The sequence below is a fragment of the Mesoplodon densirostris genome, chromosome 7 (assembly GCF_025265405.1).
Source record: "Mesoplodon densirostris isolate mMesDen1 chromosome 7, mMesDen1 primary haplotype, whole genome shotgun sequence".
In the NCBI taxonomy this organism is placed as follows: domain Eukaryota; kingdom Metazoa; phylum Chordata; class Mammalia; order Artiodactyla; family Ziphiidae; genus Mesoplodon; species Mesoplodon densirostris.
Window position 1 is genome coordinate 95,266,758 of NC_082667.1, and position 144,179 is coordinate 95,410,936.

The 144,179-nt window shown below is 38.2% G+C and overlaps 1 protein-coding gene across 12 annotated transcripts; it reads left to right on the top strand.

Moving 5' to 3' along the window:
- The first annotated feature begins 3,533 nt into the window (after window positions 1–3,533).
- Window positions 3,534–111,732, top strand: YAP1 (Yes1 associated transcriptional regulator). 12 transcript variants are annotated; one of them, XM_060102766.1, is made up of 9 exons: window positions 3,687–4,584; window positions 7,419–7,669; window positions 53,392–53,507; window positions 74,608–74,727; window positions 89,816–90,009; window positions 92,866–92,913; window positions 103,141–103,271; window positions 106,678–106,790; window positions 108,637–111,732. In XM_060102766.1, exons 1-9 carry the CDS (start codon window positions 4,261–4,263, stop codon window positions 108,873–108,875), a joined length of 1,536 nt encoding a protein of 511 aa, XP_059958749.1. In that variant the 5' UTR covers window positions 3,687–4,260; the 3' UTR covers window positions 108,876–111,732. The 12 variants fall into 12 exon arrangements, with proteins under 12 accessions (XP_059958757.1, XP_059958749.1, XP_059958758.1 ...); XM_060102768.1 differs by having other exon boundaries at window positions 3,689–4,584; window positions 89,816–89,997; XM_060102767.1 differs by having other exon boundaries at window positions 3,691–4,584; window positions 74,608–74,721.
- Window positions 111,733–144,179: the final 32,447 nt, after the last annotated feature.

The window sequence follows — 144,179 nt, forward strand, 5'->3', positions numbered from 1 at the left end:
CAGTGAGAGGGTGGTGATTAAGAGGACACTCAATTTTCTGTCTTGAACAAGTGGGTGGATCCTGATGCTATTAACTGAGATGGTAAATCAGAAAGAGGATGTGGCTTGGGAGGGTGCGTGTGGTAGAAGGTGGAGGAGTGTAGGGGTAAAGAGTTTGGTTTTAGGTATGTTGGGTCAAAGGGTAAATGAACAAAAGGTGAAGAAGTGAAGAATAGGCATGTGGACTGCTCTTTCCAAAGATGTACCTGTGGAGGGAAGGGCTTGTGAAGTCATATACATGTTTCTTAAGGTTCAGGGGAAGACTTTTAGGGCTTTTGTGTATGGTGGCCTCCATATCTCTGCACAGTTGGAGGTGATGTGATTTTCTGAAGGGCAGGGGGATGATGAATAAACATGATGAGAAGAGTGGTAAAGTTTAGAATATCATATGAGTGAGAAGCTGACTCTGGACACAAGGAAACATGGTTAGAGACTATAAATATGGAGGGGCACCAATCTACTAGCCTGTGAGATTACCTCCATTTGTCCCCAGAAACCAGGGTGTCAGCTAGGCTTTCCAGAGGCTGGGAGTGGGAGAAGGCTGGATACTTCCTCTTTTCAAGCCCCCAGTATATTCAAGCATGCTGGGATGCCAGGAGTGGGTTACAAAATCAGAGTATGTTTCAAATGCTTACACTTGGCAAATTAATAACTTTAACACACTATCATTACAGTGCAATATAATTGTGCTATTCATTAATTACAGAATTTACTTAAAATATTAATTTATAATGTGTTGCAGACAGTGTCATTTGGTAACAGGACAAAGTTTAAAGTTCCACAGTGAATGCTTTCTTGTAATCATGTAGGTATATCTGTGGGATGATAGTATAACTTCATTTGGACAAACTGTCAAAAGTTTTGATTGAAGCTTTTAATGAATGTGGGGTCCAGGCCCCCATAAGCCTTAGGTGTTAGAATGGAAAAGACAGATGGCTGAATTAATCCAGTTTAATAGATCCAGTTCATTCATATACATGGGGCAATAGAATTGAGGGCACAGATGATTATGAGAGGCTGAAGCAATGAGTTATGATTTCTAAACTGAATTGGGAAAGAAGTGAAAACAGGAGTGATAGGTTCGTAGAAGAGAGAGAAGTTAATAATAAATGAGGTATGAGTAATTAAGGGAATAGTATAACATAGTTTGATTTCACAACTGGAGTATTTCTGGATGATGGTGGGGTGTGGACAGATAAAGTAGAGAAGAGGGTCCATTGTAGTTGAGAAGGCAAGTCATTGTAAGATTAGTGTTTTCAGATAGTGATCTACATGGACTTGAAAATGATCCAGGATAACCTGGGTCTTTGTATGAAGAAGGCAACTCCTCATCTCAAGGTGCCTTGGATTGATAATTGCTCTAAAAGTGGGGCTGGAGAGGAAGAGAGGGGACGAAGGATTGAATCTATGTTATCTCTATCCCTTACTAACCTGTGACTGAGATTTTTGTAGATCAGGAATATTCAATTACAAAATCTTGGTTGATGCTACAGAGGTGCTTACAGAACATAACATCTCTCCAAACAGCCTTTAAATCCACTTATCAAAGTAATTTTGTTCTCAGTTGAATGGCAGGTGAAACAATATTGAACAAAGCAACCTCTGCTGTACCCTAAGCCCTTTAATTATAGTGTTCATGGTAATACTCTAGTGAAGGGACAGCTTCCATTACAATCCCAGGTTTTCAAACGCTTTGGTTCTTAAAAAATTGTTTTTTCAGTTGGAAATTGTAATGCATAGTTTCTGCCCAAAGGCTTTGTTTGTGTGGATTGATTATTAGATGGGACAGGAAGGGACTGCCAACAGGGTCCCTGAGGGGGACTGCTGCAAAGGAGAGGCCATGTCACTACATGTGAAGTAATCTGTGAACACGGCAAAACAACGATAGCTGACGTTTATGCGGATCTCACCACACACCCAAAACTGCGCTAAGTACTTGCTTTATGTCCATTGACTCATTTAATTGTCTCAACATATGAAGTAGGTGTCATTACCTGACCCCAATATTAAAGAAATTAAAGAATAGGAAATAAGTAACGTGTCCGATGTCACAGAGCTAGTAACTTGTGGAACTGGGATCTGAACTCAGATCTCTGGAACTCCAGAACCTATAAATCTGTGGTTAACCGCACTTGACATTTGGGGATGGGGGTGGGGATAAATATAAAAAGCAGTCATGGGCATCATGGAGGCAGATCCCTTTCTTCAGATGAAAGTGTAATCCAGAGCAGTTGATTAGAATCTTGCCGTAAAATCTTGAGGCTCTTTCCCTGGCCTGCCCCACCACACCGAGTGATACAGATCCCTCTTCAGATTTATCCAGGGCATGTCCTGGCTGGAGGAAGAGTTTATTTTTTTGCTCAGGGGACCTTTTCTTGTTTAATCCTGTTTACACATCTGTTTCACTAGCGTTGCAGACAAAATCATTAAAACAGGAAGCTAGTTTTCTTTAGAATGAACTAATGGATTTAAAATCAGAGTGATGTTGCATAACCCTTTTAATATACGAAAAATACTGGATTGCTTGAATGGACGCATTGTATGGTATGGAATTATATCTCAGTAAAGCTGCTTTTTAAAAAATCAGAATGTATGAATTAAAAAACAAATTTTGGGGAATTCCCTGGCGTTCCAGTGGTTAGGACTCAGTGCTTCCACTGCAGGGGGCACGGGTTCGCAAGAGGCGCTGTCAAACAAAAAAACAAAACAACAAAAAACCCCCAACAAATTTTCATTGCTTTTGAGTGATTTCAAGTGGACTCCTTGCATATATGACACTGCCACAAAGAGAACCAGGTGCCTGGGGTGAGCTCCGCACCCGTTCATTTCTTATTCGGTCAACTTTCAGAGAATCCACCCTTGTGCCAGGTACAGGGATAACAAAGAGAGGTAGGCTCCAATCCCCTCAAGGATGAAAGACAGGTACACCGAGGAATGCTTGTAACCGAAGTTAAACACTGAGTTTTTCTGTTGAGGTTTTCAAGACTATGTTTCAAGTCTGAGCACTAAAAAAGTTTTCACTTTTAAAAAAGGCAATTTTTGGTTATTTAGTAAATCACACTGAGTCACAGATCTAGTCTTAAAGCTTCAAATCACAGAAATCGTTTATCCCTTTCAAGTGGGTTTTGAATATTGAGTGGAAAAAAATCAAGTTAATGTTAAGAAAAAATGGACCCTTATTAAAATCAATGTCTGTTACGGGTACCATTTTAAATCCAACCTAGTTTGAGGATTTGAGCCCACACTGACACTCCAGGTAGTCAAGTCGGGCTAACGCGGGGAGGGTTTAAGTGGATTTACACGTCCCCTCCCAACTTCTTTCGGCCTTGGCTATTTCGCATCTCGGGGCGAGCTGGAAGCCTTTCAGCCTTTCCCGAGAACTGGCGGGGAAGGGGCCGGGCTGGGAGGGAGGACTTCCTGCGGCCAAGGGCGGCCGCGTTCGCCGCAGAGATCAGAGCTCCGACCCAGACCAGACCCAACGTTGGTCGTCGGGTCGGCCGCCCTCCCGGCGCGGATCGCCAGGCACGCTCCCCGCCGCGGCCGCCCCCAGGCCCTAGCCCCGTGAAGCACTGTGGAGGCCCGGCCCGCTGGCGGGCTGGTCACGTGCGGCCGGGAGGGGCGTTGGAGGCCGGGAGTCTGCAGGAATGTAGTTAACTTGCAGGGGAAAGTTTCCCTCCGCGGACGTCCGCGGATCCTGTGCGGGCGGGCGCGCAGAGGAAGGAAGAGCCGGGAGGAGGCGGAGCCGCGAGCGGCTCGGGCGGGCGGTTCTCTCAACTTTAGTTTTGGCGTCTGAGGCGAGTTTCTGTCTCAGTCGGGCGCAGCCGCCGCCGGGGAAAAGAAAGGGAGGAAGGAAGGAACAAGAAGAGGAAATAAGAGAGAAAGGGGGAGGGGAAAGGCAACTAGCTGTCCGGCATCCGTCAAGGGCGTGAAGGAAAAAAGTTCTCGGGCGCGCAGGTCCGGGGCTCTCGCAGCCCCTCCCGAGGCGCAGCCGCCAGACCAGTGGAGCCGGGGCGCAGGGCGGGGGCGGAGGCGCCGGGGCGGGGGATGCGGGGCCGCGGCGCAGCCCCCCGGCGCTGAGAGCAAGGCGAGCGCCGCTCCCGCCGCCCAGCGCCGCCGGCCCGCCACCCTCGCCGGTTCTCCCATCTCGGCCCGTCGAGCCGGGGCGCCCGGGCGGAGCCCTCGCCCGCCTGGTCGGGGTGCGCGTCGGGGGAGGGAGAAACCATGGATCCCGGGCAGCAGCAGCCGCCGCCTCAGCCAGCCCCCCAGGGCCAAGGGCAGCCGCCCGCGCAGCCCCCCCAGGGGCAGGGCCCGCCGTCCGGGCCCGGGCAGCCGGCACCCCCGGGGTCCCAGGCGGCACCGCAGGCCCCCCCCGCCGGGCACCAGATCGTGCACGTCCGGGGGGACTCGGAGACCGACCTGGAGGCGCTTTTCAACGCCGTCATGAACCCCAAGACGGCCAACGTGCCCCAGACTGTGCCCATGAGGCTCCGGAAGCTGCCTGACTCCTTCTTCAAGCCTCCAGAGCCCAAGTCCCACTCCCGACAGGTAACCTGGCCGCCCCTCTCCCCACTTTCCCGTCGGGCGGGCCCCAGGCCCGGGGGCGCTCGGGAGCGGCGGCCGCGAGCCCTGGCCGCGGAGGGGGGTTCCGGGAGCGCTAGTGAGGTGGGGATGGGGGCTCGCGGAGAGGCGGGGAGACTGGAGGCGCCCCGCCGGCCGCGGCTATGGGCTCCTCACTCCTCCCGGAGTCCAGGGCCGAGATTTGTTTTTCCCCTTGTAGTTTCTCTCTGCGGTTGCAGCCCCGGGGGGGCGTGCTTTTCCCTTCCCTTTCTTTCTTCCTGGGGTTCCCGGGAGGTTGGCGGGAGTGGCAGGGGAGGTGGGGAGGAAGGAAGGGGGTGGGGAGAGTCGGGCCCGGGCCGCGGTGGGCTTGCACAATGCGCGCGCCTCCGCGCTCCGCACCTTCGCTCCCTCCGCCGCCGCCGCCGCGGGGCCGGGGAGGGGGAGGGGGGCCTCTGGCATCTGTGTGTGGGTGAGCTGCCAGCGGCGGCCGAGTTTGTGAAGTTGAGCCCTGGGCCCCCTTTCCTTCGGGGCCTCTCGGTCCACTTCAGTCTCCTGGGGAGTCAAATAATTGTTCTCTTGTTTTCCAGTGTTGATTAGGGGTGGGGGTTGAACCAGTCCATTTAGTTTCTCGCTCTTTCTCCCCCTCCCCCTCCCAAAAGCATTTATTTTCTTCGCGGCCCCGGCGCTTTCTGAGTACAGGATCCAGACTTTCCTGGAAGTTGTTTATGGAGTTAGTGCTTTCACCCCTGCCCTTAGCTAGCGCCTTGGAAGTCGGGCAGGCTTACTCTTATCAAACTTAGTTGGTTCACGTGTTGGCTTCCCCGTTGGAGACTATTATTTACAGTTTGCCGAAATGCTTTTATATTAGCCACATCTACACGTTGCGCAGGACCTGAGTTGAGCTTTACCGTGCTTTGGTTTTAACAGAAGCCTTTGATAACGCACTGCAGGTTGACTCATAGGCCGAGTCCTGCCTAGTTCAACTGTGATTAGAAGTTAATGTTTGGGAAGTGATGACTAATTCGAGGCTCGCCATTGCTCTTTAATTCTTATTGAGGATATGAACATGGCTGTTCCACATACACAACGTTCGATTATTTTGTCAACGTGATCCAACATTAAAGTGAAACTATTATGAAAGTGTTAACATTCTGACCGGTCCCAGAAGATTTGTTTAGTGTAGGTTTTTCTTTCTTTCCTTCCTTTTTAAAAAAGAGCTTGCTTCAGGCTAAACTTCAGCATAGGAACTTTGTCCAGAAGTTAATTGGTTTTCCAAATACTGCGATGTAGTTAGTCCACTCGGCTGTAACTTGAGTGGAAAGAACAGTTATCGGCCCACTCCCATCGCCCCTCCTATTTGCAGCAGGCCTGTGGTGTGTTCTCCTGCCTCAGACCAAGGGGTTTTGGAACTCAGAAAAACTCACTTAACCTGCTGACAAAAACCTGGGTTAAGAAAGAGGAAGGAAAAACAATTTAGCAGCTTACCCCAAATACTTAAATTGATAAGAAGTAGACTTAGGTATGCTTTTTTCTCTTAGTCCTGGAAATGAGTTTCTGGACTCATTATGGGGAAAAATGTGTTGGCATTGCACGCCACAGTCTACACGACTATGCTGCTAGTTAATATGTTTTGAAAGTATAATACCCATAGGAGATTGAATTCCCCATTTTGTGGCATCTATAAACTGTAAAGAATTGCAACTAAAAAGTGTACTTATTTTTCTAGTAAATAATTGCACAGTAATTTATATCAGCAGTTTATGGATTCATACTATTCATAATCTACTGTAGTTTTGTTTGTTTTAATGCCTTTTTTAACCGTGTCGTGCATCTATAAGTTTGACTTTTATTTCTGCTAATGAGTCCTAATTCAAATGTATTCTGATTGGAAACTCAGAATGTACATGATTTAACATCAAGCCATAGATGTGTCTGCTGATTGCTTTTAGTCTTCCTTACTTGCCTATATGAATGAATCTAGGAAATGCAAACTTTTTGATAATCAAACCCTAACTCTTCAGTTAAGGAATTTAAATAACTGTACTAGATTATGAATACTACAAATATGGGTTGTAAATACTATTGTTCACAAATTATTGGATATAAATTCATATACGCATTTTTCCATCATGAAAAAAAGCTATTTAACAAATGAGAAAACTTGAGGCTCAGAGATTATGATATTGTTCAGTGTCACACTAGCCAGCTTGGACTAGAACCCAGAACTTTAGGGTCTGAGTTCAGGATTTTTTCTGCTACTACACAGTTGTAAATATGTTTGTAAATTCTTAAGTTATATTGTAATGGAATTGTTGGCATCTTTATCATCTAGGTACAAATATATGGCTGGGTTTTTATTTCATTCATTAGGAGGCTTTTAAGAATATTCGGATGTTTCTGAATCTTTTGTATTCCTTAAAAGTTGTATAAATTTTGATGGTTGCTTTATTGATGACATTTGTCCATGGTGAGAAAAAAATGACAACTGTTGTGTGTTTAGGGCTTGGCTTGGAAAAAACATTAACTATGTAAAACCTAGTTTAAAAAAAAGAAAGAAAAAGAATCCATAGTTATATTCCTCGGGTTTTGTTTATACCTAGAACATTTTAGAACTTGGAAAAGCACCCACACTGCCTTGGCCTTCACGTAAACATTTAAAAGTATCCATCTGCAAACCTGTATTCCTCTGTGTCAAATATTAAATGTTGAAATGTGCCTTTGGATTTAGAATTTCATTGCAACCAAATATCTATCTAAGAAATATAAAGGTACTCTCTTTGAAAACAAATTTTAAGAAATCTTTGTTTTAATATTCCTAATAGGCCAGTACTGATGCAGGCACTGCAGGGGCCCTGACTCCACAGCATGTTCGAGCTCATTCCTCTCCAGCTTCCCTGCAGCTGGGAGCCGTATCTCCTGGGACACTGACACCCACGGGAGTAGTCTCTGGCCCAGCAGCTGCACCCACTGCTCAACACCTTAGACAGTCTTCTTTTGAGATACCTGATGACGTACCTCTGCCAGCGGGCTGGGAGATGGCAAAGACATCTTCTGGTCAGAGATACTTCTTAAAGTAAGTGAAAATAATGGTAGGAGATAATTTTCTGGTACCAAGATATAAAATGTCATTTATTTTTATATTGTACTTAATATTTATGTCAAGCTCAGTTATATCTTCCATAATTTTTTTTTCAGTTCAGTATGAGCTAAATACCTTCTTTAGGTAATGTTTTGAAAGCTTTATGGATTCCTGGTTCATAACCTTTTAATAATCTTTATTTTGTGGCAATTTGGATGTTCTCCTTTTGAGTTTGTGCCAAACCTATTAACTAGCCTAGCTCAAAACTGAAAGGATACCATGAAGAATTTCAAATTGTGAGAGTTTGGGGGCTGGCATAGGTTTATGAAATATGTGCAGTACTACTTACCTTTTTAAATAGACATTTTACTGGTAGAAAAGAACTATAAAAATAAGGAGGAATTCCCTAGGAGTCTAATATTACAGTACTTTAGGTTGTGAGATGACAGACCCTTTAGCTGCAGTTTGATGTGATTTATCAGTTTGTTTTTCCCTCAGAGGGTAAAGAGAAATATGAATTTTCCCGCTTGATATACAAGCGCAGTGGCAAACTTCTTCGAGCTAGCAGGTCTTCAAAACAGAATCTCTCTTCTCTGGGAAAACAAAAACAAAGCCATTGGGTTATTTGTTTTTATTAGCCTTGTTTTTTGTGTGTTTAAAAAAATGGCAAAATTTCATTGAGGCTGAAAAGATCAAAATAGAATTTTGTCCCTTCTTGTTTTGAAATTATAGGTAGGACCTTAATATTTTTATTTGGTGTGTTTGGAATAAGTATATACAAAATGTTTCCTAAAAGTAATTATTATAGACTGAAATTGATGTTTTCAAGAAGTTGCTTACTTAGTACTGTTTAATCATGTTGAGATAATAAAGTAAAAAACAGTCCAAGTTTTGATTGTGATCCGCCCTGACAGTCTACTCCTAAGGGAAATGTAACATTTATTCATTAGGTCAGATAATACAATAATGATACTGTTTTGTTGTGTGTCTTAGTATTTTATATTGATTGTCTTTTGGGGCAGATTGTTACTTTGCAGTGTAAGATAACAGTTTTGTGACAAGCTTATTTAGAAGAGCAGAGGAAAAAGTTTGATCTTAAAAAGTTTCTGCAGTTTTTTTGCCCCTTTTCCTCCAACTTTTTTCTTATATTTTAAATTCGTTTTCTGGTGTCCTGGTATCCATTTCAAAGGGTCAGGTTTCAACCAGAACAATAAAGGGCCTGAGACTGGAAAGTACACACAAGTCTGGCAGACTCATCTGCATGAGCAAGATTATTTGTTCTCAAGCAGACATCCAGAGTAAATGATTGAAAGAGCTACTAGCTGTGAGGGATGTGTCTTGAAGGGAAAGGAGTGGAAACAAACCAGGTTGTTAGGAAAAGAAAGGCTGTACTTTTTTGAACCTCTCCCTGCTGGGTCACATGCTGACCTGGGGAGATTTTTAAACAGCTTAATAGCTGGCTTGCCCCTCTCTTTTTTGGTTGATGTTATAGCTAAAAGTCTATGATTAAAGAGCAACATTTATGCTCCTCTTTTAGTCTTTTGTATCTTGTAATAATTGCTTCTAGGTGACATGGGCCTACATTTTTATTATTTTGAATGATCTTTTTGTTTTGACCTGAAATGTTCTATACTTTATTTTTTAGTTTCCAATAGTTCTTCCTTTGAGAAGTGTTTCTCTCAAAGATGGATTAATGAAGGGTATACACACACACACACCACACCACCCCAAGCACTCCGCTCAAGTGAGCCTGTAGCAAAGGTAAACTAGGACAAAATGATACAAAAATTATGCCATATGGGTAATGGTTACCATGGAAATGAAAAACTGGGAAGAAGAGAGATAAATATGATTATTCTTTAAGATTTTTGAGGGACTCTCATGTGGAAGTAAAATTAGATTTATTATATGAGAAACATGAAGATTTTTGACACCATGGAATAATTTTCTCATATCAAACCTTCAGGAATAGAAATGTTTTCCCTGTTAGATGGATCTTGGTCAGTAAAAGCAGGCAAAATCATGGATTATTTGGTACATGTCAGGAAATGTAGAGAAACAACTAGTTGTTGTCTTGTGACCTTAGATGAATGACTTTGAAGTCAGTTGGCCCATCCTGTTGTTTCAAGGCGGCATAATTACTGAAGGATTATAGGTAGGCAACTATTGGGATTTTTAAAGCCCTGCCTAGGTCAGTGAGATTTTCTGAGGAAGACTTGTACCTTAGGTTGGCAAGTGATAAGGAGGAAGTATGGTACTGGCTACATTTATCAATGACACATATTCAAGTTCTAGTATGATTCTGAAGTATTTTTAAAAAGCTTAGTCTGTATATTGGGTATATTTGTTCTACTGAATTTACTGTTTAAAACTAATTTCAACATTGTGTATTGAGCTTTATTTTAAAAGAATTCTTTTATTGCTCTGAGAATTATTGCTTTCTTCATCTGTCTTATAGTTTTCCTACAGGAAATAGTTCTTCAAGTAGTTGGTCAACAACTTCCTATTTCTTTATAGGCTGCTGAATAACTTCCTGAATTAGTATTCTATAATATTTCTTGTTACAAGGAGTGCTCTTACTTCTCAGATTTATTTTATTGACTCTGATGCCTTGCAGCTATTACCACATACAAAGAACTTCTTGTGTAAAATGTACCATATAGGACCTTATAATTTGATTTAAGAAATCTCATCCAGCAATTTTAGAAGTGTGGAGATATGCATTGTTTTAATAATCTTCTAATTTTTAAGAAGTCATTTCTGTTTCATTTCTATTATCTATCATTTTCTGAATAACTGGCCTCAGTGTTTTTAATCCTTGAAGATTCAAGGTTTCTTGTGGCTGGGGTTTTATTAAGTTATATTGAGTATCTTGATTCACAGTTTAAAAAGGTACTTTTTTTCAGAGATTTTTTTGCGTTCCGCAGCATATAACTTAGCCAATATTCCAACATTAAATGAACTTACCTTGCAGGTGTTATTAATTTCTACAAATGGTTTAATTCTTTTTCTTTTGACCATGTATCTTGTTTCAGAAATGATTGCTCCACTGCCCTAATTAAAGCTACTTCAGACATGTATCAATTAAAGGAGATGAATTAAACTGTTTCTTGTTATAGTAATTTGGTCTTGCTTCTTCTCCCAAACACTTGCCCAGCAGAAGACTATGAACACATACAGTGTATACATTGTTACTGTAATAAAGATTAGATGTTTTAAAAAGTAACAGTTTCATTGAGAGTAAGGCTGTTCTTTTTTTTTTTTTTTTTTTGGTTTCTTGCTATATCAAGTGTAACCCAAATGATTTCCCTTTAAAAATGAAACGCTTGGGGCTTCCCTGGTGGCGCAGTGGTTGAGAGTCCGCCTGCCGATGCAGGGGACATGGGTTCGTGCCCCGGTCCGGGAAGATCCCACATGCCGCAGAGCGGCTGGGCCCGTGAGCCATGGCCACTGAGCCTGCGTGTCCGGAGCCTGTGCTCCGCAACGGGAGAGGCCACAACAGTGAGAGGCCTGCGTACTGCAAAAAAGCTTGGGGCTTCCCTGGTGGTGCAGTGGTTGAGAGTCCGCCTGCAGATGCAGGGGACACGGGTTCGTGCCCCGGTCCAGGAAGATCCCACGTGCCACGGAGCGGCTGGGCCCGTGAGCCATGGCCGCTGAGCCTGCGCGTCTGGAGCCTGTGCTCCGCAACGGGAGAGGCCACAACAGTGAGAGGCCCGCGTCCCGCTAAAAAAAAAAAAAAAAAATGAAACGCTTGTAATATTGCCCTTAACTGTTGATTAAGCTGCCAAAAGAAAGAAAAAAAAAAAAACCATAAACAGTTGAAATTGCAATCACAAAACATTTCCCTTATATAATAAGTCAGTAATACTTCAGTTTTAAAAATCCGAAAGCAGAGTATTTCCCTATTTGAGGGAAGGACTCTCCCTGCCCATTTATCTTGCTGATTGAGGCTGAGTGGAGAAAGAAGATAAAAGTATGCTCTCAGCTCTCAGAAAAAATGCTTGCTTCTGCTCGGTGGGTGGGCACCCCGGGGAAGAATGGCCCATGGTGCCACAGTGATTTAGGTAGAAAAACGCTGGCGAAACTGTTGGATACGGTGGTAGAAAAAAAAACAAAACAGTCGGAAGATAGTGGATGTGACAGTAAATAGAACATAGAGATTAGTTTATTTCCTGGGGGAAATAATGAGTATTTTTAGAGTGAACTAAAAAAGTACTTAACCTTTATCAAACTAGATGTTTAATTTCAGCAAACTCAATTAGCTGCAAGATGGTAGGCAAATTTTCTTTAAAAAGTAACATTGAAAGCATGTTCCTCCCCCAAAGCTTCATGTTAACTATAAAGAAAAAAGCCTAGGTAATATTCAAATAGTTGAAACTTTAAAAAGTTTTTGAAACCCTGAGATCAGTCTTCATTAGTAATGTAGAAAAATATGTTTTACATTATAGTTGGAAAAATAATGTAAATTAGCATCCCCAAATAGTAATGCTAGTATGACTCTGAAATGTGTTTTACCTTAAGACTTTTGGGAAGAGGTAAACTCTAAACCTAACCTTTTAGTTGTCAAAATATGTAGTGAAGTTTAGGCTTAGGGCAAATCAAAGTGAAGTTGTTTTAAAAATCAGTTAAGATTTAAGATTATTCAAACTTAATTTGCTACCTTCAGTAGTAGCATAATTTAGCCATTAATTATGACTTGAAAGTTTAATAATAGTTGAGTAGCATTGTATAAAGGAAGGTCTTAAAGAGCCGTGTGGTTCAATAACTATGGTTACTAAGTGATGCACTTTTTACAAGAAAGGCTTCTGATTCGAGGATTGATCGGAACTTCAAGCCACGAAAGGGACGTTGCTGTTTTTATGAAGAAGAATTGCTTCGTGGTTCTGCTCAAGTACTGTAGCACCACGTTTCCTGGGAACAAGTACTGCTACCGTGGAAGCACTTCTATTTGCGTAGGGCTTCACCTCTTCTAAAAGCAAACAAAAACAGTTTGGTATAAAGCACAATGGGTTTTTTTTTTTCCCCTTCTCTTTAATATTTTACACAAAAGTGGTCAGTAGTTTAATCCTTATTTGGCTTTTAGCATGAGAAGAATCATAATCTTTAACACATCAGATAATAAGATGTTGTTTCTCTGAATAATGTTGCAAATTAACAAAATAATGCAAATAGGCGTATCTATTTAAAATATTGCTGTTTTCTTCCACCATATATTTTCAATGCTTTATTTGTGGTTAGTGCTGTTACTTACCTATTTTCACTTTAGTGTGCTTTTTCTCCTCACAGGATAGTGTTAGTCAATAGACTTTTCAGATTTTTCAGCTGGGTCTTGCTTTGGGGGTGGTGAGGGTACATTTTGTTAAAAGCTCCTTTCTTCCTCTTGCAATTTCTTACTTAACCCAAGGTGAGGAGATTTTTGTTTATTTTTAAAGTAAGGTCTTTCTTTATCCAGTAAATATACGTTTTAGAGAATGAGCTTTTTGATACATGCATGAAAACTTACTATAGACTAGTTGATCTGGGCTTCAGAGTAAAAATGGCTTTCTTCAGAGTGCTACTTTGTGCTTTCACACAATTGAATGTGGATTTAGGAAGTTCTTTGAAATTTAACTTCTCACATATCCTGAAGTGACTGTAGTATGAAGCAGGGTTTTGGGAAGGAGCTAAACCCTATCTAGGAGGTGGGGGTAAGAGGTGGATTTTTTTTTTCTGTACAAGCATGAATGTGGGGTTCTTTTGTTTTATATTTATAAAAGTTCTTCCTTCCTTCGCTTCTTTCCCCAAGTATCTGATTTCGTGGATTTTTAATAAGGTGTATTTTTTTAATTACAAAAGTAACACATGTTCATTAGAGAGAATTGGAAAATTCAGGAAAGGAGAAAGTTTGGGAGGAAGCACCTAGATTATTCTGCCAAGGAGAGATGGTTGAACATACTTGTTTATATAGTCTTATCTATAAACATATATTTTGAAATTTAATTTTAGGGGAGTAACATATACATAGATTCAGAAAATCCCTTAGTGCTATTAGGGTTACAATGAAAAAGAGCAGTTTTAACTCACTTTTCTTTATCTATGGCTTGCATTCTCCAGAGGCAAACATTTCCAACTCCTTTGAGATTTCCCCCCTTTTAAAAATTCCATATTTATAGAACAAGCTACACTACCATTTAATTTTTTTTTTTTTTTTTTTTTTTTTTTTTTTTTTTTGCGGTACGCGGGCCTCTCACTGTTGTGGCCTCTCCCGTTGCGGAGCACAGGCTCCGGACGCGCAGGCTCAGCGGCCATGGCTCACGGGCCCAGCCGCTCCGCGGCATGCGGGATCCTCCCGGACCGGGGCACGAACCCATGTCCCCTGCATCGGCAGGCGGACTCTCAACCACTGCGCCACCAGGGAAGCCCTAAAATTCGTTGTAAAGATTACATTGTTTGGAAACTCAGTCTTCAGTGTGAGTGGTGCCCTTTAAAGTTTTGCAATATAGTTGCCCTAACTGTCCTTTGGTCCTAGGAAAGATTTTTTTTTATTAGTTCCTGGATAATTTCTTCCAGTCTTTTTAATCTCTTCGCTGTTTCTGTAATTCCTGCTTCTCAGACTAACTCTTGAATTTTCTTATCTTTCCCGCCTTTTGTTATGCTTTCTGGGAGATTCCTTTAACTTTAGCTTTTAATTTTTCAGGTTTTTTTCCCCCCAAAAAAGGTATTTATCATTCTTAATTTCCAGGGAATCTTTTCTGAGTTCATTGTTCCTTTGTTATTTTTAATAACATGCTGTTCCTATTTCATGGATGTAGTAATATAATATCTCTCTAAGGATATTATAGTGGGTATTTCTTTTTAAATTTTTTCTGCTTTCAATGTCTTAAGTAGGCTTCACTGGAGAGTAATATAACAGGAACCAGCCAGGCCCTGAAGTTGTGGGAGGCCCTAAATGTCATTATCTTTGTTAGGTTCTCTTGTAGTGGTCAGTTTTTCCAGATGAAAATCTGTCAGTCCCCTCTCTAGAGAGCATTGCTGGTGGTAGTGGGTGTTAAGATGGAGAGCCAGTGTTTTAGGGTTGAGAGTGTGGGGTTTCATCCTTGCTCTTGGCTGTGCCAGGTATGTGAATACAGATCCTTTTAGTCTACTTCTCTGGAACATAAATTTCCCATTTCCTGCTTAGGTCAGGGAGGGGGTGTGCAATAGGTTTTAAAAAGTTCTATGTAGGCTTGATTTTTGTGAATCCAATTTTGCAATTATTAGGTTGAGTATATAAAGTTGCCAGTTTTCTAAGCCCCAAACAGTAACTACTGACAATTTTATATTATTTGACTTAAATATTACAGGCTCACTTGTTTTTAACTAGTTTTTTTTTTTTAACATATTTATTGTTTGTTTATTTATTTGGCTGCTCTGGGACTTAGTTGTGGCGTGTGAACTCTTAGTTGCAGCGTGCCAACTCTTAGTAGAGGCATGTGGGATCTAGTTTCCTGACCAGGGATCAAACCCTGGGCCCCCTGCATTGGAAGCACAGAGTCTTAGCCAGTGGATCACTAGGGAAGTCCCTACAGGATCACTTTTAAATCAGTACTTAAATAAATGCTTTTACCAGGCAAATGATTACTTCATTGACATTGGTCTTCATCATCAGTTTTGCTACTTTAAATCTTCATATGTTAGATTTTTCTTAAAGCGGGGAACTGTGTACTTTGACACCGGGGTGCTTGGCATCCAGCAGTGTATGAATTTGTTCAGAGGGTTTGGATTCTGAAATAGCGTGAAGGGGCAGAGAGACTGGAGACTTAATTCCTATTTGTACATAGAATAATGGAGCTGATCCTATCTGTTTTTATGTCATTTTCAAGTTTTTTGTCTAGTATACACAACTTTAAAAAGTTGGGCTTTAAAGTAAAGTAGCCTTATGAAATCAGTGCATCTGTTTTCTTTCATTCCTTCCTTTCAGCTGGTTTTCATCAATATAGATGGTAGGATAAAGAAAATATTTATGCATATCTAAGTTAATTAAATAGTTATTGGTATACTTATGTAGGTTAACCCCCAGAGGTGTATAACTTGGTTTTATCTTAGTTTAGGTTGTTGCTTTCCCTAGCAAGTGCTCTTTTGATAGCTCAGAAAAGTAGCCTGTGCTCTCTTCAGTAGGCCATTGTAGATGTCATAGAGTAACAGTAATAAAAGTATTTTTTACATATAAACTTACCATGGAGATGTAAGTAGTTAGAATTTTATGAAAACTGGGTTTAGGTTAAAATGGATTCACCATAGGTAGTAACAGAGATGTGTTAGGACCCTTTGTTGTTGATCTCAAGTGAAATTTCTTCAGATCCACTTTTCCAGCAATCTCTTCCTTGAGTATTTAAAAAGCAGTTACATATGGAAATTTTTTTATAGAAGAAGAGGAAGCAAACCTTTTAAAATCTGCATAAAATCTTAATTGACCAATGCAAAATCAGACCAGAACACTCTGACATCAGAGAAGAGTGCTAAATGATACTGAAAAGGCGGATACCTGGGGGTTTTAAAAGGTATTAAGTTGAATGGGGTAGAGGAATGGAACAGAATTAACACAACTTAGTTAAACAAGTAAAGAAGTGTGTTAAAATAGCAAAGTACTAATGTTAGAAATGAGCTAAATGAGATTTCTGAGACCTTGCCTGGAACTAATCCTTACCAGTGATAGGGTCACAGTTAAAATTTACCAAGCTCTCTTGGCTAATTTTTTTTTTTTCTAAGATGGAAAAAGAAAAATCTGGGGAAGAGTGGGCCAAAATACAGATGTTTCTGTTTTTCCTCTACACATGTTCAGACTGATACAGGTTATGTTTCTGAAATTGTGTAGTCTGGATGAGCTCCAGATGATGTAATAGGATCACTGTTAACCCCTCCCCACCGGAGGGTGTGCAGACTTTCCTGTTAAGACTGGTACAAATCTCTTCTTGTGGGTGATACAATAATCACTGTTTCTAGACAATGATATGTGAAATTAATATTATTGTCCTCAAACACAATATTGTCCTTCAAACACAGAAGACAAAGCATGCCCTTTGTGTACCTGTCTATTCTTCAGTTTTCAGTTAATGCCCATCACACTACAGATAAGAATTTGCCCAGCTCCTTCTACTCCCTCAAACGCAGGGTGATTTTGCTCAAAAAAGACCCACTTGGTTCTGGGTGGTGTGTGTTAGGTCACTTACATTAACGTGGCTGTGGTTTCTTTCACTCTGCTTATTCTTAGTTATCTTCTTTGAATTCAGTATATGTGCTTAGTGGTCTCTTCATTTCATAAACACTTAACCTCTTGGTTTTATGTAGCAGGCATTGTTTAAGGGTTCACTGGGTTCCCCTCTGTAGAGCTGGGACAAAGTTAATAATATATCAGTCTTGATAGACCAGGTGGGTCTCAAGACACCATTCACTGCAAGTCATCTTGTTTACCTTTTCATTGCTAACTATCTCTCAATGGAGAAGCTGTGGAGGCTAACTATAAGGTCAGTAAAGATAGATTTTGCCTTCTCTGTTCAGCCTTGTGTATGTAGCTCTTGATGTATTTATTGGTAGATGATGTCCCTTAGGCTGCTCATTTATTTCAGTTTATTGGTTGATAGTCACCCTGATTAATGCCTATAGTCCCTGCTTAATTATTATTGCTGTGTAACTCCATGCTAAAAAGGTGCTAGAGTGTTTACTTGTGTATTTTTAAAGTTACTTTTGTAAATTTGAGATTACTCTTAAACTCAAATAACTACAACTATTAAAAAAGATAATTGTGGGACTTCCCTGGTGGCTCAGTGGTTAAGAATCCGCCTGCCAGTGCAGGGGACACGGGTTCGATCCCTGGTCTGAGAAGATCCCACATGCCGCAGAGTGACTAAGCCCGTGTGCCACAACTACTGAGCCTACACTCTGGAGCCGGTGAGCCACAACTACTGAGCCCGCATGCCTCAACTACTGAAGCCCGTGTGCCTAGAGCCCGTGCTCCACAACAAGAGAAGCCACCGCAATGAGAAGCCCTCGCACCGCAACTAAGAGTAGCCCCCACTTGCCACAACTAGAGAAAGCCCGCGCGCAGCAACAAAGACCCAATGCAGCCAAAAATAAATAAATAAATAAATAAATAATTTTAAAAAGAAAGATAATTGCCTATTTTCAGGGTATAAATGAATAATAGTTCTACTTTAGGGTTACACATTTGTTCCATGGACAGGGAATATTTGACTGCTTTAGAATTAAATGAATAAGAAATAAAATTATGTAGGTGTAAAAATGATACCAGTGAGTAGGTTACTATGGGAATTCAGGGGAGAAGTAATGAGGTGGTGGCAGTGGGACCTTGAAGAGACAGTACTCAAGTTATGCTTATAGAATTAGCATTTTCAGCTCAATGAATGTGGGGGCATAGGAGGTGGGGAAACAAAGACAGCTGCAAAAAGATTTTCTGGTAACAGCCAAAGAGTTTGCCCTTCCCGCCTTGAATTATGTTTGCATCTAATATATTATGTAATGTTAATGTATTCTAATATAATATATTATACAATATATAAATTATATTTGCATTTACTTTCATCAAAATGAAGTTATTAATTGTGGTTAAATCTGCGCTCTGACCTTGGGCATTTAAAAAAAATTCTAATACCAAAACACTTGAAAAACCACTAAATGGCATGGTTTTATTCACTGCTTGGGAAAAAACAAAGTTTTAAAAGTGAAGACCATCTATTACAGACCATCATTACATGAACATTGTCAAATATAGTTGTATGCCGTATGCATTTTTTAAGTTTATTTTAATGTTACAGCCTATTTAAGATTTTTTTTTTTTTTTGCTACTTTTTGACAATAGTATTTGTCAGGAAATGCTAGTTAAAAGGGATTGTTTTCATTTTTCTGGTACATTTAAGTTTAGCTTAATGTTTATTTGTTTACCAAGTAAACTTTATTAGAATTCACAAAATGAATATAAACCCTTTTCATTCCTTGATATTATTGCTGGACAAATTGAATTAATAGTAAAATATGCTGTTAAAAGGTACAATTTTTACTTTTTAAAGTTGGTAGGAAAGCTGCTGACTGAAACTTTTCTTTCAGAGATTTAAAGAAGTTTTTAAATTAAGCTTTAGAATTTGTTTTAGACAAGCAGAATCTGATAATTTAGTCCATTGTACATTACCAAAACCAAATAAACATTTGAGTGCATATTAATCAATTTTATTAAAATAAATTGTAAAACAAATCTGATATTCTGCCTATCACTATTATAAGCTAAATTGTGTCTTTTAAAACACTCAGATTTTAAATTTATTAATAAAACTTCTATGGGACACAGAGCAGCCAGAATTCTTTACCTAAAACTCAGTTTAACATGGTTTTGGAAGGATGTTGAGAGTTTCAGGAATGCTAGTAATTAAGAATTGAGTATAGTTGACAGCAGCATATTAGGCCATCAAGATTTCAGCTGTTTTATATTAAGCCACATGGAGGTCACTTGCTCTCACTGGTTGACTTACTAAACTGGGCTGCCATACAAAAAACCATGGACTGAGTTGCTTAAACTACCACCTAGTACTTCTCACAGTTGTGGAGGCCGTGGAGTCTAAGATCAAGGTAGGTTTCATTCTGAGGCTTGTTCTCTTGGCTTGTAGGTGGCTGCCCAGTTGGGCACAGAGGTTTCCTTACGTGTTGGTGGGAGCCTTCTAGGGGGATGAAGGCAGAAGCTGCAAAGCCTTCTGAGGCCATTACATAATGTCACTTCTCCTACATTCTGTTGGTTGAAGCAAGTGACAAGGTCAGTCAGATTCAAGGCCTTGGGAAGTAGACTGCCTCTTGATGGGAGGTACTGCAAAATATGGTGGCCGTGTTTTTCAGCCTACCACACTTGGATTGGAAGTTTTCTAAAAATAATGTTCAAGATCGGTGAGTTATCTGAGGCCTGAAAATCTCAGGGTAAAGCATAATGTCATTGGGAAAACAGTTTATACCGTTAACATGTAAAATCTCATTTTTGGTGAATAATATAAGCTGGTAAGTGTTTCCTCTTGAGATGCCATCAAATCAGTCAAGTTATTTATAAACCGTTCAGTAAGTTAGCCAGAATATGGGCTTTTTGATTACAAGTCAGCATTTATATTTAAGACCATGAATTCTAATTGACATCTAATTGTAACTCTCCTCTAAAACTTGACTCTGGTGTTTTATTTTAAAAAACTGCCTTATTTAAATTAACTTAGGCATGAACTCACATGGAAAATTGTAGCAGAAATGGAACCTGGATTTCCTGATACCTACTTGTGTTTGATTTAAACACTACATTGCTGCTTTCTTTCCCTACCTGAATTCAAGTAAGAACAATCTTCATTGTTATTGCAAATAGATTTGAGTTTGTTAATTGACTGATCATTGAATTTTTGTTGATTTACAGACTAGTAAGTTATCTGAATTATCAAGTTACATATATGTGAATATCTATAAACATAAGTAGTGCAGGAGGTATGAGTGCTTACAGTTACCTTGGAAGTTTATATTTATGGAATTGCTGCTTCTCCAAAGTGTTTTCTGTGACCACACCACAAGTGTCTAGGTTTCCAGGTTGCTTATGAATGGACATGTAGGAGCACTGCTCCACTGGGAGTTAATAAAGACATTCTCAAACATTTAATTTCAAACTTAGTATATATCCCTTTTTCTAAAGGCCTGTAAAAACAACAGTTCTTTTTCCTTTTCATGAAATTGCATGATTATAAAAACTGACTTAATCCCTTGTAATTTTTGTTACCTAAAAGTTGAATTTAAACAGTGGATCAGATTTCAGCACTGTGATTCATACTCCCAAAATGAGTAACCTGGTTAGCAGGATATTCCTACTTGTTCTCTTGAGGGTTTTTTTTTTTTTTTTAAAGGTCCATGGTTACTCCTCCATTTTTGGTAGTGGAGTTCTATTGGGTCTTTGAAGAGGCTTTACAAGAAAAAAGAGCAGCTATTTTTGGAGCATTTCCTCAGGCCTGCAATTTGAAGCCATTACAGCAAAGTTGCTGAGCAAGTCGGTGATGACATGCCAGCAGTCACTAAGGCCCCCACCCTGCAGCCTGGGCAGAGTAAGAGTTCAGGACTGCTGCTGTGCAGAGTTTGCCCTCTTCAATTATTGTCAATTGCTTACTTTTTAAAGAGCGGGAGGGTTTCAAGCATTCTCAGCCTACTTTCTTAACAGATTATTAAGGGACTATAGAACAGAAGCTAGTTTTTAAGTTTTCAGGAAATAGTTCAACATCCAAGAATAGAGTGACTCCTCCATCCCCCCACTCCCTTTTAGTTAGTTAAAATCAGGTCACTTTATCAAATGCAGAACTTGTCTAGCAGTTTTGCTTAAGCTCACAAAAACAGATAACTATTACAGGAATTCCACGATAATGTGTATAGCCTTTAGATCTGGAGTCTATGTTTGAGAGGAGTTTGATTTTCAAAGTTTAGGTAACTTTGTTGCCTACCTAACAACATTTCTCTATAGAGGTTTTTTTTTTTTTTTTAATAGTGATAGAAAATAAAACAAAATGGTCTCATTGTGGTTTTTTGTCATCAAGGGATGAAATTGGATTGTCTAAAATGTGGTTGGAAATTATGTTTGATTAGTTAACAGCAAATGATTAATTGAAAACCACTAAGCTTCAATCCACTCGGTAAAATTAGTAGCCGTTTTATCTTAAACAGGACACTTCTAATATGTGAATTTTACAAACTTCCCATTCAAACTTTTAAAACTTAGTAGCTTGTCTGTATTATAGTCTGATGTCTTAAAAAATTTAGGCGTTCCACAGTTGTCTTCATCTTTTTAACAAAAAAAAATCTGTATTTTCCACTGTTCTGGATTCAATTTCAGGAAAATTTTAAATGAGAAAAATCATTTTTAGCAACACCTATAATTTTAATTTTAAGAAAGCATCAGTTGATAAAATCAGGAATTATGTTATAAGAATTGAAATCTGCTTTTAATTCAAATTCTTTGAAAGTACTGACATTTGGAACTATGATAATCTAGGACAGTGGACCCCAACCTTTTTGGCACCAGGGAACAGTTTCATGGAAGACAGTTTTTCCACAGACGGGGTTGGGGGGATGGTTCAGGCAGTAATGCGAGCGATGGGGAGCGGCACATGAAGCTTCACTTGCTCACCCGTCACTCACCTCCTGCTCTGCGGCCCGGTTCCTGACAGGCCACAGACCAGTACCAGTACCTGGAGATTGGGGACCCCTGATCTAGGATATTTGAAATGGTTTTCTAGTCACAGACATTATCTATAAAAGGTGAGTTATTTCCTAACTTACTATGTCTCTACAACTCCCCTCAACGCCCCCCTCCGCAAAACAACCCATGATAGTCAACATAGACTAAAAGGAAAAAGAGAACAGTATCATTATAGGGTGACCTCCAAATTACTAGGCCTTTTAAAAATGGCACCCTAATCGCTGAACAATCCTCTTGAATTTCACAGTTAGATTGCGTGAAATAATGAGTTTCTTAATTGTAGTAGTTAAAATTGAGAGAAATTTCCTAGTTCTGTGACCTAAGTTGAGTTTTAGGACATTTCTATATTTTACTAAATGGTAGCTTTTGGGAAACTGCTTTTTGTATTTCTTTGCCCTCCGACCCCCTAGCCCTTTTCAAGGAACTGTTTATTTATTATTTATTTATTTAAATATTGCCACACATTCCTTTTTATTGATTGATTGATTGGCTGCATCCGGTCTTAGTTGCCGCACGTGGGATCTTTTGTTACGGTGCGCGGGCTTCTCTAGCTGTGGCATGCAGGCTCAGTAGTTGCTGCATGTGGGCTTAGTTGCCCTGCGGACATGCGGGATCTTAGTTCCCTGACCAGGGATCGAACTGGCATCCCCTGCATTGCAAGATGGATTCTTAACCAATGGACCACCAGGGAAGTCCCCCAGGAACTATTTAAATGAAATACAAATTTCTTCAAGGTTCAGCTCAAGATGTTAATTAATTCCCCTAGAGTGTCTTCCTAGATTTTTCCTAGCCCCAAGTCTGCCTTGGATTCCCCTCTTCTGGCCTCCTGTGAACCTTTCTGCATCAGGAGTATGTTTTCACTTACAACCTGTTGATATTGTATCCCCCTGCACCTAGCATAGTGCCAGCACATACTAACTGCTCACCAGAAAATGTTGAGAATTGCTTTTCAGTGTCGTTCCCAGTCATTTTGGAAGCACTGAGTTATTTTCATCTGTTTTAATGCCTTCAGAAAGCTTCAGCACTGTGCTTGGAGCTACAGAACGTACGGATTGAGAACCAAGTGGTCCCTGTCTCATTTAGGAGGCAAGGTGTGTGAAATAAAAATGGTACAAGGAAATGTGTAGTTGACTGCTAAGCAATATGGTAAGCCCTAGGTAGTCTAGATTAGTAACCCAGAAAAAGAAGAGATTGTTGTGCTGAGTTGTTAGAGGTTTGTAGAAGAGTTTGGTCTTTGGTTGTATTTGAAGGATGGGATGGATAGGATTAGATAGAAGAGGATTTTATTCTATACTGAATATTGAGTCCTTTTTTGACTTTGCTTTATTTGTAAATGGTTTTGTAACTTGACAACATGTGATTTTAGTAAAATCCTATGTCTGATAAAAAAAATTTCCCTCTTGAATTTTAGTTAACTCGTTACTTGTCTCCCCCACTGGATATTACAAGGCCCAGTCAGTTCACCATTGTGTCTCAAGCACTTAGCTTAGTGTCTGGCATATAATAAATGTTTAGTAATATGGCTGGGTGGCTAATTACCTACTCGGGAGCCTTGGTTTCCTCATCTGTAAAATTACTGGATTGGAATATATGATTTCTAAGAACTTTTCCACTTCTAAGATGCTGTGAAAATCAATGAAAAAATTCACAGAAATTCCCAATCTATATATAAATGTTAAATTAACTTCCTGATGTGATGTTGTATTTACAGTGCTTTACATTTAGCATAAAGTATGCTAAGTTTAATATATAAATACCACCATTAAGCAAAAACACTTAGTTATGTTGGCAATAGGAGAGGTATATTTAAAGGAGGGATTTTTCTTATTGTGACTTAACTGTAAAGGAAAATGAAAAGTAAAAGAGCTCTAACAGTGACGTTAAGTGATGTAGGTAGAAATTTAAGATGGAATTGGTATTTAGGGCCAAAGGAGTTAGAAAAGAATTAGAAAAGAGAGGGCTGACCTTTCTAGATAAAGAATCAGTGATTAGTTTGGGGGTATGGTTTTGTTAAGAATACAAACTGATTCTAAGAAATATTTTGTATGAGAGAATACTAACATATCACTAATTGTTTATTATCTATTAAACTTAAATATTAGAAAAAAGATATTCGAGATTTAAATCAGCTCTTTCTCATTTGTAACTACTCTGTAGCACAAAAACTGAGAGGCAGTCACTGTCCCTGAGAGCCAAAAAAAAAAGGCTTTAGCTTCTGAGAGAAGAGCCAATTTATTTGTCAGAGTCACAGCATAGTAGTCCCAGACACTTGCCATATTTTCAGAATCTTTTCTTTATAGTTAGTTTTAACTTTGGACTGTTTTTTTTTTTTTAATTAATTAATTTATTTTTTTGGCTGTGTTAGGTCTTCGTTTCTGTGCGAGAGCTTTCTCTAGTTGCGGCGAGCAGGAGCCACTCTTCATCGCGGTGCGCGGGCCTCTCACTGTTGCGGCCTCTCTTGTTATGGAGCACAGGTTCCAGATGCGCAGGCTCAGTAGTTGTGGCTCACGGGCCTAGTAGCTCCGCGACATGTGGGACCTTCCCAGACCAGGGCTCGAACCCATGTCCCCTGCACTGGCAGGCAGACTCTCAACCACTGCGCCACGAGGGAAGCCCTGGACTGTTTTGATTGTCAAATACAGCTTAATTTTTTTTTTTTTAGCCCATTGTCAGCAGTGTTTTGATTTATTTGTTCCACTGTATGGAAGGATGTTAATATTTTGTGAGTAGGATAGTGATCTATATTTATATTAAATTTCAAAGAAAAACAGTTACAGAAACTTCCTTTTGAACATGCAAAAATTTTTTATATACTACATTTGATATTAGTGCTTTAAAGTTACATGCCTTCAATACTTGCTGTGTGAATACTTAGCAATGAGTACTTACCATACTTTATCTCATTTAGTCCTCTCCATAATCCTGTAGGTGTTTCCTATTTTATAGATTGGGCCTCTGCCTTCAAGAGGTGAAGTAACTTACAGATTCACCTCTCGAGGCCTGTGTCATTCCATTGCGTGAGCTCTTTCTATTAAATCTCTTTATGATCATAAACTTTTTTTGTTTTTGTCCTACAGGTTTTTTTTTTTATAGACTGAGCTAAATCTACACTGTATTTATCACAGAGTTTCATTCAATATTTTATACTCATTTGGTGATCAGTAAACACTTGTTGAATTAAACTAGGATGTTTTAATTTCTTTACCATGTTCCTTAAAAGAAATGACACCAGAATGGAGGAATTATCTACTCTTTCAAAACCTTCCCGAGCGATTCTGATATATTATTCTACTTATTAAATAGTTGTTGAATTAATTGAAAAGACTTTTCAGATTGAACGTATTCTTATACACGTACAGTTGACCCTTCACATCCACAGGTTCCAGCATCCAAGGAATGAAAATTTTCAGAAAAAAATATTCCAGAAAGTTGCAAAAACCAAATCTTGAAGTTGCCATGCATCAGCAACTATTTACCTAGCATTTACATTGTGCTAGGTATTAATAAGCAATCTAGAGATGATTTAAAGGATACAGGAGGATGTATGTAGGTTATATGCAAATATGATGCCATTTTAAGTGAGACTTGAGCCTCCTCATATTTTAGTATCTGAGGGGGTTCTGGAACCAGTCTCCTGAGGATACTGAGGGAGACTGTACTCTTTCATATCATTAAATACATACATCAATCTGTGAAATGAGTGGATCCTCATTTTACAGATGTTGAAGTTTAGCCACACTTCCTCCCCACCCCCCAGCTGCTGCTGATTTAAGGTCCCTTTATTAGTTTATGTGTTTGTGATAATGCATGCAAGAGTACTGTATAAACTGTAAAGGACCTTATAAATGTCGTCTTTTATTACCCAGCTTTGTTTATTGCTAAGAGCAGGTCACATGCTATAGATACTAAGGGAGAAGAGGTTACCTAGACACCTTGCTTTATCTGAAAACCAGTGTTTTAGTTGAACAAATTACATGTTAGTACTTACACATTGGATTAGAATTTGATAAGGATTTGAGTCAGGCTCGTGTTCCTCTGCCTTCTTGTAATAACTGAAAAGAGTAGCAAATTCAAATTGACACTCATTTATTATAACTTTCTTAATGGAATTGTCCTAGTTGGAATTTCCCACATCTAGGGATGTTAAGCAATAGGATTCATTTCTTTTATAGTACCTGATTAAGATAAAGTGGCCTTTATTATAAAGACATTTAAAGAATAAGCAAGTGTGTGATAGAGGGCATTCCAGCATTGGCAATCCAGTGTGAGAAGAGGCAGGATGACCTTATGGATGCCTTCTGGCTCCAGACCTGTGATCAAGAGTTCATAACTAAAGCTGTTTGAATGCTGAAAATAATGATACCAGACAAACCTATTTAAAATGAAAACTGAAAATTCATGGCAATATAAAAGATTATTTACACTCACACACATAGATAATTTTTTCCCAATTATGTACAAAATTAGTTCAAGTTATATAGTTTTATCCTAGGGCTGAATTATTTACCTGGGAGTAAAATATTTGATTACATAATTTTAAGTAGGGGAAAAAATAGTTTTATTTAGGAAATTTACCTTGTGCCATATTAGGACCTCTAATCTTTAAATTAAGACACCTGGTGTATGAATTTTAAGTAAGACTTATTGATTTTACTGGGATGCCTATTTTTAAAGTACAGAATAAGTTTCTGCTCTCAAGAATACAGCCTAGTGTTTCAAATGAGAGCTCATGTATTGCAACATTATTTATCTATTTTTGTAAAGGGCTGTTAATCACTTGGTGCCACCCAGTCTCAGTTGTGTGCTTGTGGATTGTCTACATGAAATCACTTGATACGGCCTCTCATTTCTGCAAAAATTTTTCCTATATTTTTAGCCCACAACCCTAGTATAAATCTAAATTATTTAATAGAAATATTTGAAGACCGGAAGCTTACTTTTAATAAAATCTTTATTGCAGATGTTGCCCTACCCTTTTTGGAACAGGGCAGTGTTAAAAGCAAATGTCAGTATAGTTATGAAATATAATTCATTTATCCTACCTTTGGCCAAAACACACATACACACTCCCTCCCTCCCTTCCTCCCTCCCTCTCTTTCTCTCTCTCTCCTCCTTTCCCTTTCTACTATTTCTAAGTTACAATCTTTTGCTTAAAAGAAAGATTAGTGTGTTCATTTTATTTCCATATTATATTTCTAGATTTGAAGTTTTACTGGATACTTGGTTTTTGATGGAACTGTCATTTCATTTAATCCCTCTTGAATTATTCTGCAGTAGTGTTAGCAAGAGTTGTAAACTGGAGTTCTTATTTGAAACGTGAGACTGACCTCTTGATCCAGAGGCCAGGAGTGTTGCCAACTGAACCAAACCCTGCTGTTTCCTAAGAATAGAAGTACTCTGCTTAATGATTGGAGTACGACTCAGCGCTTACGGTGTTTTCCTATAATTGGTCAGAATCCCAGATACACATGTTGGTTTTGTATGTCTTTTGAGTGGACAAGCAAGTATTTCTTTGTAGGGAGGAGGAGAGGGAAAATGTGAATAATTTCTTCAGAGAGTTTGGGAAGGAGTTCTAGCGTACCAGAAACACCACTGATACCTAAGACGTGTCTCAGCCAGGACCCCATAGAAGTTGTCTTCAAATGTGGAACGAAGTGTCCATTTTTACGTTAAATATAACCAACTTGAAAAGAAACATGTAATAGATGTATAAGTCTTTCACCTTGGAAAGTTAAGCCCTAGAAATCATAAATACTGAACTGAGAAAAAAAATTGAAGGTAAAGAAAGATTATTAGGAAGCATGAAGAAATAGGTTCATCTGTGAGTCATGAAATATTTGTAAACTGTTGACCATATTTATTTGAACTGTTCAAAATCAAAACACAGCAAGCCTTACAGGTCTTCAGTTGGTGGACAAGATTAATAATACTTCATAAATTCAGGATTCTTACTCTCATGTCCAAGCTGCCTTATATGTATTTCTACTTTTCCTGTTCTCCTGCTTACTCCTCTTATTCTTTATGCTTTTCAGAATTTGTGGTGTTTTTGATGCCTGAATATTTGGGAGTCTTTCAGGACAAAAGTGGTTGTGCAAAGCCATGGTCCACCAGAGAGAGAGAGAAGAGGCCCTTTTCCCTGACCCAGGTAGTTAAGATAGGTCACTTAATCAAAAGTCAAGTTAGGTTGAGTTAGTTGAGTCAGGTATGTCAAGGAATTAGTTTGGTTAGTTAAATTAGTTAAGTCACATATAAGTAATGCCCTTGTACAAATCAGTGGAACCACCAGCCTAGAGGTTAAGGTTCATAGCCTGGCCCCAGATCTGCTATCTAGCCTCATCTCTATCTACCACCTCTTCTCCTCGCCCTCTCCCCCTACCCATCAAGCACCACCAATCAGTTGCACTGCCGAGACCATGCTTGTTCATGCATTTGTAACTATGCATGGCATGTTGCCACTATTTGGGCTGCTTACCCTTCTAGTCTCCCCAACTTCTCCTAATTATTGTTTTATCATTTAAGTCTCGGCTCCAGCTCAGATACTGGTGCAAATTTTTTGGTGTAGCTTGCATTGACAATATTTGAACCTTCCTATCTAAACTTTTGTAGCATTAACTTCACTCATTTTTATTCCTGTAACATTTCTGCAATTCTAGTATGTATATTTTTCACATTTTAACCTCTGAAATTAGGGTACTTCTTACAATTCGGGATCCTAGGTTTGATTAAGTAAGGTACTTCTGTTACATATTACAGAGAATTGAGGTTCTGTGGTTGCCTCCGTTCTGAAACTTGTACCCTTTGTTGGGGCTGTATCTTTCATTTCTTTTCCAATACAACACCCAATAGTTTATGTTCAAATATTGTTGAACGAAATTGGCTTTTATCCATTCATTTGGTTTTTAATGTATTTAGGTGAATTTCAAGGCCATGGTTTGTTCTAAATTATATCAACAATAGTAACCGTAATGACTAGCATTTATTGAGTGTTTATTATGTGCCAGGCATTGGTTGAAATCCTTTATATGGAGTAATTCAATGAATTCTCACAACAACTCTTATTATCCCCATTTTATTAATGAGGAAACTAAGGCACACTTCAAGCAAGATTATATAGCTAATGGCTGTGTCAGCATTATAGCTCTTGTCAGTCTGACACCAAAGGCCATACTCTTAACCATTACCCTATACTGAAATATAATCGAGTATTTAGCCAGGCACTATATGCTATGTGCTTTAGCTGCATTTCTCATATAATCCTCAACACAGACCCGTGAGGATTTATAATGTAATATACTAGAACACTCTGTCTAGTCATCTCTAGATGTAAATTCTAGTCCCTGTTTTGGCACTGCAGAGAGATAAACAAGATAAAGTGATTTCTTACTGTTAAGGAGTGTACATACTAGAGTACTGTTAATAAAATGATCTCTCTAGGTCTCTTCCACCTTTTGAAATTACTAAATTGCTGAAATAAATCCAGACCTGAAAGGAAATGAACTAACATTGAACACCTGCTACACTTAAAGAAGGTGGGCATCATTTCTATTTTACAAATGAAGAAAATAAGGTTCAAAGAGATTAAGTAACTTGACCAACTGATTGAATAAGAAATACAGGCAGGGCTTCCCTGGTGGCGCAGTGGTTGAGAGTCCGCCTGCCGATGCAGGGGACACGGGTTCGTGCCCTGGTCCGGGAGGATCCCACATGCCGTGGAGCAGCTGGGCCCGTGAGCCATGGCCACTGAGCCTGCGCGTCCAGAGCCTGTGCTCCGCAACGGGAGAGGCCATGACACGGAGAGGCCCGCGTACTGAAAAAAAAAAAAAAAAGAAAGAAATACAGGCAGAATTCAATTTTAACATTGGATCTCTAGCTCTGAGAATGACTTCTAAACAGGCAGAACATCTGTGGTGGTGTTTTATTTTTATTTTTCAGGTTTTTAGGAAGCTCTTTTTTCTCCACCATGCTTTTATTCCACCAAAGAATTATCCTAAAACTCGCTCAACAGCTATTACCAAAAATTTTATAACCTGTATTTATATTTAATATTAGCCACATAGTATCTCTGCCAGCCATACCATGGACTTTAAAAACTGATTATTTAAAAAAAAAAAACAACTTAGAAAGATAGTCATGAAAAGGAGAAGGAAAACATTTACTCTTTATGTTTTAGAAATTACGTGAGAATATTGTGGAATTTCAGCAAAATAAAGCTTTAGAAAAGTCTTATAAAAGCTTTTAAAGCATTCTTGTGAATTTTATAAGTCTGTACTAACTTTGGCTACCCTTGATTATTTAGAATAATTAAAATACCGTTCAGTCTGTATTGGGAAAAAAAGAATTTTGAATGTTTTTAGTGTGTTTTAAACTCTAGCCCATTTCATAACATCTGAAAATAATAGAGCATGCTTAAACTTGGGAAACTTAGTATTTCTTAGTTGACTCCTAAGAGAGTGCAGCTTTGATCTCTAAACTGCAAGTAATGTCTGACTTATCTGTAAATACCTGGTTTCAGGGCTTTCTGGGAGCCTAAGAAGACCATTGGTTTCAAAGCTGACATAAGTGTACATTTATGACAGCCTGTGTTTCTGCAAAAGGAAAATAGGTTTGGATTTAATTTCTCTCTCTGAAAGATCTTATATAATAGAAAAGAACTGAAAAAACAAGACCTGCAACTAAGACATAGCTTAGCAGTGGTTTATTCAGTTCAGTAAGTCCCATGTGCTTCCTGTGTACCACACACTGGTGATTTTGGGATGGCATTAATGTGCCAGGTTTAAGGATCCCATAAGAGTTTATAGTACCTGCTCATTGTTGGTGTCAATGTTGGGATAGCTGTGCAACACTAGAACCATTTTAGAGTATTTGATAGGCTTTTTAAAATACTATCTTACTAAATGTCTTTATTCATCTTCTGCCAGTTCCTGATCATTGTATAAATCCACTTTTAAAAACAAAAACAAATTACATTTTTTATTGCACAGGTAATGAAGCTGTTTTGGAGTCAAAATTTGAAGGTGCTATAGGATGATAGAAAGAAGAGGCATGGTTTGTACAGAGAGATGGAATAAGATGAGCATGACCTGTGTGTATGCTGGATAAGAAATTGACATTATAGGGGCTTCCCTGGTGGCGCAGTGGTTGAGAGTCCGCCTGCCGATGCAGGGGACACGGGTTCGTGCCCTGGTCCGGGAAGATCCCACATGCCGCGGAGCGACTAGGCCCGTGAGCCATGGCCACTGAGCCTGCACATCCGGAGCCTGTGCTCCGCAACGGGAGAGGCCACAACAGTGAGAGGCCCGCGTACCACAAAAAAAAAAGAAAGAAAGAAAAAAAGAAATTGACATTATATCTTCAAGAGGGAAAAGAAGCTGATGAGATATTGCCCGGGTGGTTTGTCAAATTAAGGGTTAAGCCAAGGGATAATGAAAGGGGAAGCCAGGTTTATTGTTGTAAAGGAAGGGGAGAGAACAGATATGAAATTGTTTAAGGGAAGCTGGCCTAGCAACTTGTATGGAAGGTGGCCTGTGAGGCAGGGAGTCAAGTCGTAAGTCTTTTAATTAAGATGGATGTGAAATGATTGCCCAAACTTGTTATTGCTGAGTATAGGAGGTTAAAAAGGGGGGCGGGGGCATGTAAATATTTAACATTGCTTTTGTGATCATGGAAAAGTGGGAAGAATTTGTTCGGGAAAGTTAAAATGATTGCTTTTGTTTGCAGTTATATAAAACATTAAATTTATTTCCTTCCTAGCCCTTATTCTGTTGAGTATTAGGACTCTGGTTGGGGACTGAATCTCCCTTGTTCTGTACCCTATGTCACTCCCACATGACGGCTTTGCCTATAATTGGTGCTCAGGAACCTTCATTGTCTAATTGCACAAATGAAACAATGTATTTTACTGGGGGATAGTGCAACACCAAGACAATCCTGTGGAGGGACATGAGACTATCACTGCATACAGCTTCTCAAGGCTAAATAAATAGGAAAAGCTGTCAGAAATGATGTAAGAAGATGGCCATGGGGCCAGCTGATCAGTGCCAGGGAGAACTCATGAATCTTGATACAATGAAACTGGAGGAGAACACAAACTAGCTTTCTTTACATTTCAGTTTTTTAACTCCTGCTATTATTTGCTAAGAAAGAGAGTGTGCTTACTTCTTTCCAGAGAAATTAGAAGTGTCATTTTAGTGTCTTTTGTCTGTCATACAAGAAGTCTCAGGGTGTTTTGATCTTTGGCCAACTGAAGTATTGCCAACCAGTATTTTGGGAACTTTAAAAATGATGGCTTAGGGCTTCCCTGGTGGCGCAGTGGTTGAGAGTCCGCCTGCCAATGCAGGGGACGCGGGTTCGTGCCCCGACCGGGGAAGAACCCACATGCCGCAGAGCGGCTGGGCCCGTGAGCCATAGCCGCTGAGCCTGCGCGTCTGGAGCCTGTGCTCCGCAACAGGAGAGGCCACAACAGTGAGAGGCCTGCGTACCGCAAAAAAAAAAAAAAGATAGCTTAGTGCTCAATTATCTGTGTGGCAAATTGTTGAGATATAAAATTTAATGACAGATAGCTTTAGTTATCAAGTTAAGCCTGAGTTAAACAATGTATTTGGTTATTTAATAGTTTCATCCAACTCTCTCCCTTTTGATGACATCCTCAAGAGAGCAGAGGTTCTATCTTGCGGTATTTATTTTGTAGTTCCCACAGTGTCTGTGGTTGTGCATGGCCTGCAGTAATTGAAAATACCTGTATACTGGTCTGATGTATGCTTTAATCCTTGAAAAATCCTTACACGTGTATTTTTTGTCCACGCTTCCTTATGAAAACATGTCTAAACAATAGTTGTAACCATAGTGTGAAATTTTGTTTTCTTTATTTTGATGAAATTATCATACCATTTTTTTCAATCTACATAGAGTATGTTTATCACTTTTAATGGCTTTAGGATTCCATTAAGAGATGCTTATTACTTGATTTTGATGATTGTGTGGGAGTGTCACAGAATTATGTACACAATCTTTCACCCTACACAGCTTAATATTCTACTTTGTCTTGTGCCCAAATCCACTGTGTTCAGAGTCAATTAAAATTATGCCTCTTGGGGATGAAACGAGCCTGAAACCTTTACCTGAATGGAGTATATCTCATTGTTGATTGTCCACAAGGCTGGTCTTTCTGGTTTTGTGTCTACTTTTCTGGTTTTGTGGCTAGAGCTCATTGTTTATAGCTCTACTTTAGTTCATCAAGAATTTCTGATGCCTTACTTGCTTGTCATACTTGTTGGTAGCTGTCAAAGGCTACTACCAATGTCAGTGGTATCAAGTGGATTTATGAAGTCAATAGAGATTGCATAGAGATCTTGATTTTCATGAATTTTTCCCTGTTTGCAAGTTTACTGAACTTCCTTTGAGGCAGTTCTTGGTAGACAGGATTGGAAATGTGGTTCATTACTACATCTAGAAGAATTTCACCAGGCCTTAGGTTGTGAAGGAAAAAGAAATGGCAAATAGTCTGCATGATTAATTTTTTACCTTTAAAATTTTTTTTTATAATTGTGGTATGTAACATACATACCATAAAATCTACCATTTTTAAGTACACAATTCAGTGGTGTTTAAGTGCATTCACAATGTTATGCAGCCATCATCAATATCCATTTCCAGAATTTGTTCATCATCCCAAATAGAAACTCTGTACCTATTATGTTAAACAGTAGCCCTCCATTCTCTCCATGGTGGGGTGGGAGTGGGGGAACCTTTACTCTTTATTCCGTCTCTATGAATTTGCCTATTCTAGGTCCTTCTTATAAGTAGAATAATACAATATTTGTCCTTTTTTTTGTATGTTATGGCTGAATAATATTCCACTGTACATGTACATCACATTTTGTTTATCCATTCATGTGTTGATGGACACTTGGGTTGTTTCTACCTTTTGGCTGTTGTGAATAATGCTGCTTATGAACGTTGATATACACATGTCTGCTTGAGTCCCTGCTTTCAGTGCTTTTGGGTGTATATCCAGAAGTGGAACTGCTGGATCATATGGTAATTTTATGTTTAATTATTTTTTGAGGAGCTGCCAAATGTTTTCACAATGGTTGCACCAGTTTTACATTCACATCAGCAATGCACAAGGGTTCCTAATTGTTCCACATCCCTGCCAATACTTGTTTTCTGTTTTCTTGATAATAAACATAATAATGGGTGTAAGGTAGTATTTCATTGTGGTTTAGGTTTGTATTTTCCTAATGGCTATGATAATGATGATGTTGAACATCTTTTCATGTGCTTATTGATCATTTATATATTTTCTTTGGAGAAATGTCTATTCATGTCCTTCCTTTTAAGTTAAAGATAGTGTTCATAGTGAAAATTTTTGAACACTTATTTTGTGTGTGTGTCATAGGTGAGTTTAGAGACCATAAAGTTTCTTCAGGAAGTACATACTCTCATGTCTCAAACATCTGAATGGACATGTTGTAGATACTAGCAGCACTTTTTTGTATTTTGTATTGGGACAGGCTAGGTTATGCTGGGTAACAAATGACCCAAAAAATCTCAGTGTCTAAGGGCTTTATTTCTCACTCACAAGATACTTTTTGATTTGGTGCTTTCCAGGGTGCTTCCTTCTTAGTGGTGATTCGGGCATCCCAATATGTATCTCTCTTGTGACTGCCATTATGACACATTGCCTTCATTGTTATCACACAAAGGGCAGAGAAACATGGAAAATTCATACATGTTGCTCTATGCTTTGGCCTGAAACACAGAACTTAGCATAGCCTACTGGCAAGAACAAGTTACTAGATTGCTCCTCATTGTAAGGGGCACAGAAGTGTGGGGGAGCATTGGGGGATTTTTTTTGGTGATCAGTAAATGTTTCTGCCACGTAGAGTTAATAGGGACTTATTAAGATCATTAGTGTTTTCTAATAATCTCTCCTACAGTGGAAATTGAACCATATCTGTTCTTATTAATAATACAGATGTTCTGTGTATATTCTAGAGGTATGTAGCCATCCTTATCCTGGTGATTCATGTATTCCTAGATCTATTTTTATTTTTAAAATTCTTCCATGTTTATGTATATATGTGTATATATGTATATATGTGTATATATGTATATATATGCATATATATGTATATATCTATATCCATTAGCCTAGTATTTGTTAAATGATAACATTTTAATATAACAGGTACAAAAAAGCTTAGCTGAATCAACATTATTGAACATATAAGGGACTCTTAGGAACTAGAGGTACTACAAAGTTGAACAGATCATGATCTTTATTCTTAAGTCTAGAGCAGTACTTCTCAATCAGGATAGGTTTTGTCCCCTCTCTCCCAGGGGGCATTTAGTAATGTCTGGAGACATATTTGATTGCTAGAGTCATGTTAAATCTTTTTCAGCCAGAGTAGTTTAACTAAAATCTACTCCATCTCTTTTATTTAAGTGGACAAAAACCACACTTATGTGATTTAGCCTGTGTTTCCCCCCTCTTTGTGGAATGCTTTTCCAGCCTCATCAACAAGCTAATTTTATAGATTTTTCAGCACTCAGGTCAGAGGTTATCTCCTTTGTGTGTCCTCTGTATCCCTAGGTTGGACCAAGAACCTTTGCACAAACACGATGAGCCTCCCTTTCTATCATTTTTTATTAAAATTTTATCTTAGTGGATCTTCCCCACTGAAAGGAAACTTTTCCACGTCAGGGACCATGTCCTCTTCATTTGGTGTCAGCAGTACCTTGACTTAGTAGTGTTCAGGAGGTGTTTCAAATGAACTGTAGTGCAGGCAATATTGTTTGGCTTGGGTTTAGGTTTTGTTTTTTTTGTTTGTTTTTGTTTTGGGTTTTTTTGTGGTATGAGAGAGGGTTGGGGTTGTGGAGGGAAAAGTTGCTTGACAGGAGACTTGAATTCTGTTTCTGCCTTTACCACCCACTTAGTGTCATGATCTCAGCCAGGTGGTTGAATGACCATCAAGAGTCTCAATTTTGTCATTTACAAAGTGAGGGAAAATTGGACTTACAAGAAGATCAAGAATAGTGCTCAACCTGTAAGCAGTCTATCACAGCCCACTTACCTGGAGGCCAGACAGCTGTGTGTCCAGGAGTAAACAGAAGAGGCCTTAGTGTAACTTCCAGACATTTTCTCTGTAATTTAAGGTAGGGGATTATAAATAGTAGTTAATAGTAAATTAATACCAAAAACTGAGAGTCCAAATAAAGAGGGCCTTGCACCTATCTGTGAAGTAACTTTTAGGGTAAGCTTTCTTCTTTATCACTCACCTGGATAAGTGATGTGTATTATACTCAATCTGGTCACATTCAGTCTTCAGTAAGCACCTGGCTAATGAAGAACTCATAAGATGCTGATGAAATGGCTTTGTCCTGAGTTGTTTTTCATCTTCTGAGTCATAGGCACCGAAGCAGTTGTAGATGCTTCTGCCAGTGACCTTGATGTTAGCACTTGTTGGACAGGTAAGGCGGTGCCCATGTACCTTTCACTCTGGCCTCTCTAGGCCAAGCTCCTTGATTTAAGAGATCAGTCTGGGTGTCGCCAAAGGAAACTATACTACTCTGTGAGTTAGAAAATCTGTGTAATAGTGCCATTGCACGCATTGAGTTAAATGACTCTCTTATCTGTCCATTTCCTCATCTATAAAATTAAACAAATTGGTCAGATGGTCCTCAAGTTCCCTTTTAGTTCTAACATCGTCCTGTTCTATGTAAGTTTGCCCTTTGATTTCAGCAGTTCTTTTATTTGTATTGACTTAATCACCAATTTAGTGATTCAAAAGATTCTAGTTATGCCTAGAACACAACTGAATGATCTGAATATAAGTCAGGGTTTGCTTCAATTAGTAGAAGCAAGTTGTGCTGTCTTTGGGTAATTAAAAGGAAATTTTAACAGCTAATCTTGGTGTGTGTGTGTATAAAATGAATATTCTGGGTTTCTTTCCTCCCAATCAGTAACTTGAGTTTGTTATCCTCTGCCTTGATGTAGTGTACAAGAAAGGAAAATAAATGTTTTGTTCATGAACAATAAGCAAACAATTGTAAACATTTTAAACATCATCTAGTTGGTGAGTTAAAACATACCAAACAAACATCCTATAGTAGACATAGAATCCCTCAGAACCGTGAAACATTTCTATTCATCTGTGTTTACCCTGCAGCTACTACCATGCTTAGTGTTAAGAAGTTGAATGTTTAAATGATTGGATGATAAGTAACACGCTATAACTACTGTAACAATTTTGGAAAAGAAGATATCATTAAGGGCTGAAGTAATTAAGAAGGTTTTATGAGACAGAGCGGACCTAAACAGGTTATTGAAAGAACAAAAGATTTGGGATTTTCCTCCCCAGTTTTATTGAGATATAATTGACATGCAGCACTGTGTTAAATTTAAGGTGTCAGCATAATGATTTGATTTGTATATATTGTGAAATAATTACCACAATAGGTTTACTTAATGTCCATCATCTTAAATAGATACAAAAAGAAAAGAAAAAGAAAAACTTTTTTTCCTTATGATGAGAACTCTCAGGATTTACTCTCTTAACATTCATATGTGTCATACAGTAGTGTTAACTGTAGTCACCATGTTGTACATTACGTCCCTAGTACTTATCTTTTTTTTAACCATTTTTTATTGGTTTCTGCTTTATAACAAAGTGAATCAGTCATACATATACATCTGTTCCCATATCCCTTCCCTCTTGCGTCTCCCTCCCTCCCACCTAGTACTTATCTTATAACTGCAAGTTTGTACCTTTTGACCAACTTCATCCACCCCCCCCCCACCTCTGATAACCACAAGTCTGATGTAATTTTCTGTGACTTTTTTTCCCCTTAAGATTCCACATATAAGTGAGATCATAACAATATTTGTTTTTCTCTGTCTGACTTATTTCACTTAGCATTGTGCTCTTAAGGTTCATCTATGTTGTTGCAAATGGCAGGATTTCCTTTTTTTTTTGGCTGAATGATATTCACACACACACACCACATCTTTATTTGTTCACCCATCAGTGGACACTTAGGTTGTTTCCATATTTTTGGTTATTATAAATAATGCTGCTATAAATATGGGAGTACATATATCTTTCTGAGTTAGCGTTTTTGCTTTCTTTGGATAAATACCCAGAAGTGGAATTGCCAGATCATATGGTAGTTCTACTTTTAATTTTTTGAGGAACCTCCATACTGTTCTCCATAGTGTCTGTATCAATTTACAATACCACCAACAGTGGACAGGGGTTCCCTTTTCTCCATATCCTCTCCAGCATTCTCTTGTCTTTTTAATGCTTGCCATTCTCACAGGCATGAGGTGATATCTCATCATGGTTTTGATTTGTATTTCCCTAATGTTTAGCGTTGCTGAGCATCTTTTCATGTACCTTTGTATATCTTCTTTGGACAAATGTCTACTAAGGTCCTTTGCCCATTTTTATTTAGATTATGTAGGTGTTTTTTGCTATTGAGTTTTATATTTTGGACAGTAACCCCTTATCAGATATATATGGTTTGCAAATATTTTTTCCCTTTCCATAGGTGTCTTTTCATTTTGTTGCTAGTGTCTTTTGCTGTGCAGATTTGGGATCTTTTATGCTGCCTAATGTTGATGAAACGTTTTTGCAAGGCTTTTACATGGTTTTGAAGATTGCTTGAGCTAGCAGCATTTTTTTCTTTTCCTTTTTCTCTCCTTTTCTCTCCTCTTCTTCCTTTTGTTTGCCATTTTCTTCATATGTAATATGAGTCTGTTGGATTAAGTAATTCTGAGATACTGAGGAACTCTTCTAGACAAGTACTGGGTCTTCTAGCTGATGCCACTTGGTTGATCACATAAAAACTCTTGATACAGGTGTGTTTCCACTTCAATTTATGCATCTGAAATGTTCATATAATAGAATGAGAGTTTGGCCTAATGCTAATAAAACTAAACTCTTAGACCCTTAGATGTTTTCTCTGCCTTAATATAATATTTGTTATGGTGGTTTAGTACTTTTTCCAAAAAAATAATGCCTTACACTTCATAGAGCTTCATAAATCTACAAAATTCCATGTATGTCCTCTTTTGTTCCTTAAAACATTTATGAATGTATATTACAGTGGAGATTGAAGAACATGTACACATAATAACCCCTCTGATCAGTATAGTAGTAATTCTAAAGAAATTTCCATGAAGGCAGGAGGGGGCAGTTAGACCTGTTAAGGGGTCAAGTGGAGGCTGGGAGAGCCCAGGGAAACCTTCCTAGGAGCTGACATTTGAGCCAGCTCAAAGGCTTTTGACAGGAGAGGAGTGGGGGAGAAAAAGGAATTGAAGGCCAAGGTACTATATGAACAAAGACATGGAGGCATGAAATAGTGATTGGTGGCTGAAATTTTCCTTTAGGTGTGAAGTGTTTTTCATATTTTGAGAACTTTGGAATTTTCCTTTCCATTTGTGATTTTAATCATATCTCCACTTGGACTTCGTCTTTATAGACTGAAGCATTCCAAATAGGCCTAGTCTGTTCCATCCCTTAAACCATTTTAATAGTTTGTCTTTGTCCAACAGCTCCGTTTTGTCAGTCTTAAGCAATAGTGACAAAAACTTTCCACAATTTCACAGATATAAGTGATTCATAATAGGCAGACATTATAGCCCATTCTACCGCTCAACTGCTGCTCCTTCCCAAAGTTGTAGTGGACAAAATGTTTTAAGAAAACTCTTGTGTAGAGGTGGGGTTTTTTTGTTTTTGTTTTTGTTTTTTAAGATACAAAGAAACCTTTATTTTATACTTCAGGTATTTCAGTCTTACCGTAAAATCCAATAGTATGTTCTGATATTGTGTTAAAGAATCAGTTATTTTCTATATGTCCATTATATGTGAATTAGAAGTTTAACAAAATGAGTTCCACAGATAACCAAATTAAGTTCCTGCTTTGGGGACCCTTTTTCAGTTATTAATCATTTTAGTTATTGAAGGAGAATTTCAGTAAGACTTGCAATCTAGTAAGTAGTCTCTTCATTAACTTTTTAGATTCCTAGACCTTGGATTTTTTCTCAGTAAGCTGGTGGGCATTTCTCATCTTAATCAGAGTAGAGGGAGTACATAGGAACTCTCAAAGAAAAAAACAAAACAAACAAACAAAAAATACCTAAAAACTAGATACCTAAGAAACTACTCTTTGGGCAGTGTCTCATGAAAATGAGGATTCAACCTCTGGGCATGGCTCAAAGATTGAGACAGTCCCTAAGTGACCATGTTACTTAGTGTTTACAGTATAACCTTTTTGTTAATTTCCTTTTAATGACCATGACTGTAACATTTTCTACAAATATCCATAAAAATCCGCTTCAAAAAGGTGTTAATATATTTCATAGTATAATTGAATTTCATAGTCATTTAACTTGGAAGGTTCAAAGAAGAAAACTGTATTTTCACTGACAGGATCACATTTCAGTTGTAACTTAGAAAAACCAAATTGAATCCTAGTTTTCAGCCTGAGCAAAAATGTTCTGATTCTGGTGAACTAGTCAATTTATAAAATGGGTTTTTTTTTTTCTTCTTTTAATAAGCCCAGAGGAGACAGAAAGGAGACATTTAATCTGTATTTATAAATTTAGTATAGATAGACTACTGAGTATTCTATGTAAGTCAACTCTACCTAATAAGGTAAACCTGGGTTGGATGACTGTCTAGCATTTATTTTCTTTAATTAAAAAAAAAAAATTAGCAGCATGACCATATAAAGAGAATTTACTGGATGCAAGAAAGGTTGGGTGTGTACTTGGCCGTGAATGAAAGAGTCCTGCTTCCCTTTTGCCACATTTAAAATACACAGGCCTGGCAAACCACCTTATTAGTACCTGCAAAAGTCCTTCATGTAAAACTTATTCATTTATTTATTATTAGTTTTACCAGTAACCTTAATGTAGCTAAGTGGTTATATCACTCCATTCAAGATAATTTTTCCAAGTGTTGCCATCAGATATTTATTTACTTTGAAAATGGTCATATGGATAAAATGCTTGGCTTTTGTACAGTAGGTGTTCAAAAAGTGAAGTATTGGTTCTTATTAAATGGAGGCCTGTCATATATCACAGCTACTGAAGGTGAGGTCCAGAAAAGTTGAATGACTTGACTGAGATTGGGTACCTTAAGTCTCAAGTTAAATAATAAATGTAGCACTTTTCCACCAGTGTCCTGCTTTCTGTTCTGAGAAACCCCTTGTGAAACCCCTGAAGGCATTACTAAAATTTCAGTTATCTGAGCAACCAGCATGCCCTAAAGTGACATCTTGCAATTAAATAACAGGACACGAAATTAAAAGGTTTTATATAACATTTAATGAAATGCTTACTATTTATTTGTATAGAAACCATCTCTCATTGTTCAACGTGCATTATATCTATTCATTCTGAAAATGGGGTGTAGAGTATATAAATTTAACTGTTTTAGATTTTGGGGTCCTTCCCCAAGTTATTTTGCTAATTTCAGTAAGACTCTTTTTAGATGACTGAAGACGTTCTACAGTGTTATCCAACTATTGTTTAAAGCAATTTGTGATTAAAAGAAAATACATATATAAGAATAAAATATATATATAAGATTCTTTCTTTGTATCATTTCCATCAAAATGGTGGTGGTAGGAGGTCCTGGGGTTTATGTTAAAAGTCATGCCATTTGCCTACTTCGCTTAAAAGTGTTTATTGTGGATATTGTTAACTGCTTTCCTGGTGATTTACCACTTGGGAAATGTTTCCTAGGCTGTTAGACTCATCCTGTGTTAATGTTTTGGGTGGCTGAAGCCCTGTTCTGTTGATAACAGTTGAAATCTTGAATGTAGCCATAAATATGCAATGAATATGGTTCCAGCTTTGTAACTTAATGTGATTTCCTCACGGTAGACACATGAGCCAACAGACTGAACAGTTCCTTATTTGGAAGCCAACTGCGTCTGATGAGATGCAGAAGGCTGATTATAGCTTTGTTTGACTGCCTAAACCTGTCTTCCTTGGTGTCCCTGGTTGAGGGCCTCAGGCCTAAGTCATGTCGTGGTAGATGAGGTCAGAGTTGGTACTCAACAGATTTGTTTCCTTACCTTCACAGGGTTTTGTTTTGTTTTGTTTTTTTACCCCTAGACTGACAATTATGAAATGAAAGGATGATACTGCCAAGGTCTTTAACATGTATAAGAAAGTTACTTCTTTTTGACATCTGACATATAGTTTCATTTGAAACAGTATTTGCTGAGGAATATCACTTTAAGGATAACAATGGAATGTGAGAAAATTATCAACCATCTTTAGAAGAGATTGTATTCCTCATCTAGCTCTTGTGGTAAATAAATGTCTTATTGTATGTAAGGATCTCAGATTATAAAAGAATATGCAAAGGTGTTAGATAAATTATTCTCCAGTCTTATTGTGCTTAAAAATACTGAGGAGCTAATAAGTCTTCCAGGTAATTGTGATGCAAGTGGTTTCAGGACTGTATTTTGAATAATGTTTATAGATTTTCTGTGTCTTAATATTTCTTAGAGTTTTGTTTTGTTTTTAATTTTTGGTCATAGTTCTGCCATTCAGCCATTTCTTTTTTCCTTTCTTTTTTTAAGATGACTCTTAATGAAAGAATCTAGGTAGACCTTATAATTGAGAATCAAGAGACTTGAATTCTGGTCTTTGTTCTATTAACAAAATTATGAGCCTCAATTCATCCTGCGATGATATCTGTCATTTTCTATAACATGAAATAAGGACGAACACTTTTTTTTGAACTTTTGGGGAGAATATTCTCAGTCATTATCGAAAGAATGTTGCTGAACGTAACTACAGATAAAAGCCATGTGGGATCAAGATTGAAAGAACTGTGTGTGTTTTAAGAAGCCTCCACTATAGCTTTAGCATTATTCTCATAGCTGCTCCATCCTACCCCTTCCTTAGGGAATAATCATTTCCAAGGGGAGATGTATATAAGCATGTCACTCTTATATGGCAACATGGTTAAGTTTGTGTTTAAATTGATTTCATACTTGTGAGCAGATACTAATTTTATTCAACCTAAGGCTATAGGGTCAGATTGCAGTGTGGTTATACAATTTGTAGAGTGGAGTATAATCAATTGTCACGTTTGCTTTTATGTGTTTCTGCCTACACTTGTTCATAATTTTAACCCATCTTTAAGCCTTTAGTGATAGTCCAGTTATTTAAAGTTCAATATAAGATATTGATTTCCAGTAATTATAAAAACTGTTGTCATAGAAGCAAAGTATGTAAGTTTTCTCATCCTTATCAAGAAATTATAGTATGTGCATATCTCTTAACTTTTGAGGGTTCTAAAAATAGTTCATGGTAGACATATACAAATATAAAAAGCATATGGTTGTGGCTTAGGAACTGTAGCTCATAGAAGGATTAGCTTGAATAATGTATCATTGTTCCTAGGGTCAATTAAGCGTGTAGGTTTGGCTAGCTTGGGAACAGCCTCTAGCATGTGACTCTATAAATAACACTTGCACAACAAACATGGGCTTGATAAGTGAGCAATAAATCTGGGCTGACTGCCCATGCTTCTAAATTTTAGAACCAGTCCTGCCATCATAGTATTTAGAGGGTATGACAGCAGTAACAAGTTTTTAAATGAAAACATTTTTCATATCTATTTTGTGTTATTCCTGGTTATCCAGTTTATTCTTATTTTTTGTTGTTTCCTAAAAGTCAGCTTTGCTTGATAAAAAGAATTCTTTAGTTTGGTCACTTGGCTTCTCATTAGATACTTAGGTTTTGTGGTCTTACATATACTTCAATACAAATTTTCTCACCTTCTTGAGGAATGGTGGTGATTTGGTTGCCCAGTTTTCTATAAGCATAAAAACAGGGCACACTTCTATCATTTCATCTTTGTTTAGCTTTATTGGGAAGAATTAGGAACTTCTCACAGTTCCCACAATTACAGGCCCAAGCAGCAAAAGATAAGTTCACAAAGATGCATTTTGTCAAAGGATCTATCTAAGCAAGTCACTATTGCCAAAAAAAATTTTTTTTTATTTTGGTGTTCCCCTATTGCAACACAAGGTCTGAAAGGTGTGTTAGGGATTAAACATTTGTCAGATGTAATTTTTTAAAGTTTCTGTTGGCTTAGTTTGTAAATTATATTGTTAAATTCTTATGACCAATTTGTGCCATCTGATGTCACAGAATCTTGGCAGAGTTGGAAAGAACCAGTTTGTTAGGTAACTGTGAAGTACAAACAATTTAGGACTACACTGTTGGGATTTTGTGAAAAGTAGGTTTTACAGTTTAGAAGAAAAACATTTTCAAAAGTGGATTATGAAAAGGGAATAAACCATACATATTGACTCCATTTAGGATTTAGCTCACAGTATTCCTTGGTGGTTAAAGAATACCCAGTAGAATAAGCTTTCAATTCATCAGACGGGTTATTGAGCATTTATGCAAAGCACTGTGTTCATGTATGAAATGTAGAAAGGGAGGGTGAGATCGTTTACCCTCCAGAAATTCATGATCTGATGGGAAAGACATCTTAGACTTATGATATAAAAATGCTCTCTACTTATATTGATAGTTTATGGTCTCTTAATGCAGTGGCTCTTATCCGTGTCAGTCCCATCAGCCTCTTTTAGTAATACATATTTGGGAAAGTATTATCCTAAAATGAAATTCATATGTAACAATTTAACTACATACATAATTTTTTAAAGTCAACATTATATCAGAATTATGCAATATGGAGGAGAAATAAAGTAATTTATGATAAAAATAACATGTATATTAATTTATAAATGCTTGGGTATTCTATATTTGAAGCTATAATAAAGTAGTCAAGTGCCTGCATCTGTACCTAAAATTGCCATGACGTGACAGTTTTGAATAAGGATCAAGTGTGTTGAGTTGGTAACTAAAATACCAAGAGGTCATTGCTGTGATAATGTGGTTATCCAAAAAGGATATACTGTTAACAGATTTCCAAACAAAACTAAGTGTAATTGATTGCCTTCCAGAAAACTTTGGTATATAACTAAAATTGTGCAAAACATACTTTGTCTATGTATAAAATGGAGTTCTGTTGTCTTTTTAGAATGTGTGGCATGACATTCAAAGTTGTGGAAGACCACCTCCTGCATTGCAGGAAACCTAGCATCCAGTACCCTCTCCCCATTGTATGTTTGTAAGACTGTGATAACGAAAAATGCCCTTCCCCCAATTTCTAAATTGAGAACTGTTGCTCTAAATAAAAATTGAGTACAATACCAAATCACTTTTTGAAAAGCTGCGGTGCTTTTCGTTTTGTTTTAAATTCAGAGTAGGCATGAAAGAGTAGAGAGAACTATCACCAGTGATGTAACACAGTGAGAATGCTGTTTCCTTGTGATGTAAATGGATACACTTACAGTGGTACAATCAGTGGCTAGTAGATTTCAGTGTACCCTTCTGCAGTAATGATGCAAATTAAACTTTGAATTTTTACCACAGGTTATTGGTTTTGCTTTAACTGTAATATCAACACCATGTAGTTCTTCATATACACAAAATATTTACCCTCCAGGCATTAGTCGTACTTAAAACACAGCATAGGTGATCAAGTAGTGTCTAAGGCAGTGTTTCTCAAACTTTTAATGTGCATACAGATCTCCTATAGATCTTGTTAAGATACAGATTCTTAATCAGTGTGTTGGGTGGATCCTGAGGAGACCCTGACATTTTTAACAGGCTTCCTCACAGGTTTTGTCAGTTCTGCTGGCTCAAGGCCCACACTCTTTAAGGAGCAGGGATGTAAGGGAATTGTTAGTTATCCATTCCTTGAAGTGTGTAAACTTTGTCAGTATCAATGTTAATCACTAAAATTATTTTACTAAAACTACATTACCTTAATTCTCTAATACTTTCACTAATGAGTAGCATAAGGTTATCCTAAATTTTGAGGATAGAGATAAAGTCATCAGTAGTTTTCTATCACTATAAAACTCATTTCCCATTATGTTGCTCTGTATCCCTTAAGTAAGGGTTATGGATTTAGTATTTGATAGATGAAACATACAACAAAGAATTTGAAGAGCGCCTTAGCATTTGTTGGGATGTGCTTTGCCTGGTTCATAAGTGTAGCTTTTTCTTTGCCTTGGTTTAGATGGATAGAGTTGACCATTTTATGGCTTAAGTAAAAAAAAAAAAAAAAATTTGTATGGAGTGATTTTTCACAATGAATATTTTAAGACATTTGGTTATATGAATGAGATTATTCTTTTACTCCCGAATTATTTTGCTGCTCTTTTCCTAGGAGCCAGTATGGTCATACTTGCATGGTTCCTTCTTATTCTAAGCTGATGGCCTTGTGCAAGTTGAACTAATGGTCCAGAAACATTGTTTCCTACCCTGAAACCTATAGTGTCTACTGCATCTCTTCCTCATCTATCCCGGGAAACCAGACTCTTTTTCAGAGCTCTTAAAGCCCCGGATCTGTCATTCTCACTTAACTGAAGTCATCTCATTCTTAAACATTTTCTTGACTTAACCTGTCTACCATGAAGATTTTCCTATTTTAAATACTATTGGACTAGCACAGGAATGAAGTCCGGAGAAATATTTGAGAGCCTTTTGTGTACTGGGAGCCACAGTACTAGTTACTTTTGTGTATGCTATTGAATTTAATTCTCAAAACCCTGGGAAGTAAATAAATCAGTCTTATTTTAACGAAGATGAAACCGTTTGTTTAAACGACCTGCCTGTACAACCCAGTTTATCGCTGGCAAATTTGAGACTGGGATTTGAATCCATGTCTGCTTTCTTACTATTCCACAGACTTCTGAAAGGAGGGATCTGGGTCTTGAAAAGGTTAGGTAGAAATTAGGTGCTTTATGGGCCAGTTGGGGAAAAGATTACCTGAGGAAGAACAGTAGTCTCAAGAAATGTAGCAGATATTTCAAAAGAATCAGATATTCATATTAAGCATATATAGCTGTTGATTATAGTGTTGATAACACTTGATTTGCATAAAGGATTTTTTTTTAAGTAATACATTATCTAAGCCATCTCTCCATGACCCACTTCCAAAGTGGGTTCACTGCTTTCTTAAAACGTTTACGTGCCATTGTGACAATATCTGTTGAAGTAAATAGTAGGGAGACTTAGTAGATACTGAGGAATTACTTTCTTAGGAGATTAGACACTACATTATAATAGGAAGACAATGCCTAGATAGGGAAGCAACTTGCAAATTATCATATCTGTATATTAATTTATACAGGTGCCAAGAATCTTGTTTCTAAAGTAAGAAACGAAGTAGGAAGGAGAAAAACCAGTGTAACTTTAGAGCTGCAGTCCACCAATTTAAGTGAGTAGAAATGGTAGGCATAATACCCCCATAGCCAATTTGTCTCTGTACCAGTGCCATCAGGTAACCGATCATTAACACCTCTAATGATTGTGCATTTTTATAATAAAGACAACTTTCTGTTCTGATGGTAGAGCTCAGTTGCTAGTCTTGGAATAGTCTTAATAGTTGGCGAATTAAACAAGGAAGCATTTAAAAGGATTCTGATTCTCTTTTTGAATTACATTCCCTGAAAAAATTTTATTCTCCTAATGGCAGATTATCATTTTAGAAAATCTTTTCCTCTTTAGAGACCAATAAGGTAAAGTGAAAAGAACACTGAGCCAGAAGGTAAAAAACATTTATTTTAATCCTGGCTATGTGTGACTGGGTGTTTGGTCTACTGAGTGTTGCAGAGGAGATTCTTGTCTCCTTGTACTTAATTATTGTAGGGATTAGAGGCGGGTAAGTAGTGATGTAGAGGTTAGTCTTAAGAAATCTAAACAACATCCAAAATACTCTCACAGCATAAAAAGGAAGTCTGATATAGTACAAATAGTGCAGATTTTTGTATCAATTCTCATTCCTGAGTTTAAATCCCATTTCTGCTGCATACTATTCGGCTGCTCTTGGGCATATCACTTAATCTTAACAAATTGTAGGAAGGGACTTCCCTGGTGGCACAGTGGTTAAGAGTCCTCCTGCCAATGAAGGGGACACAGGTTCGTGCCCTGGTCGGGGAAGATCCCACATGCCACGGAGCAACTAAGCCCGTGCGCCACAACTACTGAGCCTGCTCTCTAGAGCCCGCGAGCCACAACTACTGAGCGCATGTGCCACGACTACTGAAGCCTGCGTGCCTAGAGTCCGTGCTCCGTAACAAGAGAAGCCACCGCAATGAGAAGCCTGCGCACTGCAACGAAGAGTAGCCCCTGTTCGCCGCAACTAGAGAAAGCCCACGCGCAGCAATGAAGACCCAGCGTGGCCAAAGACAAATAAATAAATTTTTAAAAAATAAAAATAAATTGTAGTAAGTGATTATTTTGTTCAACCTCTGTGAGAGACTCATGAAACAATGGCATGGTATCATCTTCCTGTTGAACACTGGTCCTGGAGAGATGAGATCTTTGGGTCTCCCCATTGTAGCTTCTTCAGGTAGCATTTCATAATCTTACGGATTTCCCCATAATTGAAGATGTGACAGTAATATTGTTATTCTTTATAAGATCAGAATTCCTTATATTCCCTGCCCACGTTTGAGTTTCATAAGGTTCACATCTCCCAGGAGGATATAAAGCGCTTCAAATATTTCTATATACTGTAGCCTCAATTAACTTTTGTGGGATTATGCAAAAAGTCAGTTTACTAATGATTCACTTTGGATTTCTGCCCCTTTTTTGGTTCTACACGGATTCTGCTAAGTCATCCAATATGTAAGGCCAGATTCTGCAGTATAAAGTAAAAGACAAAAGCCAACAGGAGAGGTGGCTCTGTATACGCAGGAAAGACTGCTGCTGGACATGGACCTTGGTCAAAGTACAGCTGCTTATGTTTCATCAGTCTAAACTTTGAAAGGTTCATTGTTTCCCAGTCTTAGCTGCTCCAGAGTAAGATCATAGGGTTTATCTTGGTCATAAATCCAATTACCTTTTCTTTTCCAAAGTAATAGGAAGGAAAATTTATTTATGTATCTTGAAGGGGCTGGAGAATTTCACACTTAACTATTTTCCTGTAGTAAGTTCAGCATCTAGACTATTCTTAGGAACAAGATAAACTAAATTTTAAATTATTTTCTATGTTATATATAAGCACTCATATTTTTAACTCTGAAAATACTGTTTATGAGTTTTGCTTAATTTTATCTCCTTGGTTTATATATTTTGATTCTGTTATTTATAATTTGACCTTTTTTAGAATCTGTAGTTTAAGTGAAAATTCTTTTCAGCCCATTCTCAGATTAGCATTTATGTAAACTCTTAATCACCTACATTCTTAAATAATGCACACTGCTTTAATATTCATTTCATTTACTATTTATTGAGCCCTACTATGTACCAGGCACTCTCCCAGGTACACCTTCTTCAAGAAGCTTATATTCTAGTAGTAGTAGAAACTCTGTTTTGTAATATTTTATAAATTTTGTAAATTCTTTTATTGAATCTTCAATACCATGCCTTTTTATTATATTCCCTCTTTAGTATTTAGGCAATGTATTTGTTATTCAATGTAATTACAAAGAACTTACATTTTTGAATATTGTCCTTTTCTTGTGTATGTCTAGTACAGAAATTGTTTTCAGAATTCCTGGGTACCAGATGTAGTCTTGTTGTGTACTGGATATGTGACCTTGTGCAAGTCCCTCAGTTTTTCATAGTGGAGGTACCAGTAATGCCAGCCTTCTTAATCCTCTTAATGCTTTATCTCTCGATAAGAGAGTAGAAGTCCTCACACCAGAATGCAATCAACTTTGACCAACCAGTGAAATTGTTTGCTTCTACCCTATCCTTTCTTCCTCACCTCCTTACAGTGGAAGCAGTGTCTACATTCTGTTCTTTCTCACTCTCTAATGGATGACTATAACTCTTCATTGATCCTTTAGCACATCTTCAGCTACTCTGTTTTCATTCACATTTAAACACTTGAGTTTCTTCCTCCTGAAAAAAACAAAAATTCATATCCATCCATTTGTGGTTTTGTACACAACTAAATTTGTCTGTTTTCTTACCTCCTATGCACTGTACCCCCATCATGCCACTGAAGCTGCTCTTGCCGGTGTCACCAATAATCTCCTTATTACTATTTCTAGTGGGTCTATAATCCTTACCTGCAATTACATTTTTGGAAAAGAAGGTGGGTATTGATAAAGTCAATAAGGCGACAAGGACCTTGGGAGAAAGTTTGATGTTCTTAGGGCAAAAAGAAAAAAGCTTTCTTTTCATTAATTCATTGACAAATATTTATCAAGCACTTTATTAATCATTGAAGATACAGTAGTTAATAAAATGGATAAAAGTCCCTTTTTCCCTGGAGCTTGTTAGTTTGAGGAAATAGACAAACAAAATAAGTAAATTATGTGTCAGATAAAGATAAAGGATTATCAAACAAAAATAAAGCAAAGAAAAGGGAGTAGAAGTTTGAATAGGGTGGATTTTAGATGACATGGCCACAGAAGGCCTCACTAAGAGTAAGACATTTGAGCAAAGACCAGGAGATGAGGGAAGGTCCTGTGCAAATATTTGGGGGAAGAGTAGGCCTAGCAAACTATTTATTTGGTCTAAGCAAAAATAGTTCTTTGTCCTATGAAATGTTTTTATAAAGATTTTTATTCTTATGATAAAAAGGAAGGCTGGATATTTTGGAGTATACTTCTGCAAATTGACTTTTTAGGATAAAACAGTATTCATGATTTAATCTTACAGAATAAGTGAAGACAAAAACTCTAAAGTTAATTTTATTTCACATTCCCTTTAGCATCTAAACGGTTGCATGCTTTTAGTGTTGGGACAATTTAAATAATGGCATATTTATTCCTTAAAAAAATGCAGATCTTTTTTGAGTAAGTGGAACATTAGCTGAAGTAACATAGGATAGCTTTATAGGGCTCTAAACTAACTTACTGAGGTTCAACAGAAGCCTTTTCAGGAGGAGAAATTTTAGCATTTGTACACTTAGTAGTATTTCAGCAAAATAATCACTTTTTTGAGAGCAGTAAAACTATACATTCTCTGCATTATATTCAAAACCCTAATTTATTTAAAGGAGAAAGGAGCCTTAAGAACAGACTTACGGATTGGCTCTGCTATTTGGGAAGATTCATGTGCTTGTTATCAGAATATGGTCGTTTAGTCATCAGAATAGGGTCTTCGTAAACCCTCAAGTGGACTGCAATCTAGTTATAAATGGATTAATATGATTTACATAATTGGTTAATTTTCAGAGAAACCTGTTAGATATTTAAAAACCTTCAACAGTTAGAATCCAGAACTTGCTTCTCTCTTCTCTTTTACCCCTCACAAAGGTAACAGATTTTAAGAAGTACTGGAGACAAGGAGTAGGCAGGTGGCACACAATTTCATTCATATTTAAGAGCCAGTAATAATGAATCACTGGCCATTTTTCCTGGTTTCTTAACATTGTAACAGGCAGTGAGAAACAGAAACATTTCCCTAAATTTTGGTGGTCTTACAGGATTCAAGTTTCTTTCCTTCAGTATGACTATTAATTATCATGTGTATTGCTTTATATCTGTAAGCATGAGAAGCACTGAATATCTAGGAAACATTTTATGGTTTAATTTGTTCAGTGGCCCACATGGAGGATGGAAAAGGAATAAACTCTTAACTGAGCTTGATAAGGATGTGATCTTTTAGAATGAGGTGTTTACATAAACACTTGAACAAGGTTTTGCCTTGTTCAAAAACTTGAACAAGGTTTGGCCTGTATTGTCTAGACCTGAGCAATGCTAGTGCAACTGCTAAAAAGCATATATGACTGGTAAATAAATGCTGATAAGGTGATATTTGAGAGACTATATACTCTACTAAATAAATATTCTCTTAAGCATTTTTAGTTGGTCTGTAATCGCCTTCAATTGTCAGGTACCATTGTCATTCCCGAGTGTACAAATCTTCCACATTTTTTACCCCCCTGTTTTCATCTTCTTTCTGCTTGCTTAGGAAGAAGAATTCTCCCATCTCCAGTAGATAATATTTAAGGTCCATTCTAGCCAGAGTCTAAGATCCTTTTTTACTGTGTTATTGATATGGTGACATTATTGATGAGAGAGCATTCTGGTTCCATTTCAGGAAAATTAACGACAGGATGTCATTTCCTTTACTATTTACATGGGTATTTATCATGGGATGATTCAGGAAGAGAGAAATCAGATTTGAAATTTAAATAGCCATAGAGAAAATGATTTGAGGCTTTTTTTTTAATAACTTATTTCTAATGCCCTCCCTCCCCCATTTCAAAGATAATGAGTTCATGATTGTCTTTCTAGGTTTTCCTGTTAAACAGTTCTGTAATTTTGCCATCTAAACACTTAAAACATTTTGATGTCTATCCTTCCCATATGTTTTCAGTACACACACGTTTAAACAATTAGCCTCAATTGTTTTACAATCTACTTTAAAAAGCTGTATTATGAATATTTTGTATGCTATTAAATATTATTCTAAAATATTTTCAATAGCTGCAATATAGTACATTATATGTAACAAGATTTAATTAGTCCCTCTGGTTAGATGTTGTTATCTGCTTTTAGATTTTTGCTTTTATTAATTATACAGAAGAGAACTTTGCATAAATCTTTGAATACTTCCCTGGCTGTTTCTTCAAGATAAATTTTCAGGTGGTTTCATGGGTATAATATTTTTAGTTTTTGTTTCAGCGAAACAATTACTCTTTGCTGGAGGAAGAAAACTATATTTTTGAATGCTCATATGCCAAATACTGTGCAAGATGCCTTGTAGTCTCATATTTCATATAATTTTTAGCTGTTTTCATCCCCAGTTTTATAGATGAAGACATCTGTATGCATATGTGTAAGATATTTTGCAGTACATTAACAGTATGTAGAAAATGTTTAAATGTTTTGTTTAGCAAATAACAAAGGCCTTCAGCAGTCACACGAAACAATCAAAACTTAAAGTTTGTAATTCTGTTTTGGCTTTGGAGTATGTACTATAATAAGACTTCATCTTTTCATGTTTTATTTGTTCAGTGTAAAGGGTTTTAGGTCTTAAAATTATGTTAATTGGCATTTATAGCTCTAGGAGGAAAAAAGTGGGTGATTCCCTTATGAATTTTGGGTTTTGCTCATATGACTACTGTTATAGACGATTAATTTATAAATCACATTTTATCTTTAAATTAGAAGCAGATAATAATTGTCTGCTAGGTGAAAATGGTTTCCCTTCACTTAAAACTCCAGACATAACTTTTTCAAATTTTGCACTTGCAAGATCTAAGAGGGGAAAGTTCAGTGATACAAGGATGAAAAAAGGTTGCAGAGGAAGGGTGAGAGCAGTGAGGTGACATGACTGTATGCTTTTACAGAGCTAATTTAGAATCCTTTCCCTGCTATTTCATAGAGCTACCCTATTTTGCTAAGTGAGGTTGTTGTTTTTAGGGCCTCGTATTTGTTATCTAATGCAGTGGATGTTTTGTCTCAGTCACATAGATCAAACAACAACATGGCAGGACCCCAGGAAGGCCATGCTCTCCCAGATGAACGTTACATCCCCTGCCAGTCCACCAGTGCAGCAGAACATGATGAATTCGGCCTCAGGTGAGTGAAATACTGTAATTAGAGCACACCAGGTAATGCTCGTGCATTGATAAAACTTTCTGTGGAAAATAGTAGTTATTCTTTTAAGGAAACTGGAGCATGGTTGATGGTTATTTTCTATCCACTTTCCTAAGGGAAACTTATCTTATTTCAAATAACCTGCTGAAAGCCAACAGATTTTAAAGTTTCAGTTCTGAAGTGAATATCTCAAATTCCTAGTTTGGTTAACTTTGACATACTTGTGTTTTATTGTGCCGCTTTCTTGTGTCTCTTAGAGTTGAAGTTTCCCTCTTCCTTTTGTGGTTTGGATGGGAAGCCAAGCTGTGGTGTTCTTAACTCACCTCTTAAAGTGGATGTTTGTTCTACCTTGAGAATAACTGGAAGGTAGCAACTTATAAACCCCAAAGCATCTTTCTTAGGGCTGGTACATGTTATTTAACACATTTCCACCTTTTTCACAGAAGATAAACCTGAGTATAAATTTTTTTTCTGTCTCCTGTTTGGCAGTTTACTTAAATCTGCCATTTTTCTCATCTATGTAATGGGGAGTGGTCATGCCCCTTATTATAGAGAGGAAGGTATTAAAGGAAATCATATAATATGTATAAAGCTTTTATATTACAGTTCTAGTACGGAGTAGATACTAAGTAAATGTTTAGTTCCTTCTTCCCTATGTCAGTTAGATATTGTCTGACTTCTTCTTTGTTACAGGGGCCCAAGGCCATAGCTACCCATTATGCATCTTTGTGCGTATTAGGAAAAGGTACCCCTTCCTCTGGGAAGATGCAGCCCTATGCCTGGCATCAAGGATTAGAGCATTTGGACTGGATTTCTGACCATTCCCCTACCCCACCCAAACACACACAAACACACTTTATCCCCTTTACTGAGTGTCCTGGGTCAGGACACAGATGGCAACTGTAATTGGCAGCCCCAGTGGCCTTAATGGCTTCCTCCTTCACAGCCCATCCATCTTCCCTACCCAACAAACTGATCAACATGATACTATTGGAAGCTGCACTGTAGATTTTCTTAAACAGCAGCCTTTGGAAAGGGATTGGTAGAGTTGGAGAGGGTGGTACAATTCATTGTCACAAGGATTCCTTGACCAGGAAAGATCACAAAATTTGAAATGTCCTTCTGCCCCTAAAGATGATGACAATGTGTTAGAATGTTTTTGCTGTTCCATTAACTCTATGTTCTTGCCTTGGGTGGGTTGAACACTTGAAAGGATTCAAGAAAATGAAAGTCAAGGCAAGATTCGTGACTGAGCTTCTCTTGTCATAAAGTTTCTTTATATAAACTCTTGAAGAGTTTATATAATCTTCCATTTTATCTTCCAGTTCAGCTAATTTTAATATCAGTACATTTACTTATCCTCAGAACCTGTTTTATATGTGACACTTGAGTTAAAATTTTTTCAAAAGCAAAAAATTATGCAAGTATTTATTGACTGATATTTTTACTTGACAACCATTTTTTTAATTATCAAATTTCCAAATAAAAGTTCTGAAAGCTGCTTCGTATTTATAATCCGAAGAAGATGATGCACATTTTTCATTTTGTCATAATCCATCAAAAACTATACCTGGGAAATTAGTAACAAATACCTCATTAATTTAAATTTTATTTTGAAAGATTAGGCATTTTGCATCTAAAAGGTTGATTATGATTCTTTTAGAACATTGGTTTGTTTATGTTTTTCCTATTAAATTTTCTAATAGTAATGGTCTAAGGAAATGGGGAGAATTTGTGTTCAGATTTATGTTTAAAACCAAAAGTATATATCAAATTGGTTTTAATGGATTTTAGAATATTTCTGTATCTTTTATTTCAGCTCTGCGTTTTGTAAAATATGAAATGTGTTTTTATATACTGCATATAAATTAATAGACATGCTTACTGCTGTATATTAATTAAAGAGGTGACTGGCAGGAACAGTTTGAGTAAAGTGGCAAGAAGCACGATTGTAGTGGGGGGGGGCATTGTATGAAGAGAGGCTGAGACAGAGAGAGTTGGAGGGAGGACCTGAAATGGGAAAAGCCACCTCCAAAGAGATTTGAGCATGTTTAAATGGTAGTAGAAGGTATTAAATAATAATAGGAAGCCCTTTTTATATGTCAGGCTTTCTGATGAGGTCATTTTGTACAATCTCATTTAATTCTCATAGTGGTCATTTAAGTTAGGTGCTGTTATTAGTCTCACTTCACATCTGAGAAACATTGAGTGACTATTTAAAAACAAATAGAAGACTTCTACGTGGTGTTGAAATGCTTGGGAATGAATGTCATGGGAACTATAATCTTGATAACCTCATGTTCACATAAAGTTATAGCCATAATGTCATTTTAATAAGGGTTCAACCCAGGGTCTTCTCCTTATCCATCTGGAACAAACCCATGGAGTTTGGCGGCTGTGCATTCTCCACTGAGGTTACACAGCATGATTTCTCAAATAGCTTTAAGAGAAAATGATCTTATCTCTCAGTCAAGGATTTCTCCTTGATGCTCCTCTGTGCTTGGAAAATAATCTTCTGAGTTTTTAGAGCCTGGAGCCAGTGAGCAAGAATTGTGAGGGTATTTAAATAAATTTCCAGGGTATTTACTGTAACAAAGGAGCAAGCCTGTTTCCAGTTAAGCAGGGTGTCTACAGACAATTTTCACCCTAAAGGGAATGCCTTCTGAACCTGGTAATCTGAAGCCTTTAGATAAAAGAGGAAGCTACACAGCTCTTTTGAAGCAATTTACTGGGTTAATCAAGCTAAATGCAGCTTGATTTACTTTTTTATCATTAATTATTTTAACAAGAACTTTCTAGTGTTAGTCTTTTTTAAAAACTTGCCTCATTCAAATATTTGAGTCCAGCTTTGTGTTCTGTTCTAATTATTTCTAATCAGGCCACTTTCCTTTAAAATACTGTATTTTCTCTATACTCTCCAGTTTTCTGCATAATTTTTAATGGAACTGAATAATATTTTAAGATTTCCTCCAGTTCTGAGATTTTATGAAATCCAATTTCTTTCACTCAAATTTGGTTTAGCAAAAATGATTAGTTTACTTTTGCTTTTTATAAGTCCTTTTTCAAAATATGAGGTTGAAATGATGAATTTCATTGCTAGACTGGAGATGTGTGATTTGTAATTGGCCAAATTTCTAAATATATGTAATTGAGAAATCACTTAAAACAAAGCTGCACATGGAAAGGATTCCTTCCTTCATCCTAGGAAGAAATTTATATTCTTTAACTGTCCATTTAATTGGCAAGGCAGTGAACTTTGTGAAAGGAATTTGAAAAGTGAGGAAAAGAAAATTATAAAATAAAAGGAAACTTGAATAATTTAATAAGATAATAGTTCTATTTTACTTTACATTAAAATATATAATAATATATACACATATAAAAGTATACACAAACCCTATTCTGTTAAATTACTTGATGATTGCCCTTTACAAGTTATATTAAAAATGTATTATGCTTATAGCACATTAGTAGCCTTTTGATGCATGCTTGGGATCTATATAAAATAGTTCTTCTGCATACTAAGAGTTGGGTAAACAGTAGTGGTTTTTGTTTTAGACATTAGAAGATAAGGACTTGGGGAGAGAAAAGTGGTAATTCTCCTTTAACCAGCTCTATTTATATGAAGATGTTAAGTTTTTTATTAGTAGCTTGTTAACAGTGACCCACAAGATTGCTGAATCTTAAAGCAGCATTAAAGTCAAGAAAATATACTCTGTGATAATCCAGAAATAACTTGGTGCCAAAGGACTGGTGACTGTTTAGGACCATTAAAAATTGTATAAACCTTGATTTAAATTATACAAAATCAATGAACCCAGTTGTCTGCTTTTTAAAAATTTACCATTGATAACAGTCCAAAGTCAGATGTCTTGTTACAGATACATTTTAAAGGATTCATTATTTTCATGTTTTAAGTCTGGCATTTATTTGTTTGTTTGTTTGTTTTTTGGTTTTTGTTTTTTTTCCCTGGTACGCGGTCCTCTCACTGTTGGGGCCTCTCCCGTTGCAGAGCACAGGCTCCGGACGGTCAGGCTCAGCGGCCATGGCTCACAGGCCCAGCCGCTCCACTTCATATGGGATCTTCCCGGAGCGGGGCACGAACCCGTGTCCCCTGCATCGTCAGGCGGACTCTCAATCACTGCGCCACCAGGGAAGCCCCTGGCATTTATTTTTGACTAATGCCCAAATCTACCAATGCAGCACTTTCTGGTTTCCCCATTATGAAAACCTGTATGGAATTCCTAGGAAATATGTCAAGATGGGTGGAGAAAATGCCCTCTTGATTATGGAAGGTGATGCGTGTTGGAAGAATTTGCTAAGCACCTCCATTGCAGTGGGGAAAATATTCAGAAGCAAGCGGAGTGGGTAGTACAGAGCTTCCTTGATATTTGCCTGCCGTATTACTTCTGCTTTGTGTAATCTGTGTCAGGACCGAAGACCAAATGGGAAAGAGAGATTGTTACCAAGGAAAATATGACATAGGACAGATGTGAAATGTAAAAATAACAGGTAGAAAGTTGATATGAGTTTTTTAACTTTAAAAAGCACAGAAGAGGTAAGGATGTATGGAAGTTGCAAAGCTGACCACCGGTTTTAGGAGTTGATAATTCTTACTTCATGTGTTGTAGTTCACAAACTTCTAAGTTCTACTTTTCACCTTTGGAGTGAACTGAGAAGGAATTTAGAATAGGGGTTAAGATCAAGGGCTCTGGGGTCAGGTGGACATGGGTTTGAATCCCAGCTCTGTCACTCAACTGACTATGAGATCTTGGATAAGTGAATATATCTACCTGTGCCTCATTTCTTCACTTGGAAAATGGGGTGACAATAATAATAGTAGCACTGAATTTATAGGGCTATTGTGAATATTAAATGACACAATCTATGTAAAGTGATGGGTACATAGAAATTAGTATTAACAATATACAGTGCTTGGTATAATATATTGAATATATAAAAGTAAGTGTGATCTGATCTGATACTTTACAGTGTAATCAGTTTACATTACCTGGTAATTACTGTTACTTCATTTAAAATAAGTTTTTAAATCTGTTACCACACTATTTTTTAGGGTTATGTTTATCTCTGTAAGCTTTTTATCATCAAATATGCATCATTGGTTCTTACGCAAGTCATGCATTGTCTTCTGGCTTTTAGATTCACATAGATTCTCCAAGCGTGAGAGTGTTGATAAGAGTGTTAAATATAAATATGGTTTTCTTCTCATGGGTTAAACCTTTTCTGATTCTTAAAGTTTTTTATTATTGTAAGATGGAAATTGTTTGTCAGTCTGAAATCATAATATATGGAACAACACTTAAGTATACCAAACAGGAATAAAACTGTAATAAAGCCCAAAGTCAGAGCAATGAATGAAGTATGAGACGGAGGCAGTGTACTTTATTACTCTCAATCTCTTATCCCAAATAATCTTTTTTAAACCAGAATTACTGCTTGCTTTTTTCTCATCTGCAAATTTTGGTAAATTAAGAAAAGATGGCCACAGGAAAAGGGAAAATAGTAAAAAGCAAAAGCATAATCCAAATGAATATAATCCTTAAGAAACTCTGTTTGTTTTATTTAGTTTGTATCTTGATTTACTTGTTGATTAAGTTCCTGAAAAAATGGTTAGTAATATGGAAACAAGAACCACTTATCTTGTTTAAAAATATGGACCAGTCCATTTCATTTTAATAAAGGTTATCAGTAAACAATATATAGGTATTATGAAGGTAAAAATATTTATTTGTGAAATAGAAAAAATAATTCAATGAGGATGTCCAATCAAGTTGCAGATCACATAGCTTGCAATTATCATATCTTCAGTATATAGGAGTTCCTCTGAAGTCTTTGTTAAACCCCGTGATGCCCTACACATGGCATTTTTAAATCTTGATGGCTTCATGACTTTGCTGCTCGATAAAACATGCCACTTGTGTCAGAGCAGCTAATGGCCTCTACTTTACTCTGATGGCAAGAGCTTTTCACTCCCTCTATACTGGGGATCAGTCTTTTTTTTTTTTTTTTTTTTTTTTTTTTGGCTGCATTGGATCTTCGTTGCTGCACACGGGCTTTCTCTAGTTGTGGCGAGCGGGGGCTGTTCTTCAGTTGCGGTGTGTGGGCTTCTCATTGCGGTAGCTTCTCGTTGCGGAGCACAAGCTCTAGGCGCATGGGCTTCAGTAGTTGCAGCACGCAGGCCCAGTAATTGTGGCTCGTGGGCTCTAGAGCGCAGGCTCAGTAGTTGTGGCGCACGGGCTTAGTTGTGACACGGCATGTGGGATCTTCCTGGACCAGGGATCGAACCCATGTTCCCTGCATTGGCAGGTGGACTCTTTACCACTGCGCCACCAGGGACGTCCCCCTGGATCACTCTTGATATTAACTGACTCCAGTCATGATTTTTAACTTAAAAGTATTTTCTAAATAATATTAAAACTCAGAATACCTGAGCAAGGCAGCAACATTTAGCAAATGGAACAATAGATGTTGGCTGATAAATTATCATTCTTTATTCTGATTCTACCCAGCTACACTTCTAAAATGACTCCCAGAGCAAGACACCCCTCACCCCAAATATATCAGCAGAACTTTAAATTCAGTTATTCTGGAATCGAGGCATGTGTTTATATATTACTTAAGGTATTGGCGTGTACGATATAGAACTATTTCTAAAGTAGTGCTCACTTCTTCATGCCTTTATTAAAGAAGCCCAAAATAATCATGTTGAAAAGTGGACATATAGTTACTTGGTTTTTCAGTACCTTCAGAACAGTATTTTTTATAGTGTTAACATTTTCCTAAGATTGTGTCCATTTGAGAATTGTGATATCCCCAATAATTATCTAAATCTCAAGTGTGTTAGGCAGTACCGTATTCATACATTTAGTTGTATGCCCTATTATTTCAGACAAGGTAATTCCTTCCTGTCTTTGCTTTACTTTAGGGGTTTTCTTCTAAAGCAAAGGGAGATATATAGAAACTCAAGATTGTTGATGTCCCTTGACCTGATCTTAGAGCATGAATAACAAATATTTTTAAAAATCTATTAGAAGTCTCTTAAGTAATCATTTGGGAAAGTAAAGTTCATGTAAATTCTGAAAGTTACTGAGATTTTATTGTAAATACTGAACCTAATGAAGAAGAAAAGGATATAAGCTTATTTCTGTTATTTTAACCAACAGACTAACTTAGAAGAGTAGGAGAATATTGTAAAGAGTATAAAGAAAAAAATCTGATACGTATCCTTGCCACCAGCTTTCTTAGTATAATGAGTTATTAGATAGTGGTGTTTAAAAATATAGGTGTCCATGTTCAACTTTTCTCCAGTGGTTATTTGTAGTGATTATTTGGAAACTTTGCTCAGCTTTGGAGTAGAAAGGATGAGAAAGAGATTAAATTATTTACATTAAGAACCAAATAAATGTCTGTTTTGTTTTTTCTCTTGATAAGTGTTAGAATATTATTTTTGTCTTTCCTACTGATTTCTAAATCCTTCTGGCTACTCTCTTGCTACAATAATTTTATGACTCATAAGAGAAATATTTGTGTGAAAGATTAAAATGCTAATTCTTTAAAAATGATATCCATAGACTACCATATATAGGCAGCATCAGTGAAATGAAAGAAATCCTGCAACAATAGAGTTTTCCAAAATAATATTTTCTTTTGATGTCAGTAAGGTAAAGAGGTGATAAAACTTTAGGTTAAAATTTTACCAAAAGGTCATTGCTTTATTTGAACATGTCTGAAGTCTAAATGAACTTATAGAAAGCTAATCTTTTATAAATTTACGTACTAAAACTCTATAAGCTATTAAGTTAAAATCTAAAACACTCAAGTTACGCTGAAGAAAATCTGAAGAGTTGCATATTAGAAAGTTCTCTGAACTTATACTTGGCCTTTTCCTCTAGGAAGTTCATCTAGCTATAACAGACAAAGAGACAGATGATTTTTAACAGTCTTATTATTCACCTTGAGACAATTGAATTGTTCTCTTTCCACATCATTCATTCAAGAAATATCAAATGCTCTACTTTGTACTAGACATTGTAATGGCCACTCAGATTATGGAGTCAAGGTAAAACAAATTTTTTCCCATACAATTATAACAATAAATGTTATGGGAGACATGCACCAAGTGCTGAGAAAGTGGAGGAGGAACAAGTGAATAAGTGGTCAGGAGGGTAGAGCAGACATCTTTAAGGAGCCAGAGGTTCGTTCATTCCCTCAACAAAAATTGAATATTTAATATGTGCAGGACACGATTCTAAATCATGAGAGTACAGAATAGAAACAAGTACACAATGTGTCAGATAGTTACAAATGGAAAGAGAAAAGAAAAGTAAACCAGTTAAGGGCCAGAGAGTGACTGACTGGGGGGTGGAGGAGGGAAATGATCATTTTAGATAGTTTCTCTAGTGTAGGCCTCTATAATTGATGATTTTTTTTTTTTTTTTTTTTGCTGTACGCGGGCCTCTCACTGCTGTGGCCTCTCCCGTTGCGGAGCACAGGCTCCGGACACACAGGCTCCGCGGCCATGGCTCGCGGGCCCAGCCACTCCGCGGCATGTGGGATCTTCCGGGATCGGGGCACGAACCCGTGTCCCCTGCATCGGCAGGCGGACTCTCAACCACTGCGCCACCAGGGAAGCCCCTAATTGATGATTTTTGAGCAAAGATTTGAATGAACTGAAAGCCATGAAGATATCTGGGGGAAAAGGGGAGGAATGAATGTTCCATGCATAACACAACAGCTGATTCAGAGTTGCTGAAGCACATTTGAGGAACAGTAAGAAGGCCATTGCAACTGGAACAGAGTCACTGAAAGGTAGCACGGAAGCCCTCTTATATAGGGACTGGTAGGTTTTGAACAGAGGAGTGATACGATCTGAGTAAGTTTTTTTCAAGTAGGGAGATTAGTTAGGGGGCAATTGCAATAACTCAGGGGAAACAGTGAACCAAGGTGGTGGAAGGGAAGTGGTGAGAAGTGGTTGAATTTAGAACCTGAATTTTAGTAAATGAGTGGGAATTAAGTTTATGGAAGGAAAGGGAAGATAAAGGTAGCATTATGTGAGAGATTACTGAGCCTGACACCCCCAGCACCATGTAAGTAGTGATGGAATGGTGGGGAGATGAGACTAAAGACATCTAAAGAAGACCTTTCTGTGATCAACTAAGAAGTTTGAGCTTTATCCTGAAAAATTTAGGAGCCCATTAAAAATGACTCCTCTCTAGTGTTCTTCCCCTATCTAAGGGAAAACCTTCTATGAGTTCCCTATTTTTGTTATTCAGTCATTTCCTCTTTGAGATCCAGGTTTATTTTCTCATAAACCTATCTCAATATTATACACAAGTTTTCATAAGTTAAATATATTGTTAGAACAAAATAGCAAAACTTCCAGGAAAGAGTAGGGAATGACTTTTTTTATATAAGTACCTACTATAAGCCCTTCCTTTTGTCAAGCACTTTCTCGTTTAATCCTTTCAACAATTAATTGAGAAGATCTTTATCTCCATTTTCTAGATAAAGAAAGTGAGCATCAAGCAGATTAGTAACTTGCCCAAGGTTAGAAGGCTAATAATTAAATATTGGATTCAGGATTTGAAACCAGGTCTGCCTGAATCTAAACCTTTCACAGTTTTCTTTAAAGTATGCTGTCTCTAGAGTTTAATTTCATTTATAATGCATCAAAGATGATTGGTTTTTGTTTTTTTAACCAAGTAACACATCAAATGGTACTTTTGCTATACTGGTAAAATTTGGGTTAGTGGTAGGTAGTTCTATAAAAGAGTTTTAAAGTAAGCATTGTTAGTTTTCCGTATTTTGAATCAGTGTTTCTCAATTTGTAATGTGTAAAGGAATCGCCTGGGGATTTTTTTTCAAGCAGATTCTGATTCTATAGGTCAGGGGTGGGACGTAAAATTCTGCATTTCTAACAGATTTGCAGGAGGTGCTATAATGCTGGTTCATGGACTACACAGATGGAAGACTCTAGAATGGTGAACTTAAAACCATAGAAGTGTTATTAAAGATCCACTTTGTTATTCCTTCTTTTATTTTATTAATATTTCTATTTTCAGTTGGGAAAAAACCTTTACTAAGTGCCTAATACAAATGGATGACTCCACCATTTCATACGAGAGCTCATTTAATATAAAAATGCTGCAAGGGTTTTCCTGGTGGCACAGTGGTTGAGAGTCCGCCTGCCGATGCAGGGGACATGGGTTCATGCCCCGGTCTAGGAAGATCCCACATGCCGCGGAGCGGCTAGGCCTGTGAGCCATGGCTGCTGAGCCTGTGTGTCCGGAGCCTGTGCTCCGCAACGGGAGAGGCCACAGCAGAGGCCACAACAGTGAGAGGCCCGTGTAGAAAAAAAAAAAAAAAAAAGAAAGAAAGAAAAATTGCTGTAAAATGTTACCAACTTATAAAAAAAAGTCTGGGCCTCCCTGGTGGCGCAGTGGTTGGGAGTCCGCCTGCCGATGCAGGGGAGACGGGTTCGTGCCCCGGTCTGGGAGGATCCCATATGCCGCGGAGCGGCTGGGCCCGTGAGCCATGGCCGCTGGGCCTGCGCGTCCGGAGCCTGTGCTCCGCAACGGGAGAGGCCACAACAGTGAGAGGCCCGCATACCGCAAAAAGAAAAAATAAAATAAATAAATAAATAATTAAAAAAATAAAAAAAAGTCTATCATCTATAAAAGCACAAACTAAGGATCGGAGAGACTGACTTGACCAAGATCAATCATTCTTTTCACAGATAAGTTCTTAATCATTTCAGCTCAACAAACTTCGGTTGTATTGGTGGTAGTATTAAGCTCTACGGATATAAAAAGCAAAAAAATCAAGGTGATTCCTTCAAGACTTAGAGCTTGATGGGGAGAAATGTCAGGATGTAGGCAAATGAGTAGAGTTCAGTGAGGCATCTGCTAAAACGGGACATGAGCACAGTGCTTGGGGACACAGTATATGCTAGTGAGTAGAATACAGATAAGTAGCATTACCAGAATTCCAATCTAAGCCTGCAGATGTATGGGCCAGAGTTTCATCTTACACTGCATTGTGATCTCCCGGGGGTTTGGGCTCATCAGTATGTTCTAGTAGTTGGGCAGAAGAATCTAGCTACTTATGACATAGGAGAACACCTGAACTCGAGGGGGGGAAAAAAGAAATGGCTTGGCTACCACTCTTGCATTTATTTGCCTGAAGCAGATTTTCATCAGTATATTTATAATCTTTTTAGTTTCCAGCCTCTAGGCCAGTACACAAAAATGACAAAACCTGAGCTCGTAACTTAGAGCTGCACACTTTAAATCAGTTTTCACCCTGAGAATAAAACAGTTACTTTGGAAACCAGAAGAGAAATCATTTTTTTTTAGCAAACCTTGATATTATAAACTGCTTTTTCTTCAACAAATGCATTTATACATGCTTGTCCCGTGTTTTGCTTACTGAAGCCACAAAAAAAGTTAGTGACAGTGATATTACAGTGTTTATTATACATGACAACCTTTTCCATTGAGTCTACCTAAAAATTTTAATAGTGTGGACAGAATTTTGTTAAGGATTGTTTAGGACTTATGAGGTCAAGCATATGTATTTCAGATGTTAATGGTTATGAAAGACTCCCTTGGAAGCAAAACTGCAGAAGAGTCAGGGGTGCATATATTTTAGTTCTCAAATACTTTAAAAACCACACGTCTTCAAGATCAAAGAATCACAGTCTAACCTGGTGGTAGTTTCTGATGAATGATGCCATCCTTGTACTGAGCAACTTTGCAAAATTGAATATACCCACTCAAAAAAAAAAAAAAAGGAAAACTCTTTTTCTGTATTCTAGGGCAGAATGATAAATTCTGAATTAAACTCAGTGTAAAAGAACAAATACAAGACAATCTTCAGTGAGCATCCAAGAAATCAAAAACAAGTGCAATTTCAGTTCACAGGTGGGGAGGACTCTTACTAGTGGGATAGGAATTGAGAAAAGCTTTGCAAAGATATAGCATGAAAATAGAGTAGAATTTCAGTGGGTAAAAATAGTGGAGGCTAGGAGGAGACAGGCTGGGGTGTGTGCATTGGGGATATATGTGGAGGTGAAAAGTGCATGACCCTGCTAAGTACTGGAAAGACAGGCCATGCAGCAGGAGGACTAACTTTGAATGGATTACGAAATTACTAATGTGATAGGATCATCTTACCAAAGAGAGAGCACCTGGTGCAATAGTAGAGGAAACTACTGTATATGGAAGCAAAGCCCTCTTGAAGAAGGGGCATTCACATTGGGGAGGGACGAGTAAGGCGTTAGCTAAGCAAGGAGGGCAGGGAGAAAGGTGCCTGCAGGGTGGTCCTGGAGAGAGGAGAGGAAGAAGAGTTTGAAGGACTGAAAGAAGACTGGGTAAGGAGGGGTATGGATGGTAGTGGTGATGCTTTCAGAACCTGTGCAGTGTGCTTTGTAATGCCTGACAACAGAGGACCTTGAATAACCCAATTAAGATTTGAGAATTTTTCCTGTGGGCTTTAGGGAGCCCTGAGTCATAGAGCTACTTCCCCAGAGAAGGTGTGAGGCAAGATGCTCTTAAGGTACATATAATGTTTAATGTTGCAGTTGATTAAAACCAATTGGTAGGCTACTGCTAAAGTTTAGTCATGGAAATACGAAAGTCTACAGTAAAGTTTGATTTGAGGAACAGGGGCAATTGTATTTTAAAATAATGTCAACTCAAAATATGAGGACATGTTTTGTGAAGTGTTGGTGTCCAGTTGGTGGAGAAGAAAGACTAGTGTTGACCCTGTGAGAAGCATTAAAGATGTAGGACCATCTATATGAATATGAATGAAGCAATGGGATTTCATGAAAGTTCTAGGAAAAGAAATTTAAAAAAACACTACTTTTCATTAATGTTTGTCGTATTTGCAGTGTAGTACTTAAGAGCATGAGTTCTGGAGAGCTAGAGCTATCTGGGTTTGAATCCAGGCTCTGCCAGTTACTAGTCTGGGCTAAGTGATCTGAGGCAACTTTTCTGTGCTTTAGTTTCCTCATCTGTAAAGTGGGAATAATAATAGGACCTATGCCATGGGACTGTTAAATGAGTTAATTTACTTGCAAAAAACTTAGAACAATGCCTTACGTATAATAATACAGTTTGTGATTCATCATAAGTGTAAGAGACCAGAATTTCAAAACAAATTCGTCAAAATTAGATTCCTTTAAAAGATGTATTGCATCTACTTCTCCAGCTACTCCTCTTACATTGTAAGGAAACTATGTCTTGATAGCCCTGTACTTTGAACCATCATAGGGGTGTGTTTGGTAAACTTTCATTGTCCTGGGTGACTTCTTTATTCCTGAATTGTGGGGCAGGTGAGAGGGAGAGGTTGTTCATCTTGTGGCATAATCAAGACTTTCTGGCTTGATTAGACATTGCAAATGGTTTGTTAGTCATTACTAATGCAAGAAGGTCCTTAGGTAAGAGCAGGAAGTTGATGTTGAGTCACCTTCAGTATTATGACATAGAGTATTTTATTTGTTTTCAAAATATTACAGGAAGTTAGTATTTGTTATAGTAGTTATCATTCAACCAGTAGTAGTGAATCCTACATAAAAATTTATTTCCCCCAAGGGTAAGTAATTCTCATTTACGAATTACTTTAATTATAGCCTACCGCTCTCTCTTGCTTGTCTTAATTCAAATTTCTCACCCTCTTTACATCTTATTAAAATGATGACCTCTTTCTCTTTATTACCTTCTTGATCCAGGGCTTATTTTTTATCTCCTCCTTTTTCCAAAAGACTTTGATGTGGTGGTTAGGCATGATAGCCCAGCCTTGGAAAACTCCCATATCTTTCCCTGTCAAAGGGCCTACCTCTAGTGTATATAAGCATAATCTGGGATGAAAATGTTTATTGCCCACTCTCACATGTTTAGAGGTTGTCCATGAGTTTGGAGAAATTGTTATTATCCTTTAGTATTGGTGGTCCCCTTTAGGTATAACCCATTCAACTATTTACTGGTTAAAATGCTGAGAGGTTTTCTGATCAAGTCTGGATCATAAAAACAAAGTGAATCACCATACCTCATTCCTTGCTTATTCTACCCCCTTCATACTGGCCTCCTCGCTGTTTCCCCTGACTGGAATGCTCATGCCCCACATCACCACACGCTGGCTTGCATTGTGTTCGAGTCTCAGCTTTAAGGTTACTTTCTCAGTTTGGCGCTTCTTAGTCCACATTTTTAAAAGACCATTTCCAGGTTTTTGTTTTTGTTTTTGTTGTTTTCTTTGGTTTTGTTTTGGTTTTGCACTCATGCTGGTTTGGTTTTTGTTGTTTTTTTTGCACTCATTTTGTTTTTTGGTTTTTTTTCACTGCACTTATCGTTAGCCAACATTGTACTATACACATATCTGTCTGTCTTCCTAGCTAGAACATAAATTCCATGAAACAGGAACTGTTTTGCTTATCTCTCTATGTCCGGGGGTCTAGATTAGTGCCTGAATATAGTAGGGGCTCAATAAATACTTAACTGAATAAAAGAATTTGCTATATCCCTGTGCCTTCAATTTACGTGATACCAAATAATGGAGAAATTGAACTTACGTGGAGAGGATGAAACAGGATATTTTTCTCTTATAAGCATAAATAAAGAATTTTAATTGAATTTTGTTTTGATTACATTAATGTCAGCCAACATGTAAATTCCTGCCCTTTCTGAGTAGTAGGCATTCTACTCGACAGTAAAATCGAAAAATGCAAAATATACACTCCTGTGTTAGGTATTTCACAGTCTAGCCTGGAAGAAAATGCATATAAGCAAATAATACTGTGTTATAAGTTTTATGGCATTAGATAATAAATAAAATATTTTGCCAGCACAGAGAGAGGACTCTTCATTTGAATTGAGGAAGTGAAGAGTTCTCAGCTAAAAATGGTTTAAAGCTAAGTTACGAGTAGTGGTTCCCATGGATCACATCAGTTTACTTGCCTCCAGAGTCCTACTCTTCATTTCCATCTGGTCATTAGAGGACAAACAAGATAATGTATTTTGGTCTACTTCTCCATGATAGTTGCTTGAGCCATTTCAGTTTTTTAAAAAAAGAAGCATCGCCCTTCTTATGACTTTATTTATCCTGATAGATGTTGAGCCATTTGCCTCATCTTATTCTAGCTGATGTGGCTATGTGCCATTCTCAGACATGCAGTGCTTGATAGTTTGGCCTCTGAACTGCCCATGATGCCTAACAGTGAATAATTATAGTTTTATACAAGTTACATAAATTCAAGAAACAGTTCTATACCAGCCAAAGGATTCTAAGTAGTTATTTTTAGGTCAGTGTTTGTCAAAAGTATGTTTCTTGGGCCAGCAGCATCAGCATCATCTGGGAATTTTCAGGCCCAACCCCAAACCTACTGAGTCAGAAATTCTAGGGATGGGGTTCAGCTTGTATTTATCTTAAGTAAATAAAATATTGCTACTTCTGTATGCTTCATTTTACATACTCCTTCTTGGAGAAGTTAGAATATTTATGACACTAAAATCAAGATGTAAATTGAACTCAAAGATATTCTACATTTATTTTGATCTGTCCCTGTAGTCTCCTCTTATTATAAATCTAGTTTTGTGAGAAGTCTAGATTTCCCCTTAGACTTACTGACCTTACTCCATCCCAACGCTCGCCCCAACAGATGCTTGCATCAAACTTTCAGTAGCCTGTGCAGCTTGATGATTCAGAAAATATATCACTCTTGCTTTCGCACCTTCTTATGGTTATTTGGCAGTTAGCTTAGTTTAACCATAATAACATAGAAACCTGCATTATCAGGTCACCAAATTTCTTCTAAAGAGAGAGCATTTAACTGAAAATTCTTTTTGTGGATGAATAAAGCCCAGATCGATTGTTGTTTATTTAGTTCACATTTAAGATTGAAGATTTGTTTCTTTTCAGTTTTCTTTTTTCTATTGCTAAGAATTCGATTGTGGTGCAAAGCTGTTTAAAGGTGATCTTTCCTCCTCTACTCCTTGGCCTTTATCAGTAGTAGCTTTCTTTTTTTATAAAGGGGACATCCTATTTTAGACAGTCTCTTTACACACAACATTAAATTTTTATCCAATGTTAAATGAACAGCATAAGTGAATATAAAAGCATTCTTTTGTGTTTAGTATGTATATTTGGTATCAATTTGAGTGCTTATAAAATTAATTATATAGTAATTATTCTATTTCATACGTACATTATTTAATTCTTTAATTAGAAATATGATGAGAAAATAGACAGAAATCACTACGCTCTTTATTTGTATACCGGGCTTGTCTCTCCTTTATACCCTCATGTCTAAAATTAGTTAGAGCTTTGTTTTTGATTGTTTGCAAATTTAATGTATGGAAACACCTGTATAAGTTTTGGGGAATGTATTTATATCTTTGGGAAGCAGCGTGTTGTATGGTTTAAAAGCAGAAGCTCTGAAGTCGGACTGCCTGGGTTTAAATCTTTACCTTAGGGAAGTTTACTTTATTGTTTACCTTGGGCAAGTGATCTGTCTGAATGTCACTGTGTTTCATCTGTATGATATGGATAAGAACATGGTGTGTGATGGTACGAATGGAGCTAGTTAGTGGTAGAGGTGCTGCTGCCATTGCTGCCCCCCAGAGGTTGTGCATTGCACTATTATTTATAACAGCAAAAAAAAAAATTTAGAAACAACCCTGATATGTAACACTGGGAAAAGGGATAAATGAATTCTAATATATCTGTGCAGTAAGATCTGTGAAGCCATTAAAAAGAATGAGAGAGACTTATGTGTTGTGTTAAGAAAAGATGTCTATAATATATATTAAGTGAATATAGCAAGTATGGTTCAGGTAGAGCATGACATCAGTGGTTATGCATGTGTGTTACAAAATGTGCACAAGAAAAAAATCCAGAACATATCACAAAACTAAAGTTGTTCAGTTTTTCTCCCAGGGAATAAATTACAAGAAACTTTCTCTTTTCCATTATGCATTTCTACAAATCTTAAACATTTTTTTAAAATTTCAAATGAACTGTAAAAGTGAATACACTTAGGAACAAAAGGTTTAAGGTGCAAAAAGCACTGGATTAATAACGTCATTCACATATTCTGTTTATAAGCTTATTAATTGAAAAAAAAAATTGTTTTGGGTTTTTCCGTAACATCTTGTGCCATATTTAATTCTTTTTTTTTCCCTTTTTACTTAATCTAATGTTAGTGAAATTTGTCTTATGTAAAGGATATTTCAGGGAAATATTTTAAGAAATCTATTTAGAGTCTCTTTAACACAGTGTCCCATTGAAATTTTAATTTTTAGAGAAGTTATGAATCACTATATCAAGAATCAGATTGGAATGACAATGAAGCCTTTATTAGGCCACAACATTAAAAGTATATATTGCTTTACTGCCTTCAATACCAGTATTACATAAATGCATGTATCAGAAACTTCACAGAAATTACATGACAACTCTTGTAGCTAAGAGAGTGATTCTGAGGTGTACATTTGTCTTGCCTTTTTAAATTTTTTTTTTCTTTTTTTTGGCTGCGTTGTGTCGTTGTTGCTGCGCGTGGGCTTTCTCTAGTTGTGGTGAGCGGGGCTACTCTTTGTTGTGGTGCATGGGCTTCTCATTGCGATAGCTTCTCTTGTTGCGGAGCACAGGCTCTAGGCACACGGGCTTCAGTAGTTGTGGCACGTGGGCTCAGTAGTTTTGGCTCACAGGTTCTAGAGCGCAGGCTCAGTAGTAGTGGCCCACGGGCTTAGTTGCTCCACAGCATGTGGGATCTTCCCAGACCAGGGCTCGAACCCTGTCCCCTGCATCGGCAGGCAGATTCTTGACCACTGAGCCACCAGGGAAGCCCACCTTTTTAAATTTATAAACCTGCCCTGAAAGGAGATGCATATCTGGGAAACTGAACTGTCTTTATGCAGTTTAGCCTTCATGTACATAAAATATGCCGTTGATTTTATTGGGGGAGAAATTCCATCCAAAAATGTTGCCTACAGCTATGAGTTAAGAGTGTCTATACAGTGTGTAGCTTTTATTTTTTTAAATCACAGATAGGGCATGTATATGAATTATAAATATATAAATACGATTTTGTATTAAAAGTTTTGTAGTTTATGACAAAATCTGGTTCTGTGGTAGGCTAATGAGTACAGTCCCTGTGAAGGAATGTTTGTGGCTCATGTCAGTGTGTGAATGCATAGACAATTTGAAGTTTTTGATATATTTGTGATATTTATCTTCCGTATACATCTTATGGGAAAACCCAAACGAACTTTTTGGCCAACGCCGTATATGTACTATATGATTTTAAGCTTGTTTATAGAAAGTTCAGAGCATTAGAAGGCAGGATATTCATTCTTCCATTAAATATCTAGTGAGCAATTACTCAGATACTGGACATGAGTTAAAAGATAAGTGGCCTGGTCATTGTCAGGAAGGCAGACACGTAAGCAAGTAAATACAGCTCTATCTGTTAAAACATTAATACAGAGTAGAAGAGGAAGTTAATGATTTTATGTGGGGTAATCAGGGAAGGCTGAATCAAAGAGGTGACATCTGAGCTTTCTCTTTTAAGGTGAATAAGAGTTTATAAGAGATGGGACAGAAGGCTGTCTGTGATGACACGAATAGTACCTACAAGGAGATGGCATGATTTTGTGAAAACTCAGGGAGTGGAGTGAGGGTTGGGTGTGTGAAGAAGGCTTATTAAGAAATGAGTCCAGCTGGCATTTTCCTTTTGATGGTAGAGAGCAAGGGAAACGTTTTTAAAGTCAGTGAGTAACATATAAATGTTGAATGGGTAGTATTTTAAGAAGAAAACCCTGGTGGCTGTTTGATAGGAGACTCTGGAATGAGGAGAGGAAACAAGAAGTCAGACACCAAGGAACAAAGGTCTGTAGTGGTTAAGAAAAAGAGCTGAAAATTATTGATGGTTGAATTCTTAGAGACGGACTGCAACAGATCAGTCAGAGTATAAGTGGAGTCTACAGCATGGAGTGGGTGGAGCAGAAAGGGAAAGTTGATTTGTATCCAAGATACTGTTCTTGGTTCTAACTCAGACAACAAAGGTAGAGAGTGATATTGTTTAAAAAAAAAAAAAGTAGGGACTCCATTTACTCAGGAGGCAGGTTTGGAGGCTATAATGAGGTCTGTTAGGGCCATTGGGTTGATGCTTCCAAAGGCATCCAGTGACTTCTGTTGACTTGTTCATCATCATGATATCTTAGGAAGTCAGAATTTTAATTACTTGTTTTTCAGAAGCATTTTACAATTGAGCCATCTTCGCAATTAAAGTCAGTAACAAACCCTTAATATTCAGTTCTGGAGGTTCTGTCTTCCTAGTGTGGAAATAGAACCCAAAGTGACACTGAAGGCTGCTGAGAAAAGTGGTTTGTTTGATTTGCATGTGTGAAACAAGTCTGCTTCCCATTCACTTTTTAGTAAACACGGGATTTCTGCAGCAAAGTTCAACTCTGGACATGGTTAGCATTGTGTGCAGAGTTCCATATTCAGGACTGGAGAAGGGGCTTCCCCCTGTGGCCTGTCTAGGAGTACAGAACACTCTAGTTCCACATGCCTGCATTCCCTAACAGGATTTTAACCCCATCAAAGTAGATCTTTAATAATACTATAGTAGCAAATTGGTCTGTTCCTAATACAAATGAAACTATCCTAGAATTAGGGCCTTGGGTACCATGGGCCTGTGTGAGCGGTCTGTTTAACCAAAGTTACTCTTTCAGCATTACTCTTAAGGCTGTGTTGGACTGCCAGTATAGAAAGAAGGAACTTGTTCCATTTTTGCACAGGAAGCATATTTAGTCTCTGATCTTGGATGTGGGAGGTGAATAAAAAGAAGTGTTGTTATGAGAAAAATGGCTCAGGAATTAGGCTGCTAAGTTTATCATCTCTGACACTAGCTTTGTGATGTACCAACTAAACCACTCTGTGCCTCAGTTTCCCCATTAGAATGGAGATAGTACTACTGCTTATGTCCTTGGTCATTGTAAGGATTAAACGAGTTAATGTACCTAATATACTTAGCACAGTGACTGGCACACAGTAACCAGTCAATACGTATTGGTGCACAGATGGAAAATTTTAGGCATTTACTCAGACTCTCCCAATTTACCTTTGCCTTTCCTGATTCCTGGTGGGAGTGGGAACTGGAAGTGGGCGAGTGGGAGAGACAAGGAGGAAATATGCCTGAATTTAGTGGTTTATACTGGGCCTCTCTTTTCATTGCTATTACCTCTTAAAAGCAACTGTCTAGCCTCCCTACCCTCATAAAGATAGAATAATCTTCTTATACTTTCTATATTCTTTAGCCCTATCTCCCAGGTATTACTTCCTCACTCTGTAGCTTTGAAATTTGTACCTTTTCTCTTTTTCTTCCTGAGAAATTTGCCTTCCAGCGGTTTTGGTGTTTACTCTGCCCCCTTCCCAAGTCTCTGACAAACTTAAACTTCTAGCCACAATCCCCACCTCCTAGCAACTTCCAGGCTGCTTAAGAATAAGCTTTTTTGAACCATGTTTTCTCTATTATAGTTTTCTTGGTGTGAGTCAGTCACATAAATAATGGAAATAAATGGTACTTGGCAGGCTTAGCTAAACTGTGCTTTATATTAAGCAGAATGTTTATGATACTGTAGGTACTCTGAGAACACTTGCATATATTCCTTATTAAAGAACCTTTTGGGGTCTCTAGGAAGGTACTGTCCCAAAACTGACTGGATTGGGGGATGGTCCCTGAGCTGCAGCACTCCATGTCATATATTAACACTAATAACAGTTATTTGGGTCATGACTTCCAGAGCATTTTCTGAAAATCTGACCTTTTTTACATCTGTGTCTTTGGGGGTGTAGATTTTATTATTGGGTAATTTCCTTTTAGTGAAGAAGAATCAAGTATACAGGTTTACCTTTCTTCTCTGAACACATTGTTAATTCTGCATTAATTAGTTGTTTTATGTCAGGATGTGTTTTCTTTTTAAATTAGCACCCCTCCCACTTTTTTTTTTTTTTAGATGCACCAAGTTAAAAACCAACCGTGATTTTTTTCCTGTATTTATAGGTCCTCTTCCTGATGGATGGGAACAAGCCATGACTCAGGATGGAGAAATATACTATATAAACCATAAGAACAAGACCACCTCTTGGCTAGACCCCAGGCTTGACCCTCGTTTTGGTAAAGGTTCATCTCAAAATCTTTTTAGATATTTTTGATTACTGTTTTTTGGTATGTGAATTTGGGAAGGTACATTTAAATTAAATTGCACTACTTTATAATTTTAAAAAATGACTGCCCATCCAACTTATCCAAGTACTGTTTTTATACCTTTCACTTTAAACTTGAGAAACTCAGGTCTAAATGAGCTTTTTAGCTTGGACTTCCTGGGATGGGGTTGGAGGAATGTTGTGGTGGTTTGCTAACAGACTCACTGTTCCTTTCACATTTTTGGGAAACACAGTGATCGTGTTTAAAATGATCTTTCTAGCTACAGAAATAATCAGTCTGTCGCTTCATCTAAAAACCTGGAATATCAACTTTTGTCAGTAACGTGGTGTCTGCTTATGCTTAACTTAAGAGAGCAATGAGTACCATCCTGTGCCTGGGTATTATAATGTTTTCTATCCTAAGGGGGGGTGGGTACCCCTGTCACCCTAGAGATAGACCAATGAAAGCCTTTTTTTCCTTCTCTTCGCTTCTGCCCCCCCCCCTTTTTTTAAGTAAAGGGTTTTTTTCCTTTGTTTTTCATTTAGGAAACAAACCCCAAAAAAGCCATATTTCCCTCCAAATCAAATGACAAAAATCACCATTTGCACAAAGAAATACTCCCTTCCGAAATGTGCATATTTTGATAATAGTATACAAGCTCCTTAGGGCCTTTTTACACATATTTTTTCACTGTTTTCAGTTTCTTCAGTTGGGTTTCTGAGACATTTTTCCAAAGCCATGGAAAAATGTATTTAAAAAGGAGCAGATCATTGTGGTTTTAAAGCTTTCGTCTTGGACTGGATGCAGCTAAATGAAAACAATGTGCAGATCACTGAGTAGGTCAGACTGAGGGAACTCGGAACCTTTGAAGCTTTACAGGGGTTGACCTAACAACAACTGTGGGGCCCTTATGGGAAAGAGGAATTAACTCTGTGAATGCCATCAAAACACAGTCCTGGGGGAAAAAGAGAAAGAAAAACTCTACCCAGAGCTGGTTGGGGGTAAAATAACTTCCCCGTCAGGAACGTTCTGAGCAGTTCTCCTATATCTATATGTATACCTTTTTAAAACCCCAACATTTGGGTTTGCCCCAAGCTCACTGATTGGCCAGCTTTATGAACTGATTGAATCCCCTATTCAAGTAAAGTCAAAGGTGGGATCAGGGCAGAGACTGTCATTTTGACAGATATCCGGTTGGACTTAAATGCTAGCCTTTTGAGTTTCAAGACCTATTTGAGTGTTAAAAAAGTAGTGTGGCATGTTAATAATTTGCAACTTCAGATTCTATTTAATGCTTGAATAAGCCCTTGTGGTTGAAACAGGAAACCAAGTAAGGTAGAGAATTTAATAAATGTTGCCATTTGTATGGACTAGAACGATAACAGACATGTTTCCTTAAATCATCTTTAATGAAATGAATTCTGCTTGTCCATGTTTTGGAAATTTAAAAAAATGGTACTGTGGGATTTTTTTTCCCGCTACACAAGATTATGAAAAATGATGATTAACCCTTAGCTAACTGTAGAAATCAGCAATTGGAACAAAGCTTTTTTTTTTTTTTTTAAGTATTTTCAGTTAATAAAAAGTGAAATAAAACAACTTGGCTGTGAGCTTAAGTAGATTCATTAATTACACACACAGCTTGGTCTTTTGTTTTAAATGGGAGAAAGTACCAAAAAAAAAAAAAGATAATCTCCCTCGCACCTTCAACACATATGTACACACGGCGTACAGTTAGCTATGCCAAGCAAAGTTTTCATAAAATACTCTTACTGCGTTTAGTTTCCCTTTTTGGGCCCACTGTGTATGTGTATTCCAGACAGGGTTGACAACATGCCAAAGCTTTTTATTTTGTGGCCCGACTTTTAATCTGTTCCAGACCTTTTCAGTCAGAGAGCTCAAGTGTAACTGAAGGGGAGCAGGAAAGGGGAAAAAAAAAAGTGTGGGTTTCTCTGATCCAGAGTGACAGCAAATAGAGACAAGCTGTTAGCTGCTGAATTTGAAGGAGTTTTCCTTGAAATCTGAAGTTCTATGGTGGATTGCATTTTATCTGCCAAAAAAATATAGACTATCCCCTTTCTGACCCTTTGAACCATGCAGACACCAACAAATGATAGGTTATTGCTTTCATGGTTGTGAAATTTGTTTTCCTATATTCCCCAAATCTATATGAAAGTATTTACCATTTTTTACCTTAAGTCAAGTTGACCTATGTCTTTTGACATTTTAGAGTAGAAGATACACCTTACATATGATAAGCTTGACTTTATCACTCACCTCCTTCAAACACCAGCCTCTTTTATATTTCTGTTCTTTATCAGTTGCTTTAGAATAATTCACATCCCACATGAAGTTAATAAATTATCCATGTAATATAAATTCAGGAAATTAAGTAATTAGTTATGCATTGTTTCTTTTTTATCTGATTTTTTATTCTTTAACATTTAAAAACTATGTATCTTTAAAAAAATTTTATTGAAGTTTTTATTTTACGTTGACTTACAATATTAGTTTCAGGTGGATAGCAGTGATTCAACATTTTTAAAGCTTATACTCCATTTAAAGTTATTATATGATAATGACTATTTCCCTGTGCTGTACAATGTATTCTTGTTGTTTATTTGTTTTATACATAATAGTTTGTATCTCTTAATCCCATTCCCTTTTCTTGCCCCTCCCTAAAAACTATATATGGTTGACATTTATATTATTTTACAGCATTGATTAGTAATTTGTAACAAATCATGAAGTGACATCCAGTGCCAATAAGAATTAGCTGGTATTTACTGACTTCGAAAAAAGGAGGGCTTTTGTTTGTTTTTAAGGAATCATATTAGGAATGTTTTTACACTGTATTAAAGAAAGTTGATGCTTAAGTATTATGCAGGTCATTAAATTATTTCTTATTAACACTCTTTTTCCTAGAGATTTTATACTTGCGTCTCAGGTTTAAATATTTTCTTGTATGTTGTAAAATTATTTACTGTTTTACATGATAATAGCCATTTGAATATTTTCCAGTAAAAGCCCTAATGAAAACATACACAAAAATTATAATTCCTGTTTTTCAGAATGAAAACTCTATTCCAGAATACTAATGGTCAATGAACTGATCTTTTATGTAATGTTGTTGTCCCTGTTTATATAAAAGGACATAATAAGTAGTGTTAGAATCTGTGTTTCTGGAAATAAGTGCTGATGGGACCACTGGGATTAAAAACACATTTGGTGTAAATAAAATAACTGGAACTAGAGATTTGGATTAAAAGGTGTATCTTTTGAGACTTAAAGGAGGTAATAAACAGCCTAGTTGGCGAATTCAGAATATCCTTTATAATTACTATCAACAATTCTGTGCATAGAAATTCTGTACATGGAAATGTCACAGCTAATTAAAACCTAGGTGTTGCTTGTGGTCCTTGGTTTCAGAGTTTCCCAAAACTTGCTCTTAAGTCAAAAGCCAAAAGTTGTTCACATCTTTCTTATCAAAGTTAAATATTTTGCATCAATAATTAAAGGTCTGTTAAATTTTTTAACTGTTTAGACATTCATTAACCTTTTTTCTTGAAGACTAAATATTTCTGATAGCTGTTATAAGTAATATTTTACTTTTGATGAAAATGTACCTAAATGTACCTAAGTCTGTTCTAGTAGAGGTAGGAAAAAACACTACAGGCTATAGAAACTAAATCTGTAATTCCATTAATGGAGTCTTGGGTAGCTAGAATACCAACATCAAGCAAGTCTCTTTATATCCGTGCATTAAAAACAGTTCTTTGTTTGTTTGTTTTGTTTTCCTTACCCTCTTTTAAATCTTGCCTGGTGATCCTAAAATGTCAGTATTTGGTTGTGAATTATATTATTAACTACTTAGGGCAGGGAGGAAAAGATGTCTCAGTGTGTTTTAGGTAAATAGAGCTGTTGCTAACTAAAACTTCTTAAAACAAATAAACCTCATAAAATTTGGCCCTGAAAAGGAATTTGTAATTCTTCTAATCAACATTTCTCAAAGGAGGAGGGAGGGTGTATCCTGGGCACTGAAGAACATTCAACATCCTTGACTGTTACCCACTAAATGCCGTAGTGCCACCCAGTCCTTGTGACTCCCCAAGCCACCAACATATATTTTTTTAAAAAATACTGTTAGAGGTAGGGATTTTGCCCCAAATCTGAGTTTCTCTGAGATCTAGGGAAATTGTGACTACCCACGGTTATATAGTTGAGTGACAGAACTAGAATCTGGACTTGATCTTTTGACACCCAGAATTTTAAAGAAATTTAGATTACATGCAGTTAATCTTTTCAAAAGCACACCTAAGTCACCAATACTAACACGTGGAAATTTCAGAGGGAGGAAGATGACAATGGTTGAAGCATTTACTTATATACTGTATTGTGACTCATCTTGAGGAAATTACCCAAAGGTAATGAGTTTCCAATTACAGAAGTAAAGCCATCTAGATGAATTATCATGCCTCACCTCTACCATATCCTTAAGAGATTACCTTCCAACCTCACCTTTGACCTTTCCCTTTCCCTTGACTAGGAGCTTACCGTTACAAGGCAGTCCATTCTATTTAAGGAAGGTTCTAATGACCAGAAAATATGTGTCCCTTTATTACTCAGAAATTTACTTCCCTTCAAATTTGTGAATACATTTCTAATCCCAGAGTGTTCTCTTTTAACTGTGGTTTCTCCAGTTTTTTTATGCATTAAGAGTTCTGAGTTTTTTACCGGTTTACTTCCCTTCTCTGGATGCCTCTTTAAATGTGATACTCAATGTAGTTTTTTTTTTTTTTTTTTTTTTTTTTTTGCCGTACGCGGGCCTCTCACTGTTGTGGCCTCTCCCGTTGCGGAGCACAGGCTCCGGATGCGCAGGCCCAGCGGCCATGGCTCACGGGCCCAGCCGCTCCGCGGCATATGGGATCCTCCCAGACCCGGGCACGAACCCGTATCCCCTGCATCGGCAGGCGGACTCTCAACCACTGCGCCACCAGGGAGGCCCTCAATGTAGTTTTTAAATGCACATTATCCAGTGAGAAAAATAGTTATGACATTGCTCTGACCTGACATTTTATATGCCCTCCAAAAATCCATTAGAAGAAGTTAGCTAGCATCCTCTTTTCTACATGTGAATTCAAATGAATTAAATTGTGTCATAGAAAAATTTACCTACTCAATTGGGAATCAAGAGACCCAAGTTCTTCTGGTATCAACAGTGTAACCAACTCATTCAGAAAGATACCTGACTTCTCTTGACTTAATTGGACTCATATACTAGATGCTTTTAAGAATATTTCCAGTCCTTAATTAATTTAATACAATATGCTAGATTATAAATTCTTCAGTGACTGCTTTGGATCCTTGCTTAAGGTTACTTCTCAATAGCTTTATGGATTTGAGTGCACTGAGGTTTCAGAGATATTTTTGAACTATTTATTGCACCACTTAAGTTTAGCTTTTGGCCCTCTGGTCACAGCTGGGAATTACTTTTGAAGAGGAGACCAGGAAATCTTTCAACCTTTTAAGATAAGCCTTATCACATGGTGGGTATGCCCAGGCAAACAAATCTGATGGGGGATGGGCAGCGCTAGATGGAATAGTTCAGTTTTGTCCACGCTATCAAGCTCTGACACATATAGGAGTTTAAACTGCCTTAAAGATGATGCATTTTTAGGATGCCTTGTTTCTAATATTTAGAACTCTCTTAAAGTTACCATGTTAGGAAGGCTGATGTAAGCTGATTTGAAGTATAATTCTAGGCCATGTGCTTAGTGAAGTCCTATTTAAAACATACTGTTGGAGATTGTTACTAACTGTTGCCCTCACTACATTTTTTTTTTTTACTTTAAAAACAAACGCTAGCCGAAATGAACATTTTAATACGTAAGGTTATAGAATATCAAAATTAGTTCAATATTTGTGGTTTGCAGTTTTAGTTTTTTGGGGGGTTTTTTATGTTACAGTCAGGAGGATGGTGTCAAAATAGTTTATCAATCATGGTAAGCAGTCTCTCCTACTTGACAAGGGTGAATAGACATACGTTAATGAAGTTAAATTAATATGTAGTTTCTACTTGATGATGGTTCAATGATAAAAATAATTATACAGTGAAGAAATATTTTTCTTTGTTTGCCTAATGAGTTTTTCATATAGAATTTTAAAACTTAAAGTCACTGAATGATAATTTAAATTAATGGTTTATTTGTGTTACTAAAGCCCCTCACATCAAACACAAGAAAACTTAATTCATTTTTAAAAGAAAACTATGTTTCAATTTGTATTTGTATCAACTCTGCATTAATAGCAAGTATCTTATAAAACGTGCTGGAGAAGAGAGCCATTTGGTGATGTCACTTTTTGTGACAACCCAGACTCAGTTATAAGAAACAGAAAAAGAGATTATAGACTTCTTGAGGGAAAAGTCAAATAGATTTCTGCTGAAATAAATTGGAATGATTTAGAAGAGGAGTGGTTCATATTCTTTGCTTTGTTTTATACTCATGTTGTTCTGCTACCCTGGTTGCTGAGGTAGCTTCAGAACTCATTCTGGACTTGCTTCAGCTTAGAGATTCTCCTGTGTATTACTAATAGCGTCCTACTAACTAGGGATAGAAACCATTTGAGTATTTATTTACTCATTCAACAGATGAATGCCAGTTATGTACCAGGTACTATGCTAGCAGGCGGGCAGGGGGTTGTCAGCTACAAAATAAGTAATTATTACAAAATGTGTTAAGTACAATGAGGGATCATAAATAAGGTGCTGTGAGGGACATTAAGAGGTAAGAAGAAGCCAGTCAAGCTCTACACTATATAAAAGGGCCAGTTTTTGTGCTTATCAGTCAGAACTCGGATTCATCTCTTCTAAATTATAAATTCCCCTAGTGAAAGAGGATTAATAGTAATACATTATATGTAATTAGGAATAAAGTTATTAATGGAACTGTTTACTCATTAATCTAACAAATTCATGATGGCAGGTAGACTTTAAAATGTTATTCCCCTTCTCTTTAGACTAATAGTTTCATTATCTGTACTTTCCCTCCAAACTAGCCTTTAAACTTTATTTTCATAGTAGAGGGAAAAAGCACAGTTATATCCGGGGGACAGAGAGAGCCGAAGGCTAGTTAGACCGCTTTCTCCCTTCTCCTCCTCACCTCATTTAGCAACTCCTGTGTCCTGCCCCAAACTGCTTAATGAGGTGATGAGGAGAAAATGTTCTGTTGAATGTTTTTTAAACTCCATTCTCAATAGTATTGTTTGAAAAATACCATTATAATAAATTTTCATGCCAGACTTCTGATAGGTGGTTGAAGGATGACAGTGTCGAATTGACCTAAAAAAAGGTGTTATTGGTATTTTTGAACAGTTTAAAGATTAAAATACTTTAATCCAGATTGGGGGGCCTGGAGGTTGATGTTTGGTAAGGGGGAGAAGTACAGTGTGGGAGGGAGAGATTATTTTACCTATGGTAAGACCTGGGGTAGAGTTTTAGAGGAGGTTAACTGTAACCACATCATACAAAGCAAAACCACAATGAGATGCCACTTTATTCTCAGTAAGATGGCTAAAATGAAAGACAGGCATTAACAAGTGTTGACCAGAATATGGAGCAGTTGGAACCCTCATACATTGCTGATGTGACTGAAAAATGATGCAGCCACTTTAGAAAACAGTTTGGCAGTTCCTCAAAAAGTTAAACATATAGTCACCGTATGACCTAGCAATTCCATTCCTAGATATATATTGCCCAAAAAAGGAAACCATATGTCCACACAAAAACCTGCACATTTGAATGTTTGTAGCCACATGATTCATAATAACCAAAAAGTGAAAATAACACAGATATCCATCAGCTGGTTAACAGACTAACAAAATGTAGTATATCTGTACAATGGAATATTATTTGGCAATAAAAAGGAATAAAATGCTGATACATACTGTAACATGGATAAATCTGGAAAACATATTAAGTGGAACAAGCCAGTCACAAAATTGATTCCATATATATGACACGTTCAGAATAGGCAAATCCAAAGAAACAGAAAGTAGATGAATGGTTACCAGGGACTGGGGGAGGGGCAGTAGGACGTGTACTGCTAAAGGATACAGGGGTTTCTTTTGGGGATGATGAAAGTGTTCTGAAATTAGATAGTGGTGATGGTTATACAATTCTATGAATATATTAAAATTACTAAAGGGGTGAAATATCTCAGTATAACTTTTTCTAAAAAGTCATTCCTGGGCATGGTGTTATCATTTAGGTATAGCTTAATTGAGTGTTGGGAGATGTCTTTTGCATATTGATAATAAAAAGGTATATTCAGTCATGAGATTAGGACCCTGGCCTTTTGCTCCTTTTGTAAGAGACAGATTTTCAGTGTGAATCAAATAGTAAGTAATTTTCACTGAAAAAAAAACATTATTTTATATTTAAATGCATAAATTACTGTGCCAGTTAGTAACAACTTTTTGTAGACAATTCAATCCCCAGGTCATATTGAAAGACATAGCTAGCAGTGGGTGTTTTGTGTTTTGTTTTTACTGTTTTAAGACTGACAGAGTTGGCCTGTTAGTTTGTGTTTTTAGAAAAGCATTCATTTCTTTTAATAAGCCTACAATTTTACAGTCTTAAGTACCCTTGTAGGTACGGGGGAAAACCTAAAATTTGTTTCTAAATGTTATAAACAAACTAGTATAGCCATTCTAACATGTAACCATGTAATATCTGAAACTTGATAAAATATTAGACAAAGTAAAAAGGTGCTTTCTTGTGTTGTGGGAGATTTGATGTGAGTTATTATTTTAAAAGTTCAAAATAATTCTCTCATTTTAAATTTACACTTAATGAGGTTACTAGGATTGAATTTATTCTCTCGAAGTCTACGGTTGATTACCACATCTGTAGTACTTTGTAATGTTCCAAGGTTGAAGATACAAATTATGCAAATCTAAAATTTGTCTGAAGTTTGAAAATTCAGATGTTTAGAATAAAATCTGCAAAGAACCCATGGTGATGACCTCCTTTGTTTTTGAGAAGGTCATCTCTTCTTTTTCAGTAATTGCTGAGTGTATGACTTGCTACCATAAAGCTGTCAGGACTGATTGGTTAAGAAAAACTTGAAACAGTTACTATTTCATAGTTTAGGCAGCAAAGGCTGAATTTAAAATATAGCATTTTTTTAAAAAAAAATTGTCATATTTTAGGGATTTGTTTTCTCCTTTACCTTTTGGAAATTTTGTTAAAACTGGAAACATTGGGATTTTGGTAGTTGGTCATGGAGGGGAAGAAGGTGGTAATGCAGTTCTTTTCTTTTTTTAGCTGCCCTGCCCCCTTCCCCCAGGAAACAAAGCCTGTTTTGTTTCTTGCCTGCTTGTGAGGTCTCTGCTGCACCCCATGTGGGTGCACTGCTCTGTGCTTTGTTGAAATGCTTGAGATAGTCAGAAGGTAAAGAACAGGATGCTTCTGAAGAGAAGAAATCCCAGCTTCTGTAGATAAACAGCGTTGTTTGAGTTGGTCATTTAAGTGAGCTCTTTATATGGAAACTTGTAGCACTGCTTGTATCCATAGGTAACAGCATTTAGGTAAACACAACCAAAAGTGCTCACCATTATTAGCCAGAGAGACTATTTCTATTGCGTATTTTGTGCAAATTTCTGTTTAATTCTGTGGAGTTCTTATTCCATCTTTTGATACCCTATTTTCCCCTTTCTGTGGTTTTTAATAGTCAGATAAGCTTAGATTTGAAAAAGACTTTCCCAACCAATTGAGTGTGCCATCAGCAGTGGTCACTGTCATTAATGATTACTGCTAATGATATCTAATTCTGAGAAACTGGTGGGAAGCAGAGGATATTTACCTGTTTATTTTCATGCAATACTGTTATTGTCCAATTAGTTTTCACAAGGAATAAATATTTACATTAACTTGTTAAATGCTGTATTACTTAATAAAAATCCAGTATGGAAAGCTCAAGAGCTTTTTAAAAAATGTTTCTTAATAGATGAAATATTTAACATTGTATAGCTCTAGAATCTGTTTTGAAATCAATCATATTTTATCGTTTCAACACTTACTAATGGGTTATTTACTAGCAGTTTTTAAAATTTTTTAATTTATTTAACTGCTTGGAATGGAAAACATTTTTCCCCAGTAGTTGTTTGCACTAGGCTTCAGTTTGTGAGATGTTCACCATATGTGATAGATACTCAGATCAGTCCCCCAATTCATATTTAACTCGTATGATTGAACCTGACATAGCACAATGTAAGAAAACATCTCTTTGGGAAAATAAATATGTTGAGTGCCCTATGGGAATGCCAAGAACATGTTCACCAAAAGAGAAGGATCCCTAGGGAGGTTAAGCTAAGGCTCAAACTCCCCCACCTATTTTTTTCTGTTTAGATCTTACAGGAAAGATAAATATGCATATCTTTATGAATCATAGAATACTTAGAAACAGTGAGTGGCATGGTGAAGTGGAAGGATGGGGGAGGGAAGGTATGGGAGTTCAAGCCAAGATGATTATCTGCAGGACTGGTAATCTTAAAGCTTAGAAAGAACTATTCGGAAAAGAGAGGAGGCTAACATTTTTGGAGCATCTGTTGTATTCCAGGACTATAATAGATGCTTTCCATATTACTTATAAGCCCCACAGTGATCCAAAAGGGTGATGTTAATGTCCGCAGGTATAGCTGAGGAAACTGAGGATTAGATGAACTACGAACTGGTGTGCCCAACTCTAATCATGGTTTGTTTGACTCTAAAGGCTATATTCTTTATATCATACTATGAGGCCTGTCAATTGTGCATCTAATAATGTTGGTGACAGGAAAGTATAAGCAATTGTATTAAATGAGGTTATTGATTGGCAAATCCTAGCCATTCAAACTTTTTGGCTTTTTTTCTATCCATTCCCCTGTAAAATACTAACTATAAACCATAATTATTAAGGTTTTAGCCATTTATTCTTTGTAAAGACATTTTATAAATGTGGCTTTTTGTGAGGGTTTTTTGGCCATAAAAGAGGTTAATAAGGCTTTGAACAGTATGAAGCAGCGAGTCATGTTTTTTTTGACATCCCTTCTCTGCTATGCCAGACAAAACATTTAAAAGAGATAACCAGAAAGACTTAACTGGGATCATAAATTTTAAAAAAATCTCTGTTGGTCAGAAAACAAAACCACACAAAGCAGTGAGCAAGGGCAGGGCGAGGGACCAGTCAGCCAGTCAGGATATCAGGAACTCAGAGTGTTAAGAACAAAGACAGAGATACATGAAACACTCTCAATGGTGAAAGCCAAGCGTGCAGCCGTCTGCCCATGACCTGGTACAAAAGCAAGGACTGACCACATGTCAAGTCGCAAATTTCAAGAATCAGTATACAGACCAGATTCTTTTAATGAGAAAGCAATAAAATTAGATCCCAATAATAAAAAGTTAGCTTCAAAAAAAATATGACTTGCTCTACCAGCTATTAAACATATAGGTTATAATTGAAACTCTGGTACCTAACAGGAAATTAGTTGAATGAAATACTATGCTATTTTTAAAAGAAAATAGGTGGGGGAACGTGTATATACTGCTTTGGAGTAGTCTCAAGGATATGTTATTAGCAAAAAGGCAAAATGAAGTTAAGTACTAAGAGTATGCCACCATATATCTAAGAAGTATGCTACCATATCTGTGTGTTTGCTTTGATTTTTTAAAACGGAATAAACAAACTGCTAGGGGCAGTGGGGAGTGGCAAGTAAAGCCCGTGTCTGAAATTCAGAAGCACGTCACCACAAGTGAGCCTGTATATTGAGTTGGCCGAGTCACACAGAGAAGAATTATTTCAGATGACACTTAACCACAGTGATTTGGCTGGATACACCTAATGAGATATCTTAAGGACCAAACGTTTAATAATCATTTTGTTGATCATAACTTTAATAATCGGTCGTATGTTATTTTGAAATACTTGCATATATATAGAAGGATAGTACATATTAATGTTATTGGAAGCAAATTTTTCAGCATTAGACAGAAAATAGTTATAAGATCTAAGAATCTAAGCAAAAACCCGAATGATACATATTGTGATTATTTATGGATGAAATGCTGTATTATTTGCTTGAAAATAATTGAGGGAAAAGTCGATGAGAATAGATGTAAAACAAAATTGGTTGTGTATTGATCATTGGGAACCCGGATGATGACTACATGAGGATTCATCATCTATATTATTTTTTCTGCTTCTCTATTTGTTTATGGAAATTATTTTTTAAAATGTAAATGTATGCTTGAGAGCATAAAAGTGTACTCCTAAGTAACTCATGAGTTAAATGGAAATCACAATAGAAATTACAGATATTTGGGGTAGAACAATCATGAATTTTACATAGTATTTCAACTGTATGACATGCAGGAAAAACTGTACTTAAAGGTAAATTTATTGACTTAAATGCTCTAAGAAAAGACTTAAGCTAAGTAAGTTCAACTCAAGAAGTTAGAAAAAGAAATACAGAAAAAATTGAGGAGAAGAGTAAGAACAAAAATACCATCACCTTATATAAATATCTCAGTAGGTTGAATTGAACCAAGGCATTCTAGGAGAGAGTTGGTCTGTAATTTTCCTTTCTTCTAATATCCTTGGTTCTATATCAGTGTTATGCTGTCTCATGGAAGAGTTGGTCCGTCTACGGGGAAATTGGTAGGATTTCTATATTATCATATATTAAATAGTTAAATTTCTGCCTCAGCGAATACTTAACTGACTTAGAAACATTACAGTGTTTTTTTTCAGCACAAGTTTTGTGCAAAGATGCTGGACTAGGCACTGAGAATATATACACAATTAGGATACTCTCCTCACTCCTGTGGCACTCCAGTCTAAGAGAAGATACAAATTTGTAAATAAAAAATTACAATCAGGTGAGAAATGTCAGTAAACAAATGTCCCAGGGCAGTGCCCTGAAGGAAGATGATTCTTAATGCACATGGCAGACTCTGGGGAAGGCTGGGGAGGTTTGGTCAAGTAGCCTCCAAGAAGAGTCGGCATTTACCAAGCAGCCTCTGTGGCTTCAACAGAGGACATGTGAAAAATCACCAGAAGGAGTTTGCCACTTGGCTGGGAGCCAGTATGTCATGAGAGCTGTCAGTGAATGTCATTTCAGATTTTGGTAGCAAGGTTCATGAGAGAACATGATCTGTAATTTTTATTTGTTTTAATATCCTTGTAAGGTATTAGGGTTATGCTGGTCTCAAAGGTGTTGTGGAGTTTCCTTCTTTGCTGTTCTCTGGAAAAGGTTTTATAAGATTAGTATTATTTCTTCCTCAAGTGTTTGTGAAGTCATTTGGGCCAGAGGTTTTCTTTGGTCAGTATGTATTAAACATTTAGTAGAAACAGTGACCTGAAATTACACCTTAAAATGTTGAATATGTGTCTGAAAAGGTGATACATTATTCTTATTGCCATTTTCACATAGTAAAACTTCCATCTGTTCACCAAGGTTACCACAATCCACAGTTTGGTCAATGTTGTATCAGTGACAGAAATTCACTAGTGTAGGAATCCAGTCTGTTTCTGATTGTCAAATGGTATATTATATGTTCAACTAAAAAAATAACAATGACTGCCTGAGCTGTTGAATGAGACCAATCTATGCCATCCAGATTCTTTTTTAAAAAAATAAATTTATTTATTTGTTTATTTATTTTTGGCTGCATTGGGTCTTCCTTGCTGTGTTCAGGCTTTCTCTAGTTGCAGTGAGCAGGGGCTACTCTTCATTGCAGTGCGCAGGCTTCTCATTGCGGTGGCTTATCTTGTTGCAGAACACAGGCTCGAGACACGCGAGATTCAGTAGTTGTGGCTCGTGGGCTCTAGAGCACAGGCTCAGTAGTTGTGGCGCACGGGCTTAGTTACTCCACAGCATGTGGGACCTTCCCGGACCAGGGATCAAACCCATGTGCCTGCATTGGCAGGCAGATTCTTTTTTTTTTTTTTTTTTAATTAGCTAATTAACTTATTTATTTATTTGTTTGTTTATTTATGTTGGGCTGCGTTGGGTCCTCGTTGCTGCGCTCAGGCTTTCTCTAGTTGCAGCGTGCGGGGGCTACTCTTTGTTGTGGTGCACGGACATCTCCTTGCAGTGGCTTCTCTTGTTGCAGAGCATGGTCTCTAGGCACGTGGCTTCAGCAGTTGTGGCTCACGGGCTCCGTAGTTGTGGCTCGTGGGCTCTAGAGCGCAGGCTCAGTAGTTGTGGCACATGGGCTTAGTTGCTCTGCAGCATGTGGGATCTTCCCGGACCAGGGCTCGAACCTGTTTTCCCTGCATTGGCAGGTGGATTCTTAACCACTGCGCCACCAGGGAAGTCCCGCGGGTGGATTCTTAACCACTGCACCATCAGGGAAGTCCCATCCAGATTCTTGTAGGCTTAATTTATTATGAGCATGCATCAGATCATTTAATCTACTTGATTTATTAGAGTTATATTTAAAGATTAATAATCCTGATGAGCTTTACTGCTTAGAATGCTTTGTCTCAGTTACTTTGAGAGATTTATTTTTAATTAAATATATATTATATTTTATAATAAGCAATATATTCACATTATTCAAACTTGAAAAGTTATTAAAAATGCCTCTCTTGAACTCAGTCCTTTAGTTATCCAGTTCCCCAGGTCCAGAACCAACAGATGTTAATTGCTTCTTGGCTGTCCTTCAATTCAGATTCTCTAGATATGCATGTAATATATATTCCACCTGCCCCCCCCCTTTTTTTAATACTATCTATTCTATACTATGCTTTTAACTTAGTATGTCGTAGACTGTTCCATGTCACTGCCTATGAGAGTTACTTGTTTCTTTTCTTTTATGGCTGCCTTGCATCCTAGGATAATGACAAAGATGACTACAATAATAATAAATTAATGTAACCATTGTACTATTGGTGGATTTTTAGGTTATTTCTAGTCTTACTACAGAAAAGGCTATGTTGAATATCCCCAGTTGCCGTTGAATAACTAAAATCCTTTTTCTTTGCTAGTTTTTTAGGATAGATCTTCTGTTTCATTTCAGCCATGAACCAGAGAATCAGTCAGAGTGCTCCAGTGAAACAGCCACCACCCCTGGCCCCCCAGAGCCCTCAGGGAGGAGTCATGGGTGGTGGCAATTCCAACCAGCAGCAACAGATGCGGCTGCAGCAGTTGCAGATGGAGAAAGAGAGACTGCGACTGAAGCAGCAAGAACTGCTTCGGCAGGTGAGGCCACAGGTTAGAGACCAGCCTTCCACTCTTGGGGTTTTGTTTTCCTACATAAAGTTGGGTGTGTTTCATTTTGGCATTTATTAGTTACAGAGGAATGTTGTTTCTCTGAAACTAGAGTGACATAGAAACATTCTGTCCAGCTCTCGTCTTAGTTTCTAGTTTCTTAACTGGCCTTTGATCACATAGGCTATGACTTGTAAACCTGTATCACAAAGAGAAGTTTTGGTCATATTCACTTCAGTCAAGCAAAAATCGAAGGAAGCAAGGGTGCTTTTCCTCAAATATACAGGCATACCTCGGAGATATTGCCGGTCAGTTCCAGACCACCACAATAAAGCAAGTATTACAATAAAGTGAATCACATGAATTTTTTGGTTTCCCGTTGCATATGAAAGTTAACATTTACACCGTACTGTAGTCTATTAAGTGTGCAATAGCATTATGTCTTAAAATAAACAATGTAAATTGTTTATTGTAAAATTTAATATAAATTTAATATAAAATTAAATACCTTACTTTTAAAATACTTGATTGTTTAAAAATATTAACCATCATGTGAGCCTTCAGTGAGTCATCTTTTTGCAATAGTAACATCAAAGATCACTGATCACAGATCACCATAACAAATATAATAACAATGAAAAAGACTGAAATATTGTGGGAATTACCAAAATGTGACACCGAGGCATGAAGTGAGCAAATGTTGTTGGAAAAATGGCTCTGATAGACTTGCTAGACGCAGGGTTGCCACAAACCTTCAGTATGTTTAAAAACAAAAATTGCAGTGCCTGCAAAGTGCAATAAGATGAGGTATGTCTGTACATGGAATTGCAGACTACTATATATCTGAGGATTTCACTAAGGGGGAAACTCTGGGACATCACTTGGAGAGAAACATCTTTTACTTTAAATGAATTATTTGTCTAGGGGAATACACAACATGATATTTCTCAAATGATAAATGTTTCAGTATTGCTGAATCTAAGATGTTTTATTTAAAACAATACAGGCTATCCCAAGTTTAAAAGATTCCATAGTGCTTTAAAATTATCTACTTATGGATATTTTTTCGTGTTGGGATAGGTAGTTTCTAACCTTAGAGAGCTGGAAAGCTTTACGACCATTTTTATCAGTTTTCTTTCAGAAATACTGTTGGTCTTTATGTGCCATAAGAATATATAATCCCTTATCTCAAAATGAATTTTTACTTTATCTTATTTCAGAGTGATAAAATCTAAGTTCAGATTTTGGGAGTGTGATCTTCTCAAAGCAGTATATTTTAAAATTTTTATGTAAATATTTTGGATAATAAACATGATGTGATTTTGAAAGTGTACAAAATGTAAACGTACAGTGAAAATGAAATCTCCTTTTCCATTTCTCTAGTTCTCTTTTCTGGTTGTAAGTAGCTATCAGTTTCTTGTATTTTTTTTCCCCCAGAGACATTCTCTCTGCGAACGTGAAATCTACGTATCTGTAATATTTTCCTCACCTAAATCATAGCATACTAAGTATAGGCATTAAAAATATCATTATACTCTACATTTTTGTAGCCAGGATGTAGACATTTAAACAAGGTACTTTTTTTTCATGAGTGTTATATTTTAATAGTGTCACGTGTTAATGGAAATACATGAACTTGATACAGTCATTGAACTCAGGTTTGGGATTTGAAGAACTGGTACCTAAGAATTAAACTAAGCCATGGAATCCCAGACAGGCACACCTTTAAACTGTTTGTGCTATCAATAACCTGCCAGTGTAATTCTAGTGTGGTTGGCACCAAAGTGAGTAAGAAAGATGATGCCAGCATATGATGTCAAGAAGTGGTCTTGAAAGAAATATTCCCTCATCCTCCTTTAAGAAGGTAGAGAAAGGAAGCACATTAACAAGATTACTGTATCTCTGATGGACTTTTTAACATATTACTATAAAGGAAAGATATTTTTCATTTAAATGAAACTTTATCATCGGAACAAGGTAGCACCATCAAAATTATAGTTATATAGCTCTTAGAAGAAATAAAGCAATTTAAGGGTATGTTTTACGCAACCTGTTTTCGTTTTGTTGTTACTGAGTACTAGATGGCGTATGCAAATATAATTTCACATACGAATTAAAGACTACCAAAACCAAGAAACCTTATTAATAAGAAAGGTTAAAGTCTGGGAATGGGCCATCCATCATTTTGTTGTTGCCGTAGATCATCTCTCCCCCACCCCCTTCCCGCCCAATGGGCAAAATGCTGCTACTTATAAAATTCTTCATTCTAAAGAATTTTTCTAAATCTTATTCTCACTCTTACTCTGGGTGATGGGTCCTAGACAGAATAGTTTCCTTTCAAGGTAACTTCTTTATTTCTTCTTTACTACCTACTGTGTTGTCTTTTCTTTTGTTGAAGTGACAGACCTGCTCTATTCTTATACTAATGGTGTGTTTTTTAAGATTTTTTGGTTTTGTTTTTTAGCAATCCGTATAAATTCAGTATATCTTAAGCCTTTTGGCTTCCTGTGAACTTCTTCCATTGATAGTTTCTCTTATCACTGAAGCATCAAATTATATTTTTCCTGCTTCATCTAATATTCAGAAGTAAAGAACCTACCTGACCAATATCCAGTTTTATTTGAACCCTGACACCTAAAGTCTTACTGTCCTATCCTCAATTCTGTTTAACACTTCTGAGGTTTCCGTTTGTTATGTGGCGACTCCATTGGCTCCTGTCTTCCTCAGTCTGCTTCTTCTTGGGCTAGCTTGGGAATTCTGTGCTATGGTGATATGTCTGGATACAATTTGTAAGTCAGCCTACACAGCCAAACCATGTGGCTTAAAGTAATTTTTATCCATCTTATTTTTCACTCTTAGGCAATGCGGAATATCAATCCCAGCACAGCAAATTCTCCAAAATGTCAGGTAGGCTCTTATCTGATGTTTTAGCATTGAAAACAGATATTAAATTAGGAAAGAGAAAAACTTGTGCTCCAGGGGCCTGTCCTCACTGAAGATTAGCACAGAGTAACTTTGAGGCATCTTTCTACAATGATACTTAAGTTAACATTGCTGTTCCCAGAAAGTTTACACTATCTGCTCCCTCCCCACTCCTCCCAGAGTAGTATTCAAAACTCCTTCGAGGTCTTTTTTTTCCCCCACATTTGATATGTAGTATATACACCCTGTCAGCCTTGAAGTGTGCCTGATTTTTTATTTGCATAGCCTAAAATACTACTTACAATGATTTATAGAGATTAATAATTTGAACAGTAACAAAAGTAGTACAGGTTATTTACTTATTTACTTTAGGAAATCTTATTAAGAATTATAATCATACTACTAGGAAAGGAAAAGATTCTTTTAGTGAACACTCCAAAGAAAGAATATTAAAATTATCAGAAGAGGGGCTTCCCTGGTGGCGCAGTGGTTGAGAAGCCCGCCTGCCGATGCAGGGGACACGGGTTCGTGCCCCGGTCCAGGAAGATCCCACATGCCGCGGAGCGGCTGGGCCCGTGAGCCATGGCCGCTGAGCCTGCGCGTCCGGAGCCTGTGCTCCGCAACAGGAGAGGCCACAACAGTGAGAGGCCTGCGTACCGCAAAAAAAAAAAAAAAAAAAAAAAAAAATTATCAGTAGAGAAAAGGATCTACCTGAGTACTGTTTTGGGTTTCTTTGTTGGCTTTTATCAGCATTCCTCCCTGGTGAACCCAAAGGAACACTGGTTGTGAAGGTACCTTATTTAGATGGAAAGATTGTGGCCATTTTTTTCCTTCTATAACATAGGCACTTATCTGACTCAGGGAAAGAATCTCATTCTTGGAACCAAAGAGATTCTCTTTGTTCAGGGTTCACAGATTTGAAGGAATTAGGAGCTGGGGGATTATTGCACTTCTCTCAGATTGCCAGAAGCTACCATGAAGCACCTCATATTCTGTGGAGCTCTTCTGCACTAGGCTAACAAGTGCATTGTGTTAGACTGAGCTGTGGAAGTGGGAATTGGCAGAGCTCCACTCATTTTAGATACTGTTAACTGGTCCATTGGAGCACCAGATAGAATCTTCATAGAGACCAGTTTACTTTGTGAGAGGAAAAACTCTATTCATTGTCTATCTCATAAATGCCTCCTTTAATCAAGAAATCCAGGGAATAACTAATGAACGTCATCTTTGCTAAAGCAGAGCAGACATTCTTACAATGAGGACCACTAATACCACATTTGACTGGGAAGAGCACTGTAGCATTGGATCTTTATATAAAGTGAAGACATTTTTCCTTGCTTTTTCTCTGAAGTGTTTCTTTTATTTGTAATAAATGAAGTAGAAACATAGGAGCAAAAATTAATTCAAATGAGATTTGGGATCAAGCAAAAAGTTCTCCATGTTAAAGTGTTTTGAAATTGTTTCCTTTTTATTTTTTCCTACTAAGATCTTAAACTTTAAATCTGATAAGTAAATTAAATACCTTCAGGTCTTTATTTCTTACATCAGTATAAGTGTAAACAGTTGCTCATTAAAATTATCAGGAGTTTTTAGATACTTCTTTTAGTAGTAAAGCTTTAGAAAAGTTAAGGTTTGTAAATTGAATTTCTATTAAATTTGTATGGTATTAAAATTACAGAGTTGATTCCTTAGATTTGTCTAAGCCAGAGCAGGAAACCTGAAAGAGATAGGTTTTATAAAAGGTTTTTTTAAATTTAACTTTTCATATGTGGATAATAAAATACTGCCTTGTTATATAAGATTCAGTTGTCAATGTATTTACCTGGCACAATTGTGAAAATGTATGAAATTCCAGTATAGGGCTAAATTTGGAGTTCCTCAAATACCCAGAATCTGGTTGTATTTGTATCAAGCAAGTATCTGTGTTTTTCTCATCCTACATATTTTCTAGATTATCTTAAGGTAGATGCCAGGAAAGATTCCACAAAGAGGGGTCATATCTTAAGTGAAGATGCCTTTAAATAAGGTTACCAGGATAATCAAGAAAGCCAGAAAGAGCTTTCCAGTCTCAAAAAAACAGACTGTAAAAAGGAATAATGAAGAAAAAAGGATGGATCCATTCAATACTTGAGCGCAAGGCACTCCTGTTCAGTGCTGTGGGGGGTTTGGGTTCTGTTTGTTGTTTGTTTTTACTTTTCTAATAGAAATCAGTGCAGATGAGTTAACAAGCAACATGAAATCAGTGGCATTGTTTTGTAATTATATACCGCATTTGCTGTGGGAAGGTGCCAGACTTCAGAATGTTCACAAATTACTTGTTTCAAAAGCTATCCTTAAGTACTTCTGCATAGGATTAACAAAACCTGTCTGTATTGTAGGATTTTCTGGTCTTATAAACTACTGTCAGTATGGGTGAGGTTAATACAAAATTCTGAAAAATTGAGACAACTTTAAAGGGGTTAGTATATTTTCTTAGTTAAAAATGGAAATTATTGCCTTAATTTGTTAGGGTTTGCTGGCAGAATTTTGGAAAAACTTGTCCTCATAGAGCTTTAAATTTTTTAATTTTATTTTGATTATTCACTATTTTTGTTTCTAAAGCAATTTCTGGTCTCAGAAAAAGAAAACTTTTTTAAAGTATAAATATCGTCTTTGCTCCATGAGATTGAACATGTATGGAATGCTCAATTTTCTCTGTATAACTCTTTCTAATACATCAGTTTCTCCTCTGTGACTGGAGGGAGACCTTTGAGAGAGTGGGTTAGGAATGCATTACAGCTTCTGTTTCAAAGTCTTTTGAAACTAACACTTTGAGGAAAGATAGTTCCCCCTGAGTGTGAATGTTTTTACCTTCTCTTATGCTTAAGAATGTGGTTCTTAGTACCTGCGGTTCCCTAATACCTGTGAGATCAAGCCTAAACTCTGCAACCTAGCTCATTTATGGTCTGTGGTCAGTAGCCTTCTTTCTCTCTCTCAATTCTGGTTAAGCCAATTACCTTCCTTCAGCCAAGTGCACTCCTCTGTCTTGTTGCCATGATTCCACTCATGAACTTTTCCCCTTCCCTTTTACTGATTAAGATTCTCCATTTCCTTCATAAGGCCTAGGTCAAAACTCATCCCCAAGTGCCCTCATCAGAATGCTTGAAACGACCCAGAAAATAGAAACAAGACTGCTGTATATAGACAGCTTATCTCTGAGCAAATAATTGCTTTACTCTTCATAGAAATTATAGCTATAAATTTTTTGCAACTAATGAATATTGTGTAGTTGCCATTCCTTATGGATAGTAATAAATACACACCAGGGTCAGTTACTGGGTTAATGATGGATAAAACCCACAGTATTAAAGTTGAGGATATTGTACTACACTGTTAGCCCAAAATGGTGAAGAGATTCAGATGTCCATAGTTTTAGTCAAATAGAGCAAAATAGTATAGGACCCCTGTTCAGAGCCATGTGAAAATAATCACCACAGTTTTTTTTTTTTTTTTCCTGAATTTAATAATAGCAAAGTTTTGGCTTTTTTTTCCCTCCAAACTCTCTTTTATGTTAGCAGATACTAGAAAAGCTATTTCAGAATCCAATTAATACCTTTTCCAAGTTTATCTCTCTTCTTTTTGAAGTCCTAATATTGAATAAATCATAGACTCAAATGATTCTGTGAATCATTCTATGAATTTGAATCATAGATACACATCTTTTTAGTCAAAAAGGTTGTTCTGAAGTTGAAGATACTTTGGTAAATGGCACAAATATTAAAAAGACAAAAAACATTCTAAACATTGGCTAAATGTTTTAATAACTTCCAACATAATTAAATATTCTGTGACTGTTTAAAGCTGTGTTGGAAAATGGGGTATGGCAAGACCTATCTTGAACAGTTGGAAGAAATGGCTTTTTGTTTGTTTGTTTTTAAAATTGTTGACATAAATTGCTATTACTAAGACAAACTGTTTAAAAGATGTGTATTTTCAGAGTTATTCTTCATTTCTAAATTTAGATTTCTAGTTCACTAAACTAACCTACCTTAAATAAATTGATTAGGTTGGAGAGGGGGGACCTTCATTTGTGTGCCATATATTATCCAGAAATGAAACACTCTTACATAGTATTTGCTGAAGATAAAATTGCTTTAAGAAAGTAAAGTTGACATTAACTTTATAGAATTTTCTATAAATGGGATCATAACTTTTTCACCTTAGCATGATTTTTTTGAGATTCATGCATGTTGTACTTATAGTTCATTCCTTTTTATTGCTAAGTAGTATTCCATTGTAGGGATATACTACAATTGTTTATTTGTTCACCTACTGATAGATATTTGACTTGTTTCTAAATTTTGACTTGTGTAGACATATGCTTCCATGTCTCTTGGATACTCTAAAGAATTTAATAACCTAGAGATGTTCTAAATGTTTCCAGACTACTGACTTCTTCTACTGCCTTCCTCCTTACTTTTCTAAATGATGTGAACCAAAGCATCAGTTTTATATGGAGCCAAAATACTTTACTACCAGATATATATTATCTTAAAGTATCTTTTTTACCCTATGAGAAATGATACTCCTATTTAAATGAGAGAAGGGAAATACGAAAAGGACCAATGGCTCATGGCTGGATCCTGAGTCCATAAAAGTCCACTATATGAACCAAGCAAATCATGTTTTCCTTTATAAACCATCCTGGAAAGTTCCCTCCAGACCAAGCTGGGAACATCAGTTTTACTTATAGTTGCAGATAGCTCTGACTCCACATGCGTCCCAGATTAGCTAAGATTTACAAGCTCAATGGGAAAAGCCACCACATTTTTGTATTATTACAGAAGAAAATGAGCTAAAAATATTTGCTTCCTTTAGAAAAAGTCAAATACTCTAAAAGAACTGTTTGACCTTTGAAATACAGAAGCATGATAAATTTTGGCTGAATTTCCTATAACTTGCTTACTTCTCCATTTTTGAAAGTCTGTCAAACTGTTTATTCTGACTACCTTTGGGAAAAATAGAAGCTTAACGAACTTGTATTTTTAGCTCAGTATTCTAATATTAGACATTTGTTCAGGATAAAAAACTCCTTAGAGATAGACATAACTTTCAACATGAAGTGTTTCAACTGAAATCAGTTTTTGTAGACAATCCAATTATGTCCCAAGGCTGATTTTTAAAACAGCTATGCCAGATTTACTCAATTACAAAATGATGTTCATATTCATCCAAAATGTGTTTTAACAAAATTACTTTATTGCAATAGAATGGGTTTATTCTACATAGGTACATGTAGATATATACAGGAATTTTTTTTTTTTTTTTTTTTTTTTTTTTTTTTTGCGGTACGCAGGCCTCTCACTGTTGTGGCCTCTCCCGTTGTGGAGCACAGGCTCCGGACGCGCAGGCTCAGCGGCCATGACTCACGGGCCCAGCCGCTCCGCGACATGTGGGATCTTCCCGGACCGGATCACGAACCCGTGTCCCCTGCATCGGCAGGCGGACTCTCACCCACTGCGCCACCAGGGAAGCCCAGGAATTATTTTTAAATGCATATAATGGAGAAAGTTTATATGAAATATTTTTGATTAAAAAATTCAGATTATTTAACTTCATTTCATACTTATCCATATTAATTATTTTTCTCTAAAGTCACTGGCAAAAAGTCTGTACAACTCTGAAACAAATTTTTAATATTTTACTTCTAAAATTATTAATTGTATGCAGTGTGTTCACTTTCACATTTACAATCCTTGGCTAAGGATACAAGGAATTACAAAGCTTACTCACAATGAAACCCATGATTTAACTGTTCCTCACTGGCAGCAGGACAGCTTAGGGAGGAGCTCTTTCAGTTAGTTCTGACTCCACATTCACTGTCCTTCAAAGTCTGACTAGGTAAAGCATGGAGTAGGATACTTCTGCAGATTTCCACATCTCTATATGGGGGTGTGTGTGCATGCATGTGTGTGTGTTTATGTGGAAGTGGATGTTACTGTTTTTATATTCAGTTGAACCCTGAACTTATTGATGTTATGTTAAGGGGAAGGGGAAGTTGGCCTGTTTTCCTACATAAATACATATGGTTTTCCCCCCCAATTTTTGACAATTTCCTTAAAATATCAACAAAAATGTTTCATCTTCCTTATTGAACCCAGTGAAATAAATTATGTTCACAGATGAAAATGTTAACAAAAGAATTAATTGGGATTGACATATATACACTGATGTGTATAAAATGGATGACTAATAAGTAAAGAAAGGAAGGAAGGAAAGAAAGAAGGAAAGAAAAGAAAGAGACAGAGGGAGGGAGGGAGGAAGGGAGGGAGGGAGGAAGAAGAAGAAAGAAAGAAAGAAAAAGGAAGGAAATTATACCTCAATAACACTTCAAAACTTACTTCTAATCAACCCTGGTTGGTTGGCTTTGGGGTTTTGTTTGTTTTTCCTGTAAGTGGAAGTTTCAAACCTGAGCTGAATATCCATACCTGGTATATGGGTTCTATAATCTATGTATATGTTATTTATATCATTGGCCTTATCACATTACATTTGTTTTCATGCCGTGTTCTTCACTGTTTGGTTGATAATACTAACACCGTCCTACCACCACCACCAGTAAATAAAGTGGCATTTTTTTCCCCTTGTTCCTTCCAAGTTCAGTTTACATGAATCCCTAGGTTAGTTACTCTTAGTCCTGGCTCAAATATAGATTTGATGAGAATTATTTCCATAGCCTTTCAGGGGGTTGGATATCTTCTTAGGCAACTTGTAAAGATTGGCCTTCTTATTCACATCTCTAAGTTACCTTTCATTGTAAATGTGGATAGTTGATTCTTTAGTGTCTGCTGACAGAAATTCAGTTGTTAAAGGCAGCAAAAAGTAAAAATCTGATAGCTTCAAACAAGCAATGTGGCAGAATTCAAAGTAGCAAGAACATGGAGATTTTGCACATAACAATTAGCTTTAACTTCATAAAACCTTGAAAAAGTGGAAACCATCAAAAGGGGTAAAATAAAAGTTGTAAAAACAATATGAAAATTATAGCCAATTTATTAAGTTATTTCAGTAATGATGTATTTGCTTTGTGCTGCAAGGTTCAAAACTAGGTACACAGAAACATGAGCATGCCTTCCCTAGGCATCAGCCTCATCCAGAGCCTATAATTTTATTCACTTTAAAATTTATTGCTTTTGGGGCTTCCTTGGTGGCACAGTGGATAGGACTCTGTGCTCCCAATTCAGGGGGCCTGAGTTCAATCCCTGGTCAGGGAACTAGATCCCACACGTATACCTCAACTAAGACCCAGCGCAACCAACCAACCAACCAAAAAAATAAATAAATAAATATTTTAAAGTAAAATAAAATTTATTGCTTTTAACATCCTTATACTTTAATAGCAACATAAATTCTTCAAAGTATTTAGAAGCTCTTGTTTTATGCTCCAAAATAGTCATTCATTTATTCATTTTGTGTCCTTAAGGGACAGAGAAGAAATAATTACAATATCATGTGATAAGTGCTAAGATCATGTTACATACATATGCTCAGGGTGTGAAAGACATATTATCTATCTGTCTAATCTAATCTAATCCGAAGATGGAAATGGGATCATTCTGGAGAATTACCTAGAGAAGGTAACTGTGTCTTAAATAATAAGAAAGAAAAGTGTTCTAGTCAAGAGTATATGGAAAGACATGGTACCAAGAGAAAACGTTTCATATTAAAGACCTGCAGGGAGTGCACTTTGTTTTAAAGTCACTTCTCACTTTGTAAGGTGAAAATGGGGGTGAGGGACGCATCAAAGATAGAAGATAGAGAAAACAAGTAAAATGGATCCCCAGAAGCTGCTAGGAGTGTGGGTTGGCCTAGAACAGGAGACAGCAGGAGGGAATCCATTTCTGAGACTGGAAGAAAAGTTATAAAGGTGATGAATGAAGATGGCTTTGGGGGAGCAGGAATAGATGACAGGAGGATCCAGAAAACCACAGATTGTTCCTGATGACCTCAGTGTTCTTATTTAAATGCGAGAGAGCTTGAAAAAGGAAAAGCACTTAAGTGAACAGGGTCTTGAGAGAGTGTGCCAGATTTGGAGTAGTAATCATGAGAATGTGAGAAAAAAGTAACCAAGGACCCAAGAAAAAAACAAAAAACAATGAGTGGTACTAAGGAGGGCCCAGCCAAGGCCAAAGACTATTAATTTATAACAGTCTGGATAGTTGTATGATTTTTCTCTAGCATTTCTTAGCAGTCTCAGTACAGAAATGAAGCAAGCACATTTTTAATATTGATTCATGGTTGGAATTTGCTATGTTGAAATAAAATTATGTGTGTATCAGGAATCTGAAAGGTAATCATGTGTATTTAAAATGATCAGCCCTGCATTTAAACTTGTAGGGAAGGAGAGCCAATAGATTGGAATAGTAGGAGGCAGAAGAAACTGGATGGAAAGAAAAAATACGGTTCCAGAAAGCGGGATGAGTACATGTAAGATTTCTGGGGAAGAAGTTTCTAAACCAGTTCAGGGTGTGACCGAGGAAGTTAATGACTGAAATACAATGGTAAAGTGGTCAATATCATTGCAATTTAGAGAGCCAGGAATTTCAGCGTTAGATTACTATATAGATTTTGTGCATGGATGTTGACAGTTCCCGGGTGATAGATGCAGTTGCAATGAAGTGAAACAATGATCATTGTCTCAAACATGAGTAAAGATTGTAGAGGTAGGTTTGGTTTTGAATAGCAAGGTCTTGGCTGTACAAGTGGGTGATAGAGGTAGGTAGGGATGAAGATCACTGGAACCCAGAAATTCAAGGAACTCATGTTAAGTGAATCATCTACGTGATGTATAAGTAATAAGATATAGCAGCATGTCTTAAAATTAATATAATATTGAAATAGTAATGAACATAAATGGTATTTTAATACATTTGCAACAACTAGAGCATGATATGAAAATGTTTTCTATTGATGAAAAGCTGAAAAGTCAAAGGTATAGTAAATACTACTGTTTGTTGCCTATATTTATAATTGAAGAAAATGCTAGATTTTAGTTATAGGTTAATGAAAATGAAGATGTAATTTTTTTTCTCCATCCAAGTTCACATACCCTCTGCATTCTGTCATGATCCTCCAGTTAAGAAACCCATTTAAGGATGGGGTATCTAGAAGGCAGAAACCTGAGTAAAAAGAAGTGGTTGTTGCATAGTCTAGAAGTGGTGGTGCAGAGCTCAGAGAATATCTCCACTGCGTCTGGACCCAGTGGTGACTGGGAGTGAGGGTGCTGGAGATGGTGTGTGCCTCAGCGAGCAGGCTTGGCTCAGGAAGGCTGCAGGGGGTGAGGTAGTATCCTTTGTGATAAAAAGCCATAGTTCAGGTCAAACCAGAAATGTCGAGGGAGAGAAAGCTGATGCTCTAGCAGAGTTGATGTTTATGAGAGCTTGAGAGGCACAGTGGAAATCCTCAGGGCAGGGAACAGCGAACAGATGAAAAGGTGAGGAAAAGAACTGGGTGGTAATGAAGGTGTAAGAGTTGGCCAGAGTGAGGTGAACTAGCCTTGAAGCCCCAGGCAAATATAAAGCTGAGGCCTGGACTATTTGGAAGCACGTTGAGGCAGGCCTTCTGAAATGATCAGGGTAGTAATGGCCCATAGCTTTTGCTCAGTTTCCAGGTAGAATCTTGCTGAGAAATTGTTGGATGCCCCAGAAGATAGTTCAAGATTGAAAAACCTGAAGTCAGAATAAGTTACTTGATACCAAAGTGTAAAACAATGCAGGAGGGCAGTGAGGAGTGTTGGTGTCTTGGTAAATCACCAAATTTTGTTCTTTTGACTTTATTTTTATTACTGGTGCCAAACATATAAAACCATATGAGGGTTGGTGAGTAAAAATAAAACTTTAAGAAGAATTCTCTTTTTAAAGATCAGACTTGCCATCCTACCCCAAAGGAGGGATTTAGGAGTGTCTGCCAGAAAAGGAAAATACCAAAAGGAAGCTAAGTAGTTAAATATATATGTTTTGGGGTTAATAAGACTAATTAAACTTTCAGTTTATATAATTTAATGTTTAATCACTTGAAATGGATAGAAGAACCTGGTCCTTCTGATTGGGAAACTCATTAACTTTTAGATGTTAATACTTCAGCTTTATATGTACAAGTTTATTACTTTAAACCTAACGCTAAATTTGTTAATCAGTAGATTGATTCTGTTTATTTGTGTTGATTTTTTTCTAGGAATTAGCTCTCCGTAGCCAGTTACCAACACTGGAGCAGGATGGTGGGACTCAAAATCCAGTATCTTCTCCTGGGATGTCTCAGGAATTGAGAACAATGACGACCAATAGCTCAGATCCCTTTCTTAACAGGTTGGTAAGAGTTGCTACTGGCCAACATCTGAAAAAGATCATAGTTTTAAGGTGATTCTCCTTATACTTGTAATAAGCTGTTTGAACATCTTTGTGGGCCAAAAACCATAGCTGTAAATGAATCTCTCCATAAATGGCTAGGACAATAAAACTTGAGGATTAAAAGCTGGCTCATGTGAGAGGAAATGAGCTGTTCAGACTTGTAGAGGGGATACTTATTCACAGTCACGTGTTTGCTTGTGCTTATACTGTTGAAAAACAGTTACTTGCAGAATCATGAAGGAACATGTGAATGCCTTTCTATAAAAGCAAATGAACTGCATCTTAAACCTACTTAGGGCTGCATTGTAAGGATCATTAGAAGGAATTTTCCACGTAAGTGTTCAACCTGAGAGGTTTCACTGCAGGAGCACTGTAAGGCCTCATGTTCTTAAGGGCTATAGGTCAAGGAGATAAAAAGTAAGGTTGTGCTTCTTTCAAATAATGTATTAATATTAAAGAATATTGAAAATAACATAGTATAAGGATGATTTTTAGTGAGTTACCACAAATCTTGGGTTCCAGGCATATTGCAAAGATGTTATTTTATGTAGGGAGGGCTGTGTTGAAAACTGCAAGCTGAGACAGAACATATTCTTTGCCTCGAAGGCCGTTTAAAATTAAGATTTGACTACAATTCTTTCCTCTAGATTGTCAAATATTTATGGAGTTTCAGCTTTTAAAATAAGGAACAAATGCTTTCTGGTCTTTGCTTTTGTTTTTTTTAACCAATTTTGAACAGTGTACTTTTTAAAACATTTAAAGGTATTTTTGTTTAAGAAGGCTATAATGCTACCCTTTCAATTCTCACCAATTGAATTGAAAACATCCTGATCCTAAGAAAAACAAAACACCTTGTCATACCAAAATATTTAGTACAATAGAATTTTCTATCATTTGCTCTGTCTTAAGGTTAGTGCTGGTGCCCTAATTGGTAAGTTTGGTTTCAGAGGCCATCTAAAATGTATTTAAGTTTGTATTTACTCTTCTGACATATGCAGTTTAAAGTTCTGCCAAAAATTGAGTGTATTTATATAAGACTGTAGTTCTAAGCTTAAACTGAGGTTAACTAGGAAAGTTCATAGCCACAGAACTTTCTTTTCCACAAAGGAAATTTGAGATCAATATAATTCCAGTACCCACCTTATTGAAGGCCTGTATTGATCCAGGAGTAAAATTAGACCATTTGGGAAAAAATGGATAGACTGCATATCCTCCTGATAGTCATTTGTGCAGAATGTTTCTTAAAACTTTTGATAAGAGCTAAGCTACAGTTTAAGATTCTGTTTTCTGGTAAAGATCACAGAGTGGAACTTTACCCAGTGTTGTTAGTCTCAGGGCAAAATCCCATGTCTACTCTCTGTAGTACCCCCAGTTTCTAAAACACACATCTGACTATAACATTTTTCTTTTCAGAAACTCTTGATGGTTTCCCCACTGCCCATTATTCGATTTATACATATTCCTTAAGCTCTAAACACTTGTTCCCCTAGCTTGCCATGGAGTTGACTCTCAGTAGTGGTGGAACATCCCCTCATCTCCCTTTTACTCTGAGGTCTTTCAAGGCCAGCTCCCATGTTCCCTTCCATGAAACCTTTCCCCTGTACTTTTCAAGCTTACTCCTCTTTGTTCTGAAAGCACTTTGCTCACGGAGACCTTCTATATGATTCATTAATGTATTTGTTCACCTCCCTCCCTGAAGTTGTGAGCCTCTCAGAAAGCATCAGTTGTAGATTTTTGTTGTCGTTAATCTCTGTATCCTCAGACTAGTCTAATCCCTATCACGTAGTAGCAGATGCTCAGTGCATGTTTATTGAAGGGAGGTGGGGGGCTGCAGGGAGCAGTTCCTAACCAGGGAAATGGCCTTGTGAACTCGGTCCTCAGGAGTGCCCATGTGCTTCCCCTGGGGCTTGGAAAGAACTCTGAACAACTGTGTACATTCAGCTATTCTGTAACAGAGTCTTGAGTGTCTTGATACGTGCTCCGTTCTTAGCAGTGGGAATACAGTGATGACTAGGACCAGGCCCTTGTCCCAGATCAAGACAGGCAAGATAAAAACAAACCACATCCTGAGACCGTCTCCAAAGTAGCTGCATTGTATACAAATGGTCTCAGAGGCAAATTTGTGTTTTCTTGGATCTGTGTGAGGCTTTTGAATCTTGCCAAAATCTGACAGAAGCATTAAACTAGTGGTTGCAATATACAGAGTGAAGGGGAGGGAGAACAAGGCAAGTGCATTGAGTAATTTAGGAAAGAAGTTTAGGGGGCTGAGCTTTTGACCTTGAGCAACTGTTAAAGCTTGTTTTTAAAGCTTAGTTATTTTTTGTTTAACTTTTGTGTAAGCTAAACAGCTGTTTAAGTGTCCAAGCTGCGGGGGAAGTTAGAGTTTGCACTGTAGTCAGAGACCATTAAGAACAATTGCCTTTATTTCACACTTTGCCATAAGATTTTCTAGAATTAGCAGAACCCCCAATTTTACAGGCGGTGCCACCTGGTGTCTGCGTACTACTAGGTTAGGAGAGTGTCGTATTTATGAAAGTAATAGTCTAAGGATATTTACCATACTTGTATATAAATCTGTGATACTTTTCATTTAGCCTAAAGTAAAAATCTGTCTTGGCTCATATTTTTCTGTTTTTCTCAAGGTATGTGCCTTGTAGTTTTTTTGTTTTTGTTTTTAATCTTCCCTTCTACTGGGACTCTCAGGACTCCTATCTCCTGCTAAGGTGTTTGTTTGCAGCTCCCCGCCTTTCCCAAACAGAAACAAGGAGATCAAGCGAGGGAGTTCAGTTCTTATCGGCAGTGACTCATCTGTTTTGGCCCAGTCCAAAAAGAAATTCTGGTTCTTTATTTTGGTTTGATTTTTCTGGCTTAAACTCTCTGCATGAGAGCTAGGAATTTAGCATGAATCTAGTGCAGACCTGTCTCACCACCCACCTGGAGGTTGTGTTTTGACCTATGCCTGTGACCACCACCACTTGGGGAATTGAGACCTTGAAACAAATAAGCCATGTGGAGACCCTAGATTCAAATGATACTAGAGAATATTTACACAGAATTTTCTGTCACCTAGGAAAACTGGAAATATCTTTCTTTTCTCTTATTGCCACCAAGCCCAGAACCTTAGGAGAAATTTTGGCCCCCTAAAGTTGCCAGTTTCAATTAGGATTAACTTGTCTGTTTCACCTCATAGCAAAAGAGCTTTGTATGGGCCCTGAAGGAGGGTGCTTGTTTCAGATGCTGCAGGGCAAGAATTTTCACTAATCCTCTTTGAGAATCATGTTGGTACTCAGCAGGTGTTTATATTTTTACCTTGAAATCATTTCTTAAATTTTTTGTGTTGGTCTTTAACTCTCATTCTTTGTAGTGGCACCTATCACTCTCGAGATGAGAGCACAGACAGCGGACTAAGCATGAGCAGCTACAGTGTCCCTCGGACCCCAGACGACTTCTTGAACAGTGTTGATGAAATGGATACAGGTTGGTATTCTTTATTCCTCTAGCTTTCAGTGAGAAATAGTCATTGTATTACCAGGTGTAATTAAACTATTGTGAGCAAAGATTATTCAGAAGAAAACCAATTAAGATCCTGTAAACTTCAAATTGAGTTTGCTTTGTGGGGTTTTTTTGTTTGTTTTTTTGGCATCTTGTAATTTAAGTCTTTTCCCAGTTTTTAAATGTCATGAATATCTCAGCTCTATTTGACATGACTTATTTTATATTTTAGCATTTAAAACAGTTAATTGACAAAGCAGTTGAGGACCCTATTAGAAGTCTCTGTTATATGGATTTGTATTCTTTTTTCTTTTTTTTTTTAAAATAAATTTATTTATTTTTCTTTTTGGCTGCGTTGGATCTTTGTTGCTGCGCATGGGCTTTCTCTAGTTGCAGTGAGCGGGGGCTACTCTTCGTTGCAGTGCGCAGGCTTCTCATTGTGGTGGCTTCTCTTGTTGCGGAACACGGGCTTCAGTAGTTGTGGCTCGCAGGCTCTAGAGCACAGGCTCAGTAGTTGTGGTGCACGGGCTTACTTGCTCCGCGGCATGTGGGATCTTCCCAAGCCAGGGCTCGAACCCGTGTCCCCTGCATTGTCAGGCGGATTCTTAACCACTGCGCCACCAGGGAAGCCCCTGGATTTGTGTTCTTAATTTTGGAGAAGATCTCTATATGTGATTCATATGGCTCTATATGTGATTCATTGTCTGCTTCCCTCTTCTTTGTGAGGGTCTTTGGTCCAACTTAGGTGGTATGGGGCTCAGGAAGCCAGGTAGGAAAGGCTAGGTGGTGGGCTTACCTACTTTATTGTTAGAATAGTTGCGGGGATCTTGCAGGAGCTAAGAAATACCTGCCTCACAGGGGTAATTATAGAACCCTTTTTCCTGTGGCTTACCCGGTGACCCTGGACTTGGCAGCTATCAGAGGGCATGAATTGGTGGGGAAATGAAGCAGTTCTCCAGCTAGCTAGTTCTTTAGCTGGCAGCTTCTAAAAGTGTTTGGCAAGTCTTCTGTACCTGTGTTCATCCAGCTCATGGCTTTGATGCTTCTGGGAATCCACAGTGTCCTCTCTTCATCTGAATCTTAAATCATCCATAGGAGTCTCTTCAAACCCATCTCATTCATAACACCTTTCCTGACTCCTCTGTCCCCCCATTTCTCTCTTCTCTCTAAACCTTTTTAACACTTAATGGTTTATATTAGTTTTTCTGAAAGCATGTTCCATTGAAGTGTTAAGGAATGTTAACACTGTCATGGGCAAAAAGGTTTCTTGGCAAGGTAAGTTTGGGAAACCTAGAAGCAAAGCTAGGAAGACTTTTCTATCCAAGGACTTTTTGGGAGGCTTGTTTTTACTGTTGTGAATATGAATCTCCCAAGGGTGGAATAGAGTTTTGTGCAGTTCTTTTATTCTGTTCCCCAGTGTGTACTTCAGAGAAAGACAGGTCTATACCATTCATTTTTATATTTTATCTTATTATGGTGGTGCATACCTGGAAGAGAGTCAAGTAGTGATGCTGTTGTGTCATACTTGTTCTTTCTCTCTTGCTGTATATAATTTTTCAAGGAATTTTTTTTCAGGACCCCCTTCACTGCTCAGCACATAGTAGTAAGCAATCAAGCTTGTTTAATATCTGAACAATTTTGAAGCAAAAGGAAACTTGCGTTGTTACTTTGCTATCTGCGGGTTGTTTGACCTTAAGTAAACTGTGGGCCAGTGGAGGAGGTTGGCCAGGAATGCGTTTCTTTCCCTGTGCATTTATGTATACTCACATGATACGGCTCTGATGTTAGCTTTTCAAAAAGGACCTATTCTTTTTCTCCCTGTTCCATCTAGGTGACACTATCAACCAAAGCACCCTACCCTCACAGCAGAACCGTTTCCCAGACTATCTTGAAGCCATTCCTGGGACAAATGTGGACCTTGGAACACTGGAAGGAGATGGAATGAACATAGAAGGAGAGGAGTTGATGCCAAGTCTACAAGAAGCTTTGAGTTCTGACATCCTTAATGACATGGAGTCTGTTTTGGCCGCCACCAAGCTAGATAAAGAAAGCTTTCTTACATGGTTATAGAGCCCTCAGGTAGACTGAATTCTAAATCTGTGAAGGATCTAAGGAGATATACCTGAAATTTCCAAATAAGCCGGTTGTGATCTTCTGGCTAATACAGAAAAAGATGAACAAACGTCCAGCAAGATTCTTTCATCCACTATTTTGCTCTTCCTTGTCCATTGCTGCTGTTAATATATTGCTGACCTCTTCCATGTTTGGCTCTAAAGAATCAAAAAAAAACTTTTTTTGTTTCTTTTGCTATTATAACTACTGTTTGTTTTGGGGGCTGGGGGAAGTGAGCCTGTTTGGATGATGGATGCCATTCCTTTTGCCCAGTTAGATGTTCACCAATCATTTTAACTAAATACTCAGACTTGGAAGTCAAATGCTTCACGTCACAGCATTTAGTTTGTTCAAGCAATTGTTTCTTCAGCTGCCTTTGGCCAGTGGAAAAACATGACTTACTGGTCTGACAAGCCAAAAATGTTGTATCTGATGTTAAGTACTTATGCTGATTTGAAGAGATAGCTGAAACCAAGGCTGAAGACTGTTTTACTTTCAGTGGGTTTTTTTTCCTCCTAGTGCTATCATTAGTCACATAGTGACCTTGATTTTATTTTAGGAGCTTATAAGGCTTGAGATAATTTCCATAGAAATATATTAATTATTGCCACATACTCTAGTATAGGTTTTGGTGGGTTTTATTGTGGTTTGTTGTTGTTGTCGTTGTTGGTTTCTTTTTTGTTTGTTTTTTGTCTTGGTTGGGGTTTTTATTGTTTTGGGGGTTTCTTTGTTTTTTTCTTTTTCTTTATTTTTTGTGTTTTTTTGTTGTTGTTGTTGTTTCTCAGAACTTAGGCAAATTACCATTATAGTGAATCTGTTTATACTTGTAGCTTGGGACAGTTATTGTAGTTCCTTTGGTAAATCTACATGTCCTGGTTTTTTTTTACCATCTTATTTAAATCTTGGTAATCTGCTCTCTCTATATACCCACACACACACTTATAATGTTTATGATAGTGTGATAGCAGAATGTATCCTTTTTTTTTAAGTTTTCCCTACTTTCCAATTTATTTTAAAATGGTAGCTTTGAATGTATGTATTTAGAATACATGACTAGTAGTTTATATTTCACAGGTAGTTTAAATCTGGTTGGGGCTGCAAATGTTGGTGGTAGTTTAGTGTTCTAGAAAGGGCTGTTATTATGGGTAGTGCCTAGAGGAGTCCTGTATGCCCTCTGGGCACACAATGGATATTATCTGATGAATTTGAAAGGAGCAAACAAGAAATGGCTTTATTATCCCCTGGTTAGTCCCTCAGACTAATTTTAAGTCTTGATGGGAAATCACTGAGTTAGGTTCATAGTGTACATGACAGAAGTAAGCTTTATATAGTGGTTTACCTTCCTTTAGCTTTGAAAGTTTACCTTTGCCTTAGTTTTGGAAGTAAATTCTAGTACTTTAGTTCTCTTTTGTAGTGAACACATTAAGGACTACATTGAAATATTACCTACAAAATCGTTCTTCTAAGACTTGCTTCTGCTTCTGTATGCTGAGAATTGACCCTGGATAGTATATAGAATACTGTAAGGTCATAAGTTAGCTGGTAAAGTGATCAGATTAATGTATATTGGTAGTTGAATTTAGCAAAGAAATAGAGATAATCATGATTATACTTTTATTTTTACTGGAAGAGATATAACTAGAGTATGTGTCTACAGGAGTAATAATGTTTTCCAAAGAGTATTTTTAAAGGAACAAAATGAGCATGAATCAAACCTTCAGTATAAGCTATGAAGTAATACTTGGTTGTGAATTATAGTGGTATCAGCTAGCACCTCTATGATTAAGGGTCTTTCAGTGTTTCTAGAGTAAGCCCTTATTTTCAAGGGTTTATAAGACATAAAATCTCTTTTCCTGGCTAAAACTGCTATGAAAAGCCTCAGCTTAGGAAGACAAGTGGTTTTTTTTTCTTTCTGATTACAGAATCTAAGCATTTTGACCCTTCAATTTAGAGGAGTGCAAAAGTTGGAAGTAAGAAGTTTTATATTAAGTAATTTCGGTGCTCAAAATGCAATCACTGTGTTGTATATAATGATTCATAGGTCGATCATTCGTAATAATTGACTCTAAGGCTATTATTAAGAAAACAGAAGAAAGATTAAATCTTGAATTAAGTCTGGGGGGAAATGGCCACTGTGCAGATGTATTGATTTTTTTAGAGGAATAATGAAATTCTGCCTAGAATGCATAATTGAGTTTATGGATGAATGATACAGCATGTTGGCTTTTTAATGTGCAGAAGATCAAAGCTACTTGGAAGGAGTGCTTACAATTTGCCATTAAGCCACAAATTAAGATCGCATTTTATATATCAGCAGAGTAGCTTTAGATTAGGGGAGAGGGTGGGAAGGTGGGAGGGGAGTTGTGAAGACTTAGTGGGACCTTGATAGAGAACTTTATAAGCTTCTTTTTCTTCAATAAAGACTTGTCTTACATCTTGCTGTCATTAAAGTCAGTTGTTCCTAAAATTTTAATCACTCAAGTACACCCACAAAACAAAAATATGGAGTTCTTCATTTCCTCTCACCTTTAATTTACCCAGTTATACCTCAGTGTTGAAGCAGCACCGTGGTACCTAACAGACATGGTGCTTTGATCTTATTGTACCCTCTGTACTCACCTGAAGGAGACCTAAGCCTTTCTCTTTCTGAGTTTGAATCACAGCCTTGATGTGCTCTTCCTTGTTTTATGTCCTTATTCCTAATGTAACGTGTTTAACTGCTTCTTGGTTGTATTGGGTGGCATTGGGATAAGATTTTAACTGGGTATTCTTGAATTGCTTTTACAATAAACCAATTTTATAATCTTTAAATTTACCAGCTTTTTACAGTCGTGTTCTTTTTAGTTAGTGCTTCTTAGATCTACTTATGGTTGATGGAGCACATTGATTTGGAGTTTCAGATTTTCCAGAGCACTATTTGTTATAATTACTATTTTCTAAATATAGTGCCTTTTTTAAAAAAAGGAAAAAAAGAATATAAGGAAGTGACTTTTATACAAACGATGTTGCTGTTTTAAGTATTCATACTAAATAGATGCAGTCTATATGGAACCTTGGCAGAAACACTGAAAAACTATTTAATTGTGTAATTCATACCAATCAGTGTTGAAATTCAAACAGTGCAAAAGTGGGAGGCAATATCAAATGATGTACAATTTCAGAGCTTCTGCACATCTGAGAAGGAATGCTCAGATCAATTTTATCTTCCATAAGCACGGTTTTAAAAGAGTTGTGGGTGTGCCTATCTTAACAATTGTTTTCTGTATCTTGAAAAAGTATTCTCCACATTTTAAATGTTTTATATTAGAGAATTCTTTAATGCACACTTGTCAAATATATATATATAGTACCAATGTTACCTTTCTATTTTTTGTTTTAGATGTTAAGAGCATGCTCATATGTTAGGTACTTACATAAATTGTTACATTATTTTTTCTTATGTAATACCTTTTTGTTTATATGGTTCAAATATATTCTTTCTTTAAACTGTTCTTTGTTGTTTTTAACGATTAATATATTTAAAACTTTTTTGGCTTCTTAATGGTCTTCCAATAGAACAAGTACTAGTAATAAAAGGTGATTACAGTGGTATCTGGTAGACAGATTAAACTTAAGGTTGGTTTGGCATTTGGAACTTTTGTAGTATGGATATAATTCTTTGAACTTTATGTTCTGTACTCTCCCTGTAGACCATCCTCATCAATAATAGTATGTGTGTAAGCTGAATTGTATCAGCGTCATTCTTAAATGATTTTACTTCATGTAACAGCACAGAAGAAACTGCGGTTTCTTTCAAAATAGCCTTTGGTTTTATTTCTCCAAGCTATTCTCTTAATGATCTCCAAAATATAATACTTATATTAGTGAAAATTATTAGTTATTATTTTATAAATAAAAACACACAAATTTAAATGGTAGGTCCTAAACTTTGAATAAGAGGTAGATTTGATTGTCTTTGAAAATGGTTTACTTCTGTGTTTGTGTATGTAATATCTTCAATTATTAACACATCATTTTTGGTGAGGCAAATCTGAAAACAGTGTTTTATTTATAATTTCTTTATGATAGTAGAACACTAATTTTGTGGAGCTTGAAATTTATCGTTCCCCTTGTGCAAAATGTAGTGGCTATAGATTTTAGCTGAAAAACCATATCTTGTATCTATAGACATTGCACCTCTTACTAGGGAGTTGCTCTAAGAGGTGGTGTGCTTTATGTTGGATGACTTGAAGTCATTCTGGAGCCTCTGAACCAGAATTGTACAACCTTTTAGGTAACTGATTTAGTCAGTCTGAGTCAGTAAAATACTCAGGAGAAATAGCCTCTAGAGAGAACAAGGACTGGTAATAAAAGGAAACATTGGTGATAACTGCAGGGGGTGGTCAGCAGACCAATGAGTTACATTTAATCTCCCTTGATTTCCATCTTGTCAGCTGAGGTTGTAAAAGAAGAGCAGCCCCAAGGACCCCCATCACATTTTCTTACCTCCTGTAATGGCAACTAGACCATCCCTGGTCCTGGCAACTGTCAATTATATTGAAAATCTGGCTTTATTTGGTATTTATGGGTAAATTCACATACTGCTTTCCCCTGGGCTTCAGGGTTGCATGTGCACTGCTGCTTCTGGAATCAACCATATCTTTGGCAGGGTGTCTCCGTGTTGTCCCTATCCTGCTTTAAACTGTTGGCATTTAACTGCTTTATTTAAGTAATCCTGAAAAATTTTGATAAACAATCTTCTTCAATTAAAAATTTACTGAATTAGATATCAGATGAGAATTCTGTGACATTTAGTACTACAGTTTTTCCAAATCAAACATGGCATATTTTTTTCCAATATTTGGATACAAAAAGCTCTGATATAAGTAAAATTAATATTTTTCTAACCATAAACATAGCCTTAAACTGGCAAACTTAATACTACCACAAATGCAAACAGTTGCAGAATCAAGACACTAGCAAAACAAGATGATATTGAAAAGATACTCTGAATGTTTTAATCTGTCATATTTTAACCAAAAACAAAACTCCTGAACTAGGTGACTTGACATCTAAGCTGTGAGGACCCTGTTAGAAGTTCAAAACAAAATGAAACAAAACTGGATCTGTGTGTGTGCTATTTGGAGATAATCTGAGCAAAGAGTCTAATTCTGTAAAATTCCTAAACAGCTAACCTGGCACTTGGAATTTTTTTTTTAAGTGAAACTATTAAATACTAGAGTTACTGTAACTTTGTGAAGTTGATACTGGTTTATATGCAAAGTAAATGAATGGACAGTGCTTAATTCTTACTAAAGGAAACCTCTCTAAGAAACAACAAAAGAAAAAAATAGCATCTAAATCAGGAAGATGTCCTGTTACTTAACGTGACTTTTAAGGCTGTTAAATTATTTCTTAGGGTTAGGACACAACTTTACCCATATTTCCTTATGTCTCAAGTATATTTTATGTTGAGACTATAGTTCTTATGACCTTCACAGAGTCCCTATAAGTAGCCTATGAGCTAAACATCGCCTTTTTTTTTTTTTTTTTTTTTCTCTCGGTATGCGGGCCTCTCACTGTTGTGGCCTCTCCCGTTGCGGAGCACAGGCTCCGGATGCGCAGGATCGGCGGCCATGGCTCATGGGCCCAGCCGCTCCGTGGCATGTGGGATCTTCCCGGACCGGGGCACGAACCTGCGTCCCCTGCATCGGCAGGCGGACTCTCAACCACTGCGCCACCAGGGAAGTCCCTGAACATCACCTTCTGAGTATAATTTTCATTGTAGGATATTATTAGAAATCACACCTCAGTTCCATTTAAGGATGTTTTTATTAGTTACAAATCAAGTTCTTGTGTATAGTGGATTTACACAGGATTAAAATGATGTTCTATGTAGCCAGTTAGAAGAGAAATTCATTTTCTCAAAGCTGTGGATTAAGTGGCAGAATCTGAGGAAAAAGCACTGCTGCATTCCAGTAGTACCTCTATGAGCTACCAAAGCCAACGTAGTGATAAATGGACTAGGAAACTGGGCTGAAGATCATTTCTCCTTAAGTGAGCTTTGTAGCAACTTGTATTTAAGCACCACTTTCTACCAATTAAGAGGTAAGCATATCTATAGGCAGGGTTCAACAGAGGCATCTCATTGGCTCAGTGATGAAGATCTGAATGATGATCAGAATATCACAGCTGTGGGCTTCCCTGGTGGCGCAGTGGTTGAGAGTCCGCCTGCCAATGCAGGGGACACGGGTTCGTGCCCCGGTCTGGGAAGATCCCCCATGCCGCGGAGCGGCTGGGCCCGTGAGCCATGGCCGCTGAGCCTGCACGTCCGGAGCCGTGCTCCGCAACGGGAGAGGCCACAGCAGTGAGAAGCCCACATACCGCAAAAAAAAAAAAAAAAAAAGAATATCACAGCTGTATGAGATTCTAATCACTGGGGTGACCATGAATCAGGACCTTAGATTTTATGAAAGATACAAAGAATCATATTCATGAACTGCCAGCCCACTGAGTAGCTTGAAGTCACACCGTGCAAAGCTACATGTGCAGTATCTTCTGAAGGAGGCCATCTGCTGAAGTGTTTTCTCTGGACAGCAACAAGTCTCTTGAGCCCTATAATATAACCTCAACAAGACTGGCCAGAGTAGAATATGGACTTGAGATTTAGTTGTCTTTTACAATCTAAACCTTTAACGGCATGAGCCCATGTACTGTCCAATTGAAAAACAGCTGATACCTCATGGGACATGTGTATGTTAAACAGCTCCGAACTCCCCTTTGAGGGCACATCTTTGATCTGGAATGGAGTGGAAAGCCCTGGCTACATCTGGAATGTTGTTTAGGAAATTTAACATTGATCTGAACTAAAAATTAGCTATTGACCGAATCCCGATCAGTCTTCCAAAGTCATCAAAGTTCTCAAGGCCTGAACATTTCCAACAGTTTCATCGTTGTACCGTGCTAAATATGGCAAATTTCAAAAGCAGGTTCTTCCCCATGAAGCTGACATCCCACTGCCATCACTTACTGTGGGGCTTGAAGACTCTGAAACTTTTGCTATCAAGGGTAAAGTGAAAATACTATAATTTACACAGCCTCTGACACTGGTTATACGGACCAAAACAAAATGTTATAGGGATAACTGGTAAACTATTGACATTCTTTAAAAGCAATAATGTTTTTCAACATGAATACGATCTTTCTCATCATCTTGTTTAGAGACTTATGTTGTTATTGGATAATTCAGAATTGTCCTTCAAACTTAAGTCAGTCTACCTGCATAGGTACATGAACCTCTCTGCCTGCTCTCGTTAGTATACACAGCAAGTAACCTACCCCTTCCCATTTTTATGTAAGTATGCTGTTTGTTTTCAACAATAATGAAGAATATTCTATAATAATTATCAAAACACTTGTACATGTTACCTTATTTGATCACGCCAAGTCCTATAGGATATGTTATAGGTATTATTACTGCTATTCCTAACTAAGTGCCTCAAACCTAGGTCCAAATCCCACACTATGTGAAGTGACTGGTAGAAGTTGAGGGCATAGCCCATAACTGCGAAACTTGTGTGTACAGGCTAACCATACTCACGGGGCCTCTTCCCTATCCCTTGCCCCACTGCAGACGGGACTGTGCCTTCCACACAGAGGTAATCCTAGGAAGACTGCCACAACAATGACAATGCTCTAATAAGTTATTAAGTCTTCTGTCCATTTTTAAGAAGCATGTATACGTAGATTCAGCAAACACACTACCAGGTAATATTCTAGTCTTGAGCAATAAATGGTAGGGTAACTTCCTCAAGTTGCTCACAAAATAGAAGAGATAAGACTGCTAAGTGCTGAAGAGTAGTTCACAAATGTACCATGAGAGTATTGTCTAGGGAAAGATTACTTCCTCCTGGGCCTACGCTCTTATGGTAGTCACAAATCCCTGCCGTCATGGAGTTTACCACACTCCATGGCCAGGACCAGATGATAATAGTATGTATTGAGTGCTCACCGTAGGCCAAGCACTTTCCGTGTATTAACTCATTTAATCCTGGCAACGACCCAGTGAGGTAGGTCCTATCCTAGTTCTGCAGATAAGAAAACTGGCATAGAGTTCCCACACCTTTGAGTAGTGGATTTGGGTAGTCTGGCTCCAAAACCTGACCTCTTACCACCATGTGCTGTGTATGGCTTGAGTTCCTGGGTGAAAATTTTTAATATTCAATGAACAATGGAGGCCTTTGAAGGTCTTACGGTACCATCAAAAATTATTTAAAGTACAGGCTATCCAATCATAATTTAAGGACATTATGATTGAACTTACCCAAAGGGTAACAAAATGGGCTGAACACAAGAGAGAAAAAAATATAGATACCTGCATATACAGTCCCAGAGGTTAACGGTGAACTCAGGGTACCTTTGATCCACTCCCATAACACTATGGGTCAGTTTTTTTCTACATGGCAAATGGAAGACAGGAGGGGAAGTCATTTCAAAGGCAACTGAATTAGTTTCTCCAATGGTATAATCAGACTTTGCTCAGACAGTGAAGTACTGTAGATGGTAATAATTCTATTTATCATACAGAGATAGAAATTAGGAAATCTGGTGTCTGAGCAGATTCCTAACTTGTGAAACTTACCTCAAGCAAAGAAAAACTATGGAAAAATCTAACCTCATGAGTCCACCAAGAGTAGCTACTCATAGGCTAAAAGGCCATGACCCCATTGTGGCGGCGGGGAGGGGTGTGGGTCTTTGAACAGAAATGGACCAACTAAAAGGCCTGAAGAAAACTGAAGTCACAGACTTACTGGCAACAAGAGGCAGTAGTACTTCCATATGTGCTAAAGCAAAAATCCAGTCGAAACTCTTCGGCACTGCCCATGAGTTGAGATGTGATGTCGGCACTTCAGTGACAGCACAAGCATCTCAGCAGGTGTGCAGCAATCACAAGCCAGTATGAGCAGAGATGACACTTGAAAAGTATCTTAAAGTACTACCTCAGCTTAACCTCACTTCTGTGTGGCTCCCTGAAGACCAGTGGCAACAGACCAGTGCAGCTGTGCCACCAGAGAACAGGTGATAGGTGATAGGTGGTTCCAGAAGCTCTCAAAGGTGGCTGCCTATAAGAGGAGTCACAACAAGACCTCGGTGGCTCGGTGTTGATGAGTTTCTAGTACCCTTCACAGTTCACTCCTCCAGAGAGGGATAAGTCCTGAAGGAATTGTCTCCGGCCTTTCCCTCAAGAGAAGACTGAATCGTGTCCGGGAAAAAGATAACTGAATTTGTAGAGTAAAACAAATGCCAGAGAGTAAGTCACCCACATAGGAGAAACTATTCCGTCAATGTACAGAGAGAGCACCTGCTAGGTGGAAGGTATTCTGTTGGGTGTGGAGTCAGAGTGATGAACAGGGCGACATCCCTGCGCTCATGGAGCTGACCATCTCAAGGGAGAGGCCGACCTGAATTTCACAGTTATCTAACTATGATTGTGATCGTTGTTAACCCATAAAGGTTTTGGGAGCCATGAGAGATGTGTTGGCTAAATGGAGATAAAAAATAGAGGTTGCTGCTCTGTTAATCCTGTTTTGTCATGAAGAACAGCTGATTTAGGTGATGAATTTAATGGGCAACTCTAGAGTGTGTGTGATCTCATTAAACTCTAACATGACACCCAGGAAACTCCACAAATAAGCTCAATCCACAACCCCTTTAAAATCAAGAGCAAAACCGAAAGAAACCCAAACTAACATACAATAGTTCCAAATGCACAACATGGATCTAAAAGATTTGTCACTTCACAGTTTTTAAGCTCAGGTCAAATCCCGTTAGAACATATCTGTACATAGTTAAAATAAAAATCCCTGGTCCTACCCAAAGACTCTCATTTAAAATTTTAAGTACAACAAGAGAATGTTGGCAATTCTGTTATTTCATCCTAACAGGAATTGACCTCATTTCTCCAATTGGCTTTGTGTATTTTAAAATTGACCAGAATGCCATGTGTGTTTGATTAGCACTTCACACCTTATTTACAGTGTATGGCGTTTGGGGGGTGGGAGGGCTGCTGTTGGCATCCGTCCAGCTGTTCCTGATGAGGCCGCCAGGCTGAGAAACCTCCCTTGATCGGGACAAGTAGGGCAAAGGCCAAGCTGACTGAGTAAAACATCAGATGGTCCTGTTTTTTCCTTTTTCTTTTTTAAAGAAATGCCCTAAAACCTGAGCTGGACTCCTAGAGCTCTCTTTATTCCCCAGAACCAGCATCTAGGAAAGAAGAGACTTGTTTATGGTACTGCCCTTTCCCCTTGGCCACAGCAGAGTGTTTTTTCTTTGGGCTAAAGGTGTAAATGGCAACTGGTTTCCAAGACTATTCAACTCACATGGCTGCTGAACTATTCAGGACTGATACTAACAACTTCCCTTGCACCACCCCAGGCGTGGGGAGGCCTCATGGGGCATTGGTGGGGAGAGAGCCTTGCCAGGCAAGGGGGCAGGGTAGCCGGGATTGAGGTCAGCACAGTCATGACTGGGGAGCATGATCCATCAGACTCACAGAGGCAGACAAGATGGTGTAAGACAGGGTTCATCCAGGTTTCAAAATCAGAGAACGGAGGAACTCGGGAGAGAAAGAACGAGGCCCAGAAGTTCGGAGAAACTTGCTCAAAGCCATACAGCTAATAAGTGGCAGAGCCAGGAACAGAACCTTAGACTTTTGACTCCCAATGAATTTATCCTGTTAACTACATTGGTAAAAATCACATAGAGTCAAAATTACACTCAAAAACTCCTTAAATTGCCCATATATAGGACAACAAGATGCTCATTTGGAAAGCAGGCACTTAGGGCTACGACAGAGGGAAGGAAAAGCCGACCCAGATCACCAGTTGCGTGATTACTCTGGCACCTATGTTTATAGACTGGAAGGGTCCATGGAATCACCCAGGCTTCTAAAACATTATTTTTTTCGTGCTCTCTTTTCTTTGTCTTCAGAATATATAGTTCGTGTGAGTTCAGTGGGTGGTAAGGTGCCCATTATGCATCAGGAGCCCTACTGGCCAGTGGGGAGTTACTGCTACTGCTACTGCCAGTGTTACTGCTGATAATAATAATAATAGTAACCAAGCTATTAAGAGCTTGAGTATATGCCAGCACTATTCTAAGAGATTTATGAACTCCTCTAATACCGTTGATGAATAAGCAAGTGCCCGCTTTCAAAGAACTCATTGTTCAGGGAAGTGGTTGAATATTAGAATCCCTTGGGGAGCTTTGAGAACACCATAATGTGTGGGTTCTACCTCCAGAGATTGTGCTTTAATCGGATAGGGGGATAGCCTGAGCACCAGGATTTTTTGAAGCTCTCCAGAAAATTCTAATGTGCAGCCGCAATTGAGAACCACTGAGCCAAGGTAAAGCACACAGATGTGTAAACCTGCAGTGACAGGTGAGTGTGCCACAGTCTGGGTCATCCCTGTGTGCTAAGAGAGCCCATAGGTGGGACACCTGACCCAGATACCGAGAGTCAGGAAGGGATTCCCAGAGGAAGTGAAATGTGAGAGAGCATCACTCCAGGCCTATCTCACCAAGGTGTGTCCAAGGGGAGTCTGTTCCCATCATGCTGCTTTGACTCACAACTACCCAGTTGGCCCTGTCCCAGATGGAACCTTTTAGTTTTAAAGAGCCTGAGCCAGTTAAGGTCAAACCAGCACTTGTGAGGGTAAGAGGTCCCCCCACAAAGCCAGGTACTGGCTTTCACACCTGACAGGAGGTGCCTATTTTCTGCCTGGGTTTGCAGTTCAGCAGCAGAGCCTCTGTGCCCAGGAGGGACTGAACAGGACTGGGAATCAGAGAGAAGGGGGCTGGCTTGTTTGAGGAACTTCCCTTCTTGGCGTAACCCGAGTTGGGGTCTTGACCACAGAACTCCTGATTAATATTACAGCTGCACTATAAATGAGATGGATTTTATGTGCTAATTTAGGGACTGAGAACCATTCATAACATTGCTTTTGATGGGTAAACATTCTAGTTCCAAACAATCAACGGGCAAAGAATTCTTAGAATATGTTCCAGCTACGGAAATTGAGTCTGTATGGTATACATTACATTCTGAGATAGTAATCAGAACTGATAAAGTGGGTATACGATGTAAAATATTGTATTTTATTTTATTTTTTGGTCCCACCATGAGGCTTGCGGGATCTTCATTCCCCGACCAGGGTTTGAACCCAGGCCCTCAGTGGTGAAAGCATGGAGTTCTAACCACTGGACCGCCAGGGAATTCCCAAAATATTGTATTTTAAAATCCACATTTGGCCTAACTACATCAACGTGCCATACACCAAATTGTTTAACACGTAGAACAAAACGGGAGGCTGGTTAAAAATTTACTTGAAAACATTTTGCAAACTGACTAAAACTTTAAAATTTTCAGACTTTCTTTCTGTTGATACATTTTGAATATTTTGAAAGCACATTATACACAATTGACAATGGATGAAATGAAACCTCCTGGCCTTACTGTAAGTGACCTTCATTCCTGGAGGTGAGAGACATGGGACGTGCAGATCTTCTCCGAGGCAGTGGTGCGTGTGAGCAGGCCCTTCATCTGCATCACCGCAGGGAACTCAGTAGCCCAGGGGCCCAGGGAACAAAGATGAGTGATGGGAGATCCGATTTGAAGATTACCAGTCTAACAAGATTACCAGTAGTTTCTGCTTCTAGCACCTTATCCTAAGAAAAGAATTGAAGATGTGTGTAAAGATTTAGCAAAACAAGAGCAAAAACTCTGGGAATAATTTAGTTTTACAAAATGGGAGATTTGTAATTACAAATTTGTAATTTGTGATTACAAAATTAATTATGTAATATCCATAATATAAAATACTATGCAACCATCAGGAATGATGTTAAAGAAGCATATTGATTGACATGAAAAGATGTTTATAATATTGAATACTCTTTGACGAAAAGACAGGTTACAAAGTTATATTCCTAGGACCAACCTCATGACTAACACAAAACAGCATTGAGTAGCAAAACAATAATATTAAACATTTATCTCCATTTTTGTTTTAAAAAATAGCTAAATACATCTTTAAACGAGAATTATAGACATTAAAGTGTTTACAGAGATTATCTCTGAGTGGTAGGATTATATGTGTTTTTTTCCTTTTTATTTATCTCTATTTGCTCATTTTTCTACAATGAGTGTGTATTACTTTTGTTAAGTTAAAAAGTAAAAAAGCTTCAGACTTGTGACTTATAAATACATCTGTCTTTGAGTAGATGATATTCCTTCAGGGGATTTATATCTCTGAAAACCTTGTAAAGTGATGCATCTCCAATCTGAAACTTTGTTCATTACTTGCTTTAAATAAGTACAGTTATTACACGTGATTTATATCTCATAAAGCCATCTTTAAAATGTTACCTCTAGATTTTTTAGGGTACGAATTCTGTATGATACTGTAATGGTGCATACATGACACTGCACTTGTCAAAACCCATATAACTTTACAACACAAAGAGTTATCCTTAAAGTATACAAATATTTAGAAGATCGTTTAGGAGGTAAGGGATCCCAGGATGGAATACAGAAAGTGACAAAGAATCTAAAAGTGTTACAAGTCTATGAAACAACCTCACTGAAAGGAATGGGGAAAAGTTGCTGACCTATGTAACCTTGGAAATGAAGGGAGTCTGTAAGACTAAAGGAAAAAGGAACTGCACACAAACCTTGTAGTCTGATTGATAAAGTTGTTTCCCACAGTGTTATGTGTTAACAATTCTGATACCACCATGAATGTCTGCTGAAACTAAATAATTAACTAAATTGATGAGGGACTGTGAGAGCCAGGTTCTCACTCTTAGAGCAGGGGTTACAGAGAAGCAGGGAGAGGAGGCTAAAGTGATCCACGTGGTAATGGGTTAGAATTGGAGACACTGGTATGAACTCATGTTTAGTTTAATTTAGACACAAGTGATTATGTATTAAAATATTTATAGATATGTGTATATACATGGCTTAGTATACACACATGTATTTCCTTGCTCTGTCAGCTGAGAGGGGCTTTAAGCCCTCTTAAGCAACAGCAACAAATATTCTTAATCCCCCTCACCTTTCTTACACAAATAGTAGCATATTATACACACTGTTCTGTACCTTGCTTTTTCACTTAATATATCCTACATATCTTCTATATCAGTATATAAAACTCACAATTTTTTTCACAGCTGCACAGAATTGGGTTGTGTGGGTATAACATAACAGCTTCCTATTAGTAACATGTATTACTTCCAATCTTTTGCCATTTCAAATAATGCTGCAATAAATCCCCTGATACATGCATCATTTTGTACATACACAAGTATATCTATAGGCTAGAGTCCTAGAAGTGAGAATGCTGAATTAAAGGAAAGTGTACAAGCATTTATAATTTGATGAATGAATACAAACAAATTTTAGAGCTTAGAGGTTGTTCCATTTTCATACTCCCCCCAGTAAATTATGAGTGCCAGTTCTACCTTACCAACAGAGTGCGATGTCCTGCTTTTGGCATTTTGCCAATTCAACCGGTAAGCAATGATACCTCTGCATGTTTAATTTTCATGTCACTTATTATAAGTCAAACTGAGCATCTTTCATAAATTTAAGGCTCATTTGTATTTCTTTTAATTTTCCATTCAGGTCATTTTCCCATTTTATTCTTGAGTTGCTGGATTTTTTTCTCATGAATACGAAACAGTTCTTTATGGGAAATTTGTTCTCGGTCTGTGATACAAGATGTAGAAACGCTTCCCAGTTTGTCCCTAGTCTTTTGACTTTGCTTAAGATATTATGTTGATATGTGAATTTTTTTTTATAGTCCTATTTAACAATCATTTTAATCTTTACTTAGGAGAAAATATCTCAACTGCTCCAGGCCTCTGGACCCTTAGAAACATCACATGATGTCAGGCCCCTGTGTTTTTGTAGGATTTATCTACCTTTCTGGGATGCAAGTGTCTTGCTAACGCATCTAGATCATCGGCCATTTCCTGCTCACCAGGTCCAATCACTTGTGAATCTAAGAGTGATTCAAGACAGGCCTCAGTTAACCAAACCTGGGGATTTGGGTGTTTTGTTTTCTTTGTTATTGTTATACAGATCATGTAGGACCTGCATGGGCTGCCCTATAATTTGGCCATGGGGAACTCGAACCATCAGCTTCTGCCAGACCTGTAGGTCAGACTATTCTGAACATGATTCTGACCCTTGCTGCCTATTTTTGTCATGATACTTGCTTTGCATCCATCCATTAGTGGCCTCTACTGAGCCTCTGCCATACGCCATGTGTCATATTTTTTCTCCCCATAGAAATCAGGGTGCTCATTCCAATTGGGTTATTTCCTGACAGCCACTATAGCAGTATTCAAAGATGCTGGTGCTCTCCTTTCCAGTACTTCTTAAGGTCTTGGTGGTTTCCCATAGCTGTTGGTGAACAGTGTCTTCCAGCCCTTCGAAGGACATAGCTAGGAGATGAGCGAGCAGCTCACCATTAAAAATTTACCCCAACATTCCTATCTCCTTAAGTCTTTGAATTATTTCCTTCACATTACACTAAGGAATTTCCAGCTTCTCAGCTTCAATTGGCACGGGTAAGCCAGGGCAGTCCACAAAAGCGGGTCCATGTTTGCACATTGGTGAGAATGACGACTCAGACGTGGCTAAGACTTCCCTCACTCGGTTTCAGAATTGCTACAAAATATACACAAATGATTAAGGATACATGTTGGTGTGAGCCGTCAGATACCTAAGGATCCCCACTGTTAATCACAGAGCTGTATCCTAAGTTTGATGGTCTCAACAGCTCTCACAGAATAATGAATTCATCAGGTCAATAGAGTTTAGAAACACAGCTGGCTATCATCTTTCATATCAATTTAGGCTGAAAGAAGTAAAGCCCATGCCATGATTCAGGTGTCCACTTATTTCCGCGAAAGGAATTTCTTAGTCAACTGCAGTTACAATAACCTGGTTCCTGCTGCTTTTATGGCTTTCTGCATCATCAGGCCAACTTGAAGATTTGTTGCAGGAGGTCTGGGCAATAGTTTGCCTCAGTTAGCTTCAGTGGGCCAGCTTTTAATATAAAAAAAGGAGCATACAATTAAATTGCCCCTAGCCCAGTAATTTCAGAATCTCTGGTAATTTCACCCACATTGATAATTTCAGTCTAACCTAAAATTTTAATATTTCCTATTTGACCCAGCACCATCAGAATACCACTTAGGTATTCCATCTTCTTTTTTTTTTCTCCTAATATAAATTAGCAAAACAAGCTCCCCTCAGTTTGACTTTTTAAACTGGCCACTCAGGGCATGCTGGGCTCTGATTCTAGTTATGTTTTGGCAAACAATGGAGGGCAGAGGGCAAGTCAAGAACTGACTTACTCTTGCAAGCCGGCTAAGTTGTTGTAGGGTCTTCAAGTAAGTAAGATAGATTCGTAAGAAGGGAAGCAGGGCAACTTTCTTTACCAAGGGAGGCTCAGAATATGCTGCAGATTCCATACACAATCTATTTCAATTTGGGGGCAACATTCTTTTCCAGACAGAGTTTTAACTTTCCCTTTTTAGAAGTGGGGAATCTGTGAATTCAACTAATATAGTTTGGCAATCAATAAGATTCAACTTTTAGTTTGGTTTCATCTACCTTAGCCCAGTGGCTGCAAAAGACAAGTGTTTTTAAGTACCATCACAGAAAGCTTTTTGTTTTCAGCTGATCCTTGGCCAACAATTTAGGACTCTGAGCTGGACATTCTCTTTCTTTAAGCTGTCCAGCAGTAACTACCCACTCTTATAGTTCTTCAATTCCTTGTGGCTTTCATACTGTTCTGTGTCAGTTGCCACTTGTTTCTGCAAAGTCTTGTCTTTAATGAGCAGTTCAGATGATCCTCTGGTTAACAGTTTTGCCACTGTGTGGCATGGGCTCCCAGAGTTCCGTCCTTTAATACTAGATGGATTTTTATTGCTGTCACCACAGAGAGTCCAAATGATGAATCCCACGTTCTGATTGCTTCCTGAGAGGCTTTTGCCTGCAACTGCTCCTGTCATTGGTTTCTATACGAATCAAGGTTCTTTTTATAAGCAACAGAAGCAAACTCAAACTATTTTAAGCAGAAAACAGATTTATTTTTTTTTAAATGCATGGAGTTGATCATAGACTCTGCAGAAGCCAGAGGATCAGATTTAGAGGTTGCAGATGAGCTGGGAACCATGCCCAAACTCATGCTATGGAGGGAGTCTGCTGGGTACACACACTGCCACTTGTACCACTAACGTCAAGTCTTGGACAAGGACAAAAAAATGTCTGTGTTTGCTGCCTCTGGGAAGTGGTTGCAGGAACCACCACTGTGGCCACCCTTGTCAGAACAGAGGCAGTATGGTCTCTACTTGTCTGTATCACTAGTTTCCAACTCAAAGTCCTGGAGAGGGGCATCTAATGGGGAGGACGTTGAGTACATGCCTCCACTCTACACGGAAGACTGGTAGCCTGGAAAAGCAAATATCCAGCATTTCAGCTTCTGTACTGGAGCTGGGGGTTTGCACATATAGGAAGCGGTGCTCGGATGCTGGGAAGCCAAAAGGAATGACAAATGACCAGTTAGGCTTATAAGATCAATTGACCTTTACAAGAAGAAGAGATTTCTCTTTCAAACTCCTCAACAGTAAAAAGGGCATTCAAGGTCTCCATTTTATTTACTGGCCTAGGGTGTATTTTTGCTCATCTTTCCTTATTTGCACTGAGTAGGACAGGAGGAAGAGGACTCTTTTAAATCAAATGACTATATTTTGTTTGGTCTCTGTACTTTATTGATATACTGAACCTAGGCCATTTTCAAGTATTAGATTTTATACAGATTAATTCCAATTTTTTAATTTCCTCTATGTTAAAATGCTAGAAAAATAGCAGAGTCATGAAATAAAATAATAGAAACACACTCTTTAAAGAAAGTTTTATTTTTGCTATTTGCTGGTACAATATCCTAAGCCTTCCTGCGTTTGCTTTGCTTTGTTTCAGTTTAAGTAGAACTGTTGATGGTCCAGTCTTTACGCAGGAAATTGGATTTAGTGAGTGGCAGTCACAGCCACACAGCGAGTCCTTAAGTGGCAGTCCATTTCCAACACTAAGCCTCTAGACATCACACTAATCCCAGCAATATGAGAGAGAAAGCCAGATCAAAGCCCATTTGGAGAAAGAAAGAAAATAATCCCAAACTGCTCCTTTGATGTCACATTAGGCCATTAATACACATCACATCTGTTTAATTTAAAACTTCTGCCTAGTGCTGGTACGACTTAATTGCCCACCTCTTGAGACCCAGCATTAGGTTACTGTGTATTTGGATGGGAAACATGATTTGTGCCATAGTCAATGATGAGGTTTAGAGTCAAGTCCATAGTCATGCATTCTCTATACTCTCCACTGACCTGACTGCATGTCCCTCATAATGTCTTCAGAGGATGAGGGGACCATAAATCTGTCCAAAGATGGGTCTCTCCACCCTGTGCTGCTCTCTTCCTGGACACTGCCTTTTGATTCCCTAGAGTATAATGAGTGTCTCTTCTCTCTCTCAGTGGCTGGTCATTTCCTTCCTGCCCTTACTCTGTCTCATGTTGGGGAGAGTAGGGTCGGTTGTTAGGTTTTTAACGGTATCTTTAAAATATATCCATCCTTCAGACTCTGATCTCTATTCATATTCCAAGTACTTTTACAGCATGGTCCTTTTTTTTTTTTTTTTTTTTGATTACAGAAAGTTTCTCTTACAGATTTTATCAGGCTTTGTGCAAAAACTGGAGGAGGAGTTGAAATAATTGGAAAAAATTAAAGAAATACAGGGCTTAAAAATTATATGAAATGGCATCATGAACTATGTTTACCTCTAGCCATCTTGGGAAATGCAGAAATGGCATATCAGATTTAGCAGAAACCAGCTCATGCTTTCACCTCTTGTCTCTATAGACTAGCAGGAGAAGCAGCTAGACATTCATAAAAAGAAGCTGGAAGGAGAAACCAAAGGTGCCATAGAGGGAGTAGAGTTATGCGAACTGTTCTGAGTCAGGGGTGAGGATGCTGAATATGAGAAGCTGGTGTGGATGTGTGGGAATTGGCGCTCTTGCGAAAGGGACGTCCGATGTGAGATAACCAGCATGGTCTAAAACTGTGAGCCTTATGCACAATACTTAGGTGTTTATAGACAACTGGAAAAAAAAAAAAGAAGGAAAGAAAACAAAAGAGAGTTCATAACAATTTGGCACTCTTCTCTCAGTCCTCAAAGGTAGTATAAGCTTTAGATGAGCTCCTTTTGTTGTTAGCATACATAGGAGATGGAAAAAGAGAGAAAGATACTGACCAAAACATAGGCCAATGTCAAGGCTAGCTAGCTTTTCTCGAGGTCATTTAGTGAGCTCCGACTGAGATCAACCTATTAAGTTAGAGCATCTTAAACTTCTCCCAAACAATCTCAAGGAAGAGGAAAGTGAACACATATCTTTGGCAATTGGAGAGATGATGCCAGCACTGCAAGCAAAATTTTCTTTAAAATGCCCTGTTTTATCCTAAAAATTTGTATAAATGTTGCATTCTATTCATACTGTGGTCTTTTTATATAAAATATTTTAAGTTAAAGACCATTTAGCAAAACCAATCCTTCCAGAAATTGTGTTCCATTAGTCTATGATTTTGCAAAGTCCATAGCCCACTGCCAAGGCAATCTCTGAGAGGGCCACACTATCCATTTGAGAAGCAGATGAAGAACAATTAGTTCAATTCCAAATGTTGTATCTGAAAATACTGTGACTTTCAGTTGAGCGTATTCGACCATTCAGCCAAATATTTTAATAACCTGTAGAAACCCAGGGAATATAATTTTAAACTTTGGCCTGCTTTGCTCTTGGTTGAGCAAACCGAGCTTTGCATGACTCCTTTCCGCCAGGAGATGCTTAGTTCTATCAGAGGCATTGCTCACTCTCAAAATTTGATCCAAATCTGGAGTTAGTGTTAAATGACACCATGTGTTTCCTCTGGTTAAATAAGGTCAATAAATCATGTTCCTTTTGTTTCAGAAAACTGAGATATTCAGTCTTCTCATGCTGAAAGAATACTAATTGTGAATTTAAGAAATTTGGAGGGGGAGTGGCAACTCTTAACACTGCATTGACTGTGCCCACTCATCTTGCCTTCAGAATTCTGGGGTATTTGAGGTGTTCTGGGGTATTTGAGAAGCAAATCTACTTTTCTTATGGCCTAAAATATGTCCAAAAATGTTTCAGAAGTGACAGCATTGTTAAATAGGCATGCAACCTCCCAAGAAAAGGCAATATTATTTGAATATTTAAGTGAAAAATTTAAAATCATCTATAACTGAATGAATGTCAGAGATGAGGTTAAACATGAATTCCTTCCTTTGAAAAATGAAAACTCATACTTAGACCTCTATGGTCATCAAAACTCCACCGTCCAATATTAATATCTCTGTAGTACCCAATACTGATTCTGCACGGAAATATGTGGAGAAGGAGGGGGCTGCTAAAGATGAAAATCTCTTAATTGAATATAAATAATTTAATGGTTCCAGAATTCCCAGAGTAATTTACATCTACATAAGTGTGGGTTAAAGGTGGGGAGGAAAGAATGGTAGATGTAAAATGCAGTAATTTGCAGGTTTTTTGGCTCAAAATCTAGCCTGAGTGACTTCAGTGTATAAAAGATCAAATTAGGGGGCTTCCCTAGTGGTGCAGTGGTTGAGAGTCCGCCTGCCGACACAGTGGACACGGGTTAGTGCCCCGGTCCGGGAGGGTCCCATATGCCGCGGAGCGGCTGGGCCCATGAGTCATGGCCTCTGAGCCTACGCGTCCGGAGCCTGTGCTCCGCAACGGGAGAGGCTACGACAGCGAGAAGCCCGCGTACCGCAAAAAAAAAAAAAAGAGATCAAATTAAGAAAGTGTTGTCCTCTTGTTTCCAATGCCTCATCCTTTATCTGGATTCATCTTCCGGTCTGACCTGTTCTCCACAGTCCTCCTTAGGCCAAGGAGATAATCCACGTGATTGGGAAGCTTTCCTTCCTGACTACTAAAGGAACTTATTCATTCCACAACCAGGCTTCTAAGTGCCAGGGACTGTGCCGACACAGGAACGGTAGAACGTCTCTGGCCTAAGGTTTCCTAGCCTAGTGAGGGAGACAGATCAATAAATAGGTAAATTTAAAATGTGAGTTCTCTGCCTGAGGAAGAAATGTACAGGGCGCTCTGGGGACACAGGGGGGCACCAGACCTAATAGTAGGTGCCCAAGAAGGCAAATGCAGAGTAGATACAGAACCAAGGCCTCAGGTTCCAAAATGCACGGCGAATGTCCTGGTGAGACATTGATTTGGGATCAGAAGGGACAGTGTGTGTGGCTTTGGCTATTGCCCCACTATGGGCTTGCTCCACGCAGGGTGGGCTCTGTGTCGTCCGGACAAGGTCACTTTCAATTGATGGGAAAAGTTTCAACTGATGGGCAGAGAGGGATAGAGCGTGGAGAGCAGCTTCCAGTTCAGGGAGAGGAAAACATTCTCCAAGGAAGCACCAGATTCCTGAAACGTGTCCAGCCCTTGTGGAAAAGATACAGTTTGGGCTGCGATTCAAGCAGACTTCTGAGGAGCTTCAAACGCTCGGACTTGGCAGTTCAACTCAAACAGCTCTCGCAAGCTCTTCCTATTCAACTGCCGCTTCTAAGGCAAAGTCATTGTTTACAGCCTGGCGGAGCTGGAATATTGTCGAAAAACCAAACTTGTCGTGACAGTTGGGGTTTATAACCACCCTCGGACTTAAGCTAGAGGCGAATCGGAGGAGCTTCCAGCGTGGGGGACTGACGGCTTTCTGCGGGCCCCACGTGTCTCCCCCTGGGTGAGGCTGAGGGGAACCAGGGTCTCAGATTTGCGAGCGACTCCTTTTCGGTGAACACCATTCTCACCTGCCACGTTCCTAAGGGCACCTGGAACTGCATTGCCGCCGTTTTCCACCGCATTTCCGCAGACCCCAGCCCTGCAGGTCTTGCACACCCCGCAGCTCCTTCCACCGCCAGGCACAGGGTGGGCGGGGCATCCGGGCGGGGGCGGGACCCTAGGCAGCGGTGGGCGGGCCCGCGCACTAATACCTGCTTGCACCTGGGGCGGAGTCTGGGCTCAATCTCGCGGGCCTGGGCGGTGCCACCAGCGCCGCAGGCAGTCGACTAGGCGACCGCGCCATTCCGCTTGGGAAGCGAGTGTCGTAGCGCCAGACAACGAACTCTGTGCTCCTACCGGACGGATACCTCGCTCAAGTGACAAGTCTCGAGACAAATTTCCTCATCCACAAAATGGGGTTAGTGATCCTTACATTTTAGGGCTGTTTGAGGTTTAAAAGAAAGATGTGTCTAAATTACTTACGTGCTTAGCACTGGTAGGTACTCTTCAGAGTTAGTTTCTTTCCACATTCAGTAGTTCCCGAGGGGCTGTTAGTTTTCAGTCACTGGAGATGTAATGTAAAATAACCCTCAAGGAACGTGTTGGTCCGTGGAGAAGACAGACAAGTGAATGGGTAGTGGGGAGTGCAGTAATGGCAGGATTGCTGGGAGCTCCGGGAGCACCTGGGAGAGACCCCTAAGCAAGTTTCAAGGTGTCAGGGGAGCCGTCCGATAGGGGAAAAAATATCAGAAGGCGCTGGCCGGGCAGAAAGGGCTGAGGAGGGAGAAGAGGCTGCAGTTAGAGAGATCAGAGGTGGGATGAAAGCAAGGACAGAGGGAAGCCAACTGGAAAGGTGAAATTGCAGGACCGGACCATGGAAGAACTCCCAAATTATAAAACTTTAGTGACTAGATTTTTATCTTCAAGCAAAGGGCAACCATTGAAGGACTTGGATTTTAGAAAAATTCCTCTGAGTAGAGATCACATAGATGCAAGGTACACTTTTACTTCCAAGTTCCTCACACCATTAGCAACATCATTTGAGAGTCAAATGAAGAATTCTTCTGGAGTCTAAAAAAAACTATTTGGAATTTTTCAGGTCAGGTAATCCTGAGTTCTCAGAAACAACTAGAAGGATTTGTTCTTCCTCTACAAGTGGGATAGAGTTGGGTTTTAATATCTCCTCTACTAATCAGGCTTGGTTCCAAGGCAAATTTTATTGCTCCGTTGGAAAAAAAAAAATTAAACTTTTGTATGTTCATTACTCAACTCCCTCTTGGTAAACTTGCTTTCTCCCTCACCTCCAGGTGTCTGGATGCTGGGATCAAGAAGCTACGAGGCAGAGAAAAGTGTTATCAGGCTTGCATAAGACCAACCCCTCCCTAAAGATGTTCTGGAGACCAAGCCAAATAAGGTGGAGCTGGGCAGGGTGGAGGCTTCAGGCTCAGGCTTGCAGGCTGGCTTGGGGGATTAGAAGCCCTGAACAATTTAGAGGGGTTATTCCGCTCCCTTTGTTTCCTGTTAGGTGATATGTGAGTTGGTTATGTTTTTATTTCCGTGATTTGCCCCTGAACATTTCTTTTGAAACGGCAGTTTGCAGGATTAGCTAATAACCATGCTGCTGTCCTTGTTTAAACCCACTGAACAGTGATTTAATGTCAGATTGCTCTGTGCAAGCTTCAGGTGCTCTCCGCCTAGCCCTAGCCTTGCACGGGGAGGGTCACTGAGTGGGTCTGGGGAGCAGTTATTTGGCTTCTCCTGAGAGATCCTCCAAGTGGGGGAGTTGTGAGAGAGTTAGTCTTGTCAACATCAACTCTTTTTTTTTTTTTTTCCCAGTTGATTATATGGGACACAATGCAGATCTGGAATTTAGCTTTGAGCTGCTCCTAATTTGTTCTGCGATCTGGCATTATTTCTTCCATTCTCTGAGGCTTAGTTATGAGAGTTTGACTAAGTGATGGAAGTTTCCTCTGGCCCTAGGAGGGTCTGGGTCTTCAGAGTAGTCAGTGTCAAATCCCTGCGTTTAAAGGCATAGCATGAAATTATAATCTAATGAACTCTTCTCAAACACTCCTCTGGGTCTACATCTTTGTGTGTCAACCAGTCTTTGCCACTGCAAATTGATTTCTAAGTGAAACCGCAAATCTTGCCAAATATACAGGATTACATAAAGTTGACGAAAGTGATGTTGGAGATGGCAAAGCCTTTTGACCAACAAACTTTAGCCAGGTCAGAGTACCTAAAAACTGAAGGAAAAAATCAACAAGGTAAGTGCTTCAAAGAGAATTCATTAGCCAAAGATTTTTTTTTTTTTTTTTTTTTTTTTTTTTTTTTTTTTTTTTTTGCGGTACGCTGGCCTCTCACTGCCGCGGCCTCTCCCGCCGCGGAGCACAGGCTCCGGACGCGCAGACTCAGCGGCCACGGCCCACGGGCCCAGCCGCTCCGCGGCATGTGGGATCTTCCCGGACTGGGGCACGAACCCCTGTGCCCTGCATCGGCAGGCGGACTCTCAACCACTGCGCCACCAGGGAAGCCCTAGCCAAAGATTTAATAGAGCTCTTTGGGGAAAATTGGTGAAGCCCATTCACATTCTTATAAAAATGATCATTCTGTAAAAGTCAAACATGATTATGAAGGATATCAGAAAGTGATGCCAATAAAGTAGTAAATTCTTGATTTTTGGAATTATATACTAAGATAAAATATATTTACTTTTATAATTTCATTATGTTTTTCAAAATAAAATGCAATCAAACTTTTTTTTCTATGACATGAGTCCATTTTATTTTATTTATTTTTTTAACAATCTTTTTTTTTTTCTTTTTTTAAACTTATTTATTTTTGGCTGTGTTGGGTCTTCGTTTCTGTGCGAGGGCTTTCTCTAGTTGCGGCAAGTGGGGGCCACTCTTCATCGCGGTGTGCGGGCCTCTCACTATTGCGATCTCTCTTGTTGCGGAGCACAGGCTCCAGACGCGCAGGCTCAGTAGTTGTGGCTCACGGACCTAGTTGCTCCGCGGCATGTGGGATCTTCCCAGACCAGGTCTCGAACCCGTGTCCCCTGCATTGGCAGGCAGATTCTCAACCACTGCGCCACCAGGGAAGCCCACATGAGTCCATTTTAGATGGCTGTTTTTGGATGCCAGTATCTCCTGTATTTATTAATTTTCCACTTTGTTTCCAAAAGGATTTGAGATGTCTTGCGTTCTGTGTTGAACATCAGTATATTCTAAATTCTTTGCCACCAAAGGGATCCATTTCCTAATGCCTCTCTTATGGTCTTCATTTTTTAAATATATTTTGCCTACTAATTGGCACTTTTAAAGTAGTGGTTTTTCCTATGTTAAATGAAATTTCGTATACTTGCTTCTGATTAGCACCTCAGATAGTGGCTATAATCATAGCTAAAAGTCAAGGTGTGCCTCTGGCCCCCAGTCATACTCAGTGTTGGACACCATGGGCTTAGGGAAGGAGGGCTTCCAGGGCTTGGTCAAGACATAGGATCCAAGCCATGGAGAAGGGGGAGGGTAAGACAAGAAACTCAGATGATAATATGGTCACTCAGCTGTGACTGGTCTATCGAGTAATAGGTCTGACTAAGTCTTTCCAAGTCTGGGGCGTAGAAGAGAGTGAGTGGAGCACATTCTTAATTTATGCCCAGCCTGCATCAGTACTGGTTTGGGAACCAGTTCAGGTCTGAGTGCCAGTGAGGTGAATAGAGAGCATGAGTAGATGGGGAATTTAAGATGAGGACTAAATGACAAATGTTTATGTTTTGTCTTCCATAGCATACTCAGGGGAAGCTCAATTTATTCCAGGCAAATTTTTCTTTCATCTTTCTTTTCTTTCTTTTCTGGAGGTATCCTGCGTGGTAGTGATGAAACCAGCTTTGTTAGTACAGTTAGCGGAGGTGTAAAGTCTTTTCCAACCCTGCTGTTCTGTGTTTAAGTGCCACAGGTAAGGAGAAAATCATGAGTATAGCTTTAAAATGCCTAACAATAATTATAAATAGTAATATGGACACAAGAACACTTAGGGAATAGAAAAAAGAAAAAATATCACCTAATAACTTCACATCCTTAAACCACAATCAATATTATCATTCTGGTGTGTTATTTTTTTTGTATGGTTTTTGCTTTATTATGTATTTTTGTATCATTTTCTCACTTACTCATATCAAAAATATGTTTGCATGTTGTGATTTGGTCTTGATAACCATCCGTTTCAGAGGGCACACACAGTCTAGTGACTGAATGAAGCATAGTTTTCTTACTTTATTATCAGACATTCATGTGGCTTTAAACGTTTTGTTTTTGTCTTTTTAAGATATTGGTTTTATGAACTTTTAGAGCAGTTTGAAAAAAAGATAAATAGTGGAACATGTGGCTGCTCTACCTGTGGAAATTCAGATAGGCACTGACCTTGGAACAACATCTGCTGCAGTGGCCAGCCTCCTAGATGGCCCCCAACAATTCTCACCTCCAGTATTCATGCCCTATGTAGTTCCTTCCCACACTGACCTATGTAACCAACAGGATATAGCAGGAATGGTGGTGTGTGTCTTCCAAAGCCAGGTGTTAAAAGATATTGTGGCTTTTGCTTTGCTGCTTCTTGGATCACTCAATTTGGGGAGACCCAGCTGCCATGCTGTGAGGACACACAGGAAGCTTTTTGAAGAGCTCTACATGGCAAGGGACTGAGGCCACCTGCGAGCAATCAGCACCAACCTGGTGGCATGTGAGGGAGGCACCTAAGCAGCCAGTCCTCCAGCCCCATCAAGCCAAAGATGACTGTAGCCCCTGATACCATCTTGACTGCAACTTCATGAGAGACCCTGAGGCAGGGGTCACCCAGCCAAGCCACTCTCAGATTCCTGATCCATAGAAACTGTATGAGATAACAAATATTTATTATTGTGGGTGACATTTTTGGGGTAATTTGTTAACAAAAATAATACATCTGCTTTAGAGATAGAGTTTTGGGAGTTATTCAGCAGCAATCTAAAGAGGAAACCTAACCATGTCTGTTAACTTTATCTCCTAAGTCTCTACACAACATCCTTTCTTTTCCACTGCCAGAATCAAGACACTTCATCATCCCTTGTCTGGATTGTTCCACCTGTCGCACCACCTTTACTTGTCATGAATCACTAGATCTATGTCTGATCACATTATATCCTGGCTCAAAGTACTTCAGTGGGTCCCTATTCCGACAGAGACTAAAACCTAGGCGCTTACAAGCTCTCAGCTGATAACCTTTCTTCCTATTTCACTGAACAAATTGAAGCCATCAGAAGAGAATTTTCATTCTCCCATTGCAACTACACACATGCCTGAGTTTGTGTCCATATGCTCTACCTGTCCCTGCATTTTTATGTGTGAACTACCCTCACCCCAGTCTAAGGCCAGTATTCCCACTTATACACTAGATCCCATCCTCTCAACCACTCAAGGGCATTGCTCTATCAATCTTCCCCTTTCTCTTCTACATCATCAACTTCCCCCTCTTTACTGGACCATTCTCATCATAAACATATTATTTCTGGCACTATAAAAAACTGTTGAATCACTTCTCCCCTGGTTACAGACCCATTTCTCTTTAAAGAAAAACTAAAGAGTTGTCTGTTTCCATTGTCACTAAATCTGCTCTTTCCATTCTTTCTTGAATCCATTCCAATCATGCTTTTGACCTCAAAACTGCTTTAGTGAAGGTTACCAATGACCTCTGCAGTGCTAACTCTAGAGGACCGTTCCCAGCCCTCATCTTCACTGATTCAGAAGCATAGTTTGACACAATTAATCAGACTCAACTCCTTGAAGGATTTTCTCTAGTTGTTTCCAGACATTGCAAGTTTTCTGATTTTCCTCCTACCTCACTGGCTTCTCTTTCTCAATTTCCTTGTTTTTATCCCAAAGAAGACTGAGGGTCTGATGTACGCTCAATATTTTGTTGATAACATTCAGTCTCATAGCTTAAAAACCCATCTGTCAGGATATACTTACATCTGCTAACTTCCTATCCCCAGCCCAGAACTCCCTCTGAACTACAGACTTGTACATCTAGCTGCTTTCCCAAATCCCATCCTCTCTCCTTTATATCTTAGTAAATGACAATGCCATTCTTCCAGATACTCAAACCAAAAACCTTGGAGTCAGGTTCTTTCTTTCACAGCAAGCCTTCACAGTCTCCAAGTCTTTGCTCAAATGTCTTTTCTTTGAGTTCTTTCCAGACTACCATATTTTAAATTGCAACCTCCTTCCTTGATTATTCTCCATAGCACTCATCACAATCTGACATGGGGTGTTCACTAATCTGTGCCATTTTCCTAGGAATGAGATACTGTTTTTGACTTAGAAGCTTGGCTGGGAGTGAAGGGAGGGCAGTTTTAGGGGCTTCTACTAGGCTTTCCCCACTAAGATAGTTCTTATCTCACAGGACGAGGACCCAATATGGGTTTTTGCCAAGTGTGTCTATTCCAGTGATACATTTGGGGACTAGGGAAATGGACATGGGGGTGGGTCTGCAGAGCCAGTGGACCCACTGTGAGTTGAACTTACTTCTTACTTCATCCCCATATGCCTCCCTCTGCAAGGGGGTCCATTCTATTGCTTTAGGTCTCTGAGTATCAGTTTCAAATCAGACCCAATGTCCAATGGTTCTTGAAATATCTGGTTATTCCCTTTCCCTGGTGCACAGCTACTGGTTTCTTGGGCTAGGGGAATCTCTTCATGTTCCATGGTATTTCAGGACCCTTCCTCCTGTGGATCTGCCCTCTTTTTTTTTTAGGTTCTAATTTGGAAAACTGGTTCAGGTTCAGAAACTTGGCAAAGAATTGTGACTTTTTATTGAGCTAACTATCTTCAGCCTCCTGTTTATCCATCTTCCTTTTCTTTTTTTTCCTTTTTAAATAGCTTTATTGAGATATAATCCACATAACATACAATTTACCTGTTTAAAATGTACAACTCAGTGGTTTTTAGTGTATTCACAAATATGTGCAACCATCTCTGCAATTTTAGAGCATTTCCCTCATCTCAAAAAGAAATGCTGTGCCCTTTAGGGACCACCACCTTATCTCCACCCCCAACCCCCTGGTCCTGAGCAATCACTAATCTACTTTCTATATCTATATATTTGCCTATTCTGGACATTTTATGTTTAGTTTATGATGTAAACTAAATCATATAATATGTGGCCTTTTGTGACCAGCTTCTCACTGAACCACATGTTTTCAAGGTTCATTCATCTGTGTTGTAGCATGTATCAATGCCTCATTCTTTTTTATGGCCAAATAATATTCCATTGTATGGATATACCACATTTTGTTTATCCATTCACCAGTTGATGAACATTTGAATAGTACTGCTATAGACATTTGTGTGCAAGTTTTTAAGTGGACATATATTTACATTTCCATCCTTGATTTCTTTTGATTATACAGACTGAATAGTACCCATGTTGGCCACCCATCTATTTTTCCACTAGGGAGGCTGCGTTCTATTAACTATCTCCATAATTCTTTGTGGATCAGGCTTCCCTGGCTGCCCCTTCAATCTTACCACTCATGACAATAATTGCATCCACCTGCCTTTTAATAGCTAAGCACTTCCACCTGGCCTCTGTTGTTTTTCAGGGTCCTAACATTCCCATGGCTGTTAGTGATCCCTATTATTCAATGACATCTCCCACCATCAGCCCTGGCCTAGAGAGAAGAGCCACAATTGACCTTTTTAGTGATGCTAGAGCCCCTCTCTCCAGTGCATCCCTCAGTGCTTCGGTAAATGATGTATCCTTTGGCTTTTCTATGGAACGTAGTGCTCCAATGGGTTTTCCAGCCTTGCATGGTATATCCTCACATCATACCCACTTCTCCGAGCCTTTTAATCTCTTTTTCTACTTTTTAGCATGTTAATCTCACTCAGTGTGGGCTACTCTTTTTCCATGCATCTAGAAGCCATCCTAGTAGCATATCTGCAACAACTCCTGGGGTCTTTTCCAGGGTGTTAAACCTTATATTTTGATTCAAGCTGATAAACTCTAAACTCTTTTTTTTAAATCCATGTTTATGTTTCAGTCTCCTTAATTCATTCTCAAACCTAGCCTCCTGGCTCCTACAAGTACATGCTGGCCAAGACCTGCAGCTTCTTTGTAATAGTTCCTTTTATTCCTCATCAGCATGGCCCCATCTTAACCTGTGACTTAACCTAGTTATTATCCTTGAAGTCAGAGGTTAGGTGAGAACAGATCTTGGGGAGGGGGTAAGGGAGAAAGGGAAGAGCACAAGTTATCTTCAGTGGGGAGACCTCTGCATTATCCTCAAGGAAGTAGGGAGTGTAGCTCCTAATTGGATAGGTGGGTATTTTCTGCAGGCTCAGATTTGAGGAATCTGGGGATTTTGGAGCCATCAACTCCGATGAATCCTATCCCATATGAGAGTTCTATCCTTTCCCAACCAAAGCCCTGATCTCGGCATAGCAGACCTGCCTCTTTTGGAGCTCAGTTCTTTTCATGATTAAATCCTGGGTCTGGTCTTGGCTTTCTCTGCATTCCTACTGCAGACCATGAGAGCCTCTTTATGTACTACCAAGGAGGCCATATGGCTTTCACAGTAAGCTTTCAGCCACTCTTGGTCTCTTGTTTTCTGTTTTCCAAAACATCACTCCAGCCTAACAAGAGCTGCCCATAAGTTACTATTTCACTCCATATTTCTCAAACACCTGATACATTACACCTAGTACTAGTGCATATCCATCTACAAAATACCATTCCACTTTATTGTTGGTGCCAGTTTTAATAATAGCACTGTGATCTGTTCTGGGGCTACCTGTGCTCCATCGCCACCAGTGATGGGGTCCTCATTTCCAAGTGGGCGGTGGGTGATCCAGCTCCGAAATCCCATCCCAGGTTTGTGGGTACTTCTGGTATCAACTGTTTTGAGTTGGGTTCCCCAGCATGCAAACTCTGAGATGGAGATTGGCATACAGTAAGTTCACTGGTAAACTGGGCATCAATTCCTATAGAAGACAAGAGAAGGACAGGACAGCAAGAAGGTTTGGGCAGAGGGAGAGATTGAAGAGCAATGCAGTTTCAATGGTGTCCTCAGTCAAACCTGTGGGCAGCCCTGAAGTTGGAATGACTCTTCTGAATTGTTCTGAGTTGGGGTGAGGGTGCTGGGCCCCACTTTGATCAGCCATGCAGTGTGGGCTCCTCTGGGAATGAGGTGTGGCCTTTTTTGTTCAGGCAGTCCCTTTACAGGTCTGAAAGCTGAGGGCTTTCTACTAAGTGCACTTCCAGAGCTGGGGAATAAGTCCTTCATTTATGAATAGAGAACAAGGTGGCACACTTGTGCCACTATGGATTCCTATTTGCATTTCCAAGGTTTTTTCCAGTGACTAGAGCACAATAAATGCTCAAAAAATAGTTTCTAAATTAATAAATGTTGCCATTTGAGCTGAGCTCTGCTATGCTTTGTGTTTGGCTCTCTTTAAATATGGTTTCTCTAACTTAATGCCCAGAGACTGCCAACTCTGTGCCTTCAGGGTGATCAAGCCTCACTCACTCCAGCAGTCAGTTACTATCTGCAAACCCCTTTCCCCACCCAGTTCCCATCATAAGGCAACTTCTCTCTCCTGGACTTTCTTCAGTTGCTGCCTCCTCCAAGGCCCTGGTCTACCATGGGGCCATTATGGCATCCGTCTGAACTTGCCCAGCACCCTGACTGAAAGCCCAGAATGAGCCTGACTTGACTTCCAGTGTTCTGGGATCTGCTTCTGCCACTTGTGCTTGGCTTTCTCTCCAAGTCTCGATTTTAGCCTTTTGGTTAAAACTTCATTTGGACTGCTTAGTTCTAAACCTCAGTTTCTGGATGTTGCCTTTCTGGTATTTCCTGGCTCTAAGCTCTGTAGCTGATGAGCAAAACCAACCAGCCCCATACTCAGTCTAGCTCCTGCTTGCCTTAAAAGATAAGCTTTGACAATAAAGGGCTGAAAGAGTCAGGAGAAGCTCTGGATTCTGGTAATCATCTTGTGGAACCCAGTCGTCATTATTTCCATCCAGAGCACGTGCCCATTTCCAGCATTCCCAGAGGGTGGATACATGTAGAGGAACCTGTTCCTTTTGCAGTAAAGCCCCCTAAGTATAAATTACCATACAATTAAGCCAAGATCTATTTTCCAGAGAACACTGAAGGGTTTAACTATAAACATTGTGTATAATTATAGTTCCTTCTTCTGAAACTGTTTTGTAAAGTGATGACACATATCTTTTTTTTTTTTAACCTAAAGGGGATGGAAGGCATTTCCTTCAGATCGTTACTTCTATTTTTACCTGTTTACACCTGATTTTCATTTTCCATATCATCATTTATTTGTTTTCACAGTACAAATGCTGTGATTTCCTGTCGTCCTATACTTTTCATCATTTACTGGAAATGGATAGCTTCTGGACTTATTGGCAGGCAAAGAAAGCACTGTGAAAGTTGATCTCTGTTCCTATTAACTAGCAAATTGGTAGCAATCACTTAATAGAAGTGGAAAACTACAAATTTTATTTGATGCAGCAAAGTGGCAATTTCTCCAGATACACAACAGTGCTTGTTTATCCTTACTGTGAAGTTAACTCAGACTGGCACTTGAGTGGCTTCAAGCCCTGGCCCCCCTACCACGTCCCTCAGAACAGCCAGTTCCGAGCTACACATGGGCTGTGTTCCAAAGCTGTGTTTGAAAGTCAGTTTAGGACTCAGATCACTTTTCCCATGCAAGCAGTGTAATAAGTGAAAGTTGACTCAAGGGGCCGTCCCCCCAAGTCTTCTGAACCCTCAATGTAGCTGAGATTGGGTGGGCAATAGTTCTAGTCTATTCCCCCTCCCCCACCACCTACACCCCTAATCCCATCTGCTCTGCACACAGCCATGGCCAGTGATCTCCCTCATTTTATGACTCAGTGCTTAAAACCCTACCTCCACCCCAGGACCCCATATCAAATCAAGGTTCAATTCTATCCCCTAAATCCTTCTGTAATCTTAGTGTTTTTTTTTCCATCCTCATTGCTATGATCTCAGTCTAGGCTGTGGTCTGTCGCTGCCCAGACTATGAGAACGGTGTCCCAGCGGTTCTCCGTCTCCCGTTCCACGTGCCCGCCACTGCGGCCAAACCCTGGAGTGTGGCACGTCTGCTTCCGCATCAAGTCACGTGCTTCTGCACGTGCTCTTTCCTTTACTTGGAATTCCTGAGACATTTCTGGTCAAAGCCCAATGGCAGCTCCTCCGGGGAGTGTTCCCCAACATCCAGAAAGAGAAAGGCACTCATTCCTCCGTGCTTCCCACCCACTTTTATTATTGCACACCACGCATCACTCACGACGGATAGTCAATGGGAAAGTGAAGATGACAAATTCCCACTCCTCATTCTTCAGAAGCTCGCTCTAGACAGAGACAGAAATCAGTAAACACAAAACATTCACTTTACCTAAGTGTGCTGAGGGTGCTGTGGATTCAAGGACAAAGGAGTAACCAAGATTTCCTTCCCCGGGGGCCTGGAAGTAATTAAAGAGGAGGTGATATTTGAGTTGATACTTGAAGGATGACTAGAACTTCATGAAGTGCTTCAAGTGGGAAAGGGCATCACAAGTAGAGAGATGAGTGTTTGCAAAAGCCTAAAAGCATGGGAAAGATTAGAGTGCTTGGAGAACTGTAAAGAGTTTCATATGGTTCCAGGGCAAGGCATGTAAGAGAGCAACGGAAACCAGGCAAAGTCAGATCAGGAAAGGCCTTAGCAGCCAAAGTACAAAGTTTCCATTTTATTAGATATGACTGTCTATTATAGAGTTAAGGCTATGTGGTTATTCATCTTTGTATCACTTCTAGAAGCTGGAACCAGGTGGGCACATTGTAGGCCTTCTATATATATATATATATATATGTATTTCTATAATGATTTTTTTAAATTTTATTTATTTATTTATGGCTGTGTTGGCTCTTCGTTTCTGTGCGAGGGCTTTCTCTAGTTGCGGCAAGTGGGGGCCACTCCTCATCGCAGTGCGCGGGCCTCTCACTATCACGGCCTCTCCCGTTGCAGAGCACAGGCTCCAGACGCGCAGGCTCAGTAATTGTGGTTCACGGGGATAGTTGCTCCGCGGCATGTGGGATCCTCCCAGACCAGGGACCGAACCCGTGTCCCCTGCATTGGCAGGCAGATTCTCGACCACTGCGCCACCAGGGAAGCCCCTCTATAATGATTTTTAACATCGTTTTTTGTTATCTCTTAGTGATAAAGTCTGGAAAAATATAGGCAAAACTAAAAGTTAAATCTAATCTAATTTGCAAACAAACTTCTTATTTCTATACATTTGCTTCTATTCTTTTAATACTAAAAGAAATCAAGATACACAAGAAAGCGGGTATTACTTTTTCCCTTTAACTGTATATGTTTCTGTATAGTTTAAACATTTAGAAAATCTGGTTCTTTTTTTCTAATTCAAAAAAGAGTTTACATTTTGTTAATTTAAAAAAGCAAATAGAGGCCTAAATATTGAAGGTCGAAAAATGATTCCCTCATTAACTTACTTTTCCTTTGAGATTTTTTGCACAGTAAATTAGTTAATTGCAAACCTTCCAGCAATGTTTTACTCCATTATAGATTACTTTGGAAAAACAAATTTGAGTTTTCCCTCTTGAACAATGAGTGGTTTATTTTAAAGTAGGTGAAAGGTAATGTGAAAGGAAAAAAAAAAACCCAGCTTCACAGATGTATGGTTTAAAGTTTGCCAAGTACTTAGAGAAGGGTTACACTAACTTCAAACGGTTGGAAAGTATAATGTAATGTGAGAACGTGAAGGTCTTGTTTCTTTTTCAGCTCTTACTCTCACTCAGTTCCCTGCAAACCGTCAACATAAAGAGCAGAGAGTTATCAAAATCACATCCCCTAGTGGAGAGCAAATGAACATAATGGGAAAGAGAAATGCAATGCAATGCGTGTCCTCCATTACATTTGCAATTGGGTTACGCTGTCCTTTGATAAGAATTTTATGTTCTCCGGTGAGTCTGAGTGTCTGTTCTCTAAATTATTATGTTGTTCAATTCAAGCAATGATCCAAAGCCAATAGCAGTGTGCAGAGCTGCCGCTTCTCGGTAGGTTGAATACTCATTTGTATATTTTATGTACTTTATAAAAGGCAAAGTAAATATTGGTAGTATAAAAGTTGATATTCCACATGAATTGTCATTTGCTAGCCAAGCATCTCAAGCCTTTACCTTTAGGTGATGGGGCTTAAAATCTCAGCAGGAAGTCCTTGGGTTTGAAGTCTCTCCCATAAGCATTCCAGTAAGACACT

Coding starts and splice junctions, on each gene's coding strand:
- YAP1 (XM_060102766.1), top strand. CDS start 4,261: ATGGATCCCGGGCAGCAGCAGCCGCCGCCTCAGCCAGCCCCCCAGGGC. Junction 4,585..7,418: donor CCAAGTCCCACTCCCGACAG/GTAACCTGGCCG, acceptor TATTCCTAATAG/GCCAGTACTGATGCAGGCAC. Junction 7,670..53,391: donor GGTCAGAGATACTTCTTAAA/GTAAGTGAAAAT, acceptor GTTTTGTCTCAG/TCACATAGATCAAACAACAA.